At 38.6% G+C, this 144,179-nt stretch overlaps 4 protein-coding genes across 7 annotated transcripts; 3 read left to right on the forward strand and 1 right to left on the reverse strand.

The window, feature by feature from the left end:
- Positions 1 to 16,579: 16,579 nt before the first annotated feature.
- NNT (nicotinamide nucleotide transhydrogenase) lies at positions 16,580 to 59,195 on the reverse strand. 3 transcript variants are annotated; one of them, XM_054282994.1, is made up of 22 exons: positions 59,127 to 59,195; positions 57,981 to 58,175; positions 50,805 to 51,034; positions 49,497 to 49,714; positions 48,864 to 48,951; positions 48,159 to 48,247; positions 47,172 to 47,359; positions 46,273 to 46,406; positions 44,356 to 44,547; positions 43,261 to 43,414; positions 42,223 to 42,384; positions 41,342 to 41,452; positions 40,472 to 40,617; positions 38,696 to 38,891; positions 37,874 to 38,107; positions 35,761 to 35,921; positions 34,704 to 34,883; positions 30,482 to 30,641; positions 29,043 to 29,124; positions 21,468 to 21,586; positions 20,657 to 20,772; positions 16,580 to 19,429 (listed from the first exon to the last, which is right to left on the reverse strand). In XM_054282994.1, the coding sequence occupies exons 2-22, from the start codon at positions 58,129 to 58,131 to the stop codon at positions 19,280 to 19,282; spliced, it is 3,261 nt and encodes a 1,086-aa protein (XP_054138969.1). In that variant the 5' UTR covers positions 58,132 to 58,175; positions 59,127 to 59,195; the 3' UTR covers positions 16,580 to 19,279. The 3 variants fall into 3 exon arrangements, with proteins under 3 accessions (XP_054138969.1, XP_054138954.1, XP_054138961.1); XM_054282979.1 differs by having other exon boundaries at positions 59,111 to 59,173; XM_054282986.1 differs by lacking the exon at positions 59,127 to 59,195 and adding an exon at positions 58,922 to 58,993.
- Positions 59,196 to 59,297: 102 nt separating this feature from the next.
- PAIP1 (poly(A) binding protein interacting protein 1) lies at positions 59,298 to 87,148 on the forward strand. 2 transcript variants are annotated; one of them, XM_054284823.1, is made up of 12 exons: positions 59,298 to 59,447; positions 61,374 to 61,491; positions 64,808 to 64,989; positions 70,139 to 70,327; positions 75,075 to 75,187; positions 78,367 to 78,478; positions 80,033 to 80,158; positions 82,251 to 82,357; positions 84,360 to 84,477; positions 84,612 to 84,666; positions 85,275 to 85,368; positions 87,025 to 87,148. In XM_054284823.1, exons 2-12 carry the CDS (start codon positions 61,461 to 61,463, stop codon positions 87,116 to 87,118), a joined length of 1,221 nt encoding a protein of 406 aa, XP_054140798.1. In that variant the 5' UTR covers positions 59,298 to 59,447; positions 61,374 to 61,460; the 3' UTR covers positions 87,119 to 87,148. The 2 variants fall into 2 exon arrangements, with proteins under 2 accessions (XP_054140798.1, XP_054140790.1); XM_054284815.1 differs by lacking the exons at positions 59,298 to 59,447; positions 61,374 to 61,491 and adding an exon at positions 63,348 to 63,444.
- Positions 87,149 to 91,368: 4,220 nt separating this feature from the next.
- Positions 91,369 to 101,732, forward strand: CUNH5orf34 (chromosome unknown C5orf34 homolog). Its single transcript, XM_054283958.1, has 12 exons — positions 91,369 to 91,563; positions 91,838 to 91,927; positions 94,032 to 94,672; positions 95,321 to 95,416; positions 96,475 to 96,598; positions 97,468 to 97,559; positions 97,777 to 97,846; positions 98,144 to 98,314; positions 98,711 to 98,799; positions 99,535 to 99,627; positions 100,415 to 100,455; positions 101,196 to 101,732. Exons 1-12 carry the CDS (start codon positions 91,369 to 91,371, stop codon positions 101,384 to 101,386), a joined length of 1,893 nt encoding a protein of 630 aa, XP_054139933.1. The 3' UTR covers positions 101,387 to 101,732.
- A 2,555-nt stretch (positions 101,733 to 104,287) lies between these two features.
- On the forward strand, positions 104,288 to 115,002 carry TMEM267 (transmembrane protein 267). The gene is made up of 3 exons (XM_054283972.1): positions 104,288 to 104,378; positions 105,865 to 106,252; positions 112,362 to 115,002. Exons 2-3 carry the CDS (start codon positions 105,929 to 105,931, stop codon positions 112,695 to 112,697), a joined length of 660 nt encoding a protein of 219 aa, XP_054139947.1. The 5' UTR covers positions 104,288 to 104,378; positions 105,865 to 105,928; the 3' UTR covers positions 112,698 to 115,002.
- Positions 115,003 to 144,179: the final 29,177 nt, after the last annotated feature.

Genomic DNA, 144,179 nt, shown 5'->3' on the forward strand with positions numbered 1-144,179 from the left:
TCTGGAAACCTATCATCCTTTAAAAGAAAATACATTCCTTTGTCCTAACAGTGAAGCTACCATTGGTAATGAAAACAATAATATATCTTCCATTTCCACTAGCCAAATGTCTAGCTACTTTTCCTGTGACCAATCATAACAAATACGTCAAGAGTATTAAAAACACAGGAAATACTGATCAAATTCTTCTCCAGAAAAAAAAAAAGAAATATGTTTATAAAGTGAAGCATTTCTTACAGGAAATATCTCCATCTGAACTTACTGTATAAAAACTTGTGTTGCACATTTAATTTCTGACAATTTTTACCTCCATTTTAAAATGCAGGACAACATAAGAAAGTTACAATTTCCACAAGGTGTTTGGAAAATGATGCTTATCAAGATAGTATCACTCTGCACAGCTAAAATCAAAGAAGATTTTCTGTGAATCACATACACCACATAAATAATGTCACTGGTATTTTGTGAATGACACTATACATCAGTACCAATAGAAAAGGAACTTGCTAGCAAGGAAAACCAGTATTTTTTCACTAAAGTAAGGCACTATCCAGAGTAAAAGCAAATCTGTAACTGCTGGCCTCCAAGGCACAGGTGACTCAAACCAAATAATGCTTAATCCTTGTGATATGCAAAATATTTTGAAGATATGCAACTGGAAATACCTGAGCAGTTATGAGTTTTTAAAAATGCTTCTTGGGTTTTATTGAGAATTCTTGGTGGAGGCGATATACCTGCAGGGTGTTAGTCCAGCAAAATCAGCTTTACTTTGGCCACTCACAATGGTCAGAGACCTCCACCCCACAAAAGGTTTGTTACAGATGTTTATTTGTGCATGATCAGTTTGAGACAGACATGGCCAGCAGGAGCAATAAATTTGATCACAGCACTAAACTCACCAAAGATGGAGATGAACCAAACTCCCCTCTCACAACCCATACTTGTGCACCCCTTTTCTAAAAGCGTGTGACTGGTATAATTACAATGCCAACGTGTTAGGGGTTAGTATTTTACCTTTGGTTTCCTTCTGTCAGGGAATTTTGTCCCATTTGTTGATAATAGAGACAAAAATGACCGGTACTTAAGAAGAGACAAAAGATATGTTCACACAGCACAGGGGGAAGAATGCGCCTGGCTGCACTTCTCTTATCTTAGGTGTTTCTCTTAGAGGAGTAGAAACAGGGCAGGATTTGGTCTGGGGCTGGAGGCAGCTCCTCGTTCGCTCTGGGTCTCCCGGCGTTCGGGGTGCCAGAGGCCGCGGTCGCTGTGGGGAGGATTCGCCGCCACTGCGGGGCTCTGTCTCCGCTGCCTTTCTCCTCCCGCCAGCGGAGCTCTGCCCACAGCAGCGGCCACTGCTCTGGGACCTCATCCACACCCGACCTCACCAAGGGGGACCCTTCAGCTTCTGCTGGGTGTCTCAGGGGAAAACCCGGGATCCTGAGCCCCTTCCCCCTCCAAGGGAGCCTCTCCCTGGCTTGTCTGAGAGCCGGGCTGCCACTGCCCAGCCACTGCGGTTTGACACTGCTCTGGGGTATTTGCTACATTGTAGCCACATACCCTCTGCCTGCTGGGACGCCCTGCAGTTCCTGCTGTCTCTTGCTGCCCCGGGTGAGCCCGCTCTGCCCTCCCAGCTGCCGCTCCGAAGTATTTGCTGCCTCCCACCTTCCGCGCCCAACCCGCCGCCATTGCCGCCTGAGGGAGGCGCTGCCGAGCCCGCGCCACCGCGCCCCCTGCAGGCGCGAGGAAACGGCGCACGCGTCCGGCCGGGGGCCAACAGCGCCCCTGCTGGCTGCAGCCGGAACTGCACCAAAGGGGAGCGCGCTTAAGGAGCCGAGAGAGATCCCTGGGCTTTCTGTGTCTGTTTTGTTTTCTCTTTGCTTGTTTTCCTTGTTTTCCACACATGCACCAGTAAAAAACTGTTGTTCCTTCTCCTATATCTTTGCCTGAAAGCGCCTTAATTTCAAAGTTATAATAACTCAGAGGGAAGGGCCTCAGTCTCCATTCCAAGGGAGGTTCCCGCCTCCCTTGGCAGACACCTGTCGAACCAAAACACAAGGTTAGTTTGAAATACAATCAAAGTGTGAGATGTTTTTGAAGTCCATTCTTTAAGGACCTTCTTGGAGACACATTTTAGTCCTCTGAGGAGGCAGTTGTCTCCTCATGGCTTGCACGCACTCTACTTCTGGAGCCTGCTCTGAGCAGGAAGTTATTTTATAGTTATTTGCTGACATTTTGTGTGCCAATCTTGTTTTAAGATGAAGCATCTGTATAACTGTATTTTGAAAGGAATACAGTTTCACTCAGCCACTGGGGTTAAGTGTCCTGGGAGAATTCCCAGTGGACTAGCATCCCAAGGGCATCACTCAGCCCAGGCTCAAGATTTTGTTTGAAGAATTCTCTGGTAGGCAATACCAGAATTGTTGGCACAACAAATGTTAGGAGACTTGCTTAACATATAATGGGCCTCTTAACATTGATAGAGGGGGACCCAAAAAAAGGGAAAAGTCAAGGCTGCCTTTCATGGATCTCATAGTTCCACGCTTGCTGACTCTGAACTCCTCAATCCTGTTCTGGTCTGCCCTTCTAACATGGATGTGGTAAAACTATTTGCTCTGACAAAATTTGCAGTGCTCCTGTTTAGCAAAGTACTTTTCATAACACCTACAGGTTATCACCTACCAGCGCTTTGGCTTGTATAAGCATGGGGCCATGATAAAAAGGTCACAGCTTACACATGAAGGAAAAGAAAAACATGTAAGTGTTGCTGCAGTTTTCTAAAGTGGAGTCCTGGAAAAATTCATGTAAACTCTGCATAGCTGTAATGTGAAAGGGGACATTTGTTTCTTCAGAAGGAATTACTATGGTGCAAGAATTGTCTTGGCAGATAAACAGAACATATTTGCCCAGTGTGTAAATAACTTTTTCTTCTGTAAAACTTCTAATGAATAAGTAACTTTTTGAAAGGCAAAAAACACTCCATCTCTTTAATTTCTGTATAGAGAGACATACCTGTTCCTTAAAAAAAAAAAAAAAAAAAAAAAAAGGAAAGAAAGGAAAAAGGAGTTTTGGAATTTTTTAATTCTACCTTTTGACCTCAGTGGTTTTGGCACAAATTTCAAATGTCAGACCAAAGAGTATTGCTCACGGAAAAAAAAATGCTGGCAAAAGTAAGTCTCCTATCAGGGTCACATTCTAGAGTTCAGAATGTGGGAAAAATGATCATTTTCCCCCAATTTCCTAAGAGAAAGCACTCACATAAACATTTTTTAATTAGCGAAAGCACTACACGTGACTTTGCTCATTGAATTGCGTTCGAGTGTCTCTCTGTGCAGTTTCACTTGCACAGTTTCACTGGAAGGAATGCCTGCCTTCCACAAGCTGTGCGCAAGCTGGCACTTCCCCACTGCCTGACCCTTGGGAATGAAACCTCTCCAGACCCTGGCAGCTCTCTAGGCAGACATTCCTCCTGCCTCAAGCCCCGGGAGGTGTGTGCCCAGCGAGGTGCAGTGCGAAATCCCTGCCGCTCACCCTCAGCATCCGTGCGAGTGCTGAGCTGCGCCGGCTGTGCCAACGCCAGCCTGGAGCTCCCAGCCGGGCCTGCCCTCCTGAGCCCACAGTCAAAGAGGTTTTCTGCTGCAAAGGGATCTTTCACACAAGCATGACAGAGCTGAGCCTAAAACTTGCCTCACCAGAGGGAGAAGGGTGGGAGAAGTGAGTTCTGCTCAGCTGAGCCAAGGTACCTTTTTCCTCTAAGCTGTGGTCACCTCACCAGCCTGGATCCTCTGGCAGAGGATGTTCACATTCCATGCAAAGACTTTTTTTCCCAGTTTAATGGCAAGTCTCTCAGGAGATGGAATTCAAATCTTTCCTGGGTGGTAGCATGGAACCTAAGTGTACCCACTGTTGCAATGTCAGTAATTTGGTACTTGCCAGAACTCAACAAAATAGTCTCATCTTCTTGCCTGTTTTCTTTGGAAATATGACTTTTAGTTACAATATTTTGCCTGAACTTTTCTTCTCTCTACTTCTTTTCTGAGATACCAGTGGCAGAACTGCTTCATTATTTGCTGCACAAGAAAGAAGAATTGAAAAAGGGAAAAAAGCCTGTTTTAATTAATAGCCTATCAGGAGCTTAAAGTACACAGACACACACACTTTAAAAAGATTGAACAAAACAAAACCTAAATAAGTTTTTCCTACCATTTTTTGACACTCAACAGGTTGTAAGTTGGTATTTTCTCATGATTCACCTGGAGATCCACACACACTTTAAAAGAATTAATGAATATATCACGCCGCAGAACACTAATGCATGCATTACTCATTTTGTCTGAGCTTGTTTGAAATGTTTGCATGAAGAGGAACTCAAGTAGGTACTGTTTCATTTCATCACTTACAGTGTCTGTAACCTGACTGTAGTAAAATTTACAGCCCTGGGCTCTTTTATGACTAAAATGCTACTAGCTTAAGGATCTGCTGTATTTTTGGTACCATTATATACATGTGTTTCTGTTGATACCAATCTGATACCAATCTATGACTTCACATAATGTGATTTTAAAGCTAGGAAATGCTTCCTTAAATTATGTTTTCAATATTATGGATCAGAGGTAGGAGATACTCTGTGAAACTTGTAGAAGAGCTCCTTTGGAAGCAGCTGATACAAATCAAGACCAGCAAGTTGCTTATGTCTACTCATCTGTAATTTAAAACTGGTTAACTCCACAAAACAAAAAGGCCTATAGGAGTCCTAGGCAGGTAAATTAATAAAAATCCAGCGAGGTGTCTCTCAGTTACCCAGCAAAGCATGGGCAAAGTGGAAACTTCACAACACACCAACCCTGTCACCTTTTTGTTCTTGTTCCTGAAATTCCTTATCATATGAAGTAGAAAGCTGAACAGAAAAGCTCCAACCAAAATAAAACTACCTGGAATAGCTTGTTTGTGATGAAATCCACACTGCTCAGAGGACAAAAGGGAAGTGGAGGAAGAGGATGTGAAACCATAGTACATGTCACTAACTACCTGCAGTCCCCTGCTCCCCCAAATGTGAAAGGAGAGTCAAGCTGAATATCCCCGGAGTCATCACAGGAAGTGAGAAACTGTGAATACAGCTCCTACTGAAAGCAGGGAAGGAGACCTAGCACATGAAAGCCTTCCTCCATGAACAGCTGTCATGCAAATAACTAGCTGTCTCCTTCCCTATCTGAATTACTTTGGGAACATTTGAAATATCATGGTATAGCTGCTAGAAGAAAAAAAAAATGTTAAAGTGTGCAACTATAAGCTAAAGGTCAATTTTTTTAATATTTCTTTTTTTTTTTCCAGTCCTCACATGTGTGTGATTACAAAAGGTCCCCTCCTATTTTTAATTAAAATTCAGTGCCAGAAAGCAGTTTACAAGCTCCTACAACTCTTGTAATCTATAGCACAGTCCTTTAGGGCATCATTTACCAAATTTGACCAATATGTTTAACTGTTGAAACAAAATTAGCAAAGGTTTGTATTATACACTGCTTGAATTTTATGTAATTAAGAGTAAACAAGCTCTGTTGTTTCCATTGGTATCTAATATGGTGTTATAACAAACAGACAGAGACAACCTTTGCTGTTGGGAAATTTATACTCTACAGAGTTATGAAAAACTGGGACTTCAGACTTCACTGTAGAGTATTAAGACACAACAGAACTGAGGAGACAAAATTCCTTTATAATAGATGTGATCACTGAAAGACCCTTGGAAAGAGACTATTCTTTAACAAATCATTCTGTAACAACAGTAAAGCTGGTAAGCAGCAAATACCTGAGACTCTACAATGCAGTGACCCTTACTTGAGTTTTAATGGCTGATGACATCAGATGCAGAAAACACAAATAGAAGGGAAACAATCACTATTTCAGTTTTAAATACCTGTAGTATTTGATAACATTGCTGTAAAAAAATTAAAAGTTGTCCAAAGCAGTAAATAAAACATCAGGATAGCAATTTACTATAAACAGGTGAAAACACAATAAAAACAAATGCAATTGTATCAAAAATTTATTCATGGACCCTGCAAAGACGCTATCACTTCAGTGTTTATGCACTGCACAATGCATAAGTGAACTTATGCATAAGTTTTAAGGGAATAACAAGTAGGAGGAAATCGTTAACAATGATTACTGGTTCTTGGATCCACGCTTGAACTCCCATTCTTCAAGTCAACTGCAAGAATTTTGTAAGATGCAACAACACGTATTTTCATTTTGAACAAGTTTTGGTTAGAAATAAAAATCAGAACTTATTTTTTTCACTGGATGATTTTTAAAATGTTTTTTTCCCAGATGACAGGGAACAATTTTGTTTGGGTGGTTTTTTTTATTTCCAAGAATGCAGTAACACTTCAGAACAACTCAGTTCACATAAGATCATGCTCAGCCTGAAGTCATCATGCTAGGAAAATTTTAAGAGCTGACACCTTGACAAGAAGCATTTCAGTAGAAAAAAATATTCTGACACTACAGAAAGCCTGTATTGACATAAAGTCAACTAACTATGGGATATTATATATGCATATAATTAATATTATGCATTCTATATATTTTAGATTATTTTACAAGTCTTCCTATTGCATTTCATGAATATATTTGAAATTAATTTTTTTACATAGTTATACAGACTTATAGTTAACTTACAGTAAACTTTTACATAGTTTACATACTTACTAGAATGATGAAAATTTAGCCAGGAAAAGAAGTGATGGGACAGTGTGCTCTGGCTGAGGGTGGCATTGACACCTAGGTGAAAGACTTGACACAGTTATCTGAGGATCAGTCAGGAAAAGGCCATTCCTCCTTTTATAACAGTTTTTGATTGCTGTCAGATAGATGATGCAATTGCAGAATCACGCAGAATCAGTCAGGCTGGAAAAGACCTTTGAGGTCATTGAGCCCAACCTGTGACCCAGCAGCACCTTGTCAACTAAACCATGGCACTGAGTGGCAGTCCAGTCTTTCCTTAAACACCTCCAGGGGCAGTGACTTCACCACATCCCCAGGCAGCCCCTCCCAATGTCTGATCAACCCTTCTGTGGTGAAATTCTTCCTGATGTCCAACCTGAGCCTTCCCTGGCACAGCTTAAGACTGTGTCCTCTTTTCCTGTCACTAGTTAACTGGGAGAAAAGACTGACCCTACCTGGCTACAGCCTCCTCTCAGGGGTGACAAACGGGCTGTACATCTAGGCACAATTCTGCTTGCACAGCACATGGCCAGAAGACTACATAAGCCAACACACTAAAGGACAGTAAATATTTGACTGATGTTGACATTACCCACACATTTTTTTCCAATATGTGAATTTTCTTAGCTAGCTTTTCTGCAGTGAACCATCTCTACCTCAAGAATAGAATATTTCCTCTTGGGCTTTGTTCCTTTCTATCTTTTTGTTCTCTTTTTGGGTTTTTTGTTTTGTTTTGTTTGTTTTGGCTTTTTTCCTGCTTTTTTTCCTTTTCCAACTTTGATGTATCTTTCTCTACACCCATGTTTTCATTTTTAAGGCAAACCTACACACAGAAATCAAAAGCACTGTTGTGCAAACCATGTTTCTGTTCACTCAACTCATGGTGCAAGTCACTGTTACTGCTACATAAGGCATGGAGATGAGCACTGTAGTAGGAGAAATAGGACCCTCTTTATGGCTGCCTCACAATTCCACATTCCAGGAAAAGCCAGCATCCAAACTTAAGAAGGGTAGCATAGGCAAAAGTCAGCCACAAGCATCTTGTGGCGCCAAAGTAACAAGATGTCTCTTAAAATTAGGCTCTCTTGATTTTCAGATGAAAAAGCATAAGGCAGGGAAAGGAAAATCCTGCTGCCTGTGCTCACTTAGGCACCATTTGCACGTTCCCAGCAGACACACTAACTATTGTCTCTGCAGCCAGATAATGAGCTGCTTAGATGTATTTATGTGGAACAAGTGACATCCAGCGGCCGGTGCAGTCAATTACCATTCAGCGGTCAAGCCAAGTGCTCCAGCATCCTCATCTTTCTTCTTCTCTTGTTCTGCCCCCTCTTTAGCCCAAGTGCCCAAACCAATTTTTCTGACTGAAAAGAGCTTCTTCAAGGCCCTCACTAGAAAAAATCACATGGGAGACTGACACAAGGATTAGGGAGGTATAGAAATAGCCCAGACTACATTTAAATGACGATTTTGATCTTCAGGTTTGTGGTGGAATTTGACTACAAGACTATTTATTTTGCAGGTTGTTTTAATACTCAAAAAGGCAGAATGAAAGTTGATTTCCAAAAGGCAGTCTGATGAAGTTTGCTACCTGCCTGATATTCATCAATTCTCATAGTGCTGCATAAAATATTCTCAAAAAACACTGCTGAAATGATTCGACATATTAGAGATTGTGTCTAAAAAATCCCAGCAAGACTATTCTAGGACTAGGAAACAGAACACAGCTGCTGCATTAGGCATTTTTCCTGGGTATTCTGTATTCTGTTATGGGTTATTTTCACACTTATAAACGACATTCAACCTCATCTTTATGAGCTCAAAAATCAAGCATTTTCATACTTTCTTAGAAGAGATGGTTACATAAAGACCTAGGAAATCATCTCATTAACCTGTTTTCCTGAGCACTACTCACAACAGCATCGCATGGGCAGAATGTATATACCAGAGAAGATGGGGATGGGCAGGTCTTCCACCTGGATACCCTGGAGTGATTTCTGTGACAGTCACAAGCACAAGGACACAGCATCAGAGACTTAGACCTTGCTGTTGTTCTTACCACCAGCACTCAGTGAAAAAGGACACAGAAAATCAGGTCAGACCCTATCAAAAGGCAGCTGCTGACCATTTGTGCCATGAAAACTACTACATGTCACTTAGGGACATGGAAGAGTGTAACGTTTATGGTTGGATGCAATGATCCGGGTAAGTAATGATAGACGACAAGATATGTAATTCTGTAAGAGGCTGAAGTCTTTCAGTTACCTTTAAAGATATATTTAATAAATCATTCAAATCAAGTACTCTGGTGTGAAAGATATCAAAGGCCAAAAAACACCATGCAGTATTTTAAAAGTTTTGCCCTTTTTTCCTATCTTGAAATGTCATCTCTGCCTATTTACCATGCATGCACATACTCTTTTATTTGCTGTTGCTAACTTACAGGAGTAAGATTAATTTGTGCTGTGTCAATAGAAACATGTGCATTCCATTTTAAATTCTTATTTAAGAATTTTCAGGATGTTAGGATTTACAATAAGATTAACAAATATTTCTGCTAGAGAAAAAGGAAAACATACATTCATTTAAGAATAAATACCAGGAAAAAAAACACACTAGATATATTTAGTGCCATATTACTGTTCAATAATTTCAGATCCCACAGCAATAAGAAATTTTATAAAGGTTTGCCTGTCATGCCATGGAAAGCAAGTTTTGTAAGAAGAAATAATGTAAGACCTAACAATATAGCTTGGAAAAAGACCAGAATATTTCAAGCTAAGCATACTTCAAAGCTAAGCACAAGGCCATTTCTGACTAGAGGAAGAAAATGAGGGCTGAAAAAAATGTGTCTATTCTTTTCCCAACTATAGCAGTTGCCTAATAAAAGATGTCAACTCTCCCTTTCATTTTTAGTCTGTTTTGACAACAGCAGACCACCAAACAATAGCAACAACCAACCCACCAAGAGGGAAAGGTCTTTTTCAGAATACAATGCCATAGCTGCTCCATTACACATTCTGCACGAGGTTAATTCTCAGTGGTAATGCAAATACAAGCTAAGCCAAAGCAACCTAACTGATGTGTCTGGAACAAGCTTTCAAAAAAGCTCTCTAAATATGCAACCAGGCAGCAGCATATATAAAAGTCTTGGAGACTTGAGCAACTATGTTTGTGAAGATACAAATCTACTGAGATACAGGTTTTGACAACATACTGCGACACATGCAGAGCACTCTACTCCCACTGTTGAGACCTCAACAGTATTTATTTCTACAGAACTTTAATAAATTTTGGCAAAACTTTGGCCTTTAAAGGTCCTCTTATTTTGTGGGAACTCATGTTCCACACCCTGAACACTTAAGTAGTGATTGGGGTGACAAAGATCATAAGTCCTCTTGTAAACTAGCGCTACCATCACAGGGCAGACAAGGGGCAAACTGGGACTCCCCTGCTGAGAAAGGGCTGTTATTAAGGAAAGAAAGGTCCCTTATTAAGGGTCTTTCTTTTCCACCATCCCTTGTTTTGGGATGCTGAAAATGTTTTCTACACAGCAAATACAATCCAGTAAGGGGATAATGGTTTATCTACTCATTAATCACAATACATGAATGTCATATAGAAACATCTCAACATTTATATTTCTTAAATGACTTTTTCTTTTCTTTTTTTTTTTTTTTTGGAAGCTTATGAATCCTTTCATAAATCATAAGTACTTCCTATAAGGAGTACAGAAATTTTTGGATACAGCATCAACTTTACACTGGATAAAGTATCTTTTTTATTTTGTGGAAACTTTCTTATAAAAACACCAAAAGTTTTTTGGTAAAAAAGATGCTTTAGATACCCAACTCCTATTTGTCTCTGTTCCCTTCCTATTATATTTGTATTCAACACAATTTAATTGCTTGCAAAGCATGGTAATTCTTTCCCATGTTTTTATTTCTACAAACTATGGCCACCTCCTCCAACACAAAACGCAGACAATTAAGAAAATTACCAAAACTAATTTTCACCCACAAAATGAATGCATCAAAATTTATACTGCAAGATCATCAGAGTAATTCCCAAGGCAACTACAACTAGTCTTAAAAGTAAAAGCCATTAGGGAAACAATCTTTGGAACTAGGTAGACAAATGCAAGTTGATACTAACTTGAATTGGAAATAGAAAAATATTACTGAACATAAACTCTGGCAGAATGCTTTGGTATTTCCTGCAAAGAACATAATTTTTCAGGTATGGTAAACCTAATGTCAAACTGATCAAAACCTGAGCTACTTCCCTGTCCTAACTTTGTAATATATTAGATAAGTCTCGACAAGAATCAAATCAGTATATTTTGAGGATAGAATAAAAAAGATATTGGTTGAACACTAAGGCTCAAATACTAACTTTTACACCTCACTGGCGTGGGATTTTTTTTGAGGAAAGAAAAAGCATTGCCTACAGGAACAATTCTAACAAAACATCCTCTCAAATACACGTCTTTCATATACTGAACTTACTCCTAAATTAAAGAGACAAGTAGGCTAAACAGCTTTTACAGCTGTTTGGAGTGAGAAGTTACCTTATCCACAGAAGCCTGTGCTATAGGTTTATTAAGATCTAAGGGTAGAATACCACCTTACAAACACAAGAGCAGCAAGGGACCAGTCTGTAGACTACATGTGTTCCAGGTTCTGGCTGGCAAAAGATCCAGCTTTCTTCTTTCTCTTTTTAAGAGCTGACAATTTTGAAAACAATTATTTTGAGAAGAATGCATGCAGAAACAATGTGTTGCTAAGGCTACTACTTACTTTATTTAAAAAATGGTTGCTCTTTGTAAGCCATTGTACATTTTCTGAGATGGAAGGATATCACGCCTCTGCAAATACTGAGATTTAACTGTTCAGCCCAAAGCCACAGAACTGGTCCCTGAATAGAGGGAAAGAGAATTGACTGTTACAGCTGTCAAAATCACCCTCTCTTGAAAATTTTCTCATTTCTCATGTCATCAGCAAAGGACATGAAATTTCAGATGTCTCCTTCTTATTCAGAGGGATGCACTGCAACTCATTAGGGAGATCAATCCAATGCATCTGCAGGAAAACGAAAGCAAGGCTTTTTATGTGCAGTGTTACGCGGTTTATTACACTAAGGTTTTTAGCTATATTTTGGTCTTCAGTCACTTCAACTTCATCCCAATATTGTTTTACTTAAACTTTTAATGAAATTAACTTCAACAAACCCAAGGAATTGCAACATATGTCTAACATGAAGACTATGTAGTCCCAAAGTATAACAATACACTAGGTCCAGAAGAAATGGAAAGCTCCTTCTTTTCTAAAACTGGCAGCAGAGTTAGAGATACAGGGCAGTAAGGTGGGGCTACTGTAGGGTTTTCTGTAAGAATAACTCCATAAAAATCTTGCCAAGATGACTAGCTCCTGAGGTAGACAACAGAAAGTAGATGCCTCAGAAAGAGTTAACATTTCAGTACCAAATGTCATGATAATTTCTCACAGAACACAAAATGGAATGAGTAGGTAAAAAGGCAACAGATGCTACTTGCTGTATCATCCTGCAGGGAAAAAAAGTAAAAATGGTTCCAAGGTCTACAGCCAGAGTTCAGCAGCTCCATGGATCACCTTAACACTTTTCACAGATCAAATTAATCAGGTATAAAGTGTGGTGTATGATATCTCTTGAAAGTTAAAAAAAATAAGTCAGTGTTGCATCAGCAATATGACATGAAAGTGATAGCAATTCATAGCACATTGCATTTGTTGACATGTTTTACTTTTTTTCAGGTTTCAAAACTCAGATATAATTCAATCACATCAAATTATATGGTTCACTAAACTAACATTCAATTATAATTTTGGGAGACAAAATAATAGTGAAAAATAAGGTTGTTGATGTTGATTAGCAACTTCTTATGTTGTGTCTGTACATCAATAAATCCACCATAAAACTCTTGAAAACTGAAGTTCATTGTTCCATGGTCCATAACAAAAATGAGCTTTTGAGAATGTAAAATCAGAAAATTAAATGGCTTTTCTTACCCACATCTGTAATATTTTAATAAGGGGAATAGGCAACTGCTAGTTATTACTGCATGAGACAGCTTTAACATCTGCTTGAGTTTTTTACATTCATTAGCTGTTAGTTTCCCTTCTGTTAGGGATTTTTTTAAATTATGGGTTAGACTGACCATGTAATAGAATAACTTAATTTCATGCTGTGCTAAAGTTCAACCTCAATCTTCTTTCAGAAAACACTTCTTATTGAGTGTGAAGCCCCTTCAGTCCTTCTTTCTTCCAGTTCCTTTTTTGCTTCCTTTCATAGGGAAATGGATGGATAATAACCAGTTTTATGGGGTTTTGTCAACAAGGGACAGGAAAAAGTGGTCAGGAGACAGACAGAGCCTTTTTCAAAGTATCATGTCTAATTGCAAAACATCATACTTAGTAAATGTCATCCTTAGCACATCTAACAGAACCGCATCATGTATAACCTTAATTTAAGGCCATACTTACATGTGAGGTTTGATCTTTACAGCATGACTCCTTTAATTCTCTGACATACAATTCTTTTCCCCTTTTCTGGCCCATTTTGATCCTCTTATCAAAATGAGTAACAGACATCTTTTGTACATAATATCTAAATATTCTAAAAATAGTTGTAGTTGGTAAATAAAGTTTAACAGCTGTTTTCCATATCATTTTCCAATTAAAACTGCTTTGCAGAAGTAAAGTCTACAGACTTCAAAAAATGCCAAGAGGTGGGAATTCACTGAGTAATGGAGAATTTACACTGCCATTTCTCTAATAAGCGAGTAAAAATGGGGATTAACATGTAATTTATATATGCTGTGCAGAAAATTGGACTCTGAAGTGCCAGGTTTCAAAGTGATATAGAGGCCTATGTTCAGCCCGTGAGTGCATGGGGTAAAACAAAACTGATGAACTGTCACTAAAGGAAGAATGCAAAATAACCTCTTCGTATGTTCAGTTGAATAATATGATCCCACTCGTTCTCAAGGAAAATGTGTCTCCAGGCAAAAGTGAAAAAGACAAAGCAGAACAGTTGTTTCCTCTAACCCTTTTTTCTGATTGCTGTCTTCCCATTAGCTAACATTCCTCACTATCATTGCAACTGGAGAAAACACTCTTTCCTTAGAAGTAATTAGGATGATCACCCTGGAATAAGGGCTATAAATTAGTCCCTTAATTTCTCAAGTAATACCTTAAATTAGTATTTTAGGATTGTTTCTGCTGCTTAAAAAAATGATCTTTTTGAGAACTTATAGCTTGAAATATTATTAACTCCATTTATGGAAACATCTAATTGTGTATTTTCCTCTCAGAAAGAGCCATGTATCAAAACAGTCTAAGACAGCAATGCAATATATCCTCTGGGCAGCTGCAGAGCAGTTGGATTATGCAAGCTATTACCATTTGTAATTTGTTTATTCATAAACCACCCCACACTAATCATATTGATGGAACAATACTCATTGCAAGTGTTATGAAATGAGTATTTGAACTGCACTTCTTAGGTACAGAACAGAGGACACATATCTCCTGCTACTCAAGTCGCCTTCCATAAAGTTTTCCTGCAAATTTGAAAGCTTACACCAAAACTCACATGCACTGATAGTGCAAAACACTCTTGATTTTGAGCATTTCTTTGAATTTAAATGTTTTGTTTACTTACTACAAATAACTGAGGCTTAGAATGGAAGATACTGAAATATTTCCCCTCATTCTTTCTCATGCACTGCAGATCTGGAAGACTACTTCAACTGGCACTCTGGAAACAAACCCAGCAAACAACACTTTCTGTGCTGAGGATATGAAATTCATTCCTCTTTGTTGAGGATGTTTACTATGGATGACCCCTAATCTAAGTCCTACAGACTAAATCTTCTTTCACGGTGCTAATATATCTTCTAGCTTAATTTCAAAAACATCCAGGTTTGTGTGTTCCAACAGTGCCCTGCAACAGAACCCAAAACTTAGCAAGTGAATAAAACTCCAGATGCTGGGGGTTTTAGCCAAACTTCAATACGGAAGCAGGTTCAAACCCCAGTTTCTCTGTTTGAATGGACCAGAATTACATGCTTGCTGCTTGATACCAATGTAGTGGGCTACACATGACACATTAGACTGGAATTTCAGAAACCACATCTTATAAGCAAGAATCTGAGAGACATAGATTGATAGATCACATAATGGAAACCTTGTCATTTTGTAAACCTTGTTATTTTCTAAACAGTCAAATTGCCCTACTTACAGAAGATTTCAAAGCCAATTTAACAGCACAAAAAATTTTGTACTTCTCAGTACAGGAAGTAAGAAATGTTTCTTTGAAATACCACATTTTATAAATTTAATTTCTGATCTAAATAAGTCTCTGGCTCAAGCAGAGTGGAAAAATGATGGAAAATAGTTGGGCTTCAGTTCTGTTTTCAGTCCATCTTCCCCCCATGCATCCCCTCCCTTTCAGCCTCCTCTGGTGTTCAATGTGGTTTGTCTAAGATAACACCAGGTGGGTACTGCAGAGGGGTCTGGAGGCTTGCACAATTAATGCATTCCAGAGATGGGTAAGCACATCAGCCTGCTAAAGGGTATGAAGTGCTGCTGGAGACTGGAACAACTAGGCAAACTGGTCTCCTGAGGTTGCAGGCAATTCCAGTAAAGGAAATTCTAATTACAGTTGAAAAGGAAATTCCAATTACAATTTTTAAAAAATCACTTGTTCCCACCTGGAAGAATTGAACACTGTAACAATAGGGAGGTGGACATCTCCACCAAGAAGTTCAAATGAAAGCCTGTACCAATCTAATCAAATTGGATCTGTTTTCAGCAGGGAACTGATGCAAGTTAGCAGATCTTTCCAAACTAAATTTCTCTGTAGCTTTAGTACTGTAACAATTTGTATTGTAAAATAAATAAATAAACAAAAAAAAAAAAAAAGCAAAGGTTGAAGTTCTTAGTGGTCATGGACACACACTGCAAACTGCAAAAGCTTCACAGCTGAACAGAGACAAGTACTCTTGTTCTTGCTGCACTGCTTTGCCATGACCTGATCCGATTTTCATAGCCTGCTTGAGTCAGGCTAGAGCAAACACTTGGCTGAAAATAAGAGGTAGGAGATAGGGTAGAGAGAGGAAAATCTTCAAAGCAGCAGTCAGATCCACATGACATAGACTAATCTTTACCCTCTGTCACACTACAAACCCGCAGGCTCTCTTTATATGCTTCCCTTCTTCCATTAAGAGGGAAGACAGGTTACTTCATGGGCCAATGCCAGGCTGCAGCCTCTGGAAGAGACTTCCAGTCTGGGCTTCACCAAAGCTTGAGGAAAACACGAAAGCTGCATTGTCAGACTTGTGATATTACTGAACAGACTGTCAGAGGGCTAAAATTATTCACTTATCACTCTGAAGGTAGAAACCGGAATCATCACAGCAATCAACTCAACAGTCTTGCAGAACTAAAAAACAGTGGAAGGAAATCTACATGGTATCTGGCTCAAAGGGATAGCATTCATCTCACACTGCAGCCACTAGAAAATTAACTACTCAGGTAATTAACTAGTCAGTTATTATAGCTTTTCTTTTATCTTCTTTAATCTCAAAAAAGCAACACATATCTTGTTCAATCACTCTCACATATCTTTTATCTTCTTTAATCTCAAAAAAGCAACACATATCTTGTTCAATCACAGTTGTATAACCCTTTTCATTCACTAGAAAAGCTAAGTGAAATTGCTATGGTCAGGTGACAATCAAACCTAGAATGAAAAAATGCAAAGAACCAATGCAATTAGAAAAGAAAAAAGAAAAAGAATATTTTATTATGATTTCCATTCACTACAGCCTTCAATCTCAACATCCTTTGGTGGCAGCTTGATTATTTTAATTTTCAAAAGTAACACTGGACTAGTTAACTACTCAGGAAAAACAACAGAAGAAAACAAACATAGTGATCAGAGAAAAATAACTGGCTTTTTATTAGCACTTCAGCAATTACCTAGTGTTCCACAGTAAAGCATATGTTAAAGAGAACCATGGTACTACTTACACAAAGTAACAGAATGGGGTTTTTCTCCAAGTACAAATGAAAAAGTGTTTCCCCTCCCTCATTTGCTATTTTTTAAAGAAAAGCTAGATCTTTTATTAGCTCTCTATGAACAGAGACATGATGCATACTGCAGCTGGATACTTCAAGTTTGACAAGACAAAAATTAATGCTTCAGCATGTTAGATCCCTTCAAATCCCCTTTTTTTCTTTTGCTTAGTTGGGAGGGATATGGAGAATTAATTCTTTGTCTTCCCTCTTCTCCCATTTTCCTCCTATTTTTTATATACCTGAAGGAAAAGTTGAATACAATGAAATTGAGAAGCTATACATGCTACATTCAAATATAGCTGTCACAGTGTTTTAAATTAAAATTCAATTACAAGCCTTTTCCTGCAGTATACAACATAGTGCTTGCATGAAAAAATTTATGTCAAATCATAGAAAAGAGATCTGCAAAAATGATAGATCTGCTGTATATTGTTACATTTTTAATGTATCACCTGTTCAAAATCTGTGTTTTAAGTGATCTTCACATAAAAACAGAGGTAGCCAAGAAGAAATGCTGTATTTTATATGAGGTCTCTATGCATGGTGTAATAAAAAAATGCTTGTTCTCTCAACCAAAATGGATTAATTTCAAGACTTTCTTCATAATAGTTTGTCTTCTCTAACACAAAGACAGTGATTTCTTTTCTGCCTTTTCACCATGGACAATTGCTATATCATTATGGAAATATGAGAAATTCATGTTATTAGGCAAATATTTGAATTTCAGTCAAGGATACTTACCAGAATAAAAATGAAATGGCAATCTATGTCATAATTTAAATTTGCTGGATTTATTATGGAAATTAAACAGTGCTTTTAATTAAATTAGCAAAAAGCAATCAAACCACTGGATTTTAAGTTTAGTATGTTTCTGTGCTGTCCAAACAATAGAAAAAAATTCTAATGAACTTCAGTATCTTAAATATAGAAGCACAGAATGGCTTGGGCTGTAAGGGACCTTAAAGACCATTCAGGTGCAATTGGAACCCAATGGGCAGGGAACCTTCTGCAAGACCAGGCTGCTCAGAGCCCCATATGGCCTTGGTCATGAGCAATTCCAGGGATAGGGAACCTGTTCCACTGCATCATCACTCCCACAGCAAAGAATTTCTTAACATCTAGTCTAAACCTGTCCTCTGTTAGTATGAATCCATTCCCCTCTGTCCTGTCACTACATGCCTGTGTGAAAAGTCCTTCTCCCGCCCTCTTTGGGGTCCCTTTTAGGTACTGGAAAGTGCTACAATGTGTCAGGGATGCCTTCTCTGCTCCCTGCTGAGCAGTCCCAGCTCTCTCAGCCTGTGCACACAGGAGAGCTGCTCAGGGCCTGTGATCAGCTTAGTGGCCTCCTCTGCATTTGTTCCAACAGTCAACATCTTTCTTGTGTTGGGGGCCCCAGAGCTGAAGACAGCATTCCAGGTGGGATTTCACAAGAGCAGAGTAGAGAGTGAGAATTCAAATGTGTTTTTTTCAGCATCACAACAATATTAATTAAGAAAGCATCACTAAGCATCACTACTACTAAAGTAGTAAGTACAATTAAAAGCTAAGTGAACAAACTGAAACACTGTGGTCCAAATTCTGTGAACAGATAGGTATGAAAGACATTCTGCCTGTGCAGAACTGGACCATGTTTTTTCTGAGACACTTAAAAAGGCAATGACTGGAAATGATGGACAATTTAGCAGCTGCTTAAAATAGGTAAGCAGAGCAAGTAAATGTACATTTCCTTGTCAGACTTGAAGATTACTTGGCAAGTGCCTGATATCCTGTGTTTCATTTAACATAAGTGCGCACCATAAAAAGTGAAACCGCATTTTAAAGTAAAGTAACTTTCCTAAAATGTTCCTGATTCACAGCATCCATACAATCCCCAAAAGAAAAAGAACATTATGCTTCGATTTCAAATCATGTACACATCTAGTTCAGAGAATGTCCTGAGTTCGAAGGGACATGCAAGGATTTTCTTCTGCTTGCATCTGTTTGAAATTTATTTTTAAGTTTTGATGAAATCAAAAGTTGCATTGTCCATACCAGCCAAAAAACAGCTTTGATGATAAGACTGAATACAGTTTTGGCACAGTATTTTTTATGAATTTCCATGACAGAAGTACAGACAGTAAGGAGGAGGAAGTCAGTAACTACTTAAAGATGACCATGAGTTATTAGGTTCTTCTTGTAACAGCACAATGTTGACCTTAAAAAAACCCATTTTTATTCTTTTATGCATTGTCTCATTGGAGATTTAGTTTGAAGGGCTAATCTGCCCATCTTTTATAAAAGTCTATATCCCCTGACTGAACTACATCTCCTAGGACACAATGCAGTCTTCTCTAAAAGCCAGCTGCCTTAGGATATTGAGAGATGCTTCCACCTCTCATTTTCTGTGACCTCTGTGACAAAACTGTAGTCAGAAATATGTGCAGAATATAAATCAGTATTTAGCTTTGGTACGATTCCCTGACTTTGGCCTGCAGGGCATCACAGGTCTTTTTAGCATCTCCCAACAACATGGCAGTATTGGGCTTGTAGAAGATGGGATTGTCCACCGCTGCATAACCAACTCCCAGAGATCTCTTCATTACAATGACCTGCACATAAAGAGTTCATGTTTGAAACAGCAAAGCACAGCCACCACCCTTCCACAAACAAAGGCAACACAAAACCAACAAATAAAGAGAAACCTCTGACCAAAACAGAGTGCTCACTGCTATGAAATTGTATTTAAAATTTTAATATAGAAGATGAATTGATATCCAGACCAATTTCAGAAACATTTTCTTGTTAAAAACAATGTTATATTTCAGATTAAGAGATTGTGGACATTGCACATGAATTTACTTTATTCCATGTAATAAAGCCAAAGCATGGCATGTCTACTAATGACCATAACATGGAAGTGTTTTGAAACTTTAATTTTGAAGTGTTCAATTCCCTGATAGCAACAAAATTCAGATAAGTGTTCACACCAATACTTGGTGCAACTGTCTCTTTACTATTCATCTGTATTACTTCATACATAGGACATTTTAAAAAAATAGCCAGTTTTACCTATTGAGTGTAAAATTAGTTAACCCATCTTTAGCAGAGAAACTGAGAAGCTTTATCTTAACTGTGTCCATTTTTATTTCTCAAATTGCAATCCATAGCTACACACACTGCTAATGAATGTTTATGTCTGAGAACTTGAATGGATAACCCACAGAACAACTGAGGCCCGGACTTCATGCAGAACAAAGTATCAAAGATTTCACACCAAGGAAACACTATATGTACTTTAGATCAGAGCAAAACTGTAAAGGTAACGACACTGTTGGTTCAACTTGGACAGTCTAAGTGCTCTACTTGTCTCAGTCTTGCATTTTTTAGGGGTTTTGTTTGGTTTTTTTGGGAGGGATGTTTGTTGGTTTTTAATTACTATTTATTATTTTATTTAAGCATACTATTCATTCTTGTATTTCCACCTCAGTATTAAAGTTGTCAACTATAAACTTAACAAAACAGCTATGAGTACAGAAATGTTTCAGGGCTGTGGATATAAGCAGACCACCATTTATTCTAATCACATTCTAGTAGAAGCAGCCTAATTGATCTTTTCTATTGCAGTCATCATTGGTCTCACCAAAGCACTTGATGATGATTCTAAAATCATGAAAAGTGCATCACACTTGCAAGGCACTAACCATTTTGTTGGACAACCTGAAGAAAAGCTTCTTGTGGAAACCAGAATAGTGGCAAAATGCTGTTAGCTTATCCTACAAACCATATTTTTAAAAGCTTGCTAAAGGTAGGTGATAATTCAACTCCATTAATCTCACCTGTTTGGACTTCCAGACCTCAAGAACTGGCATTCCAGCTATGATAGAGTTTGGATCTTCCTGAGCTGCTGAATTAACTGTATCATTTGCACCAATTACAAGGACCAAGTCAGTCTCTGCAGCAAGACAAAGAAAACAACACTGATGAAAAATTATCTGAAACTGAAACATTGAGGCTGATGCACATTCTAGGCAGAAGGACCCCTAATGGTTAAGTATGCTCACAAGTATTTTACAAACTTCTCAAGCCAATTATATGTGAGAGTTCAAATGTGCTGCCAGCTACCGCTAACAAACTACACACATTCACAATCCAATTCAACCCTGCCACACAAAATTTAAAACCTTTTGATATTTAAATGTGGTTGAATACACACATCACTTCCAAATTTTTTTGTGCCTGGCTTTTCTTTTGAATATTTTTCTGAAAAACCTTTAGCAGCAAACTTCTGCCTTTTAAATAAAAATGTAAAAAAAGCAAGAAGTTGCCAGTACAATGCTGTACATGACAGGGTCAAGTCATGTCATTAACAATAACTGAGCTAAAGAAGTAATAATAATTTTGCTCTGCAAGGACAGGGCAGTAACAGAGATAATAAGGATATAGCATTTGCCATTTACTTCACAGCTACAAGCAATTCATAAAAAGCTCCCCCTACCCACCCTTCCCACCAAAAGACCTCTAGTCCTCTACAAAAGAAACTGAATGGCTTGACTTCTTGACTTTCTATTGTTAAAATCCCTGTGCAGTGCAAAAACAGAAGCAAATCAATCATTCAGTCTAGTGGAAGCTTATGGCTCATGTGCTAACCTGGGAAGTCTTCATTGATTTCATCCATTTCTAGTACAATATCATAGGGAACACCAGCTTCTGCTAGCAGTACGTTCAGCTGACCAGGCATACGGCCAGCCACAGGGTGAATACCAAACCTAAAAGGGAAGAAACTCCTTTAATAAGTTTGGACTACTGTGTTTTATACATTAAAATTATCACCTGTGACTTAGAAGGGTGAGAAGCTCTTAAGTATAAGCACAAATGGCAATTAATGAAAAGAATCTGTTAAAATTTAACAGTTCACCTTCCAAGCACTACTGTATTTCAAACCTTGTGACAGATTCTTTTGGACTTTTACAAATGATCCTTTTAACTCCAAAACTACCATCCACATTAGTATGTTTTTCAGGTCCTTTACATCACTGAAAACACCACAGTGTTTAAATAAAATTGCCATGAGAAAGGCCAGAGACCATGCCACCTTTCTGAAGCAAAACTACTCCTAGACCTAGAGATGCCCTTAAAAAATGACTTTATTACTCAGGTATGTCTAGAGTATGTACAAGAAACACTTGTATGAACACTTTCAATCCAACAGAAAAATTAACAGCACAAGACTTCAAGCACAAGAGAATGTCTAGCTGAATTAGGTTAACATGCCACTTTCTTCTCCGGATTGACTTTAGGAGGAAATGAAGAGGGGACCAAAAAAAAGGATGGGGAGTGAAAAGGTAAAGAGCTAAAAAACTAACAGTTTAAGCATAAACATTTTAAAAAATGTTTTCAGAACAACTCAAAAATAACATAGAGAGATTACACTGCTCATGAGTTACTAAAGCTTCAGACAGACCAACAGACCTGGGGTGCTCAGGCATGTATGTATGCAGCTCCCTAAGATTAAAAACCTGAAAAAGCCAGAATGGAGATGTTAAGCTGGTTTCGCGGCAAACCAAAGACGTATTTGGTTAGAAGCAAATCTATTTCCTGTTGTTACTCTTTTGATCATCTACTGGCCCTTACAAGCAAGGCATATCCATGTCTACTGTCATGTGCACTTTCTGTCTTTCCATCTCTGAAGCTATCACCAGATGCAATGCTGACTCACGCATGCCAGAAGTGCCTCAGATTATGATTGTATGGGGCTGAAGATAATGTTTAATTCAGAAGTCTATAGATACTTTGGAAAAGAAGGAAAATAGTCAAGAAAAAACTTGGATTTTTGAATTTTTGGATTTTGGAAAAGAAATTTCTGAACAGAAATCCAAGTAAGTCAGGAATTAAATGAAAGTAATTCAGAATTCTTCAGAAAGGAGAGAATTACTAATAAATCAATTTGCCATGACAGATAGATAGTCATATACTTCTATTTTCAACTCCACTGCAATGGGAATGACTGATGGACCACAAGTCACAGTCCAATCAACACAGATCACTTGTGAATTAAAGACTGAACAAATACATCCTTAAATGGGCAACTGAGCACTCCATCATCAAGGCAACATTAATACAATAAAATACAAGACAATTGGAACTCCAGCAACAAAATTAAGGACATACGATTAATCCACATAATACTAGATATAATACAGCTTTAAGCTCTAGGTCAAAGAATAAAGCTAGTTTTAGAAGGAATGCTTTTAAAGAAGAACAGGAATAGATTGTATTCAGCTAGTAAACATTTGGGACCCTGTTGCAAAGGCTAATACCTAGAATCAGGAGAGCAAACATACAGCACAAATTACTAACAGCTTATGTTTCACACCACTCAGTAACACAAGCCATGTGTAGTACTGCAGATAGATCTTAAGTATACCAAATTTGATCACTAACAGTACAGTAGGAGAACTCTTATTCTGAAGTACCCTTGAGAAACTCATCACTCCTCTGGCAGTGAAAATAGATTTTCCAACAAAATTCTCTTTTGTGTCTAATAAAATTATTTGAGTGCCTTTGTGACCAAAGCTGCTTTGGCAATACACAAAACAAAACACTCGTGAGGTTTCTATTAAGTACTATATACACATACAATCTTATTTTAAGGGCTGGAAAGCCAAAATTTAAGCTGCCAAGAGAATGAATTTCACCTTTGACTTCGCCATTCCTGGCAAGAGGCAAGGAAAGAAGAAAAGAAAGGGACAAATTATCTTCATACAGGAAGAGTTATGGCATGAACCATCAGTAGTTAGAGACTTCTGACAGACTCTGCTTGAAACCACATACTGTGTATTCAAAAAGTTTGAGAAAGCTGCTCATACAAAAGCTTTTTTGGACAAATATTGAAGCGAGTCCCAAAAGTCTGCTTGTAAGAGTCTGTTAACCAAATATGACAGTAGCTTGCCAGTACTACTCAAAATTGGATGTGCAAGAATGTAAAAAAAGAGTAATTTAAAATTATAGCTTCTCTAAGACTCTCACTATGTCACAAGGTAACACACAGTTCTGAACTGAAATCAGCCTATCCAGTAGAAAGCAGGATTCAGAATTCAGGTAACTGTGCAAAATAGATACTAAAAATCCCTGATGGCTCGTAATGAGTCAAATAAAAGCAGCAATCTTGCCTCCAACTCACAACAGCAACAGACTTCTTCAAAGTCATGTGCATTTCAGCAGGAACATTTTGTTACATATGCCGTCTCAGATGTTCCTAACATGAACCTCATTCATATTCAAAAATTTAACACAAATTATTTTAAAAGGGAAACATGTTTTACGGCAAAAATGCTTTCAAGTGAAAAATTGCAAAGTTTCTTTGATACTCTTTTGTCATCAGTAATGCAGGAACTCCCTTAGGTTGGTTGATTTGTTTATAAATCAAGAAGAAATCTTAAACCACAACACACAGTCACAGCCATGTTGTGTATGACTTGAAACATTATTCTAGTATTTCATTGAAACACAGAATTCAACAAGAATTTTTTCTTTTGACTTTGAAAACATAATGTGGGGCTTGCTTACCACCAACGATTGTCAAATACTGAAGTAAGTGTACATCACCTTGCTACTCACACTTCATAGGTAAACAGCTTAAGGCAAGGATATTCAACTCTTTTAACCAGCCTCTACTGAATACCTTTTAGTTTTATAGTTTTATAAAGACAACACAGCGCACAAGTTTATGTTTTGAACTTTTTTAAGTAATATAAAAGTGCAGCATTTTATTTTAAATTTAGACTAGATATCTAAAACTCCTGACATATCTAGCACTTTCAGCACAGAAAACTGCATTTGGAGTTGAGAGGGATAGAAAGGACAGAAGGTGGCTGAAGTAGTATGAACTCAGCAATATCAAAAAGACAGCTATAGCATGAAAAATTATTGAAAAATCTCAAAATAGAAATTACTTTTCATACAGCTCATAAAGTCAGTATCTATCTTTATTACAGCTGGCTAAATAACATTCTTGTAATCAAAAGTGAAAGAGCTGGCTCACAATAGCAGCACCTAACCCAGTGCAAAAGTGTTTCAGGATCACTTCATCAATGTGAAGATAGGGTTCCTGTCATTATACCAGAGCTGGGCAGAGCCAAGTAGCATCTGCCTGGTGCCTAACTGAACTTACTCAACAATTTAAATGTCATATTTGCCCAAGGGCTTGGCTTCACTTACAGGTTCTCACATCTCATTCACTTTATTTAGACACCACTCTTCAGCTCTGTTTTCAGTAAAAACAGGAATCCATCACTCAAGGTAACGGGAAGGGAAAAAAAGCCACCAACAAACTATATGAACAGAGAAGTACATCATTCAAATATTCCACATCTTGAATCCTGCCATCTTGAATCCTGCCATAACTGCAACAACAGTTGCAGTGCAGAATGACTTAAGAGTGTAATGTTTATCATAGGTATGGACAACTGCAGGTTACAAGCTAACCCAGCTAGCTTAGACTTACTGTCATGCTGAAGGCAACACATGCCCCCAAAATCAGTCCTATGGCATGGATCAAGCTTGGTGGCTCTGCTGCAATCAAGCCAGTTAAATTTAAATTAAGTTAGACAGCTAAATTACACATAGTAAAGTAAGGGCTGACACTGGCTCCCTATTTCCAACCACTATGGTATATGACAGCAGGGTTAAGATGCAGATGGATCTTAGCTCTGTGCAATAGCCTTCTCAAGAACACAACTACAGGCAAAAAACAAGACCCTGCTTCCACAAAGCTGACCCTGCTTCCTATACTGACCTAGTAAGGTCATCCAGAGGTGACCCATATGGAACTAACAGCCCACCTACAATACTCCCCCAAAACACAGTTACAGCTGCATCCTTGCAGAAGCCATCAGGCACTGCATGGTTTGCAAGTTCTAACTACAGCAATAAACACTGGAGCGAAACAGACCTGATGGACTTCAGCTGTCCCTTCATGTGCAGCATTAATAATTCAGAACCCATACACCATGATTACCACAAACCAAGAACTGGCACACAGGTACAGTTTGTGTTTTCTTACTGTGTATAATAACTCAGCTTCCCAGAAACCTGCACCAGCACACATTGTCCTTAAGCTGCCTCTCATCAGTGACACTAATTTCCATCTTGCACGTGAGCTACGCAGTGTGTTAAGGCTGCTTGGGACAGCATCTTAACAGCTCATCCTTAAAAATTCTTCTAGATTTTCTTGTAGAGCCACAAGAGATGATGGTTTTAAACTGATACCATAAATAGTTTTAGGTAATCAGGCTTATTTATTAATTTGCAGATAAATGTGTAACTCATACTCATGCACATATTCTATTACATACAAGACATTAAAGAGTGGAGAAAAAAAATCAGAACACTGAACACATCTGATTAGAGTTCAACCACTGACATATCAATAAGAAAAACTTAGAAACACAGGCACAACATTAAATCAATACTACCATATTTTCAAAAATGTAGAAAACTCTTGTTTTCATGTTGTTCAAAAGTAATTACATTCTCCAGCACCAAAAGACAGAAATCCAAGTCCTTCAAGATATCTATCTTTAAAAAGGTAAAAAAACCAAACCAGAACACTAACTTCCTAGCAACTATTTTGAAAAGCTGTTAAAGAGGCAATGTGCATGTCCCTCAACTATGAATTCCTAGAAAATCAACTTATTAACTATGTAATTATTTAGAAAGTCTACACAAAGCATAATTTTAAGAGTCCTTCCATACCAAAATGCATTTTTCTTATCAAGAACATCTTTTTATGCAGGAGAACTAAATACACTGACAGCAAATGTCTCAAGAAAGTTATACTGTGGTAAAAACGAGGACAGTTAACTGGAATTGGATATGAGAGCATCAACAACCCTTGCATATATGAGAACGTACAGTTTTAGACTGTAATTATGTTTCTATATATAAAATTACTACAGAACATAGTTTTATTATATAGGAAAAATCAGAATTTCACAACCAGAGTTCTACAAACAACATTACATGTGAACTTCAACATTACCGATGAACTTCAGTAAGGCAAGAACTTTCAACAATTTACTTACTTCTAACTTTGCAGAAATACAACACCAGTTGTAGGACAGCCATTTCCTCTCCAAGGCCAATAGATTCAGGGGGCTATGGGATTTAGCCTATAAAACGTTTTGTTGTTTATCCATCCATGACAAGGGAAAGCTATACTCAAGGCTCAGTAACATCCAGCTTTCTCTGTGACTTTACTAATGCATTAAAGATGTGATCTGCTGCAAGACCATCTCAAGTGAGTGATGATGCTAGCTAAGCAACTGAGTAACTAAAACAGTCTAAAGTTTCCAAAATCTCTCCTGTATTTCTAAATTTAAATCCTAGTCAAAGGTTACGCATCATGTTATATAATCTGCGGTCTTCAATGAGAATGTTATGGCTATAGGCAAAGCAAACTAAAACAACTTCTCTGGATCAGTGGTGAGCCATGAAACAAAAAACCAGACCATATGACAGTCGCAATTTTTCTTGGCACACGATGGGCATTACAGACTGATGCAATCCTGTGTCCATGCTGGCAGCCCTCCACAGCGTGTGTGTGAGAGTGTCACTACATCTGGATGGTGAGTGCATTAGGGTCCCGAGGCACTCCAGGCCTACTGAAACCAGAGGACAACAGCTGCACTCAATGAACACCATGGGAGCCCAGCAAAGCGATGAAAGGCCTGAATTACCACAAACTGTAAATACAGATTTCTTTCATTAAAATACTAGGTAACCACTGCAGTCATCCCTTCCTGAAACTGATTCATTTTAAGTATAAGCCATTTATTTCAAGAACTCATTCACTTTTCTCTCCTGCAAAGCCAACATAAAAGGCAAAACCATTTTTTTCTTCTTTTATTTCACCAAGGTTGGTCAAATAAGAGCTAACCCCCCCACAGAAGCACTGAAAGGAAAGCCAGAAGTGTACAAGACTGTCATCACATTAGCCATGAAAGGGTTTTTTTTGTTGCAAAACTAAGCGCCCTCAAATGCGATCTGGACACACACAGAGCTGTTGCTAAACATGGAGAATCAAGGTGTGAAGACTGCTCCAGGAAGCAAATACACCACCACACCCCCTCATTTCTCATGCACAAACAAATACATCCATAAAGCAATTTTATATGCAAAATTCTGGTTAAACACTAACAAGTTATTGCTGCTAAACCCTAGAACTCTACTGTTACCCAACACAATGCTGTAATACGCTGCAAAAGCTTACATGCAACTTTTTAATAAGGTTGGAAAAGTAGTGGAAGAAAAAAAACAAAACCAAAAAACCCTAATTACTAGAGGAATGATTCCAAAGGGAAGTCACCATCTAATTGAAATAAACATATGGAAATCAGAGAATGAGTCTGGCTAACCAGCATCTCCCAAAATACCTTGTTTGAAATGAAAACTGAGCCTTGATTGATTTTAAAATATTAAGTTATCATAAATAGAAAACAAGCAAAATTTCAAACAATCAGCAAGATAGACTTAATGTTTGTTTTCCAGTACTTTCAGAATATATAAGGTCTACAGAAAAACTGAAGGAGGAAAGGAGACTTGAGGCCAATACTGGAAACCTAAGAATTATCTCTGTTTTTCGGAATAGCACTCCAGCAGAATAAATTCAGGTGACTGGAGACATGCACTCCCATAATCCTTTCATGAGATGCTCAACAAACTCTAATAGCAGTCTTGCCTGCAACAGCAAAATCTTACAGGAGCCCCATAAGTGTAGGTGTAAGTTGCTTAATGGTTAAGACTATCTGCCACAAGAGGAGAGGCTGAAATCTGGGATTCTTCTGCCTGCAGAAGAGAAGGATCAATGGAATCTTATCACTCTGTATAAATATAGATGAAGGGCAACAAAAAAGATAGAGCCAAATTCTTCTCAGGGATATCCAGGGAATGGGCAAGAGGCAACAGCTGCAAATTGCAACACAGAAAAAACTGGTTTTACCCTAAGGATGACTAAACATCATGAGAAACTGCCCAAAAGAGGTTGTCAGTCTCCATCAAGACATTCAAAATCCAATTGGACAACATTCCAGGCAGCTTTTCAAGCTGATCCTGGTGCCTCTGTCAATGCTGAAAAAAACGTTAAACCAAAACTAGCGGTTTTAATGGAATGAAAAAAACCAAAACAAACCACCTGTAATACTTCTCATCAAGAAAAGCACTTACCTAACATTTTTCCCTTGTTCTCTCAACATCTTCACCAGATCAGCTATTGGGTACTGAGCTTTTGCTGCACACAAGCCATAACCTGAAAGAATTTCAAAATTTTAACGTATTTTCCTGTTTTAGTGCAGAAAAACCAGTTGCAGACAATAAGTGTACTTTCCACACACAGAGATGTTCTCATAATTAAAAATAAATGAAAGAAATTTAAAAAACATACATTAGATTCTCACACATTCCCAGCCTGGCCACTGTAATTAATCTCTTTCTTGATCTCCTGACCACTTACAGTGCAGTGATTTGACCAGTCTAACTACAAAAGCACTTATTTCGCCCTCACAAAAAGACATGTTCCTTTCTATATCAGAAAAGGATGTTTCAGACAGGTATTTTGAAAAATTGATAAAAGGGTGATTGTCAGGTTACTTGACAACCATTATCCTCAACAGAATTTCAATCAGCTTAATGCAAATCTAGTAGCTAGATATGGCTTTTAGCAGCAAATAATTTTTTCAGTCTCTCTGAGCTAATTCATCAGAGCAACTATGCCAAGGATAAAAATAAAAAACATGTATTATTAATGGTGTGCTCAAGGTTTAACCACAGGAGAAAGACGCAAACTCCTTGAAGATGATTGCAAGCTTCATCAGGAAAAAAAGTAGCTTACCAAATTAGAACCCTACCTCACTGATGGTCTCTTTAAACTTGAAGCAAAATGAAAGATAACTTTGTATTTTAGCATTCTTCACATTCCAGTGCTAAAATGAGTTTAACATGATAGTCAAGCCATTTAGTTGAAGGAGAAATCCTAAACTGTCCCCTACTTGAGTTTTCCTTTCAGGGAACGTACCACTAAACGACATGAACAGCCAACATAATCATTTCAGACAATTCAGGCTTTGGTTTTCAGGTTGGGTTGTTTTACTTTAATTACAGTATTTATATTTACTACATTTTGGATGGGGATTTTTGGCCTTTCTTTTTCATAAACAAATGCGGAATTGAACAAGTACCTGAGAAGTGTAAACAAAATCCTGTCTTTCAGGATTTAACAGATCTGTCGGTAAAATTGGTACCACTGGTACTGTAGTTGTGCTTGGAATTCAGTTAATTTTGTGTACAGCTGTTGTGGCGTAAACTTAACTTACAAAAGATAGCTTTTGTTCTGAAGAATTTAAAATGCAAATAAAAAGGACAAACTTTGATGACACATACAGAAAGAAAAATGAAGTGGCACACATCTCTGCACAGGGGAATGATATCTGACCAAGGAACAAAAACAAATCGCATGGACTCAGTCAACATTTGATATGCTGCTGCCATACTGCAGCCTCTTTGCTGCTACCTTTTTTTGGTTTGTTTTGTGTTTTTGTTTGGTTGGGATTTTTATTTTTAAATCACATCCTCTGAACATCTTGTTGTGTAAGTCAAGAGAGTCTTACCTGGAGTAATAATAATGCTATTAGCTTCTTTTATCATTTCAACTGCATTGTCCAAATTGATTTCTGTGTGAGTTCCAGTAATTTCCATGGGTTTCCCACCAGCTGTTGATGCAGTGCCATAGCCCCCAAGAATCACATTTGCAAGGGAACGGTTCATAGCCTAAAAGACAGGATGGTTTTGGTCATATAAAGATGAAATCCAAAAATAAAGGTGACACTCCACAAAGAAAACTTCTGAAGAAGATTTCTGAAAATATTAAAGACTTCCTGACAATAGTCTTTATAAGCTGGTTTTGCCTTCTTATAATCCAAAGACTCTTAAAACAGGCTTTTTAAAACAGTTTACCACAGCCATCACCAAACATCAGCTTTGAACACATTACATTACACATATAGTGGGAGAGCGCCAATATTTCTCCAAAACAAAGAACAAAACTATGCAAATAGCAAATATTGGTCTCTTTTTGTTCTTAAAAGGGAAGAATATGAAAGAATGCATGCTCGATGACAGAGTTTCTAAAAATTTTTTTTACACTGGCATATACACACACACACACATTTTTGCAAGATATTTTCCATAGTTTTTAACCAATTTAACATGTAAGCACAACACTGCTCCATGACAGCATGGAATCCACAAAGCTCTTACAGGTAGTACTGAAGCAAAACTGCTACAGCAACAAAACAGGAAAACACAATAGCAGCTAATCAGCCACACTGAACCAGCCACATTGTAAAGAACTGAAGGGGACCATTGACTTACTGGCTGACCACCAAAGGAAAACAAGAGATTTTAACTAGAATGTTTAAGAGAATAACACACCCTGAAAATCTGGCTCCATTAGACACATAGCCAGAAAAAGCCATTGGCTAAATGCTTTCTTTGGCACGCCTGCTCGTGACTGTGGTCCCAAAGTAATATCTGTCAATAACTGGAAATAGGAAAAACTTGTAACTGCAGGGGATAAAAAACTTTATAAGCAGGAAAGGAAGAGGATAAAATGCTTCTTTAATTACACATATGAGTCATACATCTTCTGTACTAGCTGAGAAGCCATGACAAAATTTAGGAATGGATCTGGAGAGTCACAAATATAAGTAGGAGGAAGTACAAAATTGTGCTTCCAGACGTATATTCTCCACATTTCAAATCATGCAGCTCCACAGTTTTTTTGCCATAGTCTCAGAAGGTGTGCCAGTCTTTGAAATTTATTATCTAGCAAATAAGCAAAATGATGATGTTAGAACTTCTGTTTTTCCTGATAAGTCATCACTGTGTCAGATACTGTAAGGGATGCACACAAACATGGTGAAATCAATATTTTTCACTGTCTACAGCACACAGTATTTCACATACCCTGAGAACACACTGCCTTTGGCATCTATTTCAACATTATAGCAGTTGTGTCGGGTAAGACAGCCTAGACAGAAGAATACCCTCTGCAGATGTTGCACATGCCAAGCTTGTAGGGAGGACAGCACTTTCTACACATATCTAAACCAAAAGACAACAGTTAGACCAAGTCAAAGGGGAAAAAAAAGAAGATAAAATATAATTAGAAATATGGGAATCGGCTAAAAGCAAGCATAAGATTGAAGTACCCTTGCCTGGCTCCACTGCAAAGAGCCAAGAACTTCCAACAGAAAATGTGGAAGGCAGCGAAGAGCCAAGACCTTTATCAAGCAATCATTAACCAACATATCTGGGACAGTGTGAAAACTCTTCTGTAGCCTCTTCCACCTTCTTTACCACCACACACCACAAATATGGAGGTATAAAGTGCAAGCTTCATCACTCACTGATAATCCAACAAGTGGCAAAAAGCCCTCTATGCTGAGCACAGACAAATAACAACAATGGTCAGGAACTTACAGTCCAGGGAAAATCAAATACCTGAATCCTGAGAACTGCAAGTGCTTCCACTGTGCCTACAGAAACTTCACAGCTAGTACACAGGAATGGTCAGCATATAATTTGTAAGACTAACACAGTTTGTCCCCTCTCTTGCTCTGTTTCATCAACCCAGTTAATGGTTCCTCTTCAACCTTAAGTTTCTTCTGGGATCCCATGATGAGTCTAACACCAGAATTGCAATCATCAAGTATTACCTCTGGGTAAAAACGGAGTGACGAGGACATGCTAACAATCCAATGTTCTGAATAAAATATATTGTGTTGGTGTCTTAAAAGACTCACAATTCATAGGATAAGCAAACAGTACAGGCCTTTGCTTTTTGAAGTTAAATTCCCTGCCTTTAACTCAGTTATCAACTGAGGCTTTAAAAGACTCAGGACTGACTATGGATAATTAGGTAAGTATCAATAAATATACTAGTTTTGACAGAAATCATACTAAAAAGTAGGGGGGAAAAACCAAAACAAACAAAAAAAAACCCACCAAAAAAAAGAAAAAAACTCAAAAAAACCCCCAAAAAAAGCCAAACCCCCCCCCCCAAAAAACAAAATAAAACCACAAAAAAGCAAAAAAAAGAAGGAAAAAACCAACAAAAAAAAAAGGCGACAAAAAAATCCCCCCCCCCCCCCCCCCAAAACCTAAAACCCACAGGATAAAAAAGGACAAAAAAGGGGAAGGAGAAACTTTTGCTTTATTAGCACAGGTTGAAACACCAAGCGCAGAATTTATTGAAACTCTTGAGCATTTCCTTCTCCTGAAATGCAGCTTCAAGACAATGATACTGAATCCCCTGATTATAACAATGCTTTCTAAAGTAATGATTTCCATTAAAGGAAGTATAGCAGAAAAGAAAAATTCTGGGCTAAGAGCATGTTATTCTGCTTACTGTGCAGAAATCATACAAAATAATTTTCATTTTACTGGTTGATGAACTTTAGTTGTCTAAGCTTATATAAAGCAGCACAAGATTTCTAGACACTACCTCAAAAACTAAACTTCCTGTAATCTGAGAAACACTGGGGAAAGTCACTCTGTCACTGCCTAACTATTTTGCTAACTACTCCCTCAGGCTTCCTATTTACCTAGGCTCCTCCAACCAACTCTGTAAGTATTTCAAAACTCTCTTGTGAGTGCTAAGAGAGCGAGCAATATTAGAAAGGAAAGAGAAAGTAAAACAAAAATGAAGGTATAGATAGATTACTGGTAAACACACACCAAGCAGTTCACATTTTCCCTGAAGTTTACAAGAATTTGATTCTTAAAAGAGTTTTATACCTGTGTTATCCATAAGCATTATTTTTCCACTGACGTGGACTAAATTCTTGAATGTATATAACTAAATATATGAGCTACATAATATGATTTCCTTTTGATAAGGAGACAGAAAATGTTCAAGAAAGAGATTCTTTGCAATTCATACTTAGAATTGTTAATTTTAACTCACTTTCATGTAGTTTTACAAGAATACCTTTTTAAGCTTTTCTGAAATTTTTCCTCAAGAATGATGAAAAAGAACGATACTGAACATTCCTAACATGGTAACAATACTATTTATCAGTGGAGATGAAGTAAAAGATGATTGTCAGAGCTGACCAGAGGAAAACATCAGACAGGAGAACAGTGGCACCGATCACACAAGAGCACAAGGGCAGAAACAAAGCAGGATTACACCATAGAGAAGGAGAAAGTTGGCAGCTGTGGTACTGCAAACTGTTTTCTTTAAACCATTACCTCTCCATCTTTGAATACAAGGCCTCTATACAAATGTTGCAGAGAAAAGGAGGTCATTACTATAGCACAATACAACTCTCACACCGAGATGAGGCTCAAGCTTGCAGACACACAGCACTGAACTCACGCAGGCCTGCTGCCACCCCGTGGTATTCCAAAGTAGCTGCTCTGAAGAAAAGGGCACACTTTTCTGCACTCCAAAAACCAAACTGCAAATCACTGCCTAACCAATGAACACACTTCTTAAAGTATCTCCTGCTATATATTAAATCTAGCTTAAATTTAACCACATTTCAGAAGCTGTATGACTGGAAAAAAAATAGCTGACCACAAGTAATCATACTTCTTTGAGCCCAGATACAAATCCTTAATGCTTAAGTCAATGCAAGGGCTTTCCTCAGTTTTGAGATATGTCTCTCACCAAATCAAATAAAAATTACTGACATCTAGTCCAACAGTTTCAAACAAGAATTTTCTAGTCTATAAACATGTAACAGTTTGAGATCCAATGGCTTATCTTCCTAAAAAACATGGTTAAAAAAGCTTTTTCATAACTCAAACAAGCAAACTTCTTACCACACACATGATGTAAGAGAGGATGGCCCCAGAGGAGCCGATGAGTGCACCAACAATGGTCAACAAGTTGTTGTTCAGGAGAAAGCCCTCAGCACACAAAGCCCATCCAGAGTAACTGTTCAGGACAGTAATAACTACAGGCATATCAGCACCTCCAATAGCTGCTGTTAAAGTGACACCCTGGAGAAGGAAAGAAAATACTTAACGTCAGCAATCACTAAGGAGAACACCCAGAAAGGACACTCAGCCCACAGCACTGAAAAATAAATATAGAATGGTTTGTGTTGGAAGGGACCTTAAAGATCAGCCAGTCCCAACTGCCCTGCCTTGGGGAGGGATATTACCCACTAAATCATGTTGCTTAGGGTTCCAACCAACCTGGTCTTGAACACGTCCATGAATGGGGCATCCACAACCTTTCTAAGCAACTATCAAGTTACTTAGAGCCTATTCAAGTATTGTCAGTGTAGGTATCCAGGCTGAGAATTCAACTTGCCAAATCTGCCTTTTCAGAGAGAACAGGAAGGTACCCCACCATTCTCATGCTCAGCTTAGTCACATTTTTTTACTTGCAAAATTATCCTACTAGCTCCATGGAACTGTTCATACCATTAAGGCATTCATATTGAACAGTCTTGCAAGACTCAGTTTACAGAATGGCAATATTCAAGGTAAATTTTGCAACACTGGCATACACTGGTGTAGGTGAATGGCAGAAGTTACACAAGGACATCATCTCAAGAGGCTATCATAATAATCCGTAAATCAGAGCTCTTTCAGGTATTTTAGGGATTACCTTTCTAAAAAGTCTTCTCTAATATCACTCTGTCGCATAAAAAAAATTCATTAATCAGTAGCTGCAAAACGTAAGTAGAAAAATGCTATATAGATCTAGAAAAGTCAGTTGCTACTTGCTACTTCAACTTACCACACAGGCATGCACCATGCCCACTGTGACTCAGGATGGCAAAATATAATGAATAAAGAGGAAACTTGCAGGACTGGAGAATAAACTCCTTTTGTAACTTGTTTCACTTTCTACAATTCCTTAACTTACCATTATGGCTGAGAGTGCTGACACAGAACCCAGGCAAGTAATTCCCGTGGTGTAAGAAGGATCAAGCATGTAAGGTATCATCCCACCAAAGCTGGCAGCCAGCAATCCTGCATTCAATGCATGCCGACCAGGCAAGAGCAGAGGTGCAGAGTTCAGGATACCTGCGATCAAACACATTTTCAGACATGAACATGTACACTCAAGGAAGCCTGCTGCTAACATTCAGAGAAGACTGAATAACTCAGCAAAAGAAAAATTAAAAAAGAAAAAAAGGGAGGGGTAGAAGATAAAACAAGTTAGTGGAAGCTGAGATTTTCTGCTGACTTAGAACTGCAAGACAGTTAAACTTCCTCTAGATTCTCAAATACTCTTCTTTCAACTGTGTTTACTTCTTATTTCACTGAAGTGCTCCAGAATAGCTAGAAAAATCTCTTTTCCTTTTGAAAAGCCTTTTTATTTTTCCTTCAACAAAGTCCTTCCACTTTGCCTCCAGGTCTTTGTATGTTGAATATGACACACAGTAGAAGGAAGCTTTTAGCTGGAACTTCTACACAAGGATTATCTCAGTCTCTCAAAAACTGTGTGCTTAAAAAAATGACTTCACAGGTAACACCAAGTATAAAACATTCCTATTTTCAAATGCATTAATTTCACAACTACCCTCAGTCACACGGAACTCCCACAGCTTCCCACATCTGCAGAAACTTGAGGGGAAAAGGCGGTTCAGTATTTCTGTGATTCAGTTAAAAAAGACAGTCACATTAATTTCATACTAGGGTTTGGTTATTTTCAAACCACATGACAAAGGGTTGAAACAATGCAAGTTTGCCAGTAATTACTTACATCAGAAATAAGTGTCTCATTTAGATTTGAAAAAAAAAATTAATTCCCATTTAAAATTCATTTTCATTTCATTCATTTTCATTTCATTTCATTCATTTTAATTTTCTCATAAAAATTTGAGAAAAGCTGAATTCAAGGGAAACAATGAACTGATGGTCTCAGCCAGGGGAGTCAAAGTGTGTGGCTCACTACCCTTTTCCATACCATAGGATCAGTAGTTTGCTAATATAGACAAACTTCATATTTCATACCATAATGATATGAAAATGCAAGGGAGAAAAAAGTAAACAAAAATAGGAGAGCAGGCTCAAACAGGCAGTGAAGTTTACCAGGGACATGCGCACAAATCACTGAGGAGGTACAATGGAGAGAGAAAAAATAACTCAGAACAAATAAATTAATAACTACTTAGCAGAGATACATCAGAAATACATACTACTGACAAATCCTTCAAAAGATTATTAGAGAAGACAGCTTTCCATCCTTGTCATATTTCCTCCTTCAAAGGCTGGTCTCACAAACATTGAAGAAAGCAAAGAGATGTTTCCCAAAGGAACTATTGCAAAGTTAACAAAAGGATTAGTAATAGGAAGCTCTTAGCCTGAAATTCTTAGTACAAGCATCACCTCAGCTTCTCAAAAGCTGTGTGTTTACAAAACCAAAAATAAATGCAATAAAGAAAACTTCACATGCATAATAACCAGGAATTAGTGAGTATTTAACTTAGAAAACGTATTTGCTAAAACAGCAAGAGGCATGGAGCATGGAATCTGTGCAGTGGGTAAATAGACAGTGAACTGAATGGTTTAAAGTGAGGCAGCCTCAATATTGCAGGCTGCCTACCTTAATGAAGATTGCAGTGTTAAGAACAAAATCCTAGAAGTATTACTAGGGCTCACAATACAGCAACATGAGAGTTTCAAGCAAAATTCTGCTCAGAAATACCAACTTGTGATCATTAAAGTTCAATAAAATGAATTTGAGAAAAAGCATCAAGTAGTGTCTTAACACCAAAGCAACACTTATTTCTAGACAAGATGAATAATAATATGTCAAAGCACTGAAGACAACTTTTCATAATTAAAGCTGTACACAAATTAAACAGAATTAGAAACAAAAAAGTACTCGTAAAAATTAAACATTTAAACTTTCACCTGGTCCAAAATACAATGGTTTTTTTTTCAACTACATAGCAGTCTAAAAGTAGAGTCAAATCCCAAGGGAAGAAAAACCCTTTAATAAATATTTAATTCTGAACAGGAGGTCTCACCTTGCAGTTTTCCATACGCAACAAGAGAGCCACTGAATGTCACTCCCCCAATGTACGTGCCAAGATATGCCACAATCTTGGTGAGGTTTGCAGCAGGGTTGCTGGAGAAGTGAGGATATTCAATCATGTACTCTGCTACACAGGTGAGCACAGCAGCTAAACCGACCAAACTGTGGAAAGCAGCCACTAGCTGAGGCAGATCTGTAATCTGGATGCGTTTAGCAATTGTCAGACCTATTGAGAGATGAAGACAGAAGGGAAGTCTTAGAAAACACAACCCACCTGTTCAGCTAGAAATTAGTACAGGATGGTTCAGTGTGCAATGATTACACATACACAAGTCTGTTCCAACTAGAAATCCCTATGGCATTGAACCGAAGGTTGCACATGTGAATTTTGTGCATCATGAAAAATAGAAAGAGTAAAGCATATCATGGGCTAAGAAGCTTCACCAAATATTGAGAAATTCATTGTTTTCTGTAACAAAGGCACAGTATGAAAGAGAGAATTTGGCAGTATTCGGTCAGGAACTGAACAGAAGTACAAAGCTGGGCAAGATCATTTACCTCTGGACACAAGTTTTCCTATTAGAGATGACGTGGTCCCAACTTTTCAGTCAGCACCAGCACTTTACCAGATTGTAAAGCATTAACAAAAGCCCTGACAGTTACAATATTTTGTTCACACATTTGCCAAATAATTTTGCACAAGCCACAAGTGTCAGTTAGTCAATTCACTTGGGAGCTATACAGTATTTTATGTATATACAGGTTGCATATATGCATGCATGGAACATAGATTGTTAGTTCATCATACACATACCTATGGTCCCACCAAGTGCCATTGCACCTGACATCTGCGCCAACAATGCAGGAGTGGGATTAAGGCTTCCAAGAGTTGCAGCTAAACCTCCTGCAACACCAATCATACCCAAAGCATTTCCAAGACGAGCTGTTCCTTGGGTAGACAAACCAGCCAGGGCACCAACACAGCACAGTCCTGAGCCCAGATACATCATCTTTAAAGGAAGAAAAAACATCAGTATGAAGTAGTGACAAATTGCATTGCTATAAAACATCTCTGATAATTACACAAAATGACTGATTTCTCCAGAATGTGTTTAAGTCACAACTCTGAAATGAAGTCAAGAAACTTTACAGGATGAGGTTTTGGCCAATTAAAATGTGATATCTATAAAGATTTTCCCTCCCTTGACGACCCTTTTTTATCTGCAAAATGACTATTAATTAAAGCCAAACCAATTTTCCTCATCAGTTTAGAAGAAACCTTTCCTTTAGCACACAAATCCAAAACAATATGGTCCTCTTCATTATAAGGATAGTTTCATAATTTGTTTATGGCAAATTTGAACTAAGAAATAGCTTTGATAGTTCTGAACTACCAGCAAGAGTGTGGCCAGAAGGAGTAAAACTGTGATCATTCCCCTGTAGTCAGCACTGGAGAAGCCACACCTCGAATCTTATGTCTAGTTTTGGACCCCTCACTCTAATAAAGAGCAAGTCAAGAGAAGGTCAACTGAGCTGATGAAGCATCTGGAGCAGAAGTCTGATGAGGAAGGAGTTGGGGCTGTTCAGTCTGGAGAAAAGGAAGATCAATGGAGACTTTATTACTCTGTACAATTCTTCAAAATGAGATTGTAGCCAGGTGGGAATTGGTCTCATTTCCCAGGTAACAAGTGAGAGGACAAGAGGAAGTGGCCTCAAGTTCATGGGGAAGGTTATATTAGATATCAGGACATTTTTTTTCATGGAAAGCATGGCCAAACTTTGGAACAGGCTGCCTAGAAAATGGAGTCACCATCCCTGGAAGTGTTCGAAAAAACTTGTGGATATGGTACTTGAGGACATGGTTTAGTGGTGACCATGGTGGTAGTGCAAGGCTGACAGCTGGATTTGATGTTCTTAAAGGTCTTTTCCTACATTAATGATTCTGTGGCATTCTGTAACTGTTGTTTGCAAAAAGTATAAACAAACTTACATGAACTGAGCTATAAATGTCCAGATAATTGACAAAACACAAATACATTACAAGGCTCTGCTATAACAGTATGTTTGGATTCACTTTTTCCAAATGCACAAGGCAATACAAAGTGATTTTTCTTACTATTAAAACAAATGTAAACAAAAGTTTACTATAAAAGGTGTTATAGTATACAATAACCATTTATATAACTATATATAACAATATATAGTTATATATATATATTGTACATTTCTCTGCACTGAAAACTGATCCCATCCTTTTTTAACTGTCATGCCAAGCTGAAACATTTCAGAAACATTTAAAACAAAGACTGATTTCTGTAGTTACTGTATTATTTAGACTGCAGTTTAGGAAAACAGTCCAATAAATAAAAGCACCTGCTATGTTAACACAAAACCAAACAACAGCAGAGCTTTTAAAGTATGTTAGCTATGTGACTGCAAGCTCACAGTTAATCAGCTTCAGATTAGCCTTGTGGGAACATGCAGCTGATGGAAAGACCTTGGATTATTTGTTATCTACTCCTCCACAGAAGAGGCATGAAGAAACATAACACTGAGCACTGGGCTAAGAGCCATGAAGTTATCGTCTTACTTGTTCAATGTAATAGCCACTGCTGAGAGCAGCTGCATAGCCTCCTACAAATACACCACCAGGGAGCAGGTACAAGTAGTTGTACTCAGGAGGGTCTGTGGGACGTTTGAACATATCCAGCATTCTCTGTGTAACTAAAAAGCCACCTGGACAAAGTAAAGGAGCAATCTTAAAAAAATAAAATCTGAAATCAAGCACATGCCAAATTATAAGAGAAGTATTTAGTAATACCATATTACCACATGATTCAGCAACCAATAAAGCTAGCAATCTGGAAAACTACTAGGAAACAAAAGCATAATCAGTGTTAGATTTTGCTGTCTCTTTTAGCCTTTTCAGAAGAAAAAGAGGAATTGCTCTGGCTCCATACTCTACACTGACTGTAGGATACAGCTTAGTTTATGACTGCACTCTTTTCCCAACCTGCTCTAGCAAAAGCAGTATTTCTAAGTCACATTGCTAACTTTGTTGCCTTTTTATTATTGAAGCTGGGACTTATGAAGCTCAAAAAAACAGAATTTTGTTCTATGCTGCTAGTATGCATTTCAAGTAGGAAAATTAATACCAGTAGAAATCCTCTACAACTACCCCCTTGGGTTACACAGGAAAAAAATATTGTATACAATCACCAGCCAAATTTATGAAAGGAAAATGCACATTTAAATAATTCCTAAAAGAGCTTACTCCACAGGGTATGCAAAATATCTACAATAACTACTGTGAAAATTGGAGGGTTTTTATTGATAAATGCTTCTCAGAGTCTATTCTCACACTAGTATTTCTGGAATTATACAATTAAATAACTACAAGAAATTTAAAAATTACCCTAGTACTTGAAGTTATCCTCAGGAGAAAAGCTAACATTCATACCTGCAATATTGACTGAAGATATAAAGGTTGAAAGCACTGCTAGGCTTTGGGAAATGTCTTGAGGGAGATAGTGTCCTCCCATCAGTACCAGCCCACCAACTGCAGTCAGACCTATTTAGAAGAGATAAAAGCATTACTGGAAGAGGTTACTGTGTAATCATAAAAGGCGCTACACCTACAGGAAATTTCCTTTCAACTCAAATTTTGACCCCTACTTCACACATTAATGGTTAAAAGAAGACTACCACAGTCTTTTTCAGGAATACAAACATGCTTCAAAAGAAAAAAAGAAAGAAAAAAAAACAAGTAAATGAATGTAGTTTTGAAGAACAGTGCCCCAGGTGCAGAATTAGCCAAGTACGTGCTCAATAAAAGAAACTTTGTTTATAATAATCAAAGCAGATCCACATATAGCCAAACACAGATATACAAAATCTTACTTATAAGAATTATGAATTTTATGGATATTTTAGGATTGATTTTCTTTTTTCCCCTCTCTCAAAACACATAGTTTTAGGAGATGAATGGAAGAATGTAAAAAATATGAAAGATTAAATTATTTTCGGGGCAATCTTTTGAAGAGATGGGAGAAAAGATGTGGTCTATGAAAGGAGACTGTATCACTCCAAATAAAACAAACTTTTAAGCAAATAGGTCAAGTGTAAAAATTACTTCAGAAAATTAAAAGGATATCAAAAGGATAAATTAAAACATCACATTTGCCTTTCTTTTGAAAAAAAAGATACTCTCAGAACACATTGTTTCAGGTTTCCTTGCTATTTATGAAAGTAAACTCAAACATGCACACCAGTACTAATTCAGGTAAAAGGAGCTGTGGCTGCTTCAAGTAGAGAACAAGAGGCTGTGTGACAGCCACTTACCTGAGATAGCATTAGTCACAGACATAAGTGGGGAGTGCAGAGCAGGAGTCACACCCCACACTGTGTGGTACCCCACTATCCCAGAGAGGCCAAACGTTGTCACCATTTGTGTGAAAGCATCATTAGGTGCTACAACGCCCAGCCCTAACATACCAGCTAAACCTAGAAGAAAAGCACAGGAAAGCTCTGTAACTTTTCAATAACTTCTTACATTTAAACTGTATCAAACAGGAGCCTAGTACTGACACAAAAGCAAAATGGAGTTCTCTGCATGGACTGGTTTCAAAATCAGGGAGATAATTTCTTCAAATACACTACATTCTTTCAGTGCTAATCTTTCCTTTGTAACAGAAAATAAAGCCATACATACAATCCACACATATTTGTTACACATGGACACAATGCGGCTAAGATAGGTTTCTACACCAACACTGACTGAATCCTGTCACTCCCCTGTTCTGTAGGAAAAAACGTAGAAGTCACAATTATGTTGAGATATTGCTCAGATGTATCAAAGCATATGCATGAAGAACAGGGATTAAAATTAAGACTACTGAATTCATTAATTACTTCATGCAAAAGTTCTGATACACTTTGTCAAAGCAAAGTCCTACTTCCAATACTTCAGTAGACTGTGGCCATTTAAGTCTCACACAATACAGTAAAATCTGAAGAAAGCAAAAGCCATTGAACTGACTCTGCTGCAAAGTTGGGGCACAGTCCCCGGCAGGAGTCCTTCCTGCTTTTTAACCATTTTACTAATATTTAAGTACAGTCAAACATACATATATGCAGAGAATCAGCACGTGTTGGAATGTCAAATACTTTTGGTATTTCACTTTTGGTAAAATTTCAGAAGTTTTATTTTCCCTCTCAAGCAATTCTTACACTATGCTGATTTTGCATCAGGATACACCAGCCAATCAATTGCTCCCCAAATAGCTATTCAATTAAATGAGTTAGATGATGGGTCATTCAAAAGTATTAGTCAAATGAGAAGTATTCTACACTGGCTCTCCAGCTATGGAAGTTGCCTACCTGCTGTGTATATAGACGCAGTAGTCATGGTTTTTCTAAAAGGTGTAATAGTAGCTGCTTTTTCTGCTTCCAGCTCTGCTACAGTCTTCTGCTTCACTGGTGCTCCCTGAGGAATGTTTTTTGGTGGAGGTGCTGGGAAAATCACTTTGCCATCCTGACAAGAGATATTTACAGTTATGCCTAGCATGGAATATGCTTAGTACTTTTCTTCTCAATCCTGCAATTCAGGCGAGTGCTAACATCCTACAGCCATGCCCAGGAACAAGCTCTTTTTCTGCATCAGCAGAAGTTTGCAAGGCACGACCAAGTTACTCATACTGGTTTACACATTCTTCAGACAAGATTTGATATTAGTATCCAAGAGTACCTGGTGAAGACACAGCACAAGGCTCCAGAGCAGAAACAAGAGAAAAGTAAAGAGATAAAGTTCCTTAAATGGAAAACATCTAGGCAAAATAAAACTAAGTCTTGGAAATAACAAAATCTGCTACAGATGTGAACTGTAAGCACAGCCTTTCCAGACCTCAGATAGAAACCCAAGGATGATATCCCACATTCTTTGTTAATCTTCAGGCCTCTGTGGAGCTATCAGCACTGAGCTGTACTCACCATTTCAATGACCTGGGAGAGCTGAAGTCTATGCCCTGAGTTTTTATTTTATTATTTTCTGATAAAGCTTCAATTATTTTGCATATTCTAGTTTCACCATTTTTTTCTCTTACTATAAATGGAACACTTTTTATTTTTTAAAGGGAAAAATGTTTTTCTGGAAGAATGCTTTGGTGTGGTAAAGCCTCAAATATGTTTTAAGTAGCTATGTTTTTATCACACAAAACACACAAACTTTATCTTTTTTCCTATTTTTCATTGGTAAATACATTAGATTTAACCTTGACAAGAAGACAAGACTAAAAAGAAACAGAGGAATTTTCAGCTAAATAAACACACCATTACCCATACGCTCCACCAAGCCACCTCTGAAATCTGCTGACATGCAGTATCTCTGAACACATTTTGAAGAGACAGAAATTATAAATGATAGGTCTGTACTCACAAATTAAGAATAGAGTATTTATAGAGTATTTAGTGGCTCACCTTCATTACTACAGTTCCTCTAATAACATGATCCAGAGTCCCATAGTCGAAGTCATCTTTTGGATCAAAGTAGAAGTTCTCTTTGTCAGGACTAATAGCTTTCAGAAGTTTGATAATATTATTAGAATACAGGGTACTGGCCTGAGTAGCCATTCTGCTAGGTAGATCTGTGTACCCAATGTGTGTAACACCCTGAAAAAAATCCAAGTAAAACAATAAGGATTTGTACAATCTCTGAAAGAGCATCATCTCTTCCAGTATATCCTTCTAGAAATATCTATCCAAACTGTTGATTTATCTTGGTTTATAATCTCAACTAAATTGGTTACCTGCAGTTCTGACTCTACTACGTCAGGGACAGATCACTCACAGTAGCTACAGAATCCAACATGATCAATTCCAAAACCTTAAACTCTATTAGCAACAAGACTTCACAGACAGGAGACATATTGGTGCAAGAGCTTGTCTTCTCCAAATCCTACATTCTCTCAGAACCCAAATTCTTTAAGCAATCAGATAACAGATTCATCCATCTAATGCTTGGCATCTTCTCAGTTTTTCTGGAAGGCAGGCAGGGGAGACAAGTTTCTGTATACCACTGGAGTGAAGGGAGCTCCCTCAGAGCTGTGCAAGAAATATGTCTGAGTTCATATGGATGTAAAAATGTAGCCTAATATATCCTCACTGCTTAAAGAACTAATGAGAACTAAAGGATATCAGGCTTTAGGAAAGAATGGGAAGCTGAGGCTGGCATATACTCTGAGGTGCTCAAAAGCAGGCATGCGTTAAAACACTGCTCCCACAACTTACAGCTAAGATCCATCCTGTGGCTTCCTAATGCAATGCTCTGGCACAATCCTAATAGTTCTGCACTGCTCCTATTTTCCATAACACAGAGACAGTACACTAAATCCAGGGGTAACACTCCTCTGACTAAAGTGTTCCATATAAACCCTTCATGCAAGTATCTGCTTACTTCTCTTCCACATTCTCTAGTTTCAGTTTTAAGCAATGACATCAAAAGCCCTAGAAAGCCACAAAGACAAGCGCAACATGTGATTCTTTGATATATACAAACAGATTTCTGCTTATGTCAACAACAACCATGGCAGCAGCGTCCTACAGGCTTCCCAAATAAAGGCATTATATACTTGCATTACCAAATTACACCCTAGGAAATCTGCTACTATAAATCTCATCACTCAGATTTCTGTAATTGTTAGCAGACTTCACATAAGCATCAAAAACAAAACCCAAAAAGCAGAAAGACAAGTTCTCAACTGAGCAAATGAACACTGGAGCAAAACCAAAGTAATTCAGTTCAGACCAAAGGACTTTCTTTAAGGAACCAATTTATGCTACATCTACTTTGGGTTTCAAGTGCTTTGGATGCTCTATGGACAACACACTCACATTACGGAAGATAAAGAAAAGCAAAGTCAGCACCCTCCTGAAGCTGAAATAGTACTTAGTAAGCCAGAGACTTTGTACTGAAGTAAACACTGAGAGTCTGAACCTGCTTAGCTTTGCCTGTGACAGGAAATGTTTCTCTCCAGCCACGGGAGGTAATAAGCAAATCAAAGAACCTATCGCTACTGCTGTGTTTTTTAGCTAGACCAAGAAATAGATATCAAATCCCACCTTCAACTCAGAAGAGACAAACACTGGACTTGGAATTTTAAGTAGCAAGAATTCTGTAATATCCATTAACAACCAAATTAACACTATACAAAGGTGTTAGTTTCTTTAAAAATATTCAAATTGATCTATTTAAATAGTGACCAAATGCAAATCTAAAGGATTACTTGAGACCAAAGCAGCTGAAAGACTGCTGAAAATCCAGCTGCTTATTTTCAGCATACAATTTACAGTTTTGTCCAGGTGAACTGAGAATGAACTGTAGATTAAAATGCTCACCTTATGAACATACATTTCCCCAGGCTTTGTAGTCTCAATATTTCCACCTGCTTCTGCAGCTAAATCCACAACAACTGAACCTTCCTTCATAGATTCAATCATATCTTTCTTAAACAAGATTGGAGCTTTTTTGCCTGACAAAACAAGGCATAGCAAGTTAAACGCAAAATACAGCTTTCTATCTGTTGAGCTTAGGAGATGACTTCTCTTTGCTCTATATATAAGCTTTAATTTTGTAAGCAAAATTTTCAAGTATTTGGTACCTAGGATAAAAAAACACACAAAGGTTTTTTTAGAAAGACAGAAGAAATGCTAGAACATTCTGCTCCAAAAGCATACAGGAAAGTTATGCATGGTAGTCTACCAAAGATAAGTCCAATTCTGCCAGCAAACTGACAGTCCAATCTCACAATTTCAGTCATAACAAAAAAAAATTTTAAAAAAAAGAGCCACCACATTGCCAGCTAGTAAAATAGAGACATTGTGCAACACAAAGCACTAAAATCTAAGCTCTACCTTACTGTGTTTCTATTACAAAGCACAGTTCCATTTCAATCAGACTTGCTTCAGTGCACAAGTTGTATAGCAGAAGTAGTTGTGTAGTCGTGATGCAATAGATATGCAAGAGAATTATATATTCTCACTTTATTACTAAACACTCCTTTCTTAGTAAGAAAAACATGACAATATTTGATTCATACTGATCGTCCATGAAAACAAAAGTTGTTTAAAAAAAAAGGACATACTTTAAAACCAGGCCTTTATCACAGAAGCATAAAGGTGAACGTTCACACAGACATAATTTATTATCTCCTCTATCTTTATGCAGATGCATAAACTTCAAAAAAAAACAATTTACCTAGAAGAATGAAAATTTTCATTTTCCACATCAAGCATACCTGGAATAAGTGCTGTAGTGATGATAATGTCAACATCTTGGCACTGTTTGGTAAAGAGTTTCATTTCGGCTTCAATAAATTCTTTGGACATTTCTTTAGCATAACCACCTTGTCCCTCTCCAGATTCCTTTATGTCTACTTCCAACGGCTCAGCACCAAGAGACTTGAACTGTTCCAGGGCTGCAGCTCTAGAAAAAGAAAATTGTAGTTGAGAGAAAAACCACTACTTTAAAAATACATCATGACCAGTGACTTAAGTAGCAATCTTCAGACAAGTGATGTAAAACTTACTTTAGTATTAAGGAGACCATAACAAAAGTCCTCAGCTTTCTGTATTCAGTGCAAAAAATAATTGCACTGATAAATTCAGGTTCCAGTCAGACTTGAATAAGGAATGAAGGTAGCCTATGGTTTCCTATATAGTCAGCAGAGTTGCTTCAAGAAAAACCTCAAAGCTGAGGCTCTGCTGATTAACTCTCCTCATGCATTTCTGTTGTCATGACTTGGTAAATCTACAGCCCAAACAAAGGTGCCAAAAATGGGAGATAAGCACAGAACCCATGACCTTGTCTTTAAACTGTGAGATGGGAAGTATAAGTAAATCTTATTTTCACGGGGAAAATTACCAGGGGGTGGGTGTTTGAAGTTGTGGCTTCCCAAAATTCTGTAATTTATTTCGCATCATATGACATCACGTTAAAGAGACTAAATTTCAGTGTTAGGTGAACAGTGACAACATCAGAGAATTAAACATAAATGTTCTTGAATCTAAAGATAAAAGTATCAAGAGTACTTAAGAAGGGAATTAAAATAAAAATGGAAAAGTTTTAGACAGATTTCAAAATAAAACATAAAGGACTAATAATGGCATAGAAATAGTAGGAAGTGAATTGTGACTCAGTGTAGTACAAATCATTTCACTCTAATACAGCCATAAACAATCTTCAAGTAATTTCAAATTGTTTATTACAATTTTCACACCCTTACCTAGTATCAAATCCACGAACCACTGCACCCATCGATTTTGCCGCTCCTGCAGAAGCCAGGCCAGCAACCCCTCCTCCAATGATCAGCACCTAAAATGATAAATCTCATTAACCAGCCATTTAAACTAGATACTTTATGATAAAACCAAATTTAATTGGGCAGAGTTGCCCCATATATCCAAGAGTTTAAAAGCTGTAACTCCTAATTACATATATCTAAGAGGCAACTCTTCTGTAGCTAGTAGTTTCTCTAAGTAAACATAGGTTTTCTCCTTGATATCTTCCTTTTTTCCTTCCCTAATTCTAATTTCATTTCATTTCAATCCAATCCACCTGTAATTCCAATCAAGTAAATCTTTCCATTGCACTCCCCAATGCACAAGAAATACCAGTCTCTCTGAATTTTTTTAACTGCTTTCTTACCTTCTCATACTTTGAAAAAAAATTAATCCAACCCCTTATAGCTAATCTGATGTTTAAAACTAAGCAACCTTAAATAAAATTCAAATTATTCTATTATTCCCAAAACAAAACCAGAACAGATGTGAACAAAAAGTGGTATGAGAATAAATTACAGTGATTTCTGAAGTGTCTAGAAACAGCCCAAAGGCAGGAAAAAAGCCTTTTAACATAGTTTCCGCAACAGCTACCTTTGCTAAGAAATTCACATTTTCTTTTGCCACAATGTTTGTTTAATGAAACATACCTTTGCTGGAGGAACTTTGCCAGCAGCTGTGATTTGACCCGTGAAAAATCGACCAAAGTGATTTGCTGCCAGGACCACAGCCTTGTAACTGTCAATCAAGGACGAACACATATCAGTGTTTTCTCAGATTCAGTAAATTCCATTCATTACATCAATCTAAAAGATGAATATTTGACCACAGTATATGTGTAGGATAAAGCAAGCTTAGTATTTTACCACTGAACACAAGCTCAATAGTCTTTATTCATACTTCTATGGAGACGTCTGACAATATTTGATCTTTTGTTTGTAACTGCCATGGCAATTCCATTCACACTGAGTGTTCTTCGGGTTAGTTAGCTCCTAACAATACCAGATCCCCATGACAGACAATCTGTATTCAAGATAACTTAGTTCAGAGCAAAAAGGGGCTAGACAAAACAGTCAAGGAATTAGAAGAATTGTATTCAGTTTTGTTTATTTTAAAAGCATTGCTCTGATCTGCTATAAAGCTAACCATAAAAAACTTTAACACTACCCTGCTTGAAACAGCTCTGCATGAAAACACAGATGTAGAATCATTTTAGATATACCTAATATCAAAGCACATGACTTTAATCCAGCTATACTTAAAGAAGCAAAAAAAAATCATACCCAGCAATGTTGGCCATGGAGCTAAGTGCATCATATCCCTGAGCAATGGTGACCCGTGGAACCTGATCCATAGCCAAGACAGTAGCTTTTTTTTCTGCAAGTTTTTCCAGGAGGTCTGGATTTTGTGCTGGGTAGATAAAACTAATCAGGGTTGCTGCTGTCTTGAAAAGATCTGCCTCATGTACACCTAGAGATGAGTTATATATAGGACCTCTCACCTGAAAAAGAAGTTTCTAAGTTAATCAGAGGAAAAAAATCAGAACACATTCAATTACTTTCTCTCAGGTTGTAGTCTATCCATTCCCATACAAAAAGTACAGAAAGAAGAAAGTACATCAAAGGCAATTTACACAACTGAACTGAGTAACTGCACTTATCAGCTGCAGTCCACATCATGGAATTGGCTCTAGGTGGATTGGTGACAGGGCAAACACCTCATCAGCACACACCTTCACCAAGGTCTGATGACCTTTAACTGGCAGTCGCTTTTGTTACAATCAGCTACCCCCAAACCCACTATTTTTAAGCACAATGACTATGCAACAGATATGACAATTAAGCTCTACAAACTAAGAATCACAAATAAGGTTGCAGTGCACGACTACATACACGGAATTTCATGCCAGATGTCCAGCAAACACTCATCTTCATCTATATTCACTTCTCAGTTTCTCACTTTTCTCCAAACAGAAACCTACTTAAAAGCATTGTTCATAAAGCAGCTCACAGAAATTCAATGTTCAATGCTGATGGGATAATTTTAAACAGAGCAACTGAAGGAAGCCTCAATAAGGCAAAGGTATTTTTTCTCTTTTTTTCCCTTCAAGACTCTGCACAACCTAAGACCTTTCAAGTAAGATTGCTTTTAGTTCTTTTCTCAAAATTTTAAACACATCTTTGCTGTGAATGAGAAGTTAATCTTATTTTCTAAATCACAAACAGCACTATTTAAAAAGTAACTAGAGTTATATGTTACCAATTTGGGACAAAAGATTTCTTAGAGCAGGTATCTCATCTGACTAGATTCCAGAACTAGTCTACCTCACTCTAGAACACAACTCTTAGGTAGTTAAAAACTTGCTAGAGATATTATCCACATTTTTTTCAACACTGTCATTTCCTTTTTTTTAGTGTAGGTGCATGCCTGAGCTATTAAAAAAAACCCAAAGCTTGAATCAGAACTCAAAATGGAAAACACTAATTTAAATTACCTTACTTACTGAATTTTCCACAGATTATCAGAAAAAAAATTACTTATACATTTCTCCAAAAACAATGTAATAGGAAATATACTAATAAAGTAATTACTTTCACAATCAAATCAGAAGCCAAGACTTCCTTGGTCCCCTGGATCTTTGCTCCAACTTCTCTGTAATGGTCATCAGAAAATTTAGAACCTTCTCCAGCACCAGATTCCACCACAACATTGAAGCCTTGCTTAACCAAGGCTTGAACTCCAGCCGGTGACAGAGCCACTCTCTTCTCATTCTCAAATATCTCCTTGGGGACACCCACAGTCAGTTGCTTATATGGAATTCCTGTAAGAGTGGCAGATAAGACAGCATTAGTTGTACTAAACATTAATTAACTGGTATAAGGGACACTCTTCAATGTGTACAGACACATGCAAACACATGTCACAGTTAGCAATTCTCTCTCCTGAGGAGGAAGCAGAATGCTATTTTCCAGGAACATCGTTTACATTTCCTTAAATTACACCATCTTCCTAGAGAGACTTATTTTCTCAGCAATCAGCAGGTGAGCACAATGAGCCACACAAGCAGTAACAAGTGTTTGGTGCAGTTCATACTCGTTGTCATTTACACAGCTCTGATTGTGTAACTGGCATTATGATTCACACAATACCTGGTGTACTGGTGATAACACATGCTGCCTCAGGCCAGAATTTAAATCGCTTTCTAGTCACTTCCAGGTTATTGTGAAGAAAGAAATAAATGAGCTTGAACAGTGGAACTGCATTTTAACTGAATATGTTTGTAATGTATATCAAATTATGCCAAATTATTGAATGCAACATACATACCACAAAGGACACTGAAAGGTGTAACTATATCAATAAGGTACTCTAAAAGTTGCCACAGAAATGAGAAATGTGAATTCAGAAGTAGTTGAAGAATAAATTAATATCCAGCTACTAGTTTCTACAAAGTATTTATCATCAAAGTTATTTACTTGTCTTAACTTGTTCAAAGCTCCACTAAGTAACACCAGGAAACTGCTGAAGCTGAAATTTATGTTTTAGTTAAAGTTTTCAAATTACAAACATCTAACTTAATTCAAGTACAGTTTGGGGGCTTTCAGTCTTGTATCTGAGAGATAAACTCCTCTGATCCAAACAAGTGTTTAAATACATTATTTATGAATACACAGGCTCAAGTAGAAAATCACACATAAAACTATTACATTACTTTAATTACACTGACAGCATGCAGTCCAACATATAGGCTGAATCCTGTACCAGCTTTCACTTACATCTATCCAGAATTTAAACCTGGATTGTGACATTACTATGCAACACCACATGAATATTAATAAACTATAATTTGCGCAATCTAAGCGGTCACTCATATTAATGATCAAGCAACAGCAACAACAAAACCCACCAAAGAAATCACAAACCTAAAAAAAGGGAGAAAGTGGATGAGAGGCTTGTTTAAAATTACATATCTCTTTTTAAATTGTCCAACAGTACTGTGTATTGTGCTACAAAAAATGGTACGAAGCAAAGAATGCAAATTTTAGGAAGGCCTCCTTTTGACTTTCAGATAGAAACAAGTAAAAAAAAGCTAAAAACACACTACAATATAAGAGCTTTGAGGAACTAGATTTAGATTTAAAATACCAAAATAAATAATCTGTGAAATTGAACGTGGACTACAATGTGCCTAAAGTTGGCAATCTGAAAATGTTTTTAGTTAGAAATTTTCAAGCTACTGTCAACTTACTATGTTCTGAAAAACCAGTACAGAGCTGCTAAGAACTGGTACTTAAATACCCATTTCTCAGCCTACTAACACACTAATAAAAATACTAACACATCCAACAAGACAGAATGACAGCTCACCAGACAAAGAAGTTCATTACTTCTAATTGCTGCACCAGGGGAGGTTTTACTGAACCACAGGAAGTTCAGGTTGGACATCAGAAAGAACTTCTTCACTGAAAGGATGGTTAAGCACTGGAATGGGTTGCTAAAGGGAAGTGGTCAAGCCACCATCCCTGGAGGTGCTAAGGAAACGTCTGGATGTAGCACTGAGCGCTATGGCTTAATTGACAAGGTGGTGTTCAGTCAAAGGTTGGACTTGATCTTAGAGGTCTTCTCCAACCTTAATGATTCTATGATTCAAATTACTTCTACTTTTATTTTTAATCTTTGCCTTTGAAATTTGACTAATAAAATGGTAACATATAATTTAAAGATAGAAGTGTTGTGATGTTTTATATGTTGCAGAACATCTGAAATATTTTAATCACAAGACAACACTCAGATTCAGAAACACATACATTCATAGAACATAAAGCCAAAACAGGAGCAAGAATGCACATCTAAAACAACAGATCCACAAAGGTAACAGAGCTTTGCAATGATTTGTTCCACCAGCATACACCAAATCTAAGCATCACCGTGCAACTCAGGCCATACCCACCACAGCAGCACTAACCACTTGTTACCAGCTATGGTAACTGTTGCTGTCACTCAAATTACTCTTGTCATTTGAAGAGACTTTTCTCCTTATCTCTTCTAATTACTACACAATAAAGTACTGCTTCTGATTTTCACTAAATCAACTTGGTGGAAATGAGCTCTCTTGTCTTTTAGAAGCAGGAATGAAACCTAGAAGATTGAAATTTGTTAGGATAACAGAGACCAACCAGAATTTCAGAGAGGAAGCAGCTCTAGGGTATGATAGGATGTAAAACACTTTTCAAAAAGCACTGAGAGAAGTTAAGAACTGAAGTCCTACTTTCCCTTTTCTCCTTTTGAAAGTTTGTGTAGCACAAGAAAGCCAAAGGGGAGGAAAGGAAGGGGAAAACGTGGGGGAAAATAGGGGAAGGGAAAAACAAGGGGAAAGGAGGAAGGAAAAAAGGGAGGGGAAAACATGGGGGAAAATAGGGGAAGGAATAAATTATAGCATAAAGGAAATAGATAACTGCAAATTTAAAGGTACAAAGACATTTGACTAAAGCTTTTATTTTTCTCAAGCAAATCTTCTATAGCTCCTAAGGTTCAAATGACAACAGATGCTTCTAATTTCCTTTTGCTCATCTGCTTCTGTGTGGAGTATCAGAATAGAAGAGTAAATGGCTAGGAGTAAAAGGACAGAAATATACATTCACTAGATGCCAGATATGTTTCCTCATTCCTCACTTCCTTCTTTATTGGTACATCTTGCATGCAATAAAAATTAGTACAACTTTTTCAGATAGAAAGTATTTGCACCTTATTTAGTAAACAGAATGATCACAGACCAGCACTGAGGAACATGCCCTTCTCCGAGCTTTATGAGCTCAAATCCAAGATAAATATCCAACAAGTCTCGTTTGCCTACCTACCTTTCTTCTCTATCCCACTACCAGAACTCCAGCAATCCATAAATATAAAAGCAAATGAATACATAAGCAAACTGTCCATTTGCCAGCTTTTAGCTAGAGTAGGTATCAGACATTTTTCAAGTACACTGCCCCGAGCCTCCACATGATTCAGCACCGAAATGGAGCAGATATCTACAGCTCAAAAACAAAGATCTATCTTAAAACTGCAGTACAGGTCTTGGGAAGAAAGCATTAAAAAGTGGAACACTGGCACAGAGGATTGCAAAGCTCACTTTCAGCTGGAAATAACTCTTGATAAGCCTATGTGAACAGCAGGTCTGTGATGATTTACTGGTGCCAGTGTCCCTGCTTGTTTTCCTCTGCCCAGGTGGTGCTTCAGCAATATCCTGTTAGCAAAGTAATGGAAATAAATTATAAATTTACCCTTTGGATTCTAGACATGACTTTATGGCTGTCCCACCTGCCTGTCTGTGCGGACATACACAACAGCGTATGATCAATATTTGAGCTGGAGGAAGCTTTGTGATTAACACAGATTTGGTTTGTTGGTTTTGGATTCAGCAATTTCATCAAAGTCAATAGTTTTGAAAGGTTGAAAACTAGGGTTATAAACTTAGGACCTTGATTTAGTTTTTATTTTGAGGAAGCCCATCTGCTATCCCTGTCAGGGGTTCAAAGTCACGTTAGAATGTGAAGCCTACAAATTGTCTCTCTAATCCTTCATGTCAGGTAATCTCTTTAAGTACTGCCTTGAGTATGTTTTAGTGCTGCTTTACGACATCATGGACATCTTCCAAATACTGAGTGATATTACATACCTGGAGCACCTTTTTGACTCATTAAGTTTTTAAAGAGTAGAAGATACACAGTACTTAGATTCTCCCACTATCAGAAGTAGAATCATTACATTTTACAGGTCTTGGAATATACATTCCAGTGAAATGCTCTGGCACATACATAACTTAGAACTTCAAAAAACTAGCAAGAAGCCACTCTTTCATTCCCTTACTACAATCCTAACTGTGTAATGCAGACATTGTCAAACTTCAAGTAAACAAAACTATAACTGTGACTTTCTCCACGTAACTTCTATCTACAAGAATCTTAGAGAAGATTATAAGTCAAACCTATAGCAGGAAATACAGTCTTTTGATCTCCTTAACCTGACTTTGGAAATTAGTCTGCAACAAAACAGGATCAACCAATAGAAAGTGACTTAGGGAAAAGATAAAGGAGAGGTTTTGACTATATGCCACATGTTCTGGGATTGAAAACAGGATGCCTATTTTCAGTGTTACTCGAATAACCTTTAAACAAACCATCTCACCTGTCCTGGAGATGAGGACATATTCCGAAGAACAGCAATATGACGTTGGCAAAAAGAAAAAAAACGATACAGAAGATTAAACGAACACCAGATCCCTCCTATTACATAAATAAGGATTTTTTTTTAAAAGGGAAATTAAAGGAGAATATTTCTTTGTTTATAAATAAAATAAAGCTTACCTAGAGAACTAATTAAAAATTAACTGCTACAGGTTTAGAAAAAAGCAGGAAAATTTAAGAAATAAGCCTCAAAATAAAAAGGATATTTAAAATCCCAAAATAGAGAGGGGTAAAAGTCATAGAGCTGTAGGACAAACTAATGTGGGAGTATACTGGGAAGCTCAGTCACTCCACGTGCACCTTTCCCAGGGCTTCAGAAAGTTTTGTCTCTGTTTCTGAAGTAACTGGTCCTAGTGACTACCTGGCACAGATTATGGGAATACTTGTTTACATCTGTATGAAAGTTCCTATAGTTCTATTAAGCAAGTAGCAGCACAAGAGCTGGCAGTAAGAAAATTATCCATGCTCCAAGTTCACTTTTCAGCTGACTCTGTATCTCCATATTTCTTCTCCTCAAGCAGCTATTGCTCTTTCACATAACATAGCCTGGATGGAATGAAAGCTGACCTGACTAAGTAATAACTACAGCCTTAAGAAGAATCACTGTGACACTAGTCTTTTCAGAAAATTTACTCTTCTTACTAATACAGTGATTTTACCAAGTGTTACAATAATCAAAGCTAATTTCTGAAAGACTAAAACACAGTTCTTTTGAATCTGTTCCATTTTGATTCAAGAGCACTTAAAAAGTAAATATAAGCAATAGCCCTGCTTCTAATTTGTCATTAAATTGCTGTTTTCTCCTTGATTTGTCCTCTAGCAAATGACAAATCACATGTTACCAAAGCATACTACACGGACAGCTTAATTATCAACCAAAAGACTACCAAACTTGTAATTCTCCACATTAAATAACTGCATTTCATGAATACTACTAATCCTTACATAAGGGCTTCCACACAACAGATTTGACAGGGCAGCACTGAGCATTAAACATGACACTAATCAGAATTCTCCATTCTTGTGGGAAAATTTTTCAAAAGTTATTCTTAAAAATGAGAAAATTCACACACACAGAGTAGCATACCAATTTCAGTAAAATAGAAGAGACTCTTTAGTTTCATGATGAAATTTGTGGTCAAAGCCAAATACAAAATTGATTCCAAACTCAAAAAAGGGCACTTACCTGGGGTATTTGGAAAAGAACTTTGAACCTAGTTTCCTATGTTCCAGTTTATGCTCCCAACCAAGGGACAATCTGCCATATGAAGACTGACAGATGTCTCTTTCATTCTGATATTTAACATGGAAAAAAAATTGAGAGCATCTCAAATCTATCACAGACATTCTGGTTTCAGGACACAACTGCGATACAGATTTATCAGAAGCCCTCAGAGTAAAGAAACTTCCCCTCATGACATTTCTTCAGAAGTTCCAAAATCTTCAGTCACCAAGTTGAAAGGACCACAAAATGCACCATTTTCTGTTAGTACTGCCACAAATTCTACACAACACAGGCTTCTCTGAACTACTACCTGTTACTTTTGTGTCATGTTTTCACTAGGAGACACTTCTGTTTCCAGCAGCACTACTTTCCTCACACTCTCAAGTACCTATTGCAGTCACCTACTGTGTACATTTGGAAGAACCAAATGTCATGTGTGCAATCAGTCCAACTCTCCACATTAATTTTTTGCAAAGACTAAGATCCTACATCTGCACAGAAACAGGGTCTCTGCAAGGGACACACAACCCAATCAGTAATAATGGGCAATAATGGGCATTAAATCTGCACTAGGGTCTTCTTCAGTCTTCCTTCCAACTCTCAGGTTATATACAGTACAGAATAGAGAAAAAAATTGTCAGTTCTGATATTCATGTACCAGGATCATAGCAGAAACTGGAAATAAGAGTGCCTCCTTTCCCAGGTTTTTTTTTTCTGAAAATACCAGAACTTGTCCATTATCTGCCGAAATGCAATTTTTTGCAAATACACTAACAAACCCTACACGTGAAGATACATATCAATAGTTTTTCAAAGTGATACAATGTGTTTCCTAAACAAAGTTAAGAGGTTTTTTTAAGATCGGATAATAATGTCTGCATATACTCATGCTAGCAGATGTTGTCTTTGTGAGGTCTATATTTTCTCACATGCATGCAAATAGCTGCACTACCAAAACTAATTAGGAACTCAGGATTTGAACTAAGAAAAGCATTTATTTAAATACTTCCTTCAAGCAAGGAAAGTATTAGCAGGAGCCCAAACCCTCTAACCACAAAAACTACGTGGATCCAAAGTATTCATAATAAACACAAACACCTTCTGCGTAAGCCCTATAAAGCCAGACTAAAATTGTGCTGCAACTGACTCAAGTACGCTGCTGACATGATTTAAGAGTGTTCTTTCTATTTTAAGTCTTTTCTGTACTAATGCAGATCTGAAAGAAAGAAAAAAGAAAGAAACCATTTAAATTCATGTTTTAAAATAAAACATTGCTTACAGTCCTTTAATCAATTTACCTGGCTTTGGAGCTGCCTGAGACCCAAGCACCTGGTGGGTTCTAAACATTCGCAAGCAAAGCACCTTTGCAGATCGCGCCTTCGACGGGAGCACATTGCCAAAAACAGGAGCTGAGCATCCACCCACAGCAACACGCAGAAGGCTCGCCATTGCACCCAGACCTCACAACAAATTCCTTGCCACGTATGGAACCCCTACAGCAAATGTGAAAACAAATCAAGAGTTATTAATGACACTGCACACAAGGCATGTAAACGCAGCAGGTTTAGAACCAGTCGACTGCCAGTAGCACGAGACAATCATTCCTCACCACCTTTATCTTTCAGGCTAGAAAAAAAAACACTTTTTTTTTTTTCCAAATTAAGTAAGACAGCTCTTAACCAAAGCAACTGGCGCGACCAGCCGCGACCCGGGATCGCATTTCTGCGACTCAAGGCCATTTTCTCTTTACACCGCTGCTTTAAAACGGGAACTTTGGTACGGGAAAAGCGCGGCGCCCCAAGGCACCAAACAAACGACTCCAATCCGTGCCACAGCTCCCTCAGGAGTCACCCAGGGTGGGACACTGCTTGGGAGGCGCAGCAGAGCACGCACTTGGGGCAGGACACCCCGGGCTGCGGGCAGGGGAGCCGGGAATGCGCTCTTCGCCCGGAATCCCGCCGGGCCCCCCAGCAGCGGCCCCTTTTCTCTCCCGTCACTATTTATAGCCCGCGGCCACCGAATGACCTTGGGCGGGCGGCTCGTCCCCCGCCATGCACCGTCCCCGCTCGGGGGACACCCCGCAGCCGCCACCTCCCCGCTCCCGGAGGCCCCTTCCCGGACCACCTGCCTCCTCCCGCACGCCCATCCCGCCACGCTCGCTCCCTCCCTCCCTCCCTCCCCCGCGACAGCGTGGCGCCGCTGTACCTTCTCCCCAGCAGCGGCTGGCCCCCACACGCACCAGGAGAATAAGGCGGTGCCGGCGCAGCCCCTCACGACGCGGCGCACACGCCCCGCACGGAGCCCCGCACACGCTCCTCCCGTAGCCCCCCACCGAGCCCGCACAGCCCCGCTCCACGGGCCTCCAGAGAGCTCCGCGCACCGCCGCTCTCGCGCACCGCCGCACTCGCGCACCGCCGCACTCGCGCACCGCCGCACTCACGCACCGCGGCAGCCCCGCACGACGCCGCGCGCACACCCGCGGTGCCGCCGCCGCGGCTCCCACCGACCTTGGGGCGGGGCGGGGGCGGACCCGTGCCCGCCAACCCGGAAGGACTGAGGGGCACGCGGGGGTCGGGCGGCCGCGTCACGCGGCGTCTGAGGGGCGGTGGCGCGGGGCTGCCGCGGTGCTGGCCGAGCCCGCGGCGCCGGCGGTGGCAGAGCGGGATAAGCGTGCCCGGCTGGCCGCGGCGCCGAGGCAAAGGTCGGGGCTGGCGAGGAGACGTGCCGAAACGCGCGTGTTGGACGTGGGGCTAACGCCATAGCACGTAAGTGGTGTCCTCTTCGTTATTGTTACTTCTTAAAATGCACGATAAAGCAGCGAGGTGTCGGAGTGGTAGGCGCCGTACGGGAACAGAAAACGCGGAGCTGTGTCATCTTTGGGCATTAGGAGGAAATTCTTCACAGAAAGGGTGGTTTGATGTTGGGGTGGTGCAGTCGCCGTCCCTGGGGGTGTTTAAGGAAAGGCTGGACGTGGCACTCAGTGCCATGGTCTGATTGTCGTTGGGATGTTCCGTCATAGGCTGGACTCGATGACCTCAGCAGTGTTTTCCAACTTAATCGATTCTGTGATTCTATAGCTGTTGAAATAATACATGGCTGGATGAAGAGTACATGGGGATGGAGAGGCAGTTCCAGAGGACAGCCAGCCACGCTGCCCATTGCCTCCATGCATTGTCTTCACATAGGCCTGCATATGTTGTCTCACTTCACATGATCTGTGGGTTCCGTGTATGTTGCGGTGTGTTGTAATGTCCTGCTTTAGACTTCCAGGTCACCTCCCAGGTGTGCCTATACCTCTCTCCCTTCCCCCTCGCCCCCTTGCTGAGTGAGTCCTGTCAATCAGGCTTAACATTCCAGGAAGGTCTTCGTGTGGTTGGTCAAGTTCAAAAGATTCCCCTATGCCCAGAGGTCATTGGCCTGTCTGAGACCCCTGAGACCCTGCCCCTCCCACCTGGTTGGTAGCTCACCTGCCCCTTCCCTCCCCCTCTCCCGGGAGCTTAAAAGGGTAATCAGACCATGTGCTCGCAATTCTGTTGGAGCTGTTGCCTGTGATTCAGACCTCTGTGACCAAGGAATAAAGCTCTGGATATAACCCTCCGGCAGAATCCGTCTCCTTCTTCCTCACCATTAGCCTGAAGCCTTCCCTCCTGAGGTAAACGGAGTTCCTACCAAGCCTGGACTTGTTTCAGTGCCCAGCTGCAATCTCCAGCAAGCTAAAGGTATCTCTAGGGTGATACACCACAGTTGCTGCCTTTGGCCTAGCAGCAAGGGTCAGACTGGCCCAGGCACAATCTACCTGGTAATATTGGGATTCATATTCCAATACGTGTATGAGGCGTATTTTGGTTTGCTTGTTTGTTTTTTTTTTAATTTACTGAAGTCTGTGTAGCTGCTCATGCAAACTACATGTTGCTGGAGATGACACAGCTTCCAGACTTGTAAATGGTGACTTAGTAAGTGAAGTAAAGCACTGAAAACATGAGAGTTATCCTGAAAATAATTAATAGGATTTTCTACTAATAAACGTTCATTACTTTTGTGCTTTTAAATAAGCTTGTGTGAAATCTGTAAAGCTTTAGAGCTACAGATTATGCCTGTGGTTTATGTTTTGGGCTCAATAACCACTGACTCCTACAAAAACATGCCTTATTAGTATGGAAGCAATTGGAATAATTCCGGCTAGTAACAATAAATTACAGTTCAAAAGCTAGAGCCTGCCTTCTCCTTTTTTTCTAATTAGAAATACATTATCAGCATTATAAAAAAAGTAGACCAAATAAAAATGCCTGTGTTATGAATAGTGATGAGGTTATGGTGTGTGACTTCTTGGCACCAGGCACTGAAGGTGTGTATGGATTTGGTTCTTAGCTACGTTTTAAATTATTTGGTAGTACACTTAGGACAAAGCAGGTATCTCCTAGTGACTGCCTGGAAGTGTTCATAATTGTGTGTGGTGAAAGTTTTAATACAGTCATTGGGTGCTTAGGTTAGGTCTGTCTAGTTTAGTGATCTCAGGGGTTCTGCTGTGTGGACTCCAAGGCTTGAAGTAATTCACAGGACTTCAGTTACTCAGGCCAAAGCCTTCTAAGCATAATGTTAAGCAGTCTAAAGGGGTGTGCTGTTGAGGGCAGTATTTGGGGCTTGTTATTTTGGAATTAACTACCTGATTATTTTTCTAAATTTTGTTTTAGGTGTCTACACTGGGGAGAGGAAATTGGGTTCCCAACCAAACTCAACGGCATTCATGCAAACTTAAGTAGTGCATCTCTAAGAAAAATATGGATTTGGGATCACATTCCACTTTAAATGGTAAGCAGTTGCCAAACGGTTATTAAATTAATATAACATAAAATGTCTGCTATGTGAAAAGAATTCACATTTATGTCCAAAGGTGAAAACTTGTCTTGTTCCATAACTTAAGGCACTCAATTCCTCTTAGGTGTAAACTTTAAAAACTGAGATTTGCTAACTTGAAAGATTGGCATATTCAAAATTGGCATATTCTCCATTAGAATATAATGATGGAGATTTTAATTTTTCTTCACATCAATGTAAGCTTTTCATTCTCCTCCTGGCAAGGCAAAGTCTACAGATGTGGACAGAGGTCACAATATAGGCATTAAAACTGGTGCTGATAACATAAGAACACTGAATATTTTTAATGGAGAAATTTAGTAGCTAATTTGTAATCTTTAAAGAATTGGTAATGCTGCTTAAATTAGTTTTGACAATGGTTTACACAAGTGAAGTATTATAATGGTTTTTTAAGACTCATTCAAAACATCCTGCATTGGCTCACATTCCAGTTGCAGAGTACAGATTTATTAGTTTACCATTCTGTATTTCCAGAAGGGTTGCCTAGGAACAGTTTCCCCATGAGCCTCATTAATTTTAACTTGTGACACCTTTAATGTCTGGCCATCTTTTTATCTTGGCAAAAATCAGTCCAATTCATGCCTTGGGGAGCTAACAAATATTTTATACCCTGCCCCTCCCCTGTTAATAATTGAAAATGGTAACATGTAATAATAAACCCAATAGGAACCTGACTTCTAAAGACACCATTTTACAATCCAATTGGATTTTTTTAAATACAAGACAGCACTATTGTAATATTTTAATAATGTTTCATACATACTCGCCTATTTTTTTCACCCCTTCATAGTGGTGAACAGAGCGGGAACCAGTGCCACACAATCTTTGGATTTTTTTTGTGGCAGGAACAAGTGGCAAGGACAGCACAGACCAGACTATTCAGGGAGACAAAGTATAAACTCCCTCAGCATGATCAGCTGAGGTGGATTTGTGGCACACCAGATTACACTTGCCCTCCCCATCTTGAAAGCTGATTGCGATACAGAGTTTGCAAAACAACGAGAGAAAGACTTTGGAATTAAATTGAAGAAGAGTAGATTAATTAAATTGTAAATGGACATGTGAGTTGAACCGTTCTCAGTTTATGTAACAATATTAGGAAAAATGCATTACATGAACCATGTTCTTCAGTTGGTTCCTATTGGTGTGGAAGGTGGTTGTTAAACATTAAATCAGAAGAGCATTTGTTATCACATCATGCATAAATTATAAATGAGAATATATTTTTTCTGAACCACCATCGTTTCATTAAATAGCCTTAACCGTACAATAATATGGTCGTGTTGGAGGCCTAACTTTATGGGGTTAAATTTAAAATTTCGCCTGTAGCTTTTCCATCCCTCTCTGGTGTAAACATCCGTGTATGCACAGCGTGGCGTGATGCACCTGTGGCTGCAGGTCTCTCCTGTTGTAGCTGAAGCCTTGGCCCTGCCCCGGTCACCTCGCCCCGCTCGTTACCGTGGAGATGCAGTCGCAGGGAATACGGTGCCTTTGGAAACGCTGTTTCCAGGCTGCCGCGGCTCGGGGCGGGCGCGGCCATCGTGACGCTGCGCTGGGTGAAACCGAAAGTGCGAGGCCGGGGCGGGCCCGCGTTCCGCCCGCCTCCCGCGGCCCGCCCGCTCCGCTCCGCTCCGCGGCGCCCCTCCCTCCCATGAGCGCCCGAGCCGCCCGGCCTCAGCATGTCGGAGAGTTTCGACCGAGCGCCGGGTGCCGGCCGGGGCCGCGGGTGCGGCGCGCCGGAGAGCGGCGGCGGGGCCCGGCCCGCGGGCAGCGCGTCCCGCGGCTCGGGCTCGGCTGAGGAGCAGCAGCACCAGCCGGGCGGCCTCTTCCCGCAGCAGGAACCATTGCGGCCTCCGAAGACGGCGCCCCTGGGCACCGGAATGGCAGGTACGGGCTGCTCTCCCCGCTCTTTCTTTTCGCGGGGCACCTGCGCAGCTCCCCGCCGGCCGCAGGGGCACCGGCACCCGCCCTCGGGAGCGTGGTCCCGTTCCCGGGGGTGCGATGCGGGCACCGCGCTGAGGCCGGGTCAGCCTGGTGAGCCCTGGGGCCGGCGGACACCTGGGTGACTAGGGAGGGGTAAGAGGAACAAAACCAAAGAGAATCATGTGATGCACTGTGCAGTCAGCTCAGCACCTGCTGGCCGATACCCAGCCTGTCCCTCAGCAACAATTGACGACTCCTGGCCAACTCCCCCCCTGGTTTATATACTGAATGTCACATTCAGTGGTACGGATTATCCCTTTGACCAGTTCGGGTCAGCTGTCCAGTCTTTGCTGCCTCCCTGCTTCTTGGGGTTTCCCATGCTCACCATCACAGCATGGGAAACCCGTGTTATCGACACTTGCCTCATACTGAATCCAAAACACAATGCTGTACTAGCTAGCAAGAAGAAAATTAACTCTATCCCAGCTGAAACCAGCACACTGGGTTATGGACCTGGACCAGGTAAAGGTAAAGGATGTTGTATTGCAGCTGCTTGCAATACTCTCTGTCCTTTCCCCTCTTTTGTGCTCCCACATCTGAGTGTACTTTTTTATCCATCTGTTAATCTGACTGCAGATGGTCTCAGCCTTCCCCCACTGAAGAATTCCAGTCTATTTGCAAAAAAATAAACCCAACCCAACAGTAACACAAAGCGATGTTTGTTGGTCAGCTTTTTCAGGTAGGTATCAGGTTCTGTTTTCAATAAGCTTATGAGCTAGTCTGTAAAGAGTGGTTTGGAAAATAGTGTTTTAAAAACACTTCAGTTGGATGTTGTGGCACATGGTATATAAGAACAAGAATAGCCAAGTGTCCTTTCAGCATTTTGTTGAAAATAAGTGTTGGTCAAAATCAGTGATGTCTGTCATTTATTGACCTTCCAAATGTATCTTGTATCTGTATCTGAAATCAATGAAAAATCACAGGATAATCAGATAAGCAGATTTACTAGTTGCATAGGTTAACTTAGATAATGTGTTTACACGGAAAATAAAGGTTTTTTCCCTTCTTCCGTTTTTGTTCATCTGCACAAGACCACTGTTTACTTTCCATCATGTAGAAAGACATGTGGAGTGTGCTTAAATGAATATCCACACCTAAGAATAAGCAAAAAAACCTATGTATTTAAAGGAAGTATATTTATAGAAAAACCATACTTTAAGTTTAAAAAATATATATATATTTATATTTATATTTTCTGTGTTTACTCTGTGTGAATACATACTAATTTAGTGATTTTTAAGACAAGCTGTTAACAAAAATTTTTCAGAACACCTGCAAAGGACGGGAATTCCATCTGGATCTCAAGACAAAGTTTCAGTTCTTGATTCTGGACCAGAAATGACTGAACCTCAGTTAGCTGTGGATCCTGTAGCAACATCAAACTTGTCTGCTAAAGCACCTGAATTTTATCCATCAGGTTACAACCAGAACTTCAATCAGAATTTTACAGTGAGTGTTTTAACTTCTTTAGTATGAGCCAATTTACTTGTATTCAAATTAATAATATTTTCTTGAAATCTTTTATGTCAGATAATTTGAATTCTGTATTTGCTAAAGTATTGCAAATATTCTGAATATAACCTCCAGAGTTGCAGCCAGGATGCTAAGTGATATTGGGTGACTATTATGATGTACATGAACACCTCTGCTGTGAAATATTTTGCCAAAGCTTGTTGCAGATAACCATATTCCTTTTTGACTACACCAGGCATTGGTTGCATTCAGTATGAGAGTAAGCTGGTTTTTGGTGACTACCTCTGTTGTAGTTACATCTATACTGCATTTTAAATGAAATCATAGCTTCACTCTTATGCAGAATTCACAGGGAGAGAAAGCTTGAACTTTAGGTTCTCTGAGCGCAGGCTTTGCCTTTCCTGAATTTCCTGCGCCACCGGTACCATTCCTCATGACTGCCTAAGCTAGTGTAGCATCATGTGTCATCAGTGGTGTTGTATCACCAAAGGGCAAAAAAAGTTAACAGTTACCTACCAACATACCTAGTAAGAAATGTATTTCCAGCCAGACTCAGATCAGTTTGTAGATGCATCGTGTAGTAAAAGCAGGTACTTCTGTTTTCTGCTCCATTGTCTTCCATGTTACTGCTTCAGTAACTCTACTCCAGGGAAGATGTCTGTGAATTCTTGGTATATCCTTTTGTTATACAAACAGTCAGACTATGGTACTATATCTAAACAGATGGGAACTTTTACAATTACAATCAAGTGATTAAAAAAAAGAAAAGGGGGATACTGAGTCAAATTGATTTTTGTTAACTGGTAGAAAAACACCTCATTTGAATGCTGAATATGGTGGTTTGGTATTCTTTTCCTCACCAGTAAAATTGATGTTACCTTAGTGTTACCCACTTTGCCTGTTTACTGAATGTAATTACTGTCCTATATAATAAACCCCACAGCCAATACACAATATACAACTGTTAATGCCAGTGTGAACATGTTTTGGTGAATTGATAATCTAGGAAAAAAAATAACTGCTTTGCCCCAGCACTGTTACATGTTTTCTATAAATAAAATGTTTCAGTTTCAAGACAAAGAAAAAACCCAAACAACCTTTCCTATAGCATACATAGCGCGCTCTTAAAACTGCAAAGTTTCAATGCCAACAATGTTGCTTTTCAGCTGTTTTGCAAAAACACACAAGCATGTGTGAGTGCCTGGTTGCTATGTTGTTGGAATATGCTATGAAAGTGACTCATCTATTAATAAACTACCTCTGAAAATGTTATTAAAACTTATTGCAGGGACTTTAATCTGATTAGAATATGATGCACATAAAGCAGTGGTATTTTTCTTTCATTCTTCACTATTAGAAAATCTGTTGTTTTTTTAGTTTAGTAACTGAAGTAATTTTATATACTGGGCTCACTTGTCATAAAAATAAAAAATTTAGCACACTTTACAGTTACACTGATTTTGAGCATGAGTTTCAAAATTTGAATTGAAACAAAGTTTTGAGAAACATCTTTTTTTACTTTAATTAGTACTTAATAGGTTCCATTTGTAAAGATTCCTGAATTTTTAGATCTGAAATATTGTATTTCTGTCGTGAAATACACAGTTGTTTTGCAATAGCAAAATAACATTTATTATTTTAAAAATAGTGTTGATTTCTTGTTTGACTATGCACCATTATAATTATTGTGTCTGTCCATGTAACATTTGCTATTAAGTCAGTTAATTTCCAGTCTTTTCAGTTTTTGATGCTCAAAACTATCAATTACCTGTGAAGATGGTTTAAGGAGTACAGCTTATAAGGTTTTGTAGAATTTTCAGAACAACTTTACTGGGACTTTGAAGAAAGGCCTCCATGGAATTCTCTATTTTCATACAGAGTCCGACCCATAGAAATTGTAGTTGTCTGCTCCAGAGCTAGCAACTAGATAGGTTTGAATTGCCAGTAGGAAACACCTGGTTTGTTCCTTGGAACGGCTGTATGATAATAATATGGCTGTCACTCCATCAGATGGGCATAATGATGTTCTTACTTCATAGCTTTAGGAATGAGGTTTTTGTTGTTTTAGGGTTCCACAATCTTTCCCTCCCATTTTTTTCTTTTCTAACTTCTGTAATTTCCATCAGAAGACCAAGCATGAGAGTGCCACTTAACCTCATTCAGCATGAATAGAGGTTTTTAGTTTTGAACTTGGGTTTGCAATAACTTTATTGGAAACTTGTTGAGTTCATTTAACTGAAAGGACAAAAAGCTTGTTCCTAAGAAATCTGAAGAAAAATCAATAAGTTGTTATTAGTGACTAAGTTGATATGTGGAAATATGAATTTAGTAGATAAAGGAAAACAGCAATCAGTACATTTTAAGAAACTGAATAAGAGCAGATTTGTTTCATGAATCTTTGCTATAGACTTTGTTTTATCTTTTTCTATATCAGAGGAGTTCTAGTACCTATTTAGCTTTCTACCCTTCTGTATGTAAACTCATGAACTGACACATAATAAAAGAGAGGAAAACCTATAATCTTTTCATCAGTTACTCTTTTGTTGTGAATAATCCAGGACCCCGTCCTGTAGCTATCAAAGATTAGAGAAAGAAATTGGAGCACTGACTTAATGGAGTAATTATTGAAATTAAGAGAAAATCTTTAGTTTACTTTTGGCTTTAAATTATAACTTTGTAGTGATGTGTAATCTTAGAGGTTTCTGTTAGCCAACTCCTCTTGAAAAATAATCAGGAGCCATTTGCTTTGTTTTCCTTGGCTTCGTACATTGCGTGGTTCTACGTTTATGTTAAATTTTAAAATCTGACAATGAGACGTGCAAGTACTTTATTTCTAGAAGCTATATTTAATTGGATTTTAAGAAATCAATTATAAATAATTTTAATAAAGTTGTATATTTCTGAATTTCCAAAGTACTCATTTTCTCTCCCATTTGTTCAGTTCCCTGAAACCTAGACTTCTTTTGAAGTTGCATATATAGTACATATAGATGAATACAGTGCAGAGTTTAATTCTGTGTTTAGCCTCATAATTATAAACTGAAGATAAGAGTATACAACAGGGACACTAGTATACCAAATGGCACCTGGGATCCCTTACAACACAAGGATGTTCTCTAAGACTGGATTCTTGCCAAGTGAGTGTGAGAGGACGATGCCTTCCTCTCTGCTGAAGGAGGACCTTGTAACAATCTGATGGCTGTCAGAAGGAGCAGCTTCTTTTACTAGCTACAGCAATTGCATGCTCTGCAGCCTGGCTGGAGTTTTTTGGAGAGATGCTAGTTCAGCTGTATGTGATTCAGCTGCAGTAGCTGCACAGTAATAGTTCTGTGGAACAAACTAGTTTTAATTTTATTGTACAGAACTCCTACTGGCCTGTTTGAAATTGCCTTATAAATGTTGATTTTCTTTAGTGAAGCAGAGTATGTAGCAAGTCACACGTAGGCCTGTTAGCCTTTACTTTTTGGATTTGTAAGCTCCAAGCCATTAGAATCATAGAAAACTCTAGCTTAGAAAGGACCTTTGAAGTGCCCATGCTCCAATCCTCAGGTTGTCAAAGGCTTTATGTAGTAATAATTTTCCTTTATTTCCATAAACCCATATTTTTTCATGTTTCTGGTGGGCAACATTAAGTTATTTAGCATTTAGTGTTATTAACTGGCATATCTTCTAAGTAAATATATTTTACCTCTGTTACACTGATGTATGTCCCACCTCACTAACTTACGACATGTCTGAATGATTTTGGAAAGTCTGCTTTTTTACCCACACATTCTTCACAAGTCATGCAATAAATATCAGGACGTGATTTTCAACAATGTGTATCTTGTCTTTCTCATAGCTCATACCCAGCAAGAAATTTTTCACAGATCCACATTGCTTCTCAGTAGAGGAGAGATAGGCATTTAGAAGACAAAGAAATTAAAAATCCCTATTAAGGGAGTAGAATGGGAGGGGGACAATATAGTTACAACCCTTGTTAATATATTTATGTACATTAAGTAAAGAAAAAGTGCTTTATTTTAGCTCAGCTTTGCCGTGGATACCCTTTAAGCATTTTTAAATGGTGGAATAGTTGAGAATTCTGATTTTCTTTACATTACTCTTATGTCTTGAATTGCTAATTGTAAGTCATATTTTTTAGAAGTGCCTATTCAGGCTCCTGCTTGCTTTTCTGAAATATATGAGGTGATTTACACAACCTGTTGTGTAGTGTGACAAAGTTATTTATTTGGACTGTGTTACTACTAGTGACATCACGAAGGATGCTACTTTCTTTTCTGTTCTCTTGATATGCCTGCATTATAATCATCTGGAACAGTGTTTACTTTAGGTACTCTCACATAGATTCATTTCTGAACGGACAAAAATTGTGTTTCATCAGTGGTAGCATAAATATCAATAAAGTGGTACTGGGTAGCCCCTTCTCTGTTTAGAGAGCAGTTGTGTTTACTGTCTTGTCTGGTTTTAAACCTCAGTGGCTGTAAATTAATGCAATTCAATTTGAATAGCTTCATTTCATGCCTCATAATCTTTAATCTTTTGCCAAGAGATAAAAATACTCTGACTTTAAAATAGCAGTTTTCCTGATTATACTTCTTACATGGGAACAGTACTATGTATTTATTGTATTTCTCTAATTACTCTTAACTTCTGCATATTTTTGGAGCATTATACACACTATCTAAGCCCAAAATACTTTGTTTCAAATTTTCCCTTCTTTTTACTTCTACGGTTCATAAATCCACAGTACAGTACCAGGAATGGGTGTTGAGCCTCAGTTGGGTAGTTCTACCCTTAACAGATTAAACTTGGTTTTTTAGTTAATCTTGTAACCAACTTGGGAAACTTATTTCTTTTTAATCCATTTTTCATGTATTTTACTGGGAGACCCTAATGTCTGTAAAAATACTTTGCCTGGTTCTTAAGGTGATTGGAGGTTTCTGAAGTCTGTACTCCAGGAGGTGTTGGGGGTCTATGCTCTGTAAAAATGTTGAAGTGAACTGTGTAGTCCAGTATACAGAGACTCAAAACTCAAGGCTGTATGGTTATTTCTGGAGACAGAAGGTGTAACAATTCTGCAAGGTTGTTTTTAAGGAGTTGGCATATTCTTTCACTTCTACAGGATTCTTCCTTTGAAGATAGATGTGATGGCTATCTGACTCTGGCAGAATATGTACAAGACTTCCTAAATCACCTCACGGAACAGCCAGGTTGTTTTGAAACGGAAATAGAACAGTTTGCTGAAACACTGAATGGCTGGGTTATTGCAGATGAAGCTTTACAAGAGCTTGTTGAACTCATCTATCAGCAGGTAATGTATTACAAGATGGACATTATGCCTCAGTTACCCAGTGTCCAAGATAGGCATTCCAGTATTTGGTACATTATTGTATCAATGTAGTAATTTAATGATTGATATTTTTCCCCTTTAGACTGAAATATATAGGGAAGGATTTTGCTCAGTAAATTGAAATGGTAGCTCAGATTTCGGATGCCTAAATTGTATACATTTTCCCAGTTTGCTGTTTCCTTTGTTCTATGTTTGTTTCTCCTGGGTAGCATACTATAATTGAAATTATGCTACTTAATTAAAGTATTTTTATTTTTGTTAGTAAAGATTGAAGAAACTTATACAATATTGTACACTTTTATTATCTTGTGCAAAAAAAAAAATCTTCATAGTCCTAAGACACTTTTAATTCCTAGGTATTTAAAAAAATTAAATTCATACCTACTGTGCACACCATCTTTTGGGAAATACCTCCTTTCTGCCAGGCTTTTTCTTTATTTGACATATACCTATTTCAGAACAGCATAATTGGAGAAAAGGAAAGCTCCTGTAAGGGTAACTAGGTCCAGCCCCATTGATGGCCGTGGAAATGAGGACAGAGACCTTGAGCTGAACTCTGCACTAATTGGGGGAGCCATTGGAAAGAACAGCTTAATATGTGTTGCTTAGCAAATGAGCTGCTGTTACTGTCTTTTGGGCTCGCTGCAGAAAAGGAAGCCATGCTTCTGGCTGGCTCTTCATTATTTGTTGTTATCCCAACAAACCTTTCATAGGTTTGTTGCTTACAAGTTCTACCTTGAATAAAAGTAAGAAAGCAGACTTTTACTTAAGTGAAGATACCTGCAGAATATTTTAATCTGGTGTATGTAGAAGTGGAATGACTGGTTGGCCATTGTACAGAACTGTAGAATCTCAAGTTTCTCATTATTATACAGAATTAATGCAAATTTAATTGAGATCAGTTTAGTTAGACATGATGATCACCTGTGCTGCATTAGGCAGCATCATTTTACCCTTCTTTATTTGAACCCACAGAGGATAATTTATTGGAACGGAAAAAAGAGGATTTTATGCTATTTTTAACTTCCTATATTTTAAATACACTGACTTGCATTTAATAGAAGTCTTTAATGTTACCTCTTCCTCTCTGTCCCCCTTTAAAAGCAAAGCATTGGGGTTTACTGTGACTTCCTCAGCTCAGGACTTCAACGTTAGTCTGAAAATTTTACATTAAAAAGTTACATGAAAAATAAATCTTAATGCTGAAAAGCTGTGTTAATATCCACAAGCATCTGATTTTAGATATCTTATGTATCAGGCTAGCATAGTGTCTAAGCAAAGCCAACTATACTTACTATTTTTCTTTCTTGAGCAGAGAAGAAGCATTTGTCTCCTGTTTTTTCACAAAACAATTAAAATTGCTGTAACTTATAAGCATCTGCTTCAGTGATACAAATTTGACCCAACTAACTAGATTTACAGATGCTAGGTTAAGGAAATTACTGAAATGTAATAAACCCATGTCCTGTAGGGTCTTCCCATCACTTCTATGTAAGGTATCTTAGCCTGTCTATAAATCGTAATTATATACTTATCATCTTATTTATGTCTGAACAGAGTGAAGTGACAGTTCTTTTGTGACAGTCTTCCAAAAGTTGGACACTGAATTCATAGTTTAAGAACCTTTACTGTTGTCTAGTTAATGCAGTGGATTGTTCCTGTTAGAACAACTACAGTTTCCCAAGATATGTGTTGGTAGATTAGCCTTCATGCTTAGATTGTGACTTTTTTGAATTGGAGATAAAGTGGTATTACCAGTGTCATGGTTTGGGCCTGGCACAGAGCCACTGCCCCCATGAGAATACCCTCTCCCTGGTGTCTGCTGTGAGATGTGACCAGGAATAAGCAAAGCAGGCTCCAGCTTAGAAATAAAGAGAACTTTATTAACTAAACTACAAGAAAAGAAGGAAAAAAACTATAAGGGAAAAATTTGAAAACCTTACAAAAAGCACTTTCCTCCTCCCCACCACCAAAATTTCCCAATCCGATACATTCCCCCAAATCACCAACTGCCCAGTCTGGCACCACCCTTTAGAATACTCAATCCTCAGTTCATGAAGAGGAGAGGAGTCTTTCTTGCACCATAGGCTTCCGCTGGAAACACGTTGTAACCTCGTGTGTTTCCATGTCACTCAGCACCGCCCAGAAAGTCCTTTTGCCGCTTGTGACACCTTCCTTCCATGCCCAGTGCTCTCACCACCGTGCATGGACCAGAGCTGCTTTTAGGGCTGTCTTTCAAGGATGCCTTGTCTCACTCCAAAAGGCACAGTCTCTCCTTCGGGACATCTGTCCCCCCCATTTTTTCCCACCCCCTGGGGCCGAGGGGTACCCACACTGAACCCTCCTGGTTCTGAGGCACTGCCTCCCCCTAAATGCAGTCTGTGTGTCACAGGAATAAAACTGGTTCAGTCTATGGCCAACAAGAAAAGTCCAGCCAAAAGGCCACTCCAATCATCTCTCTCCCCACTCAGCCAGTCTTCTCCACTTCCCTCAGGCCAGGTCCTTGTTATCTCATCTCTTATCTCTCTTCTTACTCAGCTCCGAGGAGGATCGGCATTTTTGCGAGGTCCCAATCATGAAAGAAAGGGGTTAAAAATTTCAGTCTCTGCCTGTCCCAGAGCTCCAGCACTCCCACACTTGCTGCTGCTCCGGCTGGGCACCTTCTCGCCGCACTCCCCCCCTTCTCCTCCTTGGCCGGCTGCTATCACATTCCGTCATCGCCGGCTCTCCCTCTCTCTCTCTCTCCTGGGAGGGGTGGGGGAAGGGGGGTGGCTGCCCGATGTCTCCTGGGGCTCCTCCACCCTTCCATCCTCAAGGGCCTCCTCACCTCCCATCTCTGTCCAGGCCCAGGCCTACCGGACCGGGGGCGGGGGGGGGGAGGGAGATCCGACCTCTTTCCCTCGAAGTCCCAAGAGATCCTCCCAGGGCCGCAGCTCTGGTTTTTAACCCCTGTGTGTTCTCGGAGGCGTGTCCGAACCCCACTGGCCACATCAGGTGCCAATATCAAAGTCTGAGCACCCATTGGTTTGACCACAGCATCCCAGAATTTCCACTTCTTCCTGGTCAAACTACCACAACCAACAATAATTGTTACAAGAATATGATTTTGCAGTGTAATGATTGATTATTAGGAAGATTTTTTTTTGTCGGTGTGTGCTACACCAGATCATAATACGTAAAATTTAGTTATTTCAATGTTTGGTGCAACCACAAGTAAGACCAACTTAATAAGGAAGATAATGTTTAAAAAATACAACTGAGATTCGAAGAATTTGTGTATGTGTTTGGATGTTAAAGTTTTCATTTGCTGGGGGTTTGTTGGGTTGGAGTTTTTTTGTTAGGAAAAAGTATTGAAAAGGCTCACTTTATAAAGAAAGGGGTACCTTTTCTAGTCAGAGCGACTGATTGAACCACAGCATCAAAGTCTTTTTTGGTAGTTCACATGCCCCTTACTGGAAAGTGAATTCCATTTGTCTATCTTAATTACTTAAACTTGTTGTATTTTCCAGAGACACTTAATTTTTTTTTCCAGCAACTCTATGCATGTAGAAGAATTATGTCTTTTTCTCTACCTCTGAGAGGTAGCTAGGTATAATTGCATTAGCAAGACCTTTTTTTTCGGTTCCAACAGAAAAAAATGTTCCAACGTGTTTTTTTTCAAACGTGTTGGAACAGCTCAAGCATGCAAACATATCTGTAGCACTGATAGATGATCAAGATGCAAAAAAATATTCAAAGATTATAACACCAAAGGCGAAGTTTACTGAGTTCTTAGTATCCTCATTTTCTTTTGGACAGAGCAGGTGAAGTTATTTGCAGCAGAACCTCTTTTCACTGAAATTGAGAAATAATTTCAGTGAAATAATTGAGAAAAAATTGAGAAATCTGAGAAATAATCTGAAATTCAGATGTTGTTAGAGGAGGCTTGACAATCAGTGAACAAAATAAATTTCCACCTCTTTAAAGTTTGAGTTATCAGATTAAAATAGAAGATTTTTTACACAATGGCATTCCTACCATGTTTTTTTGCATGACAAAGGTGTAGATGTTCAACAGTAACAGGACTTGTTTTAGCAAAAAAAGGCTACATTGAGAGTGTTACTTGTAATGGTCTAGTCTTACTCTCTGATTCAGAAGTTTGCAATTCTGCAGATTGCTGGAGGATGTATGGGAGAAAGTATTTTTCTTTACTTGCCATGTTCTTACACTCTTTCCTTGGATATTAACCATGACAAAAAGAGATTATGGAATAAATAGCTTATAGACTGAAAGAAGACCACTTTTTATGATGTTGTTTGAATGTACTCATTGTTCCTTGAGAGAGTATGTGTTCTTGAAAAAGTGTCTTAATGACCACTGTTGATTTTTTTGTATAAGCAGTCTGTAAGTGGCTTTGAGACACTCTTCAGTTGTAGGTCACAGTGCAGAGGTAGAGTTGTATGAAAACACATGGCATAATGGTGGTTGTTTTCTTAGAGCCTAGAATTACAGTGTAATGAACTTTTAAGTTCTGCTGAAGTGCATATATCAACATGCTGAAGCAATACAAAAGTGAACATGGCAAATAGTAATTATTAATCATTAATTTTCTGCTCATGAGTAGTACGATCAACATTAAGCATGGATTTCAAAAAAGCTTTTAAAAATATTTTCTGAGCCTAATCATTACTTTTATAAATAATTTATTTTTCCATTTTTATTTTGGAAGGCCACATCTGTCCCAAACTTTTCATACATGGGAGCCCGGTTGTGTAACTATCTGTCTCACCACCTAACCATTAGTCCACAAAGTGGGAACTTCCGACAGTTGCTGCTTCAAAGGTCAGTATCAGTCAGTTTAAGCCTTATTCTCTTCAGTTACATCTTTCTGGTATGTGTGTTAACTCCTTCTGTTGCATACGAAGAGATACTTATTTAAAATATTACAGATTGAGGAGTATCAAAATACAGGTACACGCTGAGTACTTAAAATATTTTAATATTTTTAAATACAAAAATAGGGCTCCATTTGAAGGTCTGTGTGATCTTTTGAACTGAATATATTAGGCTGATCCCCAAAATAGTGCAAATTGGAAAGTTAATCTATTTTAAAAGTATACTAAATCTATTTATTTAAAAGTATAATAAATCTATTTTAAAAATATACTAAATGCACACATAGGTACTGTCCTTGTCCTTTGACTCTTGCCAGTACTTACTTAATTGTGGTTTTTTCATTAGTGCTTTGGATTTTTGCCTGGAATTGCTGTGTAAGGTTTATTCACTGATAGGCTAACTGACTTTGTATCTAGGAAATAGTTGTATAAAATCCAGAAGGATAATTTTTTTTCAGTTTCAGTTGTTGCAAATTTCTGGGGACTGCACTTAATAATAATTAGACTTTGTAGTTAACAAAAATGCAACATTTTTCAATTGCTATATATCCTCTCAAATATTACTGCATGACATTTGAAGGAGTACTGTTTTAGACACTTCAGAATTCTTTAGAAATTTACCTTTTGATTTTTTTTAAAGACAGCTTTTTGTTTAAAGAACAGCATTCTAAGCTTCAGGTTTGCCTGTTATTTGAAAAGTTTTTACTTAATCCAGCAAAAGTGTGGTAAACTTACTGTAGTGCATTCCAATGGTCTTTTATCATGAGTGGAATGTTGTGGTTTAACCTGGCAGGTAGCTAAACACCTTTCAGCCCCTCACTCACTTCCCCCACCCTCCCAATGAGATAGGCAAGAGATTTGGGAACAGGTCACGGGTTGAGATAAAGATATTTTATTAGGACAGAAAAGGATGTGGATATAATAACAGTGATAAAAGAATTAGCATATAGAAAACAAGAGGCACACCATGCAATTGCTCACCACCCACAATGCCCTGAGAGTTCCTGAGCAGCAGCCTCCAGCAGCTTTCTCCCTGGTTTGTATGCTAAGCATGAGGGCACATGGGATGGAATATCTGTGGGGTCAGTGTGGGGCCAGTGGTGTCTCCCCTCAGCTTCACCCCAGCCTCCTTGCTGGTGGGCTGGAGTGAGAAGCAGAAAATGTAGTGCAAACACTGAGGCAAAAGCTAAAACCAGGGACTGCAGAAGCTGAAAACACTAATTTTTCTCTCTTTTTTTGGTTGTTGTTTTCCTTTTTTTATTGTTGTTGTTTGTTTATTTTGTTTTATTCTTTCTTTCCGAAGTCATTGCTTATGTTTTTTTTAACTGTGTGTTACTTTGTTACTTGAACACAAAAAGAATTCCCTGTTAATGTTGCATTTTTTGCTTCTTGGTTTTGAAGCAAACCCAATTGATAACATTAATGTTAGCACCAGATATTAGTTTAAAGTTGCTTATGTTTTGCTTGCTAATAGGGATGAAATTGAGAGTGGGGAGGGTGTGTGCAGATAAACAACCTAATAATGTGACTGCAGAGAGGTCATCTTCTGTTTCTCAACTAAGTCTCTACCTGAAACTTTGTATTTCAATTCTTAAGATTTTCCAGATTTTCTCTACTTTTTTTCAACCCATTGCACAATCATTCAGAATATGTTAAAATTTGTGTGGGTTTCCTTTTATCTCAAATATTTTTAATTTTGTTTTTGTACTGTTATGTAAACTTGTGTGGTTTGGCACAGTTGCTAAATACTAGAAAAATTACTTCACTGCCATAGTATGTTAATCCTATTGTTGTATTTATATTTAAATTACAGAATCATAGAACTATTGGGTTGGAAGAGGCCTTAAAAATCATCTAGTTCCAAACCCCTCTGCCATGGGGAGAGAACCTTCTGCTAGACCAGGTTTCTCAGAGCCCCATACAGCGTGGCTTTAAACACAGGGATGGGGCCTCCACAGCTTCTCTGTGTGGAACCTGTCTCGGTGCTTCACCACAGTCACAGTAAAAAATTTCTTCCTAACATCTAGTCTAAACCTGTCCTCTGTTAGTATGAATCCATTCCCCTCTGTCCTGTCACTACATGCCTGTGTGAAAAGTCCTTCTCCCGCCCTCTTTGGGGTCCCTTTTAGGTACTGGAAAGTGCTACAATGTGTCAGGGATGCCTTCTCTGCTCCCTGCTGAGCAGTCCCAGCTCTCTCAGCCTGTGCACACAGGAGAGCTGCTCAGGGCCTGTGATCAGCTTAGTGGCCTCCTCTGGTCTCACTCAATATGTTTGTATCCTCCCTGTTCAGTGGACCCCAGCTCTGGATGCAGTGCTTCAGGTGGGTCTCAGCAGAGCAGAGGGGCAGAATCCCCTCCCTCCCCTGCTGCCCATGGGGCTCTGATGCAGGATACAGTTGGCTTTCTGGGCTTCAAGCATGCACTGTCATATTGATCTTCTCATCACACCCCCAAGCCCTTATTGGCAGGACTGCTTTCAACTACTTCCCTGCCTAAGCTGTTCTTATTGCTTGGGATTGCCTTGACCCATATGCAGAACTTTACACTAGAACTTCATGAGTTGCACAAGGCCACCTCTCAAGCCTGTCAGGGTCCCTCTTGTTTGCCATCCCTTCCCTCTAGAGTGTCACTTAACATCGCTCAGCTGGGTGTCATGAATTATGTATTACTGTCACTCAACACGGCAAGATAAATAATTAATGAAATAAGTGTAAAGGCATCTAAGACAATGTGGTAAGCACCCTGAAGAGGGGAACGTGTCTACTTCATTTCTTTGGGCGTTGGCTCCCTGTATTACTGTTGCACATCCTGGACCCATATTCAGTTGTAAAAATTGTGTAACTATTAATTTCTACATGTTGTAAGTTGTTCTATTTAATTTTGCTGCATCAGTTATCTCAGTGCTTAAAGACCTAATCGTGTAATCATATGTGTTTCTCTAAAAGGATGCAAATCCACCGTTTCTTTGTGAAGGCCTTTTATTCCCTTCACAGATCATAGATCCCAGCTTTCAGCATGTAACAGTTTTCATGCAGTTCATAAGTTCTCAGCATTCCTTTAAATGAGTAGCATGTTACATTTGTTGGAATGGCTACAGATGGTGTAATTGTGCTTTGATTTTTACAGGTGTCGAACAGAGTATGAAAACAGAGATGAAGCTACTAAAGGGGATGAGACTACTAGAAAACAATTTCATGCCTTTGTGCTGTTCTTAGCTGAACTTTATCTTAACTTAGAGGTAAGAAGAAGGTCGGCTGTCATGTGGCTCTTCATACATTTTTTTGTGTGTGTAGGTAAACACTGAAGTGGACTATAATTTGAGGTGTTTTTCCAAAGGCAGAGGGCAGTAAAGTAAAAGAACTTTAGAACAGTTTCATTATGATGGATATGTCCAAAAAATACATAAACAAAAAAGGACAAGATTATTAGAAATGTATAAAAATGAAAGTGTAAGTATTTGTGGGAAGAGCCAACCACAAACATCTTTGAAATGAAGCTTTTATTTTCTTTTTTACTGGCAAAACCCCTAGATGGCTATACTTAAGCAATATATTAAATGTTATTAAATGCCTAGCAGAAGCAGATCAGGATGAAAAACATGTAATTTTTTTCAGTATTCAGGTGCTAATAAGAGGTGTTAACAAACACCTGAGGCAGATGTGAAAATCCTCAAAATGAGGAATTAAAAATGCACACTTTTAAAGGTACTTCTTCTGATTGTTGAGTCATTGGTGCATGCAAACTTGTATTTAGCAACTTCATGCATCTGTGATATGTTCAAAAATGGGTACAATTTTTTTTTTATTTTTATGCCTATGCATTCACCAAGTTCACTTCCTGCTGTAGCGTAGTTAAAAATACACATATAACTTGATTGTTTCAGTGGTTTGATTTAAGCAAACAATATAAAAATGTTCGGCTGGCATAAGGAAGATCCTTCTCTAACTCTTCCATTTCTGGACCATAAGTGGTCCTTGAAATCTACTTTTCACTTGCTAGATGAAAACAATGAAGATTTTCAAAGACTTTAAGACAGGGGAAGTTGTCCGTTTGTGGAGTATACGATAGCCATTGGACGATACCTTTTGGTTTTAAACCATTGTCTGTAATTTTTTAGTTATATAAAGACTGCTTTCTAGAACCAGGCTACCACTGCTGTAGAGAATAGGCAATGCAGTGTGGAAAAGAGCATGAGGTTCTGGGAATTTGGTAATTTTTGGACCATTAGGCAGGCACTTGGTAGCTTTTCTTATTTTAGCAGAGAAACAAAATTCTAGACCTAAATTGTTATGCCAGAATTGCAAGGAAATTACTCAGTAAGTTTTCCACTGACACTGAGCTGTGTGGTGTAGTCCATGTGCTGGCAGAAAGGGATGCCTCCCAGAGGGACCAAGACAGGCTTGCGAGGTGGGACCATGCAAACAAGGTCAAGTGCAAGTACTCATCTGGGCCAGGCACAAATACAGGCTGGATGGACAATCAGTCAGAAGCAGCTCTGCTGAGAAGGGTTTTGGGTGTTGGTGGATGAGGACCTCAGCATAACATGCATCAGAAGATGTATGGCCAGCAGATTAAAGTAGTTGATGACCTGAATGATATTTAAAGTCCCTTCCAATCCAAACCATGCTGTGATTCCATAAAAGTCTGTGTTCTAAAATGGTTACAGTATTTGGCATATAGATGTCAACTATATTGATCACAAACCAAATAATACAGCATTCAAGAGAGAAAATGTGCCCAAATTAATTTCTAAGCATTTTAAATATTGGGGGGTTTCTTATATGTTTTGCAGATTAAGGGAACAAAGGGACAGGTTACACGGGCAGAAATTCTTCAAGAAGGCCTTCGGGAATTACTGAATGCGCTCTTCTCTAATCCTGTGGACAGTAATTTGATATGTGCAGTGAAACTGCTGAAGGTGAGACAGTAGTTTTAAAAGGAAAAAAATCCTGTTTTTTAAACTGCCTAGCTTTAATATAGGGAATAGTTGGCTAAATTGCAAATGAGAAAGTATTTACAGGGATTTATGCATTATAGCATTAGCAGAGCAAACTACTATTTTTGTTTTCCTTAGTACCATTAGGAAATTGAGCCAACAAAAAAAGTAACAAGATGCTCTAAAAATAAATTCAAGGCCATTTGTGTACAAATGAGCAATAGAACTGAAGTTGAGGTGCCAACAAATAAATTTTTCCTCTAGATCTCATTTTGCTGCTTCTGGTGTAGGAGAAAACTGTAACATGTCTGAATGAATTGTGATATCTTAGGTATGCTCTGTGTTCTGAAGGACACCTGGCCATTGGGGTCCACCACTTTTTGTGGCAAAAGGTTCTTAATATCTCTTTCTTCCTTCTGTGCTATGTTATTACTATTGTAGAAATATAGAGATTTCTCTTTCATGTGGAAAATAAACCTCTTTGCTCATAACCCATAGCTTTTCCTGTAAAATTGTTAGCCTCTATGTAGGAGAAACTCTTATCTTCACTAGGTATCATTATACTTGTAGTTGGGAAAACAGTTTAAAATAGGAATGAAGGTTAAATGCTAAACAGTATTTTCCTGAAGATTTTTGTTTGGCTTGGTTTTTTTCCTCATTCCTTACCTTTCCCTCATAGTCCACTGCTTCTCAACCTGCTCTATCTTGAATTTCATTTCTGACAGTTTCTCTTGATACCATAAACATAGAGTAGGGAAAAGAGATTTTTGTAATTTAAAACCTTCATTTGACGTTTGGATGTTTAAGGAGGTTGCTTCACAGCAAGTGTGAGATTGTGCTCAGTGAGCACATTCACTCCTGTGGTCAGTCCTTATGTTGTCAGTGCTTCCCTGAGGCAAGGCGCACTGAAGAACCTTTTTAAGCAGCAATACACAAATCAGGAAGCTTTACAGTGCAGTAAAGAAGAAAAGAAGAAAACCAGTCTTCTAAATTGTTTTATGACAGATTGCTATATCTAAACGGTGTTACAGAACAGACACTCTTTTCATGCAAATGTTTTCTGATGTTACATAGTATCTACAAATGTTGAGTATATACGTAGCTAGACTGGCCTACCTCATGAAACCTTAGCTTCACTACTGAAGCAATAAATGTCTCTTTTTGTCTTTTCCATTTTATAGAGTGATAGATACAGGTTTTTCTCTGTTTGCTGTGCAATATGGTTTTTTTTAATTAATCTTAATGCTATTACCTAATTATCCAGGATTAAGGTGAGACCACTGTGGGATACTATGAATGTCAAGCAAATGCTTACCAATATACTTGCTTTTCTCTTGGGATTTTATCCTTTGTATCATCAAGCACCATTCCAAGCATTTTTGATCCTGTATTTATGCTGAGGAGATTGCTACTAGTGGCAAACTAATTATTTTTCTGATTTAACTCCTCCTGTACAATTATTGAGTAATGAAGTACCTATTCTTGTAGTAAAAAGCTTTCATCCACAGCTGCTCTAGACTGACTCCTGCTAAAGCTTTCCTGGCAGCAGTTCTAGCCTCATACACTTTTCTATATTAAAGTTCAGGCTGGCTTCAGATAATTCTGGTGTCCCTTATATATACCCAGAAGAAATTCTCTGGCATGTGTGGTGCTGGCCAAGTTGACTGAAGTGTTTCTAGAGCTCAATAAAGTATTTGCTGTTGTCATGTAAACTGGTGGAATCAGCTGCAAAAATAAGATTTAAAGGAAATAAATGATGGTAGTATGTACTTAAATCAAGTAAGATCTGCCCAATGTCACTGAAGAATTGTTTCGAAATTGTATTTCAAGAATGAAACAAGTGGCTCTGAACTTCTAGGTAACATAAATATTGGACATGAAGCTCCTATACTGTCTGTAGTTTAAAATAAACTATGTACGAGGTCTGTTAATCTGTTTAGCAAAGAGATACAGGCAGCTGGGAGTGTCAGCCATCAGGTAGTTCAAGTGTCATGAATTGTTACAGAATCTCTTAAGTTGACTGTTTATTAAGGATATCTAATTAAAAAAAAATATACTAATCCCTTGTCTTTAGTTGACAGGTTCTGTCTTAGAAGATGCCTGGAAAGAAAAAGGAAAGAATGATATGGAGGAAATGATTCAAAGAATTGAAAATGTTGTGTTGGATGCAAACTGTAGCAGGTGAGAAGAGAAGTTTATGTGCACTGTTTTGTTTATATGAAAAAGAACACCTTGAATAAATCATCAACTATAATGAACAGGGCAAAAAAATTATCTTTGAAATTTATAATTATGAAAATTAATGTGTTGTGTGTGCAGGTCATTTTCCATGTAAAAAAAAGTGGTGTTTTTCAGTTGAAGGGTAATGTGGCTTTTTTGGCTGTGATATGTTCAAAAATGGGTACTTCTGTTGGCAGTTGGGTTGATTTTGTTTTGAGGTGGGTTTTTTTGTATTTTATTTTTAATAGAGATTCAAGTTCCACTATTCAGTTAGGTTTTTTAACCTATTAGATCTCAGTATCTTCAGTGAGTGCTTTAGGCTCTTAAAGCAAGTATATACAAAGGGAAAATAGGGGCAACATCTCATAGTTTATACTTTTCATTTTGAATTGAACAGGCTTAAATAGCTACAAAGAGTACTAAATATGTAGCAGTATTAAATAGATACAAATTATTATAAATGTAAAGGCAAAATGAAATATACTTTGTGGTTTGGTTTTTGTCTGTTTGGTTTTTTTTGGAGAGTGTATCTTTTTGGCAAGGTTTTAGCTTTAATCTGGGAAAAAACGAGTGATTGAGTAATGTATTACTAATATATTAGTGACTGACTAATCATGAAATTGTCATAAAACCACCTGAGTGCATGAGGTTATCTGATTCTTCTGTGCTTCACCCTCAGCTTCTTGCAAGCTTACTAAAAACCTGTAGAGGGCTCAAACACTGATCTCTTGCCATATGGAGGGAGGCCAAGAGTGGTTTATAACATCTGTGGGTTGTAATTGAGCTGCCCACAAGGAGGATGAGGAAATTTTTGCTTCAGGAACCAGAATAGATGGCACAAGCTGAGGCCTCAAAGATGTAGAGCAAGAAACAAATTTTGATGCCTTTTTGCTGGTCCTAAAATCATGAGCTAGACACAGTTAGGTGACAAAAAGGGCTTATCTTACAAGGATCCTTAGGTGCTCAACTCACTGGGTGGAAAAGAGCTGAAGATGCACACCCAGCATAATGTGTAGACAATGTCTGTATGTTTAGCAAATTAGCATAACTGACAGGGATCCCAAAGTAGAGACATAAGTGGTGAGATAATTCCACCCCAGGGCAACCCTTTCTGAATTCCTCCCCTCCTCAGATAGGAACTAAACTTTGTTTATGAAAATGTGTCTGGGACAGCTGGTCTCAGCCTTGGCTTTCCAGATAATCTAACCCTGCACCACCAGCTTGGAGCTGCTGAGGAATTTCTTCTGTCTTTCTGTGTAATATAGTAGATAAAATGCTATCTGCAAATACTGTAATAGGCTATGGAGCTATAAATATACATGTAAAGAATATAGAGAATCTATAAAAGAAAAAAAGGCAAAAATCAATTTGGTATCAATTTCAGCTGGGAAAATAACTGGTTTTTTTTACTGTATTCTTTAACGATACACTTCTCCATAGACTAGCTTAAAGGAAGAAGAAATTTTCTTTTATTTTAGGGATTAAATGCGTGTTGATATCTAATGTACTGGGGGCATTATGTCTTACTTTTGACTAAAACATTTCATTATGATGAAGAAGACTAAAGTTAGGAGGATAGAATAGATAACTAAAATAAAATTCAAAGATAATCTTCCTTTTTTCCCCAGTATTATCCTTTATCAAAAAGGATTGTGTTCTTTAACTTGTATTGCAAGGTGTGGTATCTCAGTAAAAATTACAGCAGTTTCCTTTTTCATGTGAGTTCCCTACTTAACAGCAGAGGAAGTGAAGAGGTTGAATATCTCATTACTGATACATAAAGCATCTAGACTTGCAGTTGTAAAATTGAATGCAAAATTATCTACACAAAGGACCAAATATTATCCTTCTTGAACTTGTTTTTTTGGATGGATTTAACTATCCTGTATTTGCACAGTAAGAGAAGCAAAATTTCTTGCTTGGCACAAAACATTCTAACTTTGGTAGTGCTTCTCTATTTCAGAGATGTGAAACACATGCTTCTGAAACTAGTAGAACTGCGATCTAGTAACTGGGGTAGAGTTCATGGAACAACTCCACATGCAGAAGCTACCCCTGAAAATGACCCAAACTATTTTATGGTAAGAATATATGGACATTTCAGTTCCTTAATTTCATGTGAATTTAGTTTGATTAATAGACAATTGCATTACTTGCAACTGCAAGCCTCTTTCTCTCTGAATACATATAACTTTCTGGATGACTTTATTTTTAGAATGAACCAACATTTTACACTTCTGATGGCGTTCCTTTCACTGCAGCAGACCCAGGTATGGCGGAAGTTTAGCTTACCTGTCTTCTCACTCTTCTTTAAAAAGTTGTAATTAAGTTTACAGCCTGTTGAAGAACATAAAATGTTACTCTTCAAGAATCTAAAAGCTATTCAGCTTAAAAGACAAAATTCTGCCTGAATTCCTGGTAGAGCACAGGATTTATTCTGTGTTAAAGAAGGTAGATGTTTGAAATGGAAAATGTGCATTTGAGTTCATATAGGTCAGAAGAACTTGTTCAGTAATCCACAGCATCTGACCTTTCCAGAAAGCCAAAAATATTCAAGTCTTCTTTTGTTTGTCCATTGTTAGTATCAAAATCAAATCAAAATCCTTGATTTCCTTATGTGTAATCTGAGCACAACAGGGCACAACATCATTTGAGGTAAAGACATCTATCACAACCTTTACAATTCTATGGGAAATTGGGCATCATTCTTAGACATCCATTCGTGTCCTCAGAAAACATTGCGGAAGGATCTTTTCCTGTTAATACACTTCCTGCCTTTTATGATTTCGTTAACCAGCCAATTTTCAAACTTGATATATTTCTGTTATTTTAGCAGAGTAGTCTTCTACATTACTCAGTCTCATTTTTACTTTGCCAGATTATCAAGAAAAATACCAAGAGCTGCTTGAAAGAGAGGATTTGTTTCCATATTATGAAGAAAATGGAGCAGATCTGTCAGGACCTGGAGAGCTGTATGTTTTCCTTTTTAGTGATGTATTTTTTAAATAATATTTATTTTTACTGTGATGCAGTGATAGTTCAGACTTAGGATTCCAATGATGACAAAAATGAAACTAAATAATGTAATTGTTACTTAGTTCTACAGTGGATGTATTTGTTCAGGTTTAAATTGGTTTTTAATCACAGAAGTTTGAAACCTATTTCATGTTTATTCTACTGAGTATGGTAATTACATTTCAGATGTAATTCAGATGTTTATGCACATGTGCAAACATACTTCTGCACTTAAGAAAAAATTTGCAAGCAAAATGAAGCACCAAGCCTTCAAGTGTTTGTAGAGAGGCAAACTAAATTTGTTTGACTGATGTGCATGAACATCCCAGCAAGAGATGATTACCAAATTTCCAGTGTCTTTGAAAGGGAGAAAGTGTTAACTTTCTCTCTTCAGCCTAAGGACTGTTCCCTTCAATTAGAGGGCTAGTCAGTATTCCTGTAGAGCAAGAAAAGCAACCTAATGGCAAAAGGGGAAGCAATAGTTGAGAATACAGCCGGACGTTTTGGCACCAGAATATAGCCTGACCAGTTTGGCACCATTATACGAAATATGGTCTAAAATAAATTGCTCTGAGCTTTTTGCTCACTAAAGAAGAATTTCAGACCATTATTTGACACACAAGAACATTTTCAGTGGTTTTTTTATGTGTGATAAGAGTGCAGGCCTGGATCAGTATTTTTTTAGTACATTAGAAAACTTTCATTATGTACCTAGCTGAGGGGAATGTAAAGAACATCAAGAACTGGAAGATATATTAGAGATGTCATCAGAAATCAACAAGCTCATACTGAAGGGAAAAAAGGACCCATTTGGACCTCTGCTTAGAAGAAAAATGCAAATTGAACACAGACATCCATTAAAAACACAGCAAATCCTAAGAGTGTCATGTAGAACACACTGAGCTATCCTTCAAGCACAGTGACTGTAACCTTCTTTGTTGAAGACTTAAGAAAAGCTTAGACAAATGTCTGCTGATTCTCTGTCAGCTATTTCTTATGACATCAGGGAGGAGGGCTCTTTGTGAAGCCCCTTTCTTCTGATGGCTACACTTCTACAAGAACAAAGGAACACATGACAAATATGTAGATTGCTTCCTCAATGCACATCACTTTGGAGCGAAAAAACTTCCTTACATATTTTCTATGTCCTTCTTTTACATATCAACAAACAGGAATGCAGTGTTTCTATATTAATGTATTCTGTCTTTGAGCTAGGATGTTGACCAATCAAAATTACACTAATATGTTATTAATAATGGTTTTTTGTAATTGGATCAGTACAGATGCATTATTAAATTTTCTGTCATGTTGGAAACTTTAGGTACTTCTGTCTTTTAAACTGGGCGGCATAAGATGATCTAAAAAGGTGGCAAACACTGTAGGTATTTGAACATATCTGCTGCTTTGAGGTTTCTGTTTATTTGTTTTCCTAGTATCCATTATTTTTTTTTCCTTTTCATTCCCTTTAGGAAAATGTCATAAATAACAGTCATTTATAAAGCTATGTTTTATTCTTGACATCTACACAAATTCTAAAAATCTGTTGGCTCTGAAAATCTGTATGTAAATCTGTATGTAAAGTGTTAACCTTTGGTCATTTTTTCCCCCCTCAGGTATTTTGATGAGATTGATGATGAGATGGATCCAGAAATTGAAGAAGCATATGAAAAATTCTGTCTAGAATCAGAACATAACAGAAAACAGTGAGATGTTATGTTTTAATGTTAGTTTATTTAACCATTTAGAGTGAAGGGGGACACAAAACATTTGTACCAAAATGAGAAACTTGAGTTTCTCCAAGTACTAAAGTTACACAATTTCCATTTTGTTTTACAGAACCTGCCAAAAAATGTAAACCTATGCCCTGTAACTTAAAATGTTGTGTATATACCATAGTTTATTTTGTGAAAAATGTTTTTTGAACAATGTTTTGGCTGCAATAAAAATTATTTAAAAGTTATAATTGAAATTAAAATTTAATGGGGAACTGTCCCATAAAACTTCCTTGAGGAAGAAAGGGAAAGAATAATGATCTGAATTTGCTTGCTTGTTTGCTTTAGTATATATTGGGATTTACTCATCCTATTTACCATATACACTATGTCTTGCATTTACTTCCTCCACTTCCCCTCCAAGAAGAGTATGATCCAAATAAGAAAGAAAATTTCTTTTCTGTATATCACAATCATGAAAAGTGGCTTTTGAAAGTTTTGTGTATGAGTTTTTGTTTTGTTCATTTCCTTTTTCTTCTTCTTTCAAAACACACATGGGTGAGGTCTGGACTTTTCTTTTTTCCTGGAATAAATATGTTACATGTTGATATGTGAAAAAGCAAGCAGTATTTTGGAAGTGAGGTGCTTTCAAGATTCTTGGTTCAGATAAGCTTATTTTCAAATCTACAAGAAAAAACTATTCTGTAATTTGTTGTGTTCTTCAAGGTAATAGTAATACAGTTATGTTCTAAAACACGCTTCTCAAGAGTATGTGCAGTGCTTTTTTTCTTTTGCTTTTTTTTCTAGTAATGTATCTAACATGTCTAACCTTTCCCAACTCCCCTGTAACTTTCTTTTATTCTTCTAATTTTATGTAGTTTGATTTAATTTTGTACTTGGAGTAAATTCATATATTTCATAAATGTTAACATTCTGAAGCCAGCTGCTCTTTTTTTGACTCCATATAATCATGTTAGTTTTCCTAGGATACTCCATTGTCGTTGTTGCCAAACTCAGTTGAAGTGTTTCCTGTTACCTGTTGCTGGTTAGACTTGATTAGAAATCGTTACCAAAACCAAACACAAGTATTTCCCAACAGTTAGCTACTCTAAAGAACACGCATTGTAAATATGCATGTAAATAATTCTGATAATATTTCACTGTTATTTGTTTGGTTAAATAAGTTGTGCATCTGCTAGTAGAGTAAGCAGTGGCTGTTTTCTGGATGTTTATTTAACATACTTATTTAGGTTGGAGTTTTGGAAAATAAAATTTAACTAGCTTTATTTCCTTTGGTATAATATTACTACCTTGTCTTCTTGCTTTAAAACAAAAATGATATTTTATCTTCTTCTGTCTTTCCTTCACTGAGCACTCCTTTCTCTTCTTCAAAGTACACAATTGCAGAGTCTATTATGTTTTGATTCTTGCTGGAAAACTAAAATGTATCAAAATGCAGTATGCTCAGAAAGACTGTATTAGCATTCCAAAGTCTTTAGACTAAAATTCAGAAACTAGAAATGTGAGAACTAGATGACTTTCATATACATATTCTCTAAGTTGAGCACAATTTTCATACAAAACTTTTAATCTAAATACAGGTCAGACTTCCTGCTGGCTTTACAAGCAGATGTCTTGTGGAAATTATTTTTATTCAGAACTTACAATCCAAGGAACAAGCATTCATATATGCTTTACAGTAAGGTAACAGTGACTCAAAGGGACATGCATTTTACATGTTTTAGTTTTGCATGATTTGTGGTGAGTCATCTTTTTCTGTCAGGTAGCTGTCAGCTCCAGATGTAGTGTCAGCTTGTGGAAACAGTAATTTTATGAGTAGATAAAAAGCATGCCAAATCCTGGGGTAGAAAAAATCAGGAACTGTATATATAGAGAACAGCTCAAGTCAAGTTTGCAATGCAAGGTTTTTCCTCCACTGAAAATATTAAAAATCATAAAGTGAGACTTTCATTCAAACTAGTGTAGAAGTTTATAGTCTGTACATATGAACTTTGTAGGTGCTTTCAGTCTTTGCTGCAGCAGGGAAAAATTGGTTTTAACGCTGTCCTGCTGCATTAAAAAAACAGGATGATATTTTCATTAAACACTCAAGTATTTCCCACTTATCTTAAATCTCAAAGAACTTCACTACAAGCTAGTGAATGTGAGAGAGCAAAAGAAAGCAGCAGGTTTCTCACTGTCAGGATCCCCTTTGCTGCTTGTCTGCCCACTCCTAATCACCCGTTGTTCTGTGTATGATAGAGATAAGTCATGAGAGATTTAAAGGTTATTTCACCTGAATTTTAGCATTTACAAATTTCAAGTGCAATGTGTAAAAGTGTTTCTTATCTACTGGTTTCTGAACAATGCCTTGCAAATGTACAACTTTTTAAAAATATGTGTTTTCTTAATGGCATAATGGTAAATCAGTGAAGGCACAGAAGCATGGAAAGCAAAATTTGTGGGAGATGTGAAGCAAGATTCTTTAGCACTGGTTCTGAAAAGAAACAGGCTTCACATTCAAATTTGAGCATGAGACCCAGGCTTTGCAGATCAGTAAAAGTGTGCACACTATTTCCTACTCTTGACAAATTATTATGATTTAGCAAAAATGTTTAGTATTTGAAAATCACACTTTGTTTGAAGGAATTTCAAAATGGGCTGCAAGAATGCTGCTTTGCATGTGCTTTGTTGTTGTGTGATTTTCATATCCAGAAATGCAGCTTGTTCTCAGTATTTCCCTTTAAAATCTGCAAAGAAGTTCTTGCTAGTAGCCTTTGTCTTTTTTTTTTTTTAACAGATGACATCACTGGGTTTTAACTGTTGGGTTTGAGAATAATTGTACCATTAGAGAGAAGCAAGACTGGCCCAACCACATGCGGTATCACAAACTGCACATAGCTAGGTTGTTTTCTTTTTTCAATAGAATAATCTGTTGTGGCACTGAATGTTAGTGACACTCGGTCTGGTTTGTAATAGTAATCTTTATTTTCCACTGGGACATTATTTCCTTATCACATTCTGCTTTTCCTTCCTACTGCACACAACTCATTGAATTACTGACAGCTGAAGTTTCCAACTTCTCTCTGACTGAATTATAGTTCTAATCATCCAGTTATCCAAATCATCTAGTTGATACCAGACCAGAAAATGGCATTCCAGCCAAAACTCACGGAAGATACCCTACTGTACCCTGAACTGCTAATTTGCCACTTCAGCCTGTGTCACCTACTTCCACAGTTCCTATGCTGAGGGTTCCAACCAGGGCAGTGAAATTGTGAGCAAAATGCAATGCATCATCCATAAATAATAATATTCATAACTCATTCATAATCCCAATATATACTTTGAAACTTGCTTCTGACAACTACTGAACAGAATAATACTCATTAAAAAAGGGGTATTCGGAATAGAATCAGGGTATTTTGATGCATGGCTGTGTCAGCAGCCACTTGACTGGGTGTTGATCTGCTCTCTGCTGAGACAACAGCTGTTGAGAATGGAAAATTGTACTGAATGCAGTCGGTCAACCTGAGGAACCTGTACTTCCCTAAGCAGGTTAGGGAGCTAAGAGAGACCATATGGACTAGTGGGGATATTCAACTCCATTTGCTAAGGGCTGGGAGTGGGGGTTGATAATAATTGTCACTCAGCTGTGAACTGTCAAGCCACTTTAAACAGCTTTGATTGAACTGTAGGTATGGGTGGAAGGTGTGTATAATAATAAAAAAAGGCAACTGTCATCATGTTAAAATTGTCCTTTGGCGTCGTGGCCTTTCTGTTCAGAAAGGGCTTCTACCGCCCAGCTACAGAGCTGTGTGTTGGCTCACCGCGCCATTTTCAGCAAATAAAAATTTTAAAATTTATTAAGAAAAAAAAAATTACAAGGACACCGTGAGCAGTTCCCTCAAGCTTATTTTACAGATGTGTGTACGGAATGCGCTCATCTTGCCTGAGGGATCAGGAAGGCGCGGTTACCTCACCGGCGGAGTGAGCTGGGGAGGAGCTCGGTGAGAGATCAGGTCGGCAGCACATCGGGAGAAGCTCGGGGGGAGTTTGGCTGGAGCTCCGGCGGGAGTTCAGGCGGAGTTCGACGGGAGCTCGGGGGCGGAGTTCCGGTGGAAGTTCAAGCGGAGCTCGTGGGGGGGGTTGGGGCGGAGCTTGGTCGGAGTTGGGGCGGTCTCCCCGCCCCGCTGTTCCTGCCGTACGGCGGCGCGGCCGCGGTTCTGGCTCTGCCTCCGAGCGATGGAGGCGGAAAGGCTGATGGTGCTATTCGGGGACGACTCGGTGGAGGTGCACTACGCGGAGGGGTCCCGCTTGCTGCTGTCTCCGTGCGGCTCCGAGTATCTGTACGAAGCGGCGCTCCCCGCGGCCGCCCACTCGCTCCAGCCGGCGGAGACCACCCGCCAGCGGGTCGCCTTTGTCGTCAGTGCCTACCGGGTATGCGGTGGGCAGTGCTTTTGGGGACGGGAGCGCTGTCCCTCGTCCCTGCGCCGTCCCGGGGAGCATCCCTTGGGAAGTGCCGCATTTGCCTCCCTGCTCGGGAACGGGCCGGCCCGGGGATCACGGCCCCAACAGGAGTTCATGTTTCTCTCTGTAAAAAACGGAGCGGGTTTCATAACCTCGCCTCCACAAAAAGTGTGAGATCAGCACAAAATGTTATCACTGCATGTAAAAATCGTAATGGGGTTTGTTTTTCTCTGCACTTAAACAGGAACAACTTCTACGAGCACTAGATTTCCGGAACACGTTTTCTTCTCGCCCGTACTTGGCTTCACGTCTTATACCTCCAGAAAGAAAAAAGGTGATATTGCACATTAGGCGAGTAATGCTTTCATAAAAAAGATTATTCAGCGGATTTAATATAATTTCACATGCCTGTGTGTGAGTACAGGCCGTGAAGATCTATCGAATGCGGTTTGGCTAATGGAGTTGTCATCTTTCTTAAATTACTGCCGTTTTAAATTACAGTTTTAACTGTTACTTAGACGTCTGTTAAAGCATTTTCTTTGTAGAAAAAAATACTAAAACTTAGTTTATTCCTAGCAAATGTAAAACCTAGGAATTTTTTGTGTTGTTGTATTTTGGCAGTAGAAACTTTTCAGGGAGGTCACACTGCAACAGGATGGTATTTTCTGAGGCTGTCAGATCTCCCCATTGGAGTACCCCTGTGAAAATGCTGCTGGGGTCTGTGGGAGGAATGGAACAATGTCCAGGTCAGACTGAACATCCATGCAGAGAACAATTTAGCATTTCTGGAAGCTTTGCTCCAGATCAGTATCTCTCTGGGTTCCCACTGAATATGAATGTCTGCACAGCGTGGTGGGAATCTTAAGACAACTGATCAATCAAGCAAGTTTTAAAGCTTTTAGACTGACCCTTCAGTAGTAACACCCTTCGTGCTAATGTTTAGCTGCCTAAAGAACTGTCACTCAGTGTCACTATGTACTTAATTAAAAGACAGGAGTCCTTACCAGTCATGCAGTCAGTGCAAAGAGCTGATGCTCTGCTCTTAGCACTGAGGAGTAAGTTCCACCTTCTCTCAGGCCTTGAACAATCTAACTCCTTTGGAGATTGGCTGGGTTTCTAGACTGTTTTTAACTTACAGCATCCCTTTTGACTACTTGCTTCAGGAGGCTGAAGGATAACTTTCCTAGGCCACAGCGAGCACTTGACCATATTGGTTGGCTTCTCCCTCACACCCCTTTTCTGTTGCTTTGGTTTCTTGCCCTTCACTTTGAGAAAAACTCCTGCTTTTCATAAAGCCAAAATACTCTTTTTAGAACTCCTGAGGTTGCCCTTGTCCAGCAATTTACTGTCACTTTATTGTTGTGTGGCCTGTTATCAAACAGTGCCCGTGTTTTCAAGGCCCTTGCTGTTTCCCACACTCCAGTGGTCCACCATAATAAAGTAAGAGTTACTAAGCTTCAGCTGCCATAACAAATTGTTAACGAGCCTGACAGGGCAGCCCAGGGCCTAGCAGAGTTAACCTAAGGCCTGAGGCCTGTTACTACCATGACAATACCTTCATGGGCACAGAAACACTTAGACTCTGTTACTTGCCTTATCCTTGAGTTCAGAACAACCCGTTCCTGTGGTGTGCTTAGGCTCTCATTTGGCCACTCCAGCCACCCACTTGTCTAGACAGCTCCCTGAGGGAGATCTCGTCAGTGGTCTGGGCAGTTCAGAACTGCACCTAGTATTCAAAATGCAGGTTAGCTGTGAATATGTATTCAGTGGTACGTTCAGTTTGCTCTTGTTCCATTCCTAGAACTTGCAAACATTTCATACTGATTAAATTGCTGGTGAGCATTGAGTGTGTTTTCATGGGACTGAGAATTACAACATGAAGATTCTGGTTGGTGGCAGTCAGCTCAGAGCCCATCCTCCTATATGGAAATATATATAACTATATATAGTTAGGATTGCCTTTCCTCATTGAGATAACATTAGGTTTATCTCAACTGAAGTTTTATCTGCAGCCTTGTTGTCTGGCATTGGTTATTTTTTAGTGTCCTTTTGCAATTCTTTATCAAATTTACTGATAATTGCTCTGAACAAGATAATTTGGCCATTCTGTCCCTTGTTTCTGAAGAGGCCGATGGAAGCACAAACATATACAATTGTGCCTGATCAGTTGCCCATGTACCTTACTAATTTATGGCTGGATTAAATTAAAACATTATTGCTTGATAGAACTCTGTTAGTACAGGAGGAAGCAGATATGAAGATTAGATGTTTTGCTTCCTCTGAGCTCATACACGCAGATAAATACAGAGCAACATTTCTTGCCATTCATCACCTTGCAGAAGGACTGAATTAATTTAAATGTAAATGCTTCATTGAATTTCTGGGAGGCATGTAATTTTTGTCTTGCTGCAATATTTCAATCCTTTTTCTTGTATTAGATTCTTCTCAGTGATATCTCAGAAATTAAATGGCCTGACCCTGCAACAGCTGATCTGACAAGATGTTTAGACAATGGCAGTGTGAAGATCTCATCTGTAGATGGCTATGCTCACCTTTACTTGTCAGAATTGCAGCAAGAATTTGCAGTGGAGTTCTTATGCAAAGTCAGCCAGTCATCTGCAGCATCCTCATGCTCCTCTGAAAAGAACAGCAACTATCAAAGCGGAGATCAGTATGGAAAACCAAGTAAAAATTCTGCTGAAGTCTCATCAAAACAAAGAAGAATAGAGAATAGGGATAAATGTAGTTGTGCTGAAGGTAGGTATAGGGAACCAGCCAAACCAAAGGACCAAAAAGATGGAGATGGAGTGCCTTTGTTCCACACAAGTTGTTCTCCTGAATACACATGGGTTACACAGCGTTGGACTGTTTCCTTGTGCCCGGAAGAATGGAAATACCCTTTGTCCTTGGCACTAAAATGCTGTAACATACATACTGTGGAAAATGTTATAAAGACATATGAGACAAACAGCTGTGCAGCTGTTGAAGGTGATGTTTTAGCAGACTCTGAAACATATGAAACAGTTTCTTGTTTACCTACAGCTTTGCCACTCAGCTGCAGAGCCCCACATCTACACAGGTAATTTAAACTCTTTACTTTGTCATTGTTATCATATGCTTTTCAATTCTGCATTTTGGATCTTCAACTTCTAGCAAAATAATTGAATACTAGCTATAAAAAAAAGTTTAAAATTACTATCAGTTGTGGGTCTTTTAGAAACTTCTTCAAACTTGACTTTGTAAAACCAACATTCTGTAACCTACTCTAATGAAGCTATAGTGATTAGTTCAGTTTTAAAAAAATATATTTTCTGACATGCTTTATGAATATGTAAATGGAAAAGAGATTATTGAAAAAAGAACACAGGTGTTGTATTGGAGTGGGTTGCTTTTTCTTCTTGTTTTGAAAAGAGTATCTCTGAAGTGGGCCAGTGGCATATGTTGTCTCTCAGCATCACTAAAAATAATTTAAAAAATCATTTGCATGATTGAGAAGTTTAATTTGGTAAATAAAGTGGATCACTAAGGAATTGGAGGTCTCTGAAAATATGTGTCAATTTATCATTTGAATAAGTGTGCACACTTCAGTTCTAGTTACAGAAATGATTACCAGCAAAAACACACACACACACACACACACACACACACACACACACACACACACACACTCAAAAGAACAACCAATATATGGACTTAGTGAGGCTGTCATTCTATTTTACACACACAGGTGGGCGTTCTGTGACTTCTTTAAGAATGAAGATACAGATGAGTATTCATTCCATCAGCTAATTCAAGTTGTGTGGTGCCAGGGTGTTTTCTACAGGTATGTAAGAGGTCATCTGTTATCTGGAAGACTTTATTTGTATGGGAATTAAGCTCTAAGATGAAATGTCTTACTTTGTCCCTTTCTTGCTCTTTGAGAAATGGAACACAGTCTTCATGTCAAAGTCTGTTTCTGCTTTTGTTTCACTGGACTTCTAGCACGGTATATTATCAGGCCTGAATCTGAAGTCATGTTTAAGTGATCTGATAATCTGATTTCTTAAAGGTTTACTGGACAGCTGGAGTTACCACAGATTTCACTTAAAATAATGGTACTTGGTTTCTTTGCAAATTAGTTCTCTCCCCTTGCTGCTGAAGACTTCACAGCTTAGAAGTGTTTATCTTGGTGACCTACATAATTCACATGTTCAGCTGTGGATTGTCCTGGCAAGTCACCTTGTCCATATGGTTAAGGAAAAAAAAAAAAAAAAACCACAGGGAAAAAAAAAAACCAAAAACCAGGACTTTGAAATTGCTATAACTGCTATTAGCACCTAAAAGTCTTTGATAAAAGCATCAAAAGCATCACTGGTGTTTAGCCCTTTAATCTTTCTGCTGAGTGTTCTTAATTTTTCCTCAGTATAATTCCTAAATTTTTATCTCAACTAAACAAAATGTTTAGCCACACTTCAGAGTTTTTCAGAGCTTTTTTTCTCAATTAAGACCTTTCGATTGTTCAGGAGTTGTTCAGTCCGGCATTTTCCTGTGTACACTAGATGTGGCTGGTCTACTAAGAAGGTTGGATTTTTCTTTACAGGATCACTATGTTTTGTGGAATGAGCAGCTCTTGAAGGTGTTTACCTTGACGCAAAAAAGCTTTCTTTAGCTTACTAAAATCCCACCCCCTGCATATGTCAAACAGCCTAGTAATATTAATATTCTCTGTTAAAAGACATTATCAGTACATTCTACTGTTTGTGAAACAGTAGAAATTTTTAACATCTGAGTTGCTGAAAATGTGTCTCTGCTTATTGTTTTCTTCAGGTTTAATAACATGTTTTGCTTGTCTAGTGACACAGCATTTTAAATACTTGCTAAAAATCTTATTATTTTTCTTAGATTTATCCATGGTAGGACAAACATCACAGAAATTTATCCTGGTGGTGACTCATATTTCAAGTCAGAGGGAGAATTTTTGGGAAAATACTTTGTACGTTATGCAATCCAAAAAGGAACAAAAAAGGTACGAAACTATCTAAAAACTAGAACTACTTAAAAGGATGTTCCAAATTCCTTCAAATTAGCTGGTTCCTTAAGACATTTGTCTATGCAGTGTGTAGTGAAGTCCCTACAGTGGTAATTACTACAATGCTTTAATCAAGCTATCAGTCATACAAAAATATGAGATTGTTCCTTCTGTTTCAGAAGGTATTTTTGTAAATTTTACACAATAAGAAAATTTTTCCTCATTGTAACATTTATTTTATCAAACTCAAGAGTAAGATTCTACAACAACCATTTTCCATGAATTTAGAAGTTTAGTCTTGAAACTAATGTATTGATTAGAGTTTAATCTCTTTGTACTTTTTCAACCTATGACAACTTGGAAGTGTTTCCTACTGTATGAAGACAGAACCTAGAAAATGCAGGTTTTGCTCTGGCTTTGCTGCAGACCAGCTGTTCAGTGCTGGAAAAGGATTTTGCCTCTGTGCCTGTCTGTTAAGATCCCCCAGAGGAGAGGTCCTCTCAAGTGCTAATTCAACACCTTGGTTTTTTTAAGCAGAATTAAGGATCAGATTTGTACTCTTGGAACGCAATCTTTAACTTGTAGTCAAACATTGCCACTCAGTAATGACCTGTAGTCTACAGTCTGATGAGAGAAGTTCCTGGTTCTTACTGAGTGTAAAGAAATGGAATATTTTAATATTTTTTCACACAGGTGTAGGCTTAAGGATACAATTTTCAATCAGATATTTGTCTATGTTCTGTGGCAGATTCAAATGTGATTATAGTTGGCTTCTGGGAGGTTAGAAATTTCATAACTTGCTCTTAATTCTGTTTTTATGCTACGGTACTTGTAACTAACTTATCTTCTTTCTGCTCTTTACTCAGATGGAAGAAAAGATGTATTCAGTGAGCAGCCTACCTCCAGATGTGCCAGGACATCCATACTCAATATCCTCCATTATTACTCAGGCAACCAAGTAACTTTACCTTTGTTATATTAATTCTGCTGACTTAGAAAGGACAGGAGTTAAAATCACACAAAACGCTTCTTATTACTTTAAGTATAAAAATTAAAGGAAGTTATCTTAGCACTGAGGGTGTGTCTAAACGTACAGAACAAAATTTTCAAGTGCTTAGAAGACATAGTAGGAATTAAATGCTTAATACCTTGTCTGATTTTTTTTCTCTCCTCAGAATTCTTCAGTATTGCTGCAAAACAAAACTGTCATTAAGTCATAATTATTATCTCTGCTGCTGGAAAGGGGTATGTAGCTGAAAGTGTATAAATCTTGCAGTGTTATAAGCATGATTATACAGACTGTAGGGAATAGGACTTAATCTAGAGCGAAGAATGGTGAGTGTATCCTCACAGATAGGAAGGCAGATATTTGGAAACCAAAAGCATGGATTTAAAAGTTACATTTAAGAAGCAATTGCATGATGAAGAGAGCTGGTTGTGATCTGGAAAAACAAGTGAATAAAATATCTGGAACAGATACAGACAGTTGTAATGATGTAAATAGCCTTTCTTCAAGTTTTTAATGTATTTGTTTGGTTCTAGGTATCTGAGGCTGATGGACGAGAAATGTTGCCAGTTTTGCTGCATGAAAAGGTTATTCCCAGCACAGGAAGACTAGTTGTGTACTCAGATCATAAAGTCCATGCTTTTTTTTGGGATAGGATGATCCTGACTATGATTTGGGATTTCAGCTCTTCCTGTAGTGAGATCCAGGTAACATGTGACTTAGAGGAAGGACTATCCATGAAAAAGTGTTACTAGGAAATTAATGAGAATACCAAACAAAAGTTCTGATACCAATAAAATACAAAAACAAAAAAGACTTTGAGAATTCTACAAGTTTGGAGACATTTTTACACACTTCTAGAAATAATTTATTCTTGAATAGCACAAAGGAAGAGTTGGGGCTGTGCCAGGTTTTTGTCCCCTGCATTTGTAATAGCAGACTTTAGCAGATTCTTGCCCTAGCAAACCACAGACTTGCAAGTTTTTCAAGTGGATTGTTCATATATATTTCATTCTTGAATTGGCATATTATACTTGCTTAGTTTTTTCTTTGGACTGCAGCAGAAAATTAATATTTGAGTTTGCTTTTTATTTTCTTCTAAGATAAATGAAGATGTAGGCTGGTGTAAGTTAACTACTCCTGATGGGCTACAGCAGCTAATACAAATAAGTCATCCTGGAGTCTATGAAAGGTAATTTAAATTAGTTGTTCAATTTAAACAATTTAAATATAAAATTTTTTCTTTATAAATCCTCTTAGATGAAGAAACACTATTTTCTGATGATAAACTGGTAGGCGTGGACTAAACATGTAGTGATAAAATCTCCATCTTATTTCTGGCAAAGATTCAAGACCTGTGTGACTCAGGGCCACTGCATGCTGTGATTCCATTATAACTGTTATGGCAGTGTCTTTCTAGAAAAATATCTAGAGCTGCAACTTGGCATTTACTACAGTGGATAAAAAAAATCAAAAAAACCCAAAAGCATGTGTCCCATATAAAGCTGATGTACAGAACTGAACAGCACTTTATGTAATTTTTGCTGTATTACAGATAATGACCTCTGCCTACAGATTGTTTTCTAATCTGCTTACTGTAATTACAGCCTCATTATTGGAATAATCAGAAGTTTTCTGTGCTGCATTTTAGCATGGAGATATTCACAAACAAAAAATTAACATTTGTACACTGTTCATTGCAAAACATACAGCTTTGTTATAATTTACTATAACTGTATAGATCTAAATATGAAAAAGATTCTAGAGAAAAAATGGCAAGGCAAGCTAGGAGAAAAATACAGATTTTGAATCATAGATTTTTCTTTCAGATACAAGTGTATTCCTTAGTGCCTTCAGTTTTTCTCTCAAAAATGGAGTTTATTTCTTAAATAAATAACTACTTTTTTGAATTTTCATATTAACACAGGTACATCAGAACAGCAATAGAATGGTGCAGAAGTTTGAATGAAAGGAAGGAGATTGCTGAATATCCTGTACACTCCATAACTGAAGAAAATTGGTATTCATCTTTATCCCAAATAATTGACTATAAATAACGTTGAAATCAAAGCTCAAAAATATTATAATCTGAATTTTATATCTTGCATTTCCTAGTGGGCAAAAATGAAAATTTATTTTTAAAGTCTATTTATTTTGTATATGGTTTGATATTTTTCATCCAGTGTTTAAAATGTTCAGTGAGTTTCAGGTTAAGGTTGTTTCGTTGTGCTTTGCCTGTCTTAAAAATCAGAATTATGGTAACTTTGTCAAAGTCACTTAATGTTACAAAGATGGTGTCTTGCACTGTAAAGATATCAGACCAAGAAAGATGTTTTTTAACAGAACATCAAGCATCTAAAGCAGTACTTTGAACTGCCTAATGACAGTTGTATCTCTTGCTGATGTATTTTTCCTTTCTAATACATGCTACTGACCAAAAATCTACTGACATCATCTGCAAACATTAGGATATTAAAAATGTGCTAATTGAAATCAATTGCAATTGCACTTGTTACTTAAATTATAGCAGATTCAGCTGATGAATTTTATAGCATCAGCTATGTTATATTTATAGCTGCTGAAATGAAAATTCTATCTCTATTTATACATACTTACAGCAAAGAGACTATTCTTAGAGCAGAGACCAAATTTTTGGAAACACAAATGATTTACAAATGTCAGCCATTGAACTATGGTATCAAAGACAGATTTTGCTAATCTAATTCTCAGTATTGCTGGAAACTGTCAAAAAATAAAATCTGAAGTAGAAAATACCCTTGAGAAATAACCTTTCTTTTTTTGGACAGGTCTGCTGATGCTGAGCTTGAAAAAATACAGAGATTTAATTGTATCCTTTTAAAAGCTGTAAAGATCTTTTTCACTTTTATATTCTGCATGTTCAAATCTGCACTTTAGATCATCAAAGGCTCTCTATCCTGATCTTACCTTCTTTTACTGTATCACTTTAAAAACCTAATTTTCTTACTTATCTTTTTTGTTTTATCACTTATTTTGTGGTAAAGATTAAAAAAAAATTAAAACAGTGTTGAAGTACAAAACAAAAATGAAAAGTTGCCAGAAAACAAAACTCTTCAATGTGTATTGCATCAGTTTTGCTAAGAGTCATCTGCTGATCTGTTCTTGAAAGAGGATCAACACAGTTGCTTTTGGGCTTGTATTTGCAGTACAGTATCTTTCTGTTTATCAGCTACCTTAGTATTGTTCTATTGTGTTCAGCCAGCTGGAAATGTGCACTGTGCTGAATCTGCTTAAAGCCACTCTAAAACTGTCTTTAAGCCAGTGTTCAATTCCATTAGTATGAAAAGTGCATGCTGTTAAACTGAAGTGTAACACCCTTTTTCTTTTCAAAGTAACTTTTGGATAAATTGAAGTCTAAAAGACATTTTTCTATAAATGTTGTAGACAGTTTTAAGTAATACCGTCTTTTTCTTTTGTTACCTATGTATGTAATTACCATGCTACAAAATGTGAGACTTTGCAAGGCAGAATGATTAATACAAATGCAGAGTCTAATTTTTCTCTTTAGGAGGAAGAGTCTGAATTTTTTTCTTAACAAAGTAACACTAGTTTTATTAGAAAATAGCAACATTCTGAAAAGGTCATCTGCCACAAAATCCAATCCATCTAGTATCACTGTCAGACAAAAAGAAAACGGGCGTGAGACCGAACTCAATGAAGATTGCGTCTTGGAAGCTTTGGAAAAAACTTCTAAAGTCATTCAGGATATTGAATCGCTGCTTGCCGCTTCTGGGAGGTGAGGCCCTGTGTTCCCTGTCCTGACAGGAGCTGTCCCAGCTGTGTCTGAGGAGGCTCTGCGGGAAGACAGGAATGAAGGCTGAGGCCAGAGAGACAGGCTGCCGGTGTATTCCCGGCGAAGTGTGTAAGGTGCCAGTATAATATCACTAATAACGCCAGTGCTATATTTGGTATAGGCAGAGAAAACAGTTGCGATAATGGAGCGCTGCTGTATAAATAGATCAGCCCTGACCTGACAGTGCTGCTTTTAATGTTTGAATATATGTTCGAATCAACTTGAGTGATGGATTGCTGCTGGAATGACCAGGGTGGACATGGCAAGTTTCCACTGTAAAAACGTGCTTTTGTTCAGATGTTCACACCAAGAAGTCTTAATACTGAATAAAATGTTTCCCAAATGCTTTCTATAGTGCTCTCTATGAGTAAATAAGTACTAATTTGAGGACAGAAGACGCTACTCTTCTCTGTGGTCTGTCAGAGGCGCACTATGTCCTAAATGACAAAACACTAAACTCTCATCATCGATGTCCCTCCCAGCATTTAAAGGAGCCAACGCGCGAACACCAAACTCTCCATTTAATAATCCAGGAAACGCTTCTCCCTCACAACAAGCGCCGCTGCCGGCGGGGCTGGGCGGAGAGGAGGCGGGCCCGGGTCCCAGCCTGCTCCGCGGCCACGCATGCTTCCTGACCGGCTGCCCGGGGCGCTCTCCAGCCCGCTGCCTCCGGGCTGCCCGCCCGCTCCGGCCGGCGTCGGGCTGGCCGAGCCCCGTAGGCGAAGGGCGGATGGCAGTGGCCGCGCTTCAGGTGGGCTCCGGGGCGGGCGGCGTGGGGCGGGCGGCGGCGGCTCCGAGGCCCGCGCCTCCCCTCACGCTCCCGCTGGTCTCGGGTTCACAGGTTAATTTCCTGCTCGGTTTAATTTAGTTTGTTCTTCGGCGTCTTGGTAAAATCGTACCGCTTCCTTCTGGGATTTTGCCCTCTCCAACCCCAAAAATGCGTTATAATTATGTCTGGCCCAAAAATATTTGCTGGATCGCTGCAATGATGCATTGTAATTATCTGGCCCAAAAATATTTGCATGATCACTCCAATAATGTGTTATAATTATCTGACCCAAAAATATTGCCACTGTCAGTTCTTCACAGTCAGTCTGGGATCTCCTTTACGACGAGATTGTATGCTAAAGGTTTGAGCTGGTGTCGTAATTCTGCTTCATGCAGTTTTTAACATAAATTAACATCCAATATCAAATAACGAGGGGTTTAGGAGATTATAGAATTGTAAGGGATTACAATTCTTTTAACTTCCTATGTAGAATGCATCATTCTATTAGTTGGCAGGGGGGTGTTTGGTTGTAGGTTGGACTAGATGATCTCAGATGTCTTACCCAATCTTATTGATTCTGTGATTCTGTAACTTCATGCATTAAATTCCTATATGTATTCACGTATCTAATAGCATCTATCATGCAAAACTGGGGCAAAAATTATGCAGAGCAATATTTCTAAGTGATAATTTTAGCCATTTGATTTTTGTTTTGCTCGTACACCATAGCCTCTTAGCTTTTTTCCCAAAAGTGTATATACAATTTTGATCTAAATAACTTCTTGTGACAGTAATTTAAAGTGTTAACTGTGTGTTCATTAAAATTATTTTGGTAATGTCCTTAAATTAAAGTAAGCATATCTACAAAATTCCATTTTGAGACTATAGACAGAGATTCTGCTCAGTGCTTTATCTCATTTAGAAATGTTATGAGAAACCACAGCTCAAAGCTGGGTTACTCTCTCAGCTGTTACATAAAACCAACCTAGAACTTCCCTTCAGGATGTTAACTGTAGTGACCACACAGAGGTCTATAAACATTTCCGTGTGAATTATTCCCCACTTTTTGTTTTAGCAAGAATGTAAGCTACACTACTGCTTTTGAGATTTATAGGCTGGAAAAATCTACACTTTATTGTGATATTTTGTAAAGAGCCTGAAAGGCATCATTTTTCAGGGAGAAAGAAATGGTCTAGTTTTACATTAAAATTTATAATTTCAGATATTATTTTGGTTTTCCAGAGTTTTGCTTTTTGTGGTCTGATGTCTCTCTTGATCTGCAGAAAAATTCTGGGAAATACTGTTGTACCTGGGAATGTGAGTTGATTTTTACATAGGTGGCACTCATCTTTTTCTTAAAAGGAGGCTGAAACAGACGGCTTAAAAAGAACAGTTGGAGATGGCTCTTGACTATGGTCAGCCTGAAGCCAGTTTTGCATCCTGTTCTTCATTCTGGCTCAAGGAACACATGCTAATACCACCCATAGCACAAGTGTAAGCCTAACAGAACTGACACAGACCTCTGTTGCTATATGAATTTCTAGGTCTCTCTTTGTCTATTCCAGGGTCACTAAGTGATGGGGTGGAATTTAAAAAGAGATCCCTGAATGGGACTTAATAAACGTTTCATTAGGTGGGAATCTTCTAGGCACAAGAAGAAATCTATGAAAAGGGATTGCTCTATCTGTTGAAATGCAGTTATGTAGAAGACTGGACTTGGTTTTGGACTTCATGTTTTATTATTTTTTAGTTACTATCGTGTTCCATTTTTATTTCTGCTCTTCTCTCGGTTTGTGGTTTTTTATGGTTTTTTTCTGCTTTCTTTTACAGCGCTTCAAAGTTTAGCTGAGGTTGCTTTAACCTCAATTATATTTGTTTACAAATTAATTAACTATACGTCTATTCTTTCTGGATTTTTTTACTGTTGTTCATATTTCATGTATGCTGTTTTGCCTAACATCGGTGCTTACCAATGCCTGGTTTGTTTTAATTTAGGATGGAACAAGTGGTGTTTGGGCTGGGCAGACTGGATTCAGAAAGCGCAGAGGCTCAACGCTGAGGCATAGACCACAGACATTTCCTACTGGAGTAAGGCACCTGTGATGGGAAAAAAAATGTTCTCCTAGTCCCAGGGGAAGTTTGATTCTAATTACTGGTGTGCTTTTTAAAGGTATGTTGCTACATGACCTCTTCACAGATTGGATTCTTACACAGCCTTTATGGTAATTTTAAATTAAATCCAATCTGACACAATGGCCATATAGAATAAACATTTGTGAAGAGACTGCCATTTTTTTCCTTAACATGGAATTTATTCAGCAATGTCCTGTGTACCATAAGGCTGCCCACCAGAAAACAGCACTTCCATTGTTTCAGGAGTCATTCATTCAGAAGAAGTACTGTCATGTTAACCAACTCTAAACTTGACCCGCTTTTTTTATCTCTGTGCAAAGTCCATGTATTATTCATGCTTTCTTCTCTTTTACTTTTTTAAATGTTTTCTAAATAAATGATTCAGTGGGCTTTTTCTTTTCCTACAGAGAGTGCCAGTAGTTCTGTCTTGCAGAGAATTCTAAAACAGGCAGGCATGTAAATAATCCGGAACAAACATCTATATCTTCTGAGATTTATAGTATGTTTAAAATCATAAATTGTTATGTATTAGCTTAGGAAGTCTAATACACTCAAAAAGGCCCTTCAGAATAAGAATTTATCTAGTAAAAAGGGTTGTCAAGATTAAATGTATTGCGCAAAAATGGTGAACTGATGGGAAGTATCCATTTTTAGGCAAGATGTAGGCTTAAAAACTCTGGTCTGTCTGTATAGCTTCTCAAATAAGACTTGCATAACAGCTGGGACAGTTAGATCTTCCCTTGCAAAAAGAGGAGTTATGAAGGTAAGGTGGCAGACAGTAGATAAATCCTAAAAGTAACAGCCAACTTCTCTGCTGGAGCACATGCTGAGGAAAAGCTTAGGTAGTTTTGTTCTGTAAGGAAATGATTTTGATTACTTTGCTTGACTAAATGGCTGTTGGTTTTGTGTTTATTATAAATAATGAATATATTTTAGTGGGTTTGGGTTTCTTAAGGCTTATTCTACGTTCCAGTCTCCAAATTAAACAAGGCATTGCTCAGGAAAGGGTACCAGGGGAGTACTACATATGTTAAGAATGTAAATTAAAGCAGTGGTTTGGATTATACATTGAAAACTCAGTTTTAACAGTTGTTTTATAGAGAAAGCTGGAATTTTGTGCATCAGTCATAAGAATCTTCCAAACTGAATCTTCTTTGGTTATTATAGTGTAAAGTATTTAATTGGGTTAAATAATGTATTTAAGATAAGAAGGAATCTTGAAACACATTCAGTGAATTATCACAGAGATGTTTCAGATTATTTTGTAATATTTAAGGTTTCAGTAAGTAGAATTAGAGCTCTCTGTGTTACTTGTGCTGGTTCTAAAAAAAGGCAGGTGTTTTAATTCAAAACTGTAGTGTTCTAGTCAATAAACTAATTGAAATAAAAAATTCCCTGGTAATGCTAAATGCAAACAGTGAAATTGGGGTCTTAATGCCCAATTGTAGCCGTGGTGACAGATGTTTTGTGCTAATGGATTTTCTTTGTTTAATAGTTTCCTTTCTGATCTCTGACATTTACAGAACAACTGTCAATACGAAGGACAATGCACAGTGTGTGTCCTGATGACATTTTGTGTGCTGCAACATGGCTCTTGTCATGGCATCCGAGACTGAAAAGGCCCACGCTCTTCTCCAGACTTTCAGCACAGCGTCGGTTCTTTCCAGTCTAGGTTTGGGGATATTCTGCTTTGTAGCAGACAGACTCCTGCAGTTTTCCTTCATTCAGCAGAATGACTGGCTAAGAGCCTTATCTGATAATGCAGTGCATGGCATACTGGGGATGTGGTCCTGGGCGATAGTGATTGGACTCAGGAAGAAAAGTGACTTCACTGAGGTCACCCTAGCTGGCTTTCTTGCCTCTGTCATTGACGTGGACCACTTCTTTCTTGCTGGATCTCTGTCATTAAAGGTAAGTCACTAGATCAGTAATTTGTTACTTTTTCACTGTTTACGTTACTTTTCTTCTACCATGTCCTAGACAAAAATAGTTCCGTTAATAATTTAATTAAATAAATTTCATAGATATACAGGAATTATGTTTCTATGCAGTTGTTACAATTTTAAAAGCCATAAAAATATTTTATCTAGTGTTCAGTTTCTGCTGCTTAGAAAGGAAAAAAAGAGTTTTGCACATGTAGATGCTATTCTACATGCATCACATAGTTGCTTTGTTATCCATCTTATGGAGTTAAGTGCTGCCTGGCATACTTTTGTGGATGAAGTGGATTATTCCACTTCTCTTTACAGTAACGGTTAGAAATACCTGAAACGTAAATGACAGAGCTTCTCTTTAATTTAATTCAGTCATTATAATTCAGTAGTACATTTGTTTTAGCCAGCCCTAAATATTTATCCCACAAACAAGCTATATGTGAGCTGTCACTTTTAAAAAGGCAATTTGAGTTGCATTTAAATATAGTTCATTGGAGGAAAAAAAACCAAACTAAAAATTAGTAGATAAGCAAGCATCAGCTTATTAATAAATGTAGAAAGGTGAATTGGCTCCTGTTAAGCAGTGAATGGATCATCATCTACTTGCCGAACTGCTTGTTAGAATAGAGTTTCTCAATGGCATTAGTACTACCAGATTATGGAACTCTTTTCCAGAAGTTTTTCTCCTCTAGTTTGCTCATAGTACTATTAAGTTCAGGGGGAATAGCTAACTGTTCATAGGGAAATAGGTAAAAGGCAGGCAGGGAGGGAGGGAGGGAGGAAGAAACCCCTGTTTTTAATATTCATATAAGTAAAGAACAACAATGGTTTACCAATTTTTAAAAAATATTTAAGTGACAGCTAAGTGCAAGAGGCAAATACTGCTTTTAGTTGAGATGTAAAAATCAGACTTAAAATGGAAAAATAATTTTTGTTTGCATACAGTATCACTATTTATTGTAGAGAAAAGATGCCTCTTATTTGTGCGTTTGGTCAGTTTTCCCCTCTTGGCTTTACCAGTGCTGAGGGGAAAGGGGAGAATTGCGTCTCTGAACCTGCTGGCCACATTCCCAGTGCAGTCCAGGATACCACTGACCACCATCTTGCCACATGCACAGTCAGGCTCCAGCATGTCTTGGTGCCTGGCATCATTCTTCCCTGCGTAGTCCCTGGTTCTCCCCTCTTCTGTACTTCCTGCATGTGGAAATGCTGTGCAATTACAAAACTATGTAAAGAAAAGGAAAGTTAGCTTGGTTGATTAATGGATCGCATGTTACTGCTGAATAGCAATATGGAATAGAATTTAAATCTCTTATTAGTCTCATCTGTTTTTTCTTATTTTAAAATCAGTGAATGCAAGTAAGTGAATGGCTAGCTATTAGAAAGTATTAAAATTTTATTGCTGCTTTTTCATGCATTTGAGATGATTGCCAGAATTTTTCTTAATTATGACCACTAGATGTCACACTTCACCGATATCAGTTTGAGAAGCTGGCTGCTGAATTGTGTTATGGAATCGGGAGGTGACTTGCCACTTGGTAGGGAGGCAAGGTTAAATATACTTACACCTTCCTTGATGGGGAATGTTTCTGCAGCCTAGCCTATCCCTACTATGTGAAACCAAGCAAATTTTTGTAATTTTGTGACCTAATTTCTTCCTGTGTTGTTTCAGTTCCCAAGCAGATAGCAGTTAATTTTCTAATTGTTGATGACAGTTAGATCTAGTTCTCTTGTTCTTTAAGGGTTTTTTTTGCAAAAGACAGCTGACTTCTGTGATCTCCCTCAAAATTTTTTTTCAAATCAGAAACACAAAACATTTCAGGTAGAATCATAGCCCATTTTAGTAGCCAAATGTATTTAGCTGAGGTAAGGAAAAGACAATATGCTCAAAGTCTTTTTCAAAGTGATTTGCCTACCAACTTCTTCGCTTTCCATATGTTAACTGGGCTAATAAAGAAAATAATCCAGTGTAGGTCTCTCGACTCTCATTTCAACTTGCAAAGCCCCTATGCTTTGCAAAGACTCTCTTCTCAACTAAATAACTTTAAAAAAAAAATCTTAAGGAAACAAGTTTGTGTTTTTTAAACCTCATACTATTTTTCTCCTCTCCTATCTATTGCTTTTTCACCTAAATTACCTCTAAAGGGTCCTGTCCAAAACCATGAGTAGTATTTTGGGTGAGACTTCATTTGAGCCAAATACTGTAGTTTAATTCCTTTCAATGGCAGAAAAGTACAATCCTTCTGTCCTTTAAAAAAAGAATAATAATCTGTTACAGATTTTGTCTTCTTACAGTGCCATCAGAGTCTCTTTGGTTTGTGATGTAACATAATCCTCATAAACTTTTCTTCTGTGTGCTGTCTAGCCAGCTAGATCTGATTGTAGTATGTAATTTTTCTTTCCTTGGCTTTATATGATGTGCTTGTCAGTTTCTTGACATAATTTCAGGCTGTCACCTATATAATTTATCACTTCATGGGATACTTTTTTACTACATATTTTGTAGTTACAATCCCATTGTTTGTCTTTAAATTGCATGGTTGAGAGTAACTGCTTTAAGATACTAACATGTTTACTGCTTTTGCGACACATTACTAAATAACTAAAAAAATTAATTCGTATAATTAACCAACCACACCATGATTACTAATTTGTACCAATAGTATATTTCACGTTACTGCACACAATCACCTGTAAAGCTCATCATCATCACTTTTAAATCTGATGACGAGTTATTTTTTCTAGAGTAACCTTTCTGTGTGGCACCAGGCGGTACTGCCTTCTGCCTCCAATTGCTACCTTCACACTACTCTAGTCACCTACTTCTGTTCCTGCTGACGCCACTCAGCATCTGGATTGTTTGGCCATTGGTCTGTTTTTCATGGTCATCAGTATTTTTCTGCAGTATTCAGGGTAAATAGTCACCTGTGGTATTTGTATGTTTGCTCTGATAAATACTTGTGTACCAAGTACCATGTGATCTGACCTTTTGCCCACATTATTTTTGCAACGAGTATGATAGTCTATAATGACTCTACTACTTGGAATTTGTAGTTCTTTGTGCTCCATGTGGTTTTTACTGTGCACACAAGTATAGAAGAACCTGTCCCACTGACTGCTCCAAAGGTGGTAGTTCCTGCAGCCTGTTGTCAGTCAGGAGTGCTGGTATGATGTGACGGGCTGCTCCCAGACTCCACCAGGATTGTAGCCCAGACACACACGTTGCAGAACAGACATGCGGAAATTGCTGTCTTGGTGCTAAAACAGTCACCAAATTTTGGAAGTGTAGAACATTCAGTTGGTGGCAAACATACAGAACTGCTGGGAAATGTGCTGCCCATGACTGACCCAGGCTGTACAGGAGCATTTCTGGGACGAGAATAATCTTTGTGCAAGCACAATTGATGTAGCATTGAGTATGTTACTATGTTGTTAATATTGCTACTTTATGTTACATTGAATATGTTACTATGAACTAAAGACTTCAGGGTTGTGAAGCGCCACAGAATATCAGTGAGGGAGCATCTGTTATTACCTAACATCCATTGCGTTTCCATGAGCATTAAAGCAGATAATTTGCGTGGGTTCTCCTGCATGCAATTATTGTATCCTGTCTCCAGCTGCTCGTTGTAGTTAGAGGCTGGAGAAGCAGCAACTGCAAGATGATCTTGCATCTGATTGCATATGTAGGCAAATGGAAAAGGTCTTCTGTAAATAAATTCTGTTTGCAAGTTTTTCCAGGAGGTCTAAGGCAGAAAAGAGGTTTTTTGTGTTTTGCAGTGGGGTTTTTTTTTGTTTTGTTCGTTGTTGGTGGGGGTTTTTTTTGTTTTTGTGGGTTTTGGGGTTTTTTAAAGATCTGGTGCTTTCTAAAGGCAAATAAGTTTTCCTGTTAGGAAAAAGAGATTGTAGCAGCTTAAATCAGCTAACAGAACTACCTGTCTGTGTCCAGGGCTTGGCAACTCAAGGATGTAAGTGTTCCTTTAGTCACAGAATGTAAAAGAGGAAACAGACTGTTCTCTCAGGCCTTGGGCAACAGCATCTCAGAAGCTTGATGGCTTACTGCAGTTACAGAATAGGACTTTCTCTTGCTGTCATTGAACACTCAGGTTTGCTATATGAACAACCCTGCCATCTGAAATTTATATGAAAAGAATTTAAGCATCACCTTACTGATGCTTAAATTCTTTTCATATAAAATGAAATAATGATATTTCATTTTATATTAAAAGAATTTAAGAATCTATCACCAATACTGATAAACTAAGTGTACGTAAGTATGATTAAAATTTTCCTTACTCACTGTGTGCTGTTGGCACTTAACCTTAATAGGCCAGAGGGAAAAGACTAATTTAGACTGTTCTACTGAGTTTTTTTCTAAAGTGCAGAAATAGAGGCCAGTCAATAGATTATCTCTAGAAACATTCAAGTTTTTTCAAAATTAAGTTAGTATGTACTTTTGAACCTTTTGTTGACAGTAACAAAAATTGGACTCTTTGTAAGGCAGGTGATAAAAAATTTCACCATCACAAGATTTTTCTGCCTTAATCGATGAACAATCTGCTTGTGTGAAACAGAACTGAAGCTGAAGAAAATACACCTTTTGCCCCAACTTAAAGGAATTGCATCCACCACATTAGAGTTAAAAATTGTTGAGACAGTTTGTGAGCTTTTAAATCCCATTACCTGATCAGGAGTCAAGGACAAGTGTGTGGTGGCAAGCTAATAGAGCAAAGCTTTCTGCAGGCCTTTTATGGTTGGCTGTGGTTTAAAGCATGAGTTGTTTTATTTCAAGGTAGCCTGTAACTTCCCATCTCTAATCCGTTAATAAACTGGCTGCGGCTACATCAGAGCTTCCTTGCAGAGAAGGTAGTGTTCCATGCAGTTATCTAAATTATGCATGAGCTTGATGAACCTATTCCAGAGTCCCACTGCCAGGCCCTCTTCCTTTTGAATCCCACAAGGATTAACACAACTGAAGAATGAAGAGGTTAGAGATGCTTTGTTTGCCTTATGCACTAGGAGCAGTGAGGGATGTGCTCAACGCAGCAAAGATACACTGTTGCTTAACATCTCTGGGGCCTTGTTACAGGTTTTCTGAGTGTCCCCCAGCAACTGAATTGAGCCAATGAGTATCGCATCAGCACTTCTGTAGACCTTCTGGTAGTGTGCTGTTGTTTCTCCTGTGCTTACAGACACAAGAATCTACTTATTTGTGAAATAGGAATCCAAAATGCCACTACTTTTTTTATTGTGTTTGAATTTGGGGTGGTTTTAACTGTTGCTATTGAGTACACCCCCAGAATATCTCCTCAAACATGTGTGTTAAATTGACATTATCACTTCTTAAAATGGCTAAATCTAATCTTAGTACCTAGACATTCACCAGATATCAGGCTTCATCAATATTAAAACCAAATATCAGACTTTCAGCTGAGTTATTGTTAAACAAGTTGTTGACACAAAAATCCCACTCACAAATGTTTCAGATCTTTTTTCATGAACTTTGTTTTGCCTGTCCATGAAGAATACTGTCTCAAGGTGATCCAAATACATGTAACTTTGCTCATATTTTTGTCCTATTGAAAATTATTTTGGTGTTTTAAACACTGTGCAACTAAACCAACTTTACAGGTGACAACTATGGTAAAATACAGGATGTTTTTCTGGGAGTAAATGCCATTAAAGCACATGATTTATTTCAAGTAAAACATACTAAATATTTAAAGTGTATTGCATGGTTGTTTTCCTTTTAATTGTCTTGAAATTAAAGACGTATAATCAGTGCAGCAGATAATACAGGTTCCCGTGTTCCACCTGACTGTGTGGCAAACAGGATTCCTCATCCCTCTCCCTCCCTGTTTTGCTGACGATGGTGCTTAGTAGGATGCATGATTCATGTCATACATAGAGACAGGGCAGAACACAACTCTCATGCATAAAATTGGCTTTAAATTATTTCAGTGGAAAGTATGTTTTTCTTTCTGCTTCCATTTAGTCACCTGACAATGCACTTGTAAACACTCATGAAACTTTTCTTCTCTTGTTACAGTTGTAGCCATTGGCAGTAATATTTTTCTCTTCTGCAGGCTGCTCTGACTCTTCCACGGAGACCACTTCTTCATTGTTCTACTGTGATTCCTGTGGTGGCTCTGACATTAAAGTTTATCATGCAGCTTTTCAGGCTTAAGGACTCATGGTGCTTTCTTCCCTGGATGTTATTCATATCCTGGACTTCTCATCATGTCCGTGATGGGATTCGTCATGGCCTCTGGATCTGCCCATTTGGAAAAACTCCTCCCTTGCCATATTGGCTGTATGTGGCAATTACAGCATCTTTACCTCATCTGTGTTCATTTATTATGTATTTAACGGGCACTAGAGAATTAATGTCCATAAAACATGGAATCCGCATTGATGTATAGGAATAATGGCGTTTCAAGGTGGTTTGTGCAAGCACTTGAAGTAACCTGCCTGTCTGTCACTGAAGGGTTTCCTTGTGTTTCCTACACCTTCTGAATTAGGCATTTTAAAGTTGTGGAGCCAATTACAGCTCTTGTGTCAATTCCTTGTGGTCACAGAACCTATTTAATGAATAATAATAATTTTATATCTCTACATTTCCCTTGTACAGTGTGTGGTCTTCCATGATAGTTCATGCATAGCAAGCTGATTATGAAGTATTTAGTTTCTCTCTGTAGTAATTACATTGCATTTTACTGTTATGGTGCCATTCATTTGATCACCATTCACTTTGGATTTGTATTCTGCCTCTGGAGAATACGTTTCATCCAGATAGTATTTGTATGGCACTTTAAAAATTTGAAGTTCTATATAAATGCTAGGTATTATTGAGGATTTAATAGTGTTTGGGAATTCTAAAAAAATCTCTGTTAGCCTTTCTAATTTATTAATATGTTAGGAGTCCTGCTGGATTTTTGCATTCAACCATTTTAAAAGAAACACCGCCTCTATTTCACACTGTCTGTCCACACCTCTTTGAACCTGTAATCACAAAGTGTTTTACTAAATTCTGTATGTCCCTGTCATTGCTTAATACTAAATTTGCAGATAATTACTAGCCTCAAAATTAGAAAGGGGTATACAGATTGGTTATAGTATTATGGTGTGTTGTCCAATTTGTTTAATTTTTAAAAATACACTAAATATGAATACTGTTTCATTTGAAACCAAGGAATTTTATTTAATATTTAAGAATTGTGTGAAGATTCAGGGAGACTCAAGAAAATAAAATTTGCTTATAACACAGGCTTGCTTAAAGATATTACTACTCAGTAAAACATTTTCCATTAAGTGCAATATCATCCTCATAAGTGTAAAATAAAATGCATTATAATTATTATTATTATACTACAGAAATATAAATTTCCTCATAAAGAAGATCCATAAGGAAAAGTGTTATTATGCTGCAGTTTATGAGGTAGTAATTTGCACTATGGACTATTCAGTTTTTGTTTATAGACATCTCTCAGAAGGAGTCCCAAATTAAAAGTTGTCTGGTCTTGTCTAACTAGACAAGACTGTCTAGACTTGTGCAGTTTATAATATACAAGCTGAGAATGTCTATTAATAATTTTTAAATTTTTTATTCACTGCCCATAAAAGAGATGGGGCCTTAACTACTCCAGCTTGTGATGAATAGCTGTCAAAAGGGGATCATTTTTATGGAACTGCATGTATAAGGTAGCATGTGTTTAACTTAGGTTACCAAGGGGTGTAAGGGTTTAACATGATGTGTACATTTACATTATTAAATGTATATTAGAATAAAGTTTAAAAAAAATTATTAAATGGGATGCTTGTTGTAATAAGTACCAGAAACTTCCTGTGGCTGCAGAATCCTTAAGGCTCTTTGAAGCATTCTGTGCTAATCATGGAAAGTGTTGCACCTCTTTAAAATGTGTCTTTGCATCAAAAGAATAGTCACTGTCCTGTCTGTTCTTCACGTTAGAAATGTATGCCAATGCAAACTTGCCTGATAGTACAGTGGGCCTGTCTGGCCTTTATTATAAAATGAATAAAAGGTTTCTTTGTTGGAAAGAAGATTGTAAGAGCAAAAACCTCCTTAGAGGTTTATCCTCATGCTGTGAATTTCTGTCCTTTAGAGTTTTCCAGAAACAGCATAAGAAATATCTTGCTTTAGAGCTTCAGATCAAAACTGGTTTTCATCCAAAGGCAAGATGGTTTACTAGAGGAGCATTGCTCATTCATTTACTTTTATCTTGTATTTTAAAGTACAGGCTATGAAATGCCAATAATGAATAAATTTTGTGCAAGGGGGGAAGACTGAAACCTGTGTAGAAAATTTTCTCTATTCTTGTTTCATGATATAAAGTTTGTATAATTTTGTGCTTTATCCAGGTTTTTTTCAAAGGGAAATGTATAATAGGAACAAGGTGTAGAATTACACTTTCTCACTTTCAGACTGTAGCTGTAGTGTTTCTGGTAATTAGGTCTACCCACAGTCCTTAAAATCAGTACTGTACTGTTCTAGCTATGTTTAAGCACCATTTAATGGGTACATATTCAGTAGTTTAAAACTATGTATTTTAATTCTCTTTAAAACTACGAATTTGAATTCTCTTTGTGTCTAGGTATTTCTGTGTGAGCATTCACAGTAACTTTGAGCTGTATTTCAAAACACCATTTTTTCCGGCCGTGTTCTTACGCCAGTTCTACCACAACAATAGGTGAACCCTTCATGAACTCAGACACATATTAAGGAAAGCAGCAAGTACAAAGTACTTTGGTACCATGTACAAGTACAAGTACAAAGTACCATGACTTTTCTCCCTCCAGACAGACATGGCAGTCCCTCACCTCAGCCTGACATTTAGGCAGCTTTCACTGAGGCCATCAGCAGCTGTTCAAGGTAACCTGACACGTGGCATGTGCTGCTGTAATTTGTGGGTAGCCAGGGTAGGTACAAAGGGGAAGTTAGGTGTTTGTTTCAGCCTGTGTGTCTGTGTGTTGTGGGCAGAGTGGGAGCTACAGAGATTAGAGAGAAGGCCCCCTGTTGAGTCATGAGGCACAGACAGGACCCTCTTGCTTTCTAAACTCCTCATAGAGGTCTCTGGGGGGAGCTGGATCCAGCCTCAGTCCTAGATCCTGTCAATGGCTTATGTTAATGCATTAAATAGGCATTATTGAATCTTTTCACAGCTTTGTCCCACAGGATTAAGGATAAATTAGGGTTATTATTAGGGTTATAACTTACTATGATAATGATAAGACTAAAAGATCTTAATCAGAATTATTTACTGCACAGTATAAGTAGCTATAACTACTAGTCTAGTTCAGTCCACTATTTTTGAAGCAATATTGAAGCAAAGGTACAAAAGAAATTATGAACTAGAGATTGATTTTACTCACCGATACCGATGACTGTGGGGAAATCGCTTCCTCTCAGCTTTGAGGCGTAACCTTGAGGCAAATCTCAACTCAAGGAAGGAATCTTCAGAAAGGGGATTGTTGCAGGACCTCCCCACTCATTAAAAAGTGGGAATAGGCCCTATGTTTCCAGACCAGCCGTGTCACCTCGGCATCTTTAGATAAGTTAGCAGTACCACTTGTTTGTTGCTTTATCTGGTACCTTACCAGGTCTGCCACAGCTTCACCTTTCTGTCAGGAGTGTTTAACTCTGGGATTGATGAGTCAGACAGGTTTCAGCATTATGCAGCACCAAAAGCACCAGGACAACCCCTTCCTCCTCTGATAGCTTTGCAAACAGGGCGTTATTCCAGCTGTTTTACTGCCGTCCAGGCAGAGCATCCTGCTACACCTCTTCACCCAACACCTGCCTGCTACAGATGAATTGCCCAACAACTCCTTACCAGTATTCCGTGTGCATTTCAAATTCACTGATGTTTCCAACTATGCATCGATACCATGTCTAGCAAAACCATAACAAAAATAAACCAAGATACTAAAAATATACTGACTTTGTACTTTATTGCATGCATTACTATAATGGGTAAATGTAAAATACAAAAAGCATGTGATTGCACAAAATGGGGCTTGCAAAGTCAAGCTAATGATGTTGTGCACAATGTATGATACATGTCAGTAAAATACTAGGTTTTTCAGTGGTTCTTTTAACATGCCAAACTAAAAATTTCCCATGTATTTTAAAGTTGAACTTAAAAAGTTGAACAAAGTGTTGCTGTTTTGTGACTTACTTTGTTAGAACTGTGCTGCTTTTTTTTCTTGCTTTGACAGATTTCTGCTGTAAAAAGTAGGTACTAATAGCTCAAGCTAAAGAAAAATATTTCTTCCCCCAGTCCTGGAGAAATAAGATAATTTTTTTCCCAATTGCCTAGTGGCCTTAACAGAATGCGTGAACATGTTTCCTATAACTTTGTCTTCTACTTTAAAATCTAACCTGTATTTTCACCTGACTGTTGGCATCACTTTTTACTACAGTGCAGTATATATTATATCACGTGCCCTTAATAAGGTACCCTTAATAAGGTACTGGTAAGTGAACTATTCATAATTGATCCCATGCCCCAGGGAAAATGATGCTAAGTTTAAATTAAACTGAAGTAATTTTTACAGCACACTACTGATACTGACTTATTATGAGAAGGACATTTCCTCTGCTAATGGAAATGAAGTTCCAGAAGGAGAGGGAAGGGGTTAAAATTCAGTCTGAAGGAAATGTTAGTACACAGTTAAGTTTGGACACGTGTTTTTATTCTATCACTGTCAGTATGAAGCTGGGTGATGAAATGCATCAGAAGACTACGTGTCTGGTTGTGTAATTGAGCCAATCTAAATTCTGTAAATTATGCAAATTTATTCAGGGACAGAAGAAGCTTTGTATTCTCAGTGTTACATTGTGAGCTTTGATCAACTGGTAATTTTGAGCCCACAAACTAGGTTTTGTTTCCCTGCTACAGGCAGACCTTGCATTAAAACAAAGGAAGAGCTGTCAAGTTGAAGTACCCTTTGTGTTCGTCACAAAAAAAACAGTAGTAATGCTTTTCCTCAAAATTATAAGCTGGTGTCTTCAATTCTTTCTTAAAATTTCCCAAATTTTACATCCTCTGCTGAATTTTTGAATTTATATTTTCAAATTATATATTTGAATGCTGAATTGTAGAGCTGTTTCCTGTTATTTAAACCTGTTATTTAAAATTGTTTCCTAATAATTAAAGTTACTTTTTTATATGTACATACATATCTATATATATATGTTTATGTATATGTACATATATGTATCACACACTGATACACATACATCTTTCCTTCTATGTTCATATAATAATTTTGCATTTCTTCAGCTAATTTTGTATTGGTTTTCCCTGGAGTGAGTGGAAGTGTTTGTCTCACTGACTGTGAAAAACCAGGCATGCTACAACTTAGCAGAAACATTTTAGTGCAAGGAAATCTTCACATACTGAAAACAAGAAAAGAGATTATGCTGTCCTTTTGATGGAAGCATTCAGTTGGTTTCTAGGCAGTTCTTGAAAACAGATTTGTTTAATCAAAACTAATAGACTGAAAACATTTGTCTTAGTAAATATGAGTGAACAATCTTCATTAAATTGGATTTGTATACTAAAACTGTTGCAGGGATAATCGGCCAAGTTGCTGTTACTATATCCACCACAGAAACAGCTCCTTTGGCCTAGGAATGTTAGTAATATCCCTGGAGCTTTCCTCATGTTTCCAAGGGAATTTAGTCTTGCTTTGATCTTATTTTTCCATTTAAAAATTAAATTGAGCAAGAGCTCCTTGCCTGGTGTGGAGTAATTTCTTTAAACTGCTGTCCAGTCATTCACATCAGTTTTTACAAATGAGCCAAAAAAGCTCAGTACAGTAACTCTGCAAAATAAATTAAATCAAAGGTAGTGGACATAATATTGACATAAGGAATTTAGAAGGTAGAATGTTTCTAGTTTCACATTTCCATTCAAATTGCTGATAATCAAAACCGCCTCCTTTTTATGTATTACTGCCAGCAATTTAGAAGCAAAGTTTGTGGTGACTGCTATAAAAATTTCAGGTTTTTCTGGGCCAAGTGAATACTGTTAAGAATTGAGTAGTAAGGCCTTATGAACGTTTTTTCCAACAAAATATCTGTGTCATCTTGTTAATGTAGCTGTTTACAATGTGTAGATGCAAACACTTGGTTATTTCCTGGTCTTATTGTGGAAACATGGTTGTGGCTCAGGGAGGTTTGGTAGAAAATGCTCTAGCTAATATGACCTTTGAACTCAAGTAATTTTTGTTTCATTAGTCCATGTGGAGACAGATCTTCCCTTCTATTTGATATGTTTTGTTAAGGTGAAAGTTTGAGTGCTTTGTCAGCATCTTTTGTGTGAGTGTTTTGTGTGCCTTGTACATGAATAAGCAAAGCAGAGACACTTAGAACTTTAAAAATGTGTGCACATGATTTATTTTCAGTTTTTCCCCGTGGTGAAAAATAGTTCCACATGCTTTAGCATCATGCATCTTGCATTTGAATATCTATATAAATGTTGACCAAATGGTATTTCTAGTACTTTTATATGGCTAGAGAGACACTGTTAGTATTTCATGTGCTCTCCTAGTGCTTGACTTAACTTGGGTTGCATGATAAGCATGATCCTACTGTCTCAGTGTACAGATTGCTCAACTAGGTGCAGCAAATATCATAGAGACCCTTTCTATTCAGTATGTGACTGCTCAGTCTATTCAGTGGTGCTTAAAATGTGATTTATATCTTCCTAAAAGAAGATATAAGTTTACATCCTAAAAGAGATGTATGCTTCTGGAGTACTGAATTCCATTCCAATCATCACCTATTGTTCTAAATAGGTACTACAAGAATATAATTGAGATTGTAGATTAGGCTTGTCTTCCTGTCCTTCATGTGATTTCCCCTTGCTGGAGAAGTAAACCATCTTTTCAATGACTATTTTATCCAGGGGTTCTTTGATGTGTGACATAATAATGTAAACATTAAAAAATGAAACAACTAGAGGCAGTTCTCAAGAGGTGCTGATACTATAGTTGCTTCTAGACTGGCATATTTCAGTAAAGGGATGACCAGCTTTTTAAAATTAATTTTAACTTTTGAAATGCAGATGAAGCATTTATTGTAAAGTTAGACAATTATGTGACCATCTTTCCAAACACAGGAGTGTCTCTTTGAAAGATTTCACAATTTTGGTGAGAATATTTATCATGGCTGAAGTTTTCAGTGCTAAATCTTCGCTTCGGTTTACGATTTGTTCAAGATTCAGTATATGGGGACTTAGCAATGTGAAATCTGTTGAAAGTTTGCACCTTTTTCTCCCTTGAAACTTGACACAGAAGAGGCTCTGTTTAAGTTTCGTAAAGTAGAGCTTGTATTAGGTGGCCTAGCTCTGTGGCAATAGAGAAAAGCTGACCACCTGATAGTGTCATGATACACATTTATTGCAGTTAGAACGCCCTGCTCCTGCTCTGCAGCACTCCCAGGGAGGTGTGGGCTGCATTTGCTGCTGCCGTCTGCAGACTCAGTGCAAAGAACAAGTGCTGCAGGGTTAGTTAAGGGAAACCATGGCTCGAGTTTGTGCTGTATGGGGCTCCAGGCTTCAGTGGTTTCTGTGAGTGCTAAAAACCTCCTTCTGTTACTAAGAAAATCATGAGTTTCTAAAAGAGACAGTTTTTTCCCCAATGAATTTCAGCCACTGAAAATCTTGTTGGATGATCAAATTTCTTGAAAACTCATTTCAGATAAGAAAACCAGTTTGGCAGGGACTTGATTTACAAGTAAGCATATTCCTGCTGTCTGTTTCAAAGTGAGGAATGTTGGCACATTTCTGTAGTTCTCTGTTGCCTGGATTAGCTTTGCAGAAAAGGATGCGTTTTCTTAGTCACCGAGTGTGAGCATTTCCCCTCTTTTTAGTGAACAGATAGATGGCTTTGAAAGCATTGAGGACAACTCTTTTTGCCTTTGGCACACATTCACAAGCATTCACCTGTCATGGTTATGAAAGGTATTCAACAAAAGACGGAAAATGCCTTGGACTAGGCATACACTGAATACCTAATCGGAATGTGTCCAAACTGCTCACATAACACACTCTAGGCAAATCTCCTCTGCAAGAAAATAACCGATAGTGTGAAAAAGTCTATTGGGAAACAAATCATTGAAGACAGAATTGCTTTGCTCTGGCTTTTTTCTTGACCCAGTGGTTCTACCTCCCTGCCTTGCAGGGGGACTGGCCTTTGACTGGGCTTGTTCTCATTGCTACACAGGGTGCACATGCACCAAGCTTGTTTGGAGGGGGAAAGGTTTCAAATGCACAGACAAAGGTGAGGTGCCTGATGGTAGCAGAATGCTCTGTTCCTCAGTTGGCGGTAGGTGATACCAAGAAGGGGTGAGGGAAGCACCTCTGAAAAGGATTACTACTGACTGGAGGTAGAGAACAAATTATTTCCCTGGCCCCGGTGATATTTCAAGGAACCTGGCAGGAGTTACTTTACTGCTGGAGATAAAAGCTTTACGTTTCAGCTGAGATTCCATACTGACAAAATTACATCTACAGAGGTAATAAACAGTGATGTTCTCAGTGTAATAAGAGTAGCTTCTACTAAAATTTTCCAAGTTTGTGCTACATCTAGACTTGCAAAAAAAAAAAAAAGGCAACTTTGCTTTGCATTGGAGATGTTGTTTGAGAACACTCACATCCTGCCATGTTTACAAAGGGTGTTCACTGTTTCTCCTTCCTTTCCGTCCCAAAGTTAACCATACTTGCCAACCTTAGCTGCTTCACACAGAAGGAAAGAACTTGTAGAGTTAAATACAGAAGAAAATCCGTTTTATGAGTGTTCTGAAGGCTTTTCACCAGGGTTTCAAAGTCAGAACAGTTGAGCAGAGGTGTTATGAGGCATACAGAAAATACATTTCCATGCTATTGAATGTTTTATTCCTTCATACTTTACAGAAATAAAACTTCACTGCCACTTGTTTTGTTTCCTCCAGTCCATGACTAGTCCTTTCTGTGCCCTATCTCCAAGAGTCTCCTGGTAGCATTTCAAATTTGTCTCCAACGTGCTTTGTAAGAATTACCCAATCTCACTGGGTCCCTAATTAGTTTACAGGAGGAAAAAAAGCTTATTGTCTAATATGAAAAAATGGTGTAGCTGAGCCAATAAGTAGTTCCAAAGTTAAATTCTTTGAAGCTAAAGAAGGGGAGCTAAATGGAGAATGTTATGATGAAATGTAGTTCTCCAAGAAAGAGATTGATCTAGAGAGGAGCTTGTTTCAAACTTTGTAAGGACTAGCTTGAAGCTTCATTGTTAAATATTATGTACCAGTCACTTCCTGCTAGTTGACCTAAAGTGATGAAATAGTTTGGGTTTTAAAACTACAAAAACAGAGCAGGTTTTGCAAACAACTTTCCAGTGCCAGGAAATGGGATCTGGAATAGTGATGAGGAACTAAGATATGAAATTCACTTGCCAAAGTAAATCAACTCCATGCCCCAAGTTACTCAATAAATATAAATGTGAAGGACTCTTTCTATCCAAGTATTTGATGGACTGGAAACCACTGGATAATTTGAAAAAAAAACAGGCATTGAAAGAGATTACAGGAAGACAGTGTGTGTCCTCCTTCTGGAGAGCACAGAACCACCCCATGGCAGGACAGTCAGCATTTACTTGAAGGATTTGTCTCTTATTCCTCTTTAATTTCCATTGCAACCCAAAGACTGGATCTCAGAAGAAGTGAACAGTTCAGGGTGGTCCATCCTTAACTGGAAACATACAGTCAGTGATATCAGAGTGTAAATGAAATTAAAAAAACCTTTACTTGCCAAATTTCAGGTGGCTAACATAACCTAAAAGGCATTTAAAGTGCAGATTTATACCCGTGTATCTTTACAAATCAAATTAATTCTGTTACATCTGTGCAGCCTCTATCTGCTGGCTGTGAGATGAGCTTGGTTTGCTGTGGTAGTTTAATAATATAACCTTTACTGTAAGTGAGGAATATTTGGTGACCACATTTCCTCAAATGGAATTCAAAAGAAAAGCAGGCTAAATCCAGCAACCAAAACCCTTCCGGTATTAATGAGCAAGAACCATAGAACGTGTTATTACATATTATTAGTAACGTCCTTATTAATTAATTCTTATTAATATTTTATTTGTGTGTTAGTGCAGGGAGGTTTCAGTCACTCATTGTGTTAGATGTTGTTTAACAGTAGGACAATCTGTGCTCAAGTAGTCTTACAATGTAAATAGTTTGGTTTTATCATATAGGCAACATGTAACCGTAAAAATATGAGAATAGAGAAAGGGATTGTAATCTTAAATTCAAGTAACAGACTTAAAACGTGTAAACTAAAATTAATGAATGCAAGTGAGTTGTTCTTTTCTCAAATTGTTGGCATTCCCTGTATCTCAGGGATTTGTTGAATTCATGCTTTTGGTATACCAAAAAGAGAGTGGCCAGGAATATTCCCATGGTTTTTGTGCTTTTTCTTTAAATTCATGTTTTAAAAAAATTCTTAAGTATGTTTTCCTGAGACAATGAGCTCATGGGGAATGATCAGGAGGGTCTATATCCAATTCATCCATCATTTTACTGTTCAAAAATGTACTCTCACTGTGTCCTGTTGTTGGTAGAGTCTGGCCTCTTTTGAAAGCACAGCAAATCCAATTTTTTTCTAAATGAAACAGACTGCAGTCCTGTCTACTGTGTTTCATCATAACACATGATGAAATTGTACACTGAAGTTATTTTGTCCCATTCTGTGGGCAAAAAATGAACCAAAAAAATTAAAATGGCACGGGGAAGAAGCTGTTTTGGATGGCTGCTCCTTCCATGGTGAGTTTCCCCACTTGTGCCAAGCTATCTGAGAGCTGCAGAGACAGAATGGGCATTGATAGGAAATTTATGCAAAGACAACGAGTGAAAACACTCTTTTACAGAGGGCCTCAAGGCCTGCTCAGGAAGGAAAGATCCTTCATTAGAGTCACCCTCACATTTCTTAGTCTGGGATATAGAAAGCGTGAAGGAAGTTTTGGCCTCTACTGATCTCAAAGACACTGTGAATTCAGCTCTAAACAAAAAGCCAAGTATGCTGTGCAAGACTGACAAGTGCACCATGGCCTCGGAGGCCTCAGGGATGTGAGGGGACAGCTGCCTGTTACCTGGCAGACCTGAGGTCATGTGAGGTGTTATAAAAGCCCCGGTGCTAGCTAAACAACAAACATGTAACATGAGGACATGACGGTTTGTGAAACAAAATTTAATCTCCTGGTATAAACAAGGGCTGCAAGAGATCATAGTTCAGGGTTGGTAGTGACTTCACAAGTCGCTGTCAGAGTGAGTGAATTTGGGTCAGGGAAGAGTTAGGATGACATTTGCTCTCGGTGAGAGTGGTGCAAGGCTGCCGCTCCCCACGCGTTGCTGCAGTGTGCTGCACGTGCCCTGCTCACACTCGTGTTGGTATAACCTTGTGCGGGCCCTGTTTGCGCTCGTCCTGCGCAAGCCTCTCTGACCCCAAACGTGTTCGGACAAACTGGAACACCAAGACATTTCTGTGTGCATTTATGTTGGCAGAAAACAGCAGCAACCTCTTCAAAAAACTTGACTTAATGCATTTCCATTGAACATTTGTCACTTTTTGTTATCATCCTGTGCATACAGTGTTGGGTTTTAAAAGATAGGGAGATCAGAACAGATGCTCAGGACATATCTTGTCCAGAAAGACAGCTTCAAGTGTTTTAGGATGCAGGAGAAGCAGGCTAGAAACAGAACATCCTGCTGATCCAGACCACTGTCCTGTGCGGTCAGATACTGCCTCTGTAGGGCATGAGCTGTCACATGTTTGTGAGTAGACCTTCTGTCCACCCCCCGTTTTGGTTTTTGCCTTTTGGAATCAGAATCACAGACTCAGTTCCTCATTCAAGAATCAGTTAAGGCTTAGGACAAAAAACAAACCAAACATCCAAAACTTAGGGGTACCTGGCCTTTGGCACTCAGCTTTGTCGTGACAGAAGGCAAAGTCTCCTGTGAGGTAGAGTTGGAAAGAGGCTGTGTGGACACTCATGTAAATGTCTTTTTTTTTTTTAATTTGGTTTCAAGGACATCTCAGCTATGTATTCAAGAAGATACATTTATTTTTAAAATAATAAGGAAGCATGCAGAATTACTGGTCTTTGTTCTGTTCAAAAACACAATTCCCAATGTACTTATTTCCTGATGGTGCATCTCAGCATCAGGTTTTCTCCTGAGCTATTCAGCCATGGAAAACATCTGACATATTTTTTTTCAGTACTCACCTTATAATCCTCTAAATTATTATTTTTTTTTTAAACAGAGGTTGAGAAGGAAAGGGTCTTCAGTTTGTCCTTTTGCTCATTGCTTCAATAAATTAGGTCCTTCTTCTTATGCTGCATAATAAGGTGTCAGACATAAATATCATACTGGATGTATGAAAAGTATTACAATTTGGCTATCTCAGCCAAAACATGCTATCAGAAGCCAAGATTTTCAGTTTACCAGCAATATTGGACTCTTTGGCAGTCTTGAATTACGTTTCTGAGGTGAATCCTGGGGCTCTGCTCAGGGCTGTCTTCCCAGCCAACACCTGCAACATGATGCTAATACAGCAGTCTATCAAATGGTACTCCTTGCTTCTTCAGTAGTGGTTTCCTGGGTGTCTGCCTCTCTGGTCTGCAGTATTTTCATGGCCACCTTCTCTTCAGTCTATTTCATACTTTCAGAGAGGAGCAGAATCACAGAATTACAGAATCACAGCAGTATCAGCCTCACTTTTCTCATAGTTCTCACTTCAGAGAGATTTTCGCTTCTCTTTTGAGTGCCAGTCATCTTCTCTGTTAGCACTGGTGCCACAGCATTCTCTCCTCCTCCTGTGGTTTGTCCCCCAAAGCACTGCACTGTGAGGAACAATCCCTTTTGCAGTGTGCTAGTGGCTGGGGCTTCCTCTGTGCTGTTTCCCTTGGTGATGATAATTGCTGCCACAGGAAGAGCTGAAGTCCATACAGCCACCTTCAGGTAAAATGCCTGGGGGTGTATACCATTCTGTCTGTCTGTACATGACTTTGTGTGTCAGCTGCTCCAGGTGGAATTCAAAATACCCATAATAAAGCTTGCTGAAATGGACAGTGGGAAATAGTAGGTATTTCTCTGAAATTTTAGCATTGCAGCCAGAGCTGGCACCTTTGCCTTCTTGGTCTGTAAAGCCCAAAATGTCATTTCAGGACAAAAACCTTCTTCCCAATAACTCAACTTTCATCTTATTCTGTCAAAATTTAGTAGTCAGGGAATGGGAAGTCCATGCCCTGAGTGCCAGAAAACAGCACAGAGAGAGACAAGCCTCTCAGCAATTCCTGCAAGTGCTGCACCTCTGTCACCAGAGAGTCCCGGGGACTGAGCACAGCAGCAGGATGTGAACATCATCTGTGGGGACATTCATCTGGTGCAAGGGGAATGGGTGCTCCAGTCCTTCCTCAAGTTTCTTACCTGTTTTATGCACCCATAAGATGCAGTGCTGAGTGTAAGATAGATCCCACTGAGGCCCTAGCTGGCTGCTGGAGAGGTATCTTGATGTGTGGGTGTATCCATACCCTCCCTCTTGGGCAGAGGACTGAATCTGACTTGCATATTGGAATTTGCATGTTAAGCACTAATAACTTTTCACAGGTCAAAGTTTTCTTTGGGACTCCTCTTTTTTCCCCAAAATGAAGTCCCCACAGATGAAATGTCTGGTATGGAGAGGGCTGAATAAGAGTCATGCAAACCATTTTAAAGTCAGAGGTTTATGATAGGCACAGGGCCAGCCATTGCAGTCTGGAATAGGGCTCATCTGAGGAGACCAGTTTCGGGTTTTGATATGCACATAAACAGTTAAGACATTGCTAGGAAGTCCAAAGTATATTTCATTGTGAAATATGTCCTTTCATTATTTAAATCAAACTAGAAAAAACATTTATTACTGTGAGTTCGTTGTTATGATCATTTACAGTGCAATAAGTACTATGATAAGCCTATTCCATCTATTGATGTGTTGGAAGCCTTAATCAAATTAAGTCTTGCTGGAAACAGTAAAGATCCAAAGTTGTTTTAAGATTAATTATCCTGCTTTAGCAAACTGCACTCAGTCTTCCTCAGCAATCAGCACTCCTGTGGCAAAAGAACATTGTTTAACTGCAAGGAATGGGTAAAGGAAGAAGCATTTATTCTTGCCTCAGCTTAGTAACTGCAGAGAGATATTCATAACTGAGGGGATTATATTACAATGCACACTGAAGTAGAAGTTAAAATCATTAACCTCTGCTCAAAAACTGAAGGCTCAGATTAAAAGATTGGTCAGTTTTAGCCTTGCTAGCCATTCTACTTTTACAAATAAAAGGCAGAACTTCAAAAAAGGATTTTAAAAAGCATTTACTTTGTTTCAAAGATAGAAGAATGACAAGCTTCTATTTGCAACAATTTCTGCCTGCAGATTAGAGCTTTGACTTGAGCTTTGAATGCAATCCAAGTCAATATGTCAATAAAACTTTTTGCCTTCTCTCAGCTATACCTGTAACTAATGCCACTGTCAACTCCTGTCAGCCCAATTCTTGGAAAAGAATTTCTGGCTAACTCCTTCTTCCTTTGTAAGTTGGATGGCTGCCTGCACATTCATGTGGAGCCATAGCACAATATTTGCTATTGTTCTCTTTATTTTTAATTTTGCAGTCTCATAAATCAGTGTTGTTTCCCCAGTTTACATTTTGTCCTGTTCCAATAGGTTTAGCATTTTAAATTATTGACAGATTATATAGCCTCCATAAAATGGGAAGCATGTTCTGGTTCTGACACAACCCTAATTTCCTTCCTTCACTTTCAGTGTTGAAGCAAATGGCCATTTACTTCATTATGAACCTATAAATGACACTATGAGCATAGGACAGAGGAACATAAGATATAAAACTTGAGCTCAAGCTTGTGTGCTGTTGTTTGTTGCCAGCAGCAGAGAAAATAATACCCAGATTCCTGTATTTACTCCATGGTTCTGAGAGCACAGGAGCTGTGCATGTCTGAGTTACCTCTGGGGAGCACTTAGAACTCATCATACAGGAACAGGTCTTAAGAAACACAAAAAGCTTTGGTTCTTCTTCCATCCCCATCACTGCTACAGCTCCCTGTACTCCATACTCTCACTGTGGAAAGACCCTCGTAATCTGTATCAGGTCTTTAAAACTCTCTCATCCCTTGCGAAGAATTTGCCAGGACAAACAAATGAATTATCTGCAAGGAAACAAAGCATCCTGATTTGCGGTGTCAACCAGGCCCTGGAATACAAAATCTAATACTGACTGAAGCTGTTTCTTTAACATGCTACTCCAGTAGCACCAGTCTCGCTGTATTTCTTTTAATCTAGTTTTCTCCTCCTCATGCTACTTTGAAGGACAATAATGCTGCTAATATTCTTATCCTTATGTAGGTTCGGGTTAATAAAGCTGTTGTCATCTGTCTTAGCTTTGGCCAGGATGGTGTAGCTTTTACAAACTAAATGGTGACAATGAAGCAACTTTCTGATTTCAACATAAATGACTTCCTCAAAATCATACTTTAAACAACACACAAGATTATCTTCTACTCTTTTTTTTATTTTTACAGTAGACTTTTACTTCACAGTATAGTAGTCTGGATTTGCCCTGGTCTTTTGTCCTGGTAGATAACAGTGAATAACAGAAACAGCTAGGAAGTAAAACGCTGATAGCCAGAAAGATTGATTGCACTTTATTATTTTATTATTAGAAGAAATTGCAAAACCAGTGTTGGGACAATGTAAGTATAGACTAAAGTCCCTGAGGTTAAAAATTTCTTCTACCTTGTGGTCTGAAAGTTTAAGGAATAGTAAGAATGATGTAATGAGCCAGTGCAAAGATGAGCTTGGTTGAAGAGTGTAGGAAATTCCCAGACTGATTTTCTAGTTCAGCCCTGGGAAAGGTCGAAGCAGGCAGCTGTCACTGTGGTGGAGTATACAGCAGCTGCTTGCTACGCTTACAGCCCCTGCGCTCAGTCCAGACTGAAACCACACATAATCTTTTTAGGGGTTTGGAAGCTTCGAAACTGTGCTGAAAGCCAAGTGTGCCAGGAATAGCATGGTCCTTACAGACTGAAAATGCCTAGGTCGAACACAAGGCTAGGGCAAGGCTGGGCTCTCCTTGAGGTTGTGTTTTTTGTGCTACAGCAGGTTTGGCCCACAGCACCGGACGTGTAGCTTCCATGCAGGTAACACCTAATAGCAGGGGAGTATTCTTCTTAATCCTCAATCCTGCAAGTACTTGTTTCTGAAGTACTCCTACCCTTGGCTAGTCTTGCTGAAAAGCCTCTTCAGTAAGGAGAGATGTGAGGATCTAGATGTTAGGCAGTAACCTTCTTGGGGAGCTGTGTGGAATACAACCTGTCTTCCCATCTGGCAAAAAACTGAACCACGTCCTCAGGTGAGAGCAGGGATCCTGCTGAAGTCCACAGTGCCACCCAGGACAGAACTGACGCCAAGCTGCTGCTCAGGGTGGGGCTTTAAGGCACGTTCATCCCCAGCAGCCACAGGTAGGGTCAGGTGTTAGTCCTGCGGCTCAGCACCTGCTCTGTGCCTGTGCTCCTGCTGCTCCCAGGAGGAATGAATGTGAAATTTGTCACTGTTCTGGTTGTTCTGGCAGCCACGGTTAGTCGGACGTCTGAGAGTAAGTAGTCATTGTACTTTATCTATTTATATACTTTAATCTCTTAAAGGTAAAAAAACCTGATGTGTGCCTACCTGGAACTGTGTCTGCTTGAGCCTTTGCAGTTCTGCATGGGACCAGAGGTGACAGCTTAAATGTCTGTGCCGCTTTTCTTCAAAAAGTGAAACTTGGGTGCCTTAACTGCACAGAGCAATTGGCATTTTCAGTGGAGTCAGGGCCTCACCTGAGAATTTCCTCTGCAAACCTGATGTTTCCACAGCAGGTGTGAATACACTATAATTCTGTGGAGTGCCTTGAGCAAGGAAAAGCCACATGAGCTATTTGTCATAGGAAACATTTCAAGAAGATTTTAGCTGCTGAAGGTGTAAGAAATTTAAAGCAGTGATTTCCTGAGAGAACACCTTGTAAAATGTCAGTATTTGTTCAAATGGATCTCTCAAGTTCAGGTGCAAGTTATCCTTTACCAACTCCCCAGAGGAAATGTGTTTAGAAAGTCACTTGGTCTTTTTCCTTTAAAGTGAAGTTGCCCTGGGTAGCACAGGCTTCAAAATACTTTTTATGACAAACTTCAAGTAAGAGATTTTTCCCAGCAGAAAAGCAGCTTTGCATGCAACTTTGCTCTGTGTTGAGTGCAGCATGTCTCAAGGATTCAGGAGATCTAATAACACTCAAAAATTAAACTTAACTTTAAACTTTAAATTTACAAAAAATTAAAAATTAGGCAACTTTAAAAGTTTTCAAAACCATCTAGGCAATGCTTGCTTGAATCCTTACTTTTTCTTTGTAATTTTTTACTGTAAAATGGACTGTGTTCACAGAGAAGGTAACTCAGATTCTGGAGCACTTTCTTCAGGACAATCCATCTCAGGCTCTTCTGGCTTCTGTAGGAGTAGGAATTGTGGAATTCCTTGAGGATTTTGATAACATGGACAAAATCTGCCTTAGAATTTTATCCTGTTAAAATGGCCACTATACCTGCTGGCATGGGAATGTTCTGCAAGTACTTTTGGTCTGGATATATGATCTGGCCAGTCAGCAAGGTCTTGCACAACAGAACTGACACCTGCATGCACAGGCCAAAGCAAAGGCTCTCTTAGAAAGTGTTCTTTTACACTGAACCACCTGACACAGGGGAAATGCCTTTAGCACCCAACTTTCCTCAAACAGACGTGCTCCATCCTTGACTGCAATGCTCAAATGGCAGAACCTGCAATAAAAATGAGCAGAATTTCAGGTTACAGAATTTGCATTACAGGCATGCCCTACCTGAGCTGAACCAGATTTGGGCTCAGCCCTACCTAGGCTTTATGCATCCATTTATTTCAGGGTGACAGTAGACATACAAGTAAGATCTGGGCTGGCAGCTACAGAGGTTTCCTTTGCCTGTGGACGTGAATTGACAGAGGCCAGGAAAGCCATCTGTCATCCAAAATCACACCTAGCTACAGGCTTAAGAATAACCCAGCCAGACAACAAAGATCAAGGTATTCTGTAGAGTATGATGGGGGTTTCCCCCTCCACATACTCTACCCCTATTTCCCATAATATGATTCAAAATAAGTTTTTGAAATTTTACTTCAAAATTCCCAGTAATCTTCCATGATTGCATCTCAGTGCCAGGGATTTACAGGGTGCCACACATGCAGTGAAGGAGGCAGCACTGCATGAATTGTGCAGCAGCCTGGACAATGGAGCTTATTCCAGAGACGGTTGGTTTGAATTTCAATTTGAGAAGACAAAAGTTCTCTTCTGGAAGCTCCTACATGTATTTCATCTTGAAGACATGAAAGGAGAAATTTGGTAATTCTCATCCAGTAATAGCAACCGAATCAAATGTTTGACGCTACAGCATAGGAATAACAGCTAAATAAGACTGTCTGAGATTTCCCAAAGTTATCTGCACTTATCCTACTGAAGGTATTCCAGTAATATTAGTCTGGGCTGTGCAGTATGGGAGATGTGTTCCCTCTTATCCAAATGTATTTCTTTACAGAAACAAACCAGATTTCTGTTGAAATGACAGATTCTTTCTGCATCTTAATATGCAAGACATTGTGATGTTTAGTTTTGCTAGGAATAGCAGAAATTTCCCCTTCTGGTAAGGCAGTCAATATTTTTTTTACCACGTCAATATTACACTCTGTTTTGCCAATTTTCAGCCTGCATTTCTTTGATGCTCTGTAACCCAAGCACCAAGGATGTTCTGTGAAGACACACAGCTTGCAAAGCAATCATGATTTGATGGACAAAACCCCATCCTAAAATCCTGACCTATAGAAAATACCCATCTATCTGTCTCCAGTCACCCTTCCACCTTTGAAAATTTCCATATTAATAGCAGTCCTAATAGCAAAACAGGAAAAGCATCACTGCATAACTTCAAATATATTTATTCTTTAAATATGCTTTTTAGATTTATGTATTATTGTTTACGGTTATATGGTTATAGCTTAGAATCCCTTTGTCTTTTTTTTTTTTAACTCTGTCTCAGAATTGTGCTTTAACTGTGTGCATTACCATGTTAAAATAGTAGGATGCCTTGGAACATATTTCAGCATTTGAGTTCCCCTGTCAAGTCCAGCTGTTAAGTAACCTCCTTGTTTTTACATTTCCCAAGAATTCTAGCATCCGGCTTTGTTCATCTGTCAATCAGGATCAGAGTCTTCTACATAACGAAATAGTTAATGACTTTCTTTAAGTTAAGATGAAAAGACCTGCCTTGAGGTGCTGAACTCTTAAAATAGCCTCAAGTTTGTTTTAAATTAGAGAAACACTTTCTGACGGCTTTATGAAATGAGTGCTAAATAAGCTGCTTTACAGTAGGTAACATTAAGTGTAGATGATGTGATAGTCCATTTCCCTACAAGGGCAGAGCCTGGATTCTATGTTCATAAGGCAACAGCATGGGACTAAGTGCTGAAACTCGTCTGTACTGATACCAGAGCATATCAATAAACACCATGTTCTGACTAAGCAAGACTGTAATACAATCAATCAATGCAAAGTTGTGTGGGTTCTCTTTCCAGATGTACAAAGCCTACTTTGTAGCCACAAAAGAATTCCATTAGGAAACACTAATGCCTGCTGTTAATAGCACAGGTGTGCCAAACTTGTGCAATGTGTGCAGAGCTGCAAGTTCAGGGTGAACTTGAGGCACAGTTACCAGCAGGTCTCACATTTCAGCACAGAAAGTGCCTCAGGTGTATGGATCTCGCTGTGCAAGAGAAGCTTCCCCTCAGAACACACAAAGTGTTGGGGGAACACATCCTGCTTAATAATGTTGCCCATATTTGCTGGGCTCCCTCATGTTGTGTAAATTCAAGAGCTGTCCTGGTTTTCTTGGTCACATAAAAGAACAAGTACAGCATGGTTTTTCATTCAAGCAGTCCAGCTCACAAAGGTGAGCCAGCTGTTCTGCCAGCAATGGACAGGCTCCTGTGCACTGCCAGCAGGATTCAGGAGGGACCACCAAACGCCTGGGCAAAACACCAACTGCTGGAGGGAAACTTGTGAAGAAAAGAGCTGCCTAAGGCAGCTGGGTTGGGTCTGGAGTGGAGGGAAATGGAGAAAGGAAGGAAAAATGCCTTCCCTACTGTTCTCACTTAAAGCACAGCTTTTCTTTATCATGCTTAGTCAAAGGAGACCAAAATTAAACCAATAGGTAAGAGCAAGCAGAGGGGTTGTGGGCACAATGGCTCCATCACTCACCATCTGTTTCCACAGGGCATCATCTCCTCTTTTTCCCTCCATCTGGCCCTCCTTCATGAGGCAAAGACCTGCCCTGCCATGTTAAATTCTCTGTGGAGGAGGCTGGCAGAACCACCGGCTGCCCTGTCAGTCCTCACCAGTGTTCTGCCTAGCCCCAGCCCCTGAGGCTGCAGAGGAGAGCAGCACAAGAGCCGCGTGGGCTCCCCTGGGTGCCACAGGAGGGCTCCTCGTCAGGCACGACAGTTTTCCTAAAAGACTTGGCAAATCTAGGAATATCAGCTTGAAACTGAAGATGGACAGAAAAGTTCTTTGTGACCCCCGAAACTGAGCATGCACCAATAACTTTTTTTGATTTTTATCTGAACCCTAGACAACCAGCCTTCTCTGGGTGATTAACATGTGGCTCTCAAGCTTGAGAGTGACAATGAAAAAAGTAGAGCAGAAGGTTCTATAGACTAAGTTTGGTCAGATAGCAGAGAGGAAATGGAAAAGGAAAGTTTAGGCAGTCAAGGAGATTTGATACTGATCAACTTAAATGTAAAAACAGATATAATGGACAGTACTCATGGAGGTCTTTTTCCATGAGAGGCTTTGTTTTCACTGTGCTTCATTCCCAAGTACTCCACTTCAATCATAGAGTGGTTTGGTTTGAAAGAGACCTTGAAGATCATTCAGTTCCAACCCCTTCTGTCCTGCACAGGGACAACTTGGACAGCTTTCATCTTTCTTTCTCTTTTCTTTCTCTTTTCTTTTCTTTTCTTTTCTTTTCTTTTCTTTTCTTTTCTTTTCTTTTCTCCTCTCCTCTCCTCTCCTCTCCTCTCTTCTCTTCTCTTCTCTTCTCTTCTCTTCTCTTCTCTTCTCTTCTCTTCTCTTCTCTTCTCTTCTCTTCTTCTCTTTTCTTTTTCTGAATGTGCTACATAACTTTGAAAACAACAGGTCATTCCCAGGGAAGAAATATCAAAATAGATAATATCACTTGCTGAAATAACAACAGAGGAATCCTTTCTGTCTCAAGATCCACCACTGAGCTTAGTCCTTTCAGCAGTTCCTTTAGCTCTAAGAATCTCAGGGTCAGACAACAGGTCTAAATAATTTTTGGGTAAGCTGCTGTGTATTTCTTACTATGTCACTGAGCAATAGAGACAAATGAAATCAGCAGCACTGAAAAAATCCTATTTACTGATCAATGACACAAAAAAGGCCATGCCAACATCCATATGCAAAACCACAGTTCTTTCCTTTTAACTACTGTTTAGATCAACAACTACTAATAACCCTTATCTAATTGCTGAAACCACAAAAAAAAACCCAAAAAACCCAAAAACCAAAACATGGCCCGGGCTGAAATTGTTATCTTTGTTTAGGATTACCCCCTAATTTCTTCCCATTTTCAGGATTAGAATGAAGTTATAGTAACAATGGAGGTGCAGGATGGCTCAGTGCTCCATGAGAGCTGCATCAGTTTTTCTGGGCTCTGGGGAATTACAGGATTACCTTGGCTCACTGCTCTCATACTTCATACACAGGAAAAATAATTGCTTTTATTACTGACTTCAATGTAGAAAGGTACCAGTTCTCCTGAGTACCTCTGTCAGCAGAAGGTTGCTGGTGACAATTTCGTGTTCTCTGACAGAAAGACCCTCATGCCATGCATTCATCTATGACTCACAGATTATTGATTTCTATTTTCCATATTGTAGCTGTGCTTTCATACACATAACAAAAATGCAGCCAAAAAAAAAAAAAAGTGAGAGCTTTTTTTTCATCAAAGAAACAGTGCACATCAGAATTCCTCAGGGAATGCATACATGTGAAAGGAAGAAAGCCTCTCCAGGCACATACCTCTAGTAAAAATGTACTAGCAGCCTCCCAGTGTCCATAAGAAATGCTCTTGACTGTTTAGCACCACTCATTTACATTTTGTACGGAATTTCAATCTGTTTTTTATTGGGGCATTCCCCAGTTTCCCATGCTGCTCACATCTGCAGGGCACAGCTTTTGTGCAGCTGCAGGGGCTGGATGCCAGTGGCATCCAAAGCTCTGGGTCAAAGACTGACTGAGCAGTGGGTGATTGAATTTGCTCTAAAATGGCAACTCTGGTCATGTAAGTGATGTCTAAATGTGCAGTTTTAAACAAGTTGCTAAAGGATGCAATTCCTGTTGGTTAAGATTTTTGCAAAAGGGCAGTCAGTCAGTCAGAAGCAGCCAGAGAAGCCTACCTGGATGCATCAGGAGTTTTGCTTTATTTTCCTTGGTTGAGCCTGTGTATGTTTTTCCTTACAAAGCTATAAAAGTACATCAATATTAATTTAATAATTTTCAGTTAAAAAGTGGACAAATGGCTAACATGGTGGTATATAGCGCAGTGTAAACTGCAATACTGATAGTTCAGATCTGAGTATCAAAGCAAGGGACGGTTTTAAGCACAAAAAGTAGGATGAGGGCAAGAGATAGTCAAGCATCAGCAAAACCACCTGAGGAATAGTTCAGGGGACAGTTGGCTCTCTCTAACACCTCCAGCCATTCTACAGAAGCTGGTTGCACTGGTCCTGCCAGGCATTTTAGTTTACTAGACCCCAAAGACATACTGGAGTAGACCTCTCTTAAAAGTATAGCAGACAACACCAGACAGAGTTGAAAATATAATTACCCTTCCTTAAGTTTTCATCTGACAGAATTCTTCTGTCAGGAGCTGACTAGCAGCAACAAAAGTTTTACTTTACTTTTACCAACTCCATCTTGAGGACCCAGAAAAAACCTTAAACTTAGTGGTGCTCAATGAGCTGAATTTCCATTTGTGAACATCAATTAGCCTGCTTCACAAGAAGTGTGCTGTTGAAGAGAGAAAAACAAAGGACAATGGGGAAATAGCACAGGTAGCACTCAACACTTAATTAGACCTTCTGCACCATATGATTATTTATAGCCCTCCTCTCTGTGTTGCTGAGGAGACAACTGCTGAACCAGCTTCTGTCTTTCCACCTCCCCTCTGACCACGAAATCCCAGGGCCGTGCCATCAAGCCGGCAGGTACAAAATCCCCCTGCAGGCAGCAGCGGGCAGTGTGAGCGCTCTCCGAGGACTCCAGCTCCATTGCTGGCTGCTCAAGCTCACTGCTACAGCTGTGCCAGCATCTGCCAGCATTATTTCAGCACTCGGCAAGCACTCTCATAAGAAGGACACACAATCGTCTTGCTTACACGAAAATTTTTAAACAGATTTATCTCCTGCTTACAGAAGCTGAAATTGATTCTCTTTTTTTTTTTTTTTCCTAGCTCATGAGTCTTGCATTCAAGGCTAAATGATTACTTAGGGAAAGCATGGATAGGAAGAAAAATGAAAACAAATAGGAAGAAGACTCTCTCTCCACTTCTCCCAGATTAGTTCAAGGTCTGGGACCCAGGGGTCTTTGCTGTGCTCATTTTGAAGAGTGGGTTTAATCTTGAGACCTTCATCCTAGATAAATCCCTGAGCAGTACAGCTTTGCTTGTCCTTGAGCTAGTGGAGGAAATCCCTTTTAGAAGATCTATTTCTCTGCTAGCACAGAAGAAAATCAAGTCCCAAAATGTTAGTATTTTTCTTAAAAAATAAAAACCCACCTAGATTTATGATTTGCTTTTTAAAGTTGAGTGACTTTTAATTTTTAAGATGGTATTTGCAAACAGGAAAAAATGTGCAGGAGATAATTCCATAGTGGAGACACATTCAACCATGGGAGCCCTTGGGGTAAAAGAAAACACAAAGCCCAGCAAGAGCATTTGTCTTTTCAAAAAGACAACAAAAGATAATGGGCCTGATTTGACCTAAAAAGGCAGAGCTTTTAAATTACACTCCTGGCACTTCCTGTGTCGTAAATGTTGGTGATCTTCCACAAGTGAAAATAAATAATTTTGAATTACTTTTATATTACTGTAACAAGCCTTTGCATATGCACGCAGAAGGAGGGGGGAAGGAGCTTATTAAAGCCACCAATCTCTCTTGTGGGAGAAGCAGAGCGGGCAGATCTCAGGCACAAGCTGTGGGGATAACTAGTCCTGTCAGCGCTCGGATTAGCAGCATGGGGACAAAGAGCAGCACAAAGGGCGGCTGCAGCCGCAGGGCTCGCACCTCACTGGGCTCAGGGATGTGCCCAGGGGTGCCTCATGTCACTGCTGTGCTGCAGCTGAGGGATATGGGCTTTTAGGAACGGCAGGATGGAGAGGGAACACCAGGGAAAAGACAGACTTGGCCTTTAGGCAAGAGAGCAGCAGGAATGCACGGCCTCTGCCTGGGATGGAGGATGAGCTGGCTGAGAGCTTACAGGGCAGGATCAGTGGGCAGACCAGCAGGGGTGATCTGGTAGTGTGGGGGTCTGCTATGGGCCTCCTGACCAGGAAGAAGAAGCTGAGGCCTTCTTCAAACAGCTGAAAAAATCCTCATATTCACAGGCCTTAATCTTTCATGGGGGACTTCACCCGTGCTGATATCTGCTGGCAGGGCAATACAACAGTGGTGAAGCAATCCACAAGCTTTGATGTGCATTGATGACATCTTCCACAACAAGTAATCAAGGAACTGGCACAGAAAAGCTCTTAGGTGGATGAGATACTTGCAAACAGAGCAGATCTAGTCAGGGGCATGAAATCAGAGGCAGCACTGACTACAGTGTCCATAAAGCGGAGGAGTTTGGGATTCTAGGAGAAGGGAGCAGGGCAAAAAACAAGTTCATGGCCCTGGATTTAATAAGAGCTGATTTACAACCTCTTCACAAGTTTGGAAGAATCCCATGGAATGTGATCCTGGATAGAAGAGAGGTCAAGCAGAGCTGGCTGATGTTCAAGGGTCACCCCCTCCAAGCATTATAAAGGTCTGTCCTGACAAACAGAAACCCAAGCGGGAGGCCTGGCTGGATGTTCTCAGAGCTTTTAACTGCATCAGAACATAAAACAACGCGTGGAACAAAGGGGTGGAAGCTGGGCCAGGTGACCCAAGTGGAGTATAGGGTTGTCTGATCGTGCAAGAATGCTGCTGAGAAAGACAAAGCTGAGCTGGAGTTGAATCTGTCAAGGAATGTGACATGTGGCAAAATGTTTCATAACTACATAAATAACAAAAGAAAGAGGGGTGAATACAAAAGCCCACTGCTAAACTGGACAGAGAAACTGGTGACAAATTACATGGATAAGGCTGAGGCACTCAACACTTTCTTTGTCTTGCTCTTTACCATGCAAACTAGGAAATCTAACAAGAAATCCAGGTTCCTGGGACCAGAGGGAATATTTGCAGCAAGGATGATTTATTGTCAGTGGAGAAGGATCAAACTAGAGAGCACTTTTAAAAACTACATATATATAAGGCCACAGGACAAGTAGGATAGACCACAACCAGTGCTGAGGAAGCTGGTTGATGCCATTGTGAGGCCCCTGTCAGTTACCCTGGAACAGTCATGGCAAGTGGGAGAAGCTCCTGAAGACTGAAAGAGAGCAAGAATTACCCCTATCTTCAAGTAGGGCAAGAAGGAAGATCCAGAGAACTATAGGCTGCTAAACCTCATCTCAGTCCCTGCAAGGTGATGAAGAAAATTTTCTGAGAAAGCATTTCCCAAGATCTGAAAGGCAAGATAGTCATCAGGAGTGGTCAGCGTGGATTTATGAAGGGGACATCATGCTTGACCAACCTGGTAGCCATCTCCAATAATGTGACTAGGTTATTGGTGAAGAGGAGAGACATGGTCTTAGTGTATCTTGACTTCAGGAAAGGCTTTGATTACTGTCTCTTGTAATCCCATCATAGACTAGCTGACAAAGTACAGGATAGGCAAGTAAAGACTGAGGCAGACAGAGAACTGAATGAAGGACCAGGTCCAGGGGGTTGTAATCGGTGCCACGAACCTCAGGGGTCACCATGGGAGAAAACAGAGTCCAACACCTTCATTAAAGACCTGGATGATGGAACAGGATGTGCCTGTGTCATGTTTGCAGATGGTAACAAACTGGGAGCAGTGGGTGATGAACCACATGGTTTTGCTGACATAGAAATGGGCAGAGAGGAAACTCAGGAAGTTCAACAAGGGGAAATGCCAAGTCCTGCTTCTGGGGAGCAATGATGGCAGGCTGGCGGCTGCTAGGGAACAGAAACAGAAGTCTGATTGCTTTGTGTCTTGTTTCACAGGACCTCCAGGGCCTGATAATGAGGGAAGGGGTATGAACACATGACTTGCTTGGTCATAGAAAGTTGTGGCTGCTTGTCTCATAAAATGGAGTTAATTAAGCTAACCACATTATAGGGGCTGGAGTGGAGCTCAAGCAGGACCCAGGGACCAGATGGCCCTGCTTGAGCAGAGAGCTGTGCCGGATGACTTCCAGTGGTGCCTTCCAATCTCAACCCGTCTGTGATTCTGTGCAGTCAAACTACGAGTTATCCCTCTTATATCTGTGTTGTTTCTAACATTGCTACTTCTCTTTTTAGCTTTGTTTCCAGGTGCCTTTAGCTGTTGCACAAAAATTTCAGATGAAATTTCCAAAGGAATTCTCAGAAGAGTGGAGAGATTTGAAATCCAGAAAGCTGGTGGCCTGTGTCACCTAGAGGCTGTTATGTAAGAGATATTTTGTGTCCTTCACTGTGAAAGGGATACTGCGAGTTAAAATCCATCACGCAGCATTTAAATAAGTAGAATCTTGGAAAGCTAACACAAATTCAAAAAACAATGGTTTATGTGATTTAAGAACTGTCCTTCCTTGTGCTATTTAAACTTGATTGTTAAAAGTTAATTATTTTTTCAGTAGCAATACAGAATATTATTCAGCCTTCATTGACACTTGCTTTATTTTGAGAACTGAAAAATTACTCGTGCACCTTAAGATTTCTCTGCTTTTTCCAATTATTTATCCCATAAACCCCCTGGCCTAAACGCATTAAATCAGCTTTACTTTTGTACATAAACATATATATAATTTTTTTTCTGGTACAATATCACACCATTTGGATTAAATTGGTACATTTTCTAGACTTTTGCATGATAATCATCACAGTCATAATAACTACACAGTAGTCTGCTTATTTATTTGCCATTGAAATGTACTGCTTTGCATTGTGGCTCTTTTTGCACTGAAGTAGTAAAGCCTTTTCACAGATTTTGGAATATAAGTTTAATAATGTAAAACTTAGATCCTAATGTGTTTGAAACCAGAAAAAAAATTATTAAGCACAGCATAAAATATAATTTAAGATTAACCAAGTCTAACTTTGTGGTCTTCATAGGTAGGTGATAATTATGATGATTTTTAAAAGCCGGGATTTTTACTTTTTTTCTTTGAATCTGACAACCATTTCTTTAAATGTTAGTCTCCACGTGAAAGGCAGAAAGTTCTGTGTGAATCCATGGAATAGAAAAGTTGAAAAAATGATGAAGAAGATGAAGCACAAGATTCACAGGAGCAAATCTCATGTTAGAAAGCAGAGAAGAACCAGAAGAACCAGAGAGAAAGAGCAGAAGCAGTGGCAAAATGAAACAAAATGACCCATGATGAAGATTCTGTGGCATATGGCACTGTGGGCAAGGATACCAGATTTCACCACTGATGGACTATTGCAGCACTAAAATGACTTTCCAATCTCTATGTGCTAGAAAAAGCAGAGGCAGAAAACATCACCTGTACTCAGAATGCTGCTAATCAGACAAATGACAAAGTGCTCCTGGTAGTGTCATGTAGCAAGTGCTCGCTGTACCTCCTGGATCTTTTGGCAGACTTAAATCTTCCTCTCTCTCACCCTGCTTTTATGGCAAACTCCCCTGTCACCTCTGTTTTAACATGCTGCTCCTTCTCATTTTTTCCCAGTCCTATTCTTGGTCCCTATTCTTTCCTGTCTGCAATCATCTCTCCACTGTTGCCTGTCTTGTCTATATTCTTTCAGTCACTAATCTTTCTTTTTTGATTCATTTTACATTGATTTACAAACACTTTTTCAGATCCTTCCAGCTTGTTTGCCAAAACCATGTCTTTTGCCTCTTTTAAACAATCTCTGCTCCCAGCTGTTACTATCATGAAATACAATTTCAGTGATAATATCTGATCCTCTTCACAAGACTCAAAGTGTGGCACTCAAAGCTATGCAATAAATATCATCTCTAGTGCTTTTTTTCATTCAGTTTTGTTCATTCAAATACTCAGATCCTTCATACGGGTCCTTCCTACCCTCTTTGCTGAATTTCTCATAATTGAGACTGAGGATTACATCTCAAGGCCTTTTTTCATAAACTAGCAATGATGACAGTCTGGCTACCCACTCCACAGCCTCTCTTCCACTGTCCAGCACTGCCTTCTCCTGTGTGGCACAGTCTGGATTCCCTCCCTCCTTCCTTGGAAACTTCAAAGTAATTTAGTATTTTCACAAAGACATGCCATCAACAGCACTTCTCATAGACATGTACACAGAAAGCAGCAAATGAGGGAGAAGAGAGGTCTTTAAAAGAGTCAGTGCCATAGAATGCACACATCTCATAAGCCAAAAATACTTAATTTAGCAGCACAACTCTGCTCTTTCTCCTCTTCCCTTAGCAATTACTGTTGTTTTTTAAATCACTGCATTTGACTTAAATGAGCTCCTCTGAGTTGCCTCTAGTGTTTGCTTTGAAATTTTTATGCAAAACTTCATCCTGCAAGCATGGGAGAAAGCAAGTCTGATGACAGGGGATAGAAGCAGATGCTGGTAGGTTCCCTAAATAAGAAAGATGAAAACTGCAGCAAGGTCCCTAGAGACAAACAGCATACTTCTACACATGCAAATCTGGTGATAGAAATTTGACTCCCTTCAAAACAGGTTAGAGAAACAATTACTGCTCTAATGAGCCAACTGCCTTCTGACAGGGATGAGGCAACCGATATATTCTTCCAGAATCTAGGGAATATTTTGCACAGCATGTACACTGGCATAGCCCCATCCTCTGCCTGCTGGAATGGCGTGCAGGAAGCCTGCTGCTGGGAGCAGGAGCTGGGACTGCCCTCTCTGACTCCCAGCGTGCACAGAGGCTCTTCCTCCCAAAGCTGTGCTTGGCACACTGCTGAGGCAGAGGATGTGACCCTGGCTAACGCAAGCTGAAATGGCACACGCTTCCCACCATCTCATTTGCACTGCCTGGACACCACACAGATAATTAGCTAAGGGGTATCACACAGAATCCAAACCCCCCGGGCCCAGGTCAGCAGAGCACCAGGAATGCAAAATGGTGAAGTACTTTACAATATGGCAGCAGCACATTGGTCTTTCTGGCAGTTCCATTTTCTTCCTCATGTTCTGCTCTGCCTTTTAGATTTTGAACCTTCTTGCTTCCTTTCGATTTCTAGGTGGGTTTATGATGGCATCTCAGCTCCTCAGAACTCTGCCATCAATGCAACCAGTGACCTTTTGAGAGTGTAAACATACTGACTGGAGCATGGAGTGTACCCCAACTTCCATGGCTGTGCTATGGGAGAGAGCACTTCACAGAGAATGGAACAACCTTCCCAAGCTGAGGGAAGGGAAGGGAAGGGAAGGGAAGGGAAGGGAAGGGAAGGGAAGGGAAGGGAAGGGAAGGGAAGGGAAGGGAAGGGAAGGGAAGGGAAGGGAAGGGAAGGGAAGGGAAGGGAAGGGAAGGGAAGGGAAGGGAAGGGAAGGGAAGGGAAGGGAAGGGAAGGGAAGGGAAGGGAAGGGGTTCATTCTGGTTTTGGTACAGGCTGCTGGGAAGCTCCATGCAGTCTTGGCTTGCAGACCTGTCCTCTGACAGTCATAGGATCACAGGACAGCTGCAGTTATCCCTCCCATTTGGAAAGCAGTACATATACTAGTAACTAATTTTTGTACTGTCAGCCCTTCTGGCCTCCAAATCTTTGATTCTTATCAGTTTAGCAATTCCTTCTTTGTATTGAAATAAAAGACCCAATCAGATCTACAAGGCAAGTGTTATTGAAATATTTGCATTCACTGGACCCACTTTAAAGACGGGCTTTGATATATTTGTTTACATCTTCCAGTTCGTCAGTGTGATGTCTCCTGTCAGGTTCTCCTGGAATCAGTAGATCAGTCTGAGAGATTATGAGATTACAAAGTCCATTCCCTGCTTCCAGCTGTATTTCAAGTTTTGATTACTGTGCATTCTTTTGGAAATTGAATTAGAAATAATTTATACCAGTCATTTAATCTAATAAAAACTTTATTTCCTGGTATTGGTATATAAAGTACCAAAACAACACTTGAAAGATCCACTGCCTCGTACAGTTTTATTTAGCCCTGAACGCTGACACACAAATATGTAGAAGAAAAATCTTCCAGTTTCCAAACCTTCACTTGAATGATCTCATATTCTCTGTACCTGAGCATTATTTTTGACCTTTGCTATTTTGTACTTGGCAGCAAAATAAAATCAATGCCTTTTTTGTTAAAGTCATCTCAACATCTTGTTTTGTGGAAGAGATTATTAGGGCACATTACTTTGTTTTCCCTGAAAATGCTGAATAAAGCTCTCTCTTCATTAGGTTTAGGTGCCTAAAAGATCTAGTTGGATGCATTTGAAAACACCAGTGAGTATTTTAGTGGCTTAGAAGTGTAACTTTCATTGAATTAAGTCCAAATTGGACTTGTAATTAATATTCTTGAGAATTGCAATAAAGTCACTCTTAACCACTTTTAAGAAACAGCTTAACAGATTATTATCATCCACTTTTTAAATTTATTTTAAGAGTTATTAACTTAATGTGACAGCCTCTGAGTCTTTAGGATGCTTTAAAGAAATCACAGATAGCATTGCTTAAGAAGTGCTAAACAAAAGCAAAGAACCTGTTGAGTCTATTCAAGCAAAACCAGCACCCTGAATTTGATACTCTTGCTTAAAACTAGAAATCAGACTAGAGTCATAAGATTGCAAACACTTTTCTTTCAAAACACTGGATTAGGAGTTACCACACACTTTTACACAGTTGAAAAATATTGATAGAGGCTCAAATTCAAAACCCTCTTTTACCAAAACACCTGGATTTTAACAGAGGAAGAGGATGCCTGCTTGCGCCCTGAGTAGCACACCTGAACACATTTCTGAGACAATGTTATTCTGAGTTATGCTGAGCTTCTTTGGTAGTACCATTTTTATTAAAACAACCTGTCCTTAGTCCAAACAAATAAACATAATTTGCAAATACAATTTTTGATAGAATATCTCTCGGGGCAGATTCGTTAAGCTCTACAGCCATGAAAGGCATTCTCACTAGCTGGACTGGAAATAGTGCAATCACATATCTGGAGCATGATTTGGTTAGAAAACTATAATTAATTAACTAAGAGGTTTGAAATAAGGTTCACCAACAACTTTATTGATATTAATGCAATCCTTATGAGAAATTAATGTAAAACAATTGTAGACTATTGCAACACCAGCATAGGCAGATCCTTTCTTGTGAAAGATCTGCAATTTTTTATAAGTCTTCCCTTGTAATACAGTCTGTAGCAGGAAAAGCAAATGGTGTCACAAAGCTGAGTAAA

This window comes from Melozone crissalis, unplaced genomic scaffold, assembly GCF_028551555.1.
Source record: "Melozone crissalis strain CALT ecotype California unplaced genomic scaffold, PUWL_Pcris_2 ptg000005l_1, whole genome shotgun sequence".
Taxonomy (NCBI): domain Eukaryota; kingdom Metazoa; phylum Chordata; class Aves; order Passeriformes; family Passerellidae; genus Melozone; species Melozone crissalis.

What these genes read in the sequence shown, in the direction of transcription:
- NNT (XM_054282994.1), bottom strand. Translation starts at nt 58,131, where the DNA reads ATGGCGAGCCTTCTGCGTGTTGCTGTGGGTGGATGCTCAGCTCCTGTT. An exon ending in GGCACTTGGTGGGACCATAG is followed by an intron (nt 38,108 to 38,695) that starts GTATGTGTATGA and finishes ATCTCTCAATAG; the next exon opens with GTCTGACAATTGCTAAACGC. An exon ending in TAGCATTATTATTACTCCAG is followed by an intron (nt 29,125 to 30,481) that starts GTAAGACTCTCT and finishes AAATTCTTTCAG; the next exon opens with GTTATGGCTTGTGTGCAGCA.
- PAIP1 (XM_054284823.1), top strand. Translation starts at nt 61,461, where the DNA reads ATGGATTTGGGATCACATTCCACTTTAAATG. An exon ending in CGACAGTTGCTGCTTCAAAG is followed by an intron (nt 75,188 to 78,366) that starts GTCAGTATCAGT and finishes TGATTTTTACAG; the next exon opens with GTGTCGAACAGAGTATGAAA. An exon ending in GTGCAGTGAAACTGCTGAAG is followed by an intron (nt 80,159 to 82,250) that starts GTGAGACAGTAG and finishes CCTTGTCTTTAG; the next exon opens with TTGACAGGTTCTGTCTTAGA.
- CUNH5orf34 (XM_054283958.1), top strand. Translation starts at nt 91,369, where the DNA reads ATGGAGGCGGAAAGGCTGATGGTGCTATTCGGGGACGACTCGGTGGAG. An exon ending in TACCTCCAGAAAGAAAAAAG is followed by an intron (nt 91,928 to 94,031) that starts GTGATATTGCAC and finishes TTCTTGTATTAG; the next exon opens with ATTCTTCTCAGTGATATCTC. An exon ending in TGCCAGGGTGTTTTCTACAG is followed by an intron (nt 95,417 to 96,474) that starts GTATGTAAGAGG and finishes TATTTTTCTTAG; the next exon opens with ATTTATCCATGGTAGGACAA.
- TMEM267 (XM_054283972.1), top strand. Translation starts at nt 105,929, where the DNA reads ATGGCTCTTGTCATGGCATCCGAGACTGAAAAGGCCCACGCTCTTCTC. An exon ending in CTGGATCTCTGTCATTAAAG is followed by an intron (nt 106,253 to 112,361) that starts GTAAGTCACTAG and finishes TCTCTTCTGCAG; the next exon opens with GCTGCTCTGACTCTTCCACG.